The 142933-nt window shown below is 47.9% G+C and overlaps 2 protein-coding genes across 2 annotated transcripts; one reads left to right on the forward strand and one right to left on the reverse strand.

The window, feature by feature from the left end:
* The first annotated feature begins 1021 nt into the window (after positions 1-1021).
* On the forward strand, positions 1022-76116 carry HIP1R (huntingtin interacting protein 1 related). The gene is made up of 32 exons (XM_036765148.1): positions 1022-1187; positions 34394-34457; positions 36190-36332; positions 36577-36633; positions 40138-40218; positions 43679-43755; positions 45890-45951; positions 48247-48387; positions 50622-50679; positions 51761-51836; positions 52696-52836; positions 53065-53126; positions 54759-54831; positions 55415-55598; positions 56624-56712; positions 57085-57201; positions 57446-57547; positions 60223-60417; positions 61573-61720; positions 62765-62851; positions 63776-63883; positions 65524-65660; positions 65934-66044; positions 66534-66592; positions 66781-66811; positions 66931-66993; positions 69229-69329; positions 70894-70999; positions 72463-72586; positions 72748-72809; positions 73727-73933; positions 75436-76116. The coding sequence occupies exons 1-32, from the start codon at positions 1095-1097 to the stop codon at positions 75481-75483; spliced, it is 3207 nt and encodes a 1068-aa protein (XP_036621043.1). The 5' UTR covers positions 1022-1094; the 3' UTR covers positions 75484-76116.
* Positions 76117-80588: 4472 nt separating this feature from the next.
* On the reverse strand, positions 80589-102084 carry VPS37B (VPS37B subunit of ESCRT-I). Its single transcript, XM_036764913.1, has 4 exons — positions 101944-102084; positions 85541-85712; positions 84588-84670; positions 80589-83745 (listed from the first exon to the last, which is right to left on the reverse strand). Exons 1-4 carry the CDS (start codon positions 102082-102084, stop codon positions 83242-83244), a joined length of 900 nt encoding a protein of 299 aa, XP_036620808.1. The 3' UTR covers positions 80589-83241.
* Positions 102085-142933: the final 40849 nt, after the last annotated feature.

The following is a 142933-nucleotide window of genomic DNA, read 5'->3' on the forward strand; positions in this document are numbered from 1 at the left end:
GCAGCCTCGCCCAAAATCACAAATGTTAGAAGCCGAATCCACACCCAGGTCTTCCTGGCTTCAAAGTCAGCCTTTCTACCAGCTATCTTATGTTGACTCTGGACCAGGGTCAAATCGATGGGAATGTAGGAGAGGTTAGATTCCAGAGAGGTGGAAGGGGTGAAATTCACAGGAGGATCTCGTAGCTGATTGGATAATGAGAGGTCTAAGAACACCGAGGAAAGCAAGCCCTCCGATGTGGAATATGGGTAATGGCAAACCACTCCAGTATCTTTGCCAGGAAAACCTCATGGACATTACGGTCCACGGGGTCTGGAGAGGCAGACCCTACTGAATGACTGAACAACAGTGCTGAATACGGGCTTGTTCGTGGGGTGAACGAGAAATGGAGGAAAGAGAGGGAACAGATGGGCTAGGAAGATTAAGGAAAGCCTTTGTTTGGGGGAGATTGTATTGGGGAGATGCGAGGTCCTTTGTAAACAGATGACCAGCGGGAAGTGGAAGATGCAGGAGAAATGAGATGCGGAAGGGAGCGGGGAGCCGGCTGGAGGGGGCAGGTGCAGGAATGAGCCTGGTAGGGATTGAAGTTCTGTGACCTTTGGAGGAGGAGACGAGCCGAGGGATGGATGGCCTGGATATCAGGGAAGTAGGAAGCTCGGTGGTCTGCTCTAAGGAGACCTGAGGAGCAGGGATGGAGCGGGGAGATGGGAAAGGGGGGTGGTCTGGTCTGGCTGAGGTCCGAGGGTCAAGGGAAGGCCTTAGAGAGTGATCGGTGGGGGGCGGGGAAGGATGGAAGGTGTAAGGAGGGGTAGGGGCTGATTAATGGAGCCAGGGCCTGGAGGCGGGAGTGGGAGGAGCCTTCGGTCAGGTGTGGGGCCGGCCAGCCCTTCCTGGTTGAGCCCAGCGAAGGAGGAGCGGCGGTCCTGATGGTGGGGGAGGGGCGGGCGCCGCGAGGGGCGGGCCCGGGGCGGGGCGGGGCCTTGGGAGGCGCGGCCTGCGGGTGACGCGCTAGCTCAGTCGCGCTGGGCTCCAGGGCCGGAGCAGACGGGCCGTTCCGGGTCGGGAGGCGCTCGCGGAGCTGGCGGGCGGGGAGGATGAACACGATCAAGAACGTGCCGGCGCGGGTGCTGAGCCGCAGGCCGGGCCACAGCCTGGAGGCGGAGCGGGAGCAGTTCGACAAGACCCAGGCAAGGGAAGGGGCCGGGGAGGGGGCGCCGCGCAGCCCCGCGCCCCCCGGGCACGGCAGCGCACCTCGGGCGTAGTGAGCAGTGGAACCGGGGGCGTGGGGCCGGGGGCGCGCGCCGTCCCTTCCCCTCCCCTGCGCCGGCTCCGGCGTCCCCGCGTCCCGGGGGCAGCCCAGGTTGTACCTGGCCGGCATCGTGGGCTCTCGCGCGGGACGGGACCTTAGAGGTCAGCTAGGCCGGCGTTCTCATTTTACAGAACAGGAAACTGAGGCCCGGAGCGGGGGAGGGGTTGTCCAAGGGGCTGGCAGTCGGGAAGGGAGCGCTGGAGCCGGCTCTCCGGGGCCGGCCTTGGGAGCCCCGCTCCGGCACTGCCCATCCCCTGCCTCCCTTCCAGCGCGTGGGGATTTCACCGTGCTGCTGTCTGTGTGAATGGGTGTCATTTGTCTTGTGTGTGGTTTCCCACGGGTGTGTGTGTGTGTGTGTGAGAGACACCCCCCCCACCTTCGATGAATGTAGACAGAGCAGCCTGGGCATCTCTCGTGTCTGAGCTCCTAGACGGAGCCACCCGCATGGATGGCTGGCCATGTGTGAATGTGCGGACCTGTCCGGACATCTGTGTGTTTGTGGCTGTGAAGGCTTGTCGGTGTGTGTTTCCCAACATAAATGTATGGCGACCCATGGGAACATTTGTGTGGATGTGTCACTTTGATTCTGTGTGTGTGTGTGTGTATGTATGTGTGTGTCCCTGCCCATATGTAAATGTCTTCCTATCCAAAAGGATCTCAGTATGTGTTCCTATGTAAATACTTAGAACCAGCCAGGCATTTCAGTGTGTTTGTGGGCTCCTTTTTGTGCAGGGACCCCTGTGTTTATCTCTGGCTATTTGTGAGACAGTCCGGGGTGGGGGGACACACTTGCCTTCAGGTGAGGGCTGTCTGTAGAAGCATTTGCCCCTTTCCAGGGGTCTTGGGACTGAAGAAGGTGCCTGGTAGGTTTGGGGGGGGGGGGCTGGGCGGGTCACCCCCTCTGCGTCCCTCGGCCCTTCCTCTTCTTCCTAGCCCAAAGCTTTTCCAGAAAACAGAACATCCAAAGAAGGTTTTCTTGGCTTAAGTAAACACGGAAGCCCAGTTGGGGCTCTGCCACCTCATGTCAGCTGACAGAGGCCCTGGCAGCCAGGGGGAGCAGAGGTGAGGGCCCTCCTGCTCAGCCCCCTCCCAAAGAGAGCCAGCCCAGGTGCTCCATTCGCAGAGATTCAGGCCTTCTGGGCCACAGGTTCATCTGTTCTATAATAATAGCTGACATTTACATGGCGCTTTAAAATTTACAAAGGATTTTGCATATGTGATTCCAGTTGAGCCCCTCAAACAGTGTGACTTCCTCCCCTGGATGTACCTGGGAAGGACGGTTGGGCTGTCCAGAGTGTCCAGGATGGTTTGATTTGGCTGACAGGCCTCTGCTGACCCCCTGACCCCTCTTCCTCTGGAAGAGACCCTATCTAAGTGAATCTCTGAATTTCACAGCAGGGGAAACTGAGGGTCATGGAATGTAGGATTGGAGGCAGAGGTGGTTAGAGACCTCAGCTGCTCTCTGTTCCAAACCCTTTATCTTTCAAGTGAGGAGACTGAGGCCCAGAAAAGTGAAGGGTCTTGCCCAGAGGTGCCCTGTTTGTGAGTATCAGCAGTGGGGTGAAGGCCAGCTCCTTTGACAGTGATAGGACAGGTTGTGTTGCGGAAGGGGGAGTTATGGCTGTCCCTGTGGGCCCCAAAGGGCAGGATCGGGAGCAGTGAATGTGTGGAAGTGTCCGGTTTAGACTCTTGATGTCAGGAAAAACTTCCTAACAATGAGAACTGTCCCAAAGTAGGCCAGGTGGCCTTCAGGAGGTGGAGCAGTCATAGGAGGCCTTCCAGCAAAGGGTGGATAGTTCCTTGTTAAGGATAACGGAGGAGATTCGAAGGCCTCTCTACATCCCTTTTAACCCTGAGATTGTCAGCACCTGGTGGAGGCAGGTGGGATAGAGAGGGATGATGAGGAAGCAGAGGCTCAGAAGAGGATGTAGGAAGCACGAGGGCAGTTTAGAGCCTAGGCCTACGTGACTGCCCTATCCACGGCACCACACTGCCTCTCATGCCTTCTCAGATGCATTCTTTGTAGCATTGGGGTGGTGGCCATCCCAGTCTTTCATATATGGAAAGAGAAGTTGGAGCCTCTTTTCAAGGCTGGATCACTAGGAATGACAGGGGTCTCTCCATCTCCCCCTCCCATCCCCAAGTCTTTGATTCTCACGGTAGGACCATATTTCCTTAGCGGAAACTTGGTGTTTCCTTTCCCCTGGACTGGAGTTTGCCAGAGAGGCCTATTATCTCGTCAGTGCCAAGGTGAAAAGTTTGATGTATGTAGTCAGACTTGTTTGCCTGAGCTGTGGCCCAAATACAAACATGTGCACACCCTCTCGTTAAATACCTGCTCCTCACAAGCACTTCCGGCCCCATACAGGCGTCCCCCTTCTCCTTACACGGCTCCAGAGCCCAGCAGGCCCAGAGAGTTCTGAAGCCTGTGTTTATTTAAACAATTAAATGAGGGAGGCCCTTTACTGAGAATCTTATGCTGAATACTAGGACCAATCAAGCACCAAGCATTTATAAAGCATCTACTGTGTGCCGGGCATCATACTAAGCCCGGCGGATACAGAATCATTCAGTGGCCTTTGTTAAGGGCCTACTGTGTGCCAGGCAGCACCCCTGTGTGTGCTATCTCTTCTATTAGAATGGGAGTCCTTTGAGAGCGGGGGTTATTCCCAGGACTCAACATAGTGTTTTGCATATAATAAAAGCTGAATAAATGCCTTCTGTTCATTCACATTGCTAGGCCCTTGAGAGGGACTGGGCTGGGATTGTGATCTCACTGGTTTGGGGTCTCCTCAGGGAGGCAGTTCCCTGTACTAATGCAGGTTAGTGCTTAGAGCCCAGGGTCACACAGCTAGGATGGGTCAAAGGCAAGATCTGAACCCAGGTCTTCTTGGCTTTGGGGCCCTGCACTGGGCTGGACACTGAAGAGACCAGAGACAGAAACGAAGCTGTCCCTGTCCTTGGCGAGGTCCCGTTCTGTCAGGGGAGACAGCGTGTGTGTGCAGGTGATGGTGTGGGAGAGAAGGTCCCGGGATGACGGAGCCAGAGCTCGGAGAGACCACAGATGTCATCCAGGCCTTTCATTCTACAGAAGGGGAACCTGAGGCCCAGAGAAGGAAAGGGGCTTGCTGGGGCCACTGCCAAAGCCAGAATTAGAGCCTGGGGCCTCTGGTCCTCAAACCTCCCATCAGTAGTGCTATGTCGTTGGCCTGTCCCCTTCTGTTTGACGTTCTCAGAAGGGTTGTGGAGGCTGGTGCCCCTCCAGGCCTGGGATGCCTGGCTCTCCTGAGGGGGCTCAGCACCGGTAAAGGCTTTCCTGACCTCGGCCTCTTCTGCCACCCCTCCCCCAGGCCCTGAAAAAATGACTTCATTTTCACCTTGCACATGCTTCAAGCAAGTGTCTTAGTTCTTTTGGATCTTAATTTCATCACAGGTGGCATGGTGACGTCTGAGGTTCCTCTATCTCAGAATCTTCCATCCCGTGAGCCTGTGTAGACGTTCTCTTTATTTCTCTAGAGCTGGAAAGGGACCTCAAAAGCCACCTAGTTGAACCTTTTCCCTTTACAGCTGAGGCCCAGAGAGGTTAAGTGAAGTCACCCAGGTGGTCAGGATGATTGGTGGGACTCCAGAAGGGAGGGGAGCAGAGTGAGCAGTCATTAAGTGCCTACTGTGTGAAAGACTCCTGCTAAGTCTGCCCTTCCACTGCCTGCCCTTTCTGCTCCTGCCTCCCTCGAAATCCCCAAAGTAGAATGTTTTCCACTTTTGTATCTCAGTTGTCAGCCCAGGGCCTGGCATTACATAGTAAGTACTTAATAAATATTGAACTGAGCTGAATTGAATTTGTGTTTACCCGTCTGAGTCAGCTAAGAGCTGAAGTCACCCACCTGTTCCTTCTCATTGGAACTGGAGTCAGAAGGACCCGAGTTCAAATCCAGCCTCAGACACTTCCTAGCTGTGTGACCCTGGGCAAGTCACTTCACCCTGTTTGCCTCAGTTTCCTCCTCTCTAAAATGAGCTGGAGAAGGAAATGGCAAACCACTCCAGTATCTTGTCAAGAAAACCCCAAGTGGGGTCGCAAAGAGTCAGAATGACTGAACAGCACCCCTACTTAATAGAGGTTGAAACGTTCCCTGCATCACAGGTACCCATGGACAGTAGAGACTGTGTCTCAGCAGGTCACTTCCCCATCGTCCATGTTTGCAGAGAGCCAGCCCTCTAACTTCTTGGACTGCTTTAGAATCAAGTCCCCGCAAGCGGCCTGCACCCCCATTTTCACTTTGAAATGAGAGAAATGCAGTGGGGCCACCTCTCCCCCATGTGATGAGCAGTAACCACTTAGTGGTAAGCCTTGGGCCGAGCGGGCCCCCACCTGATGGCTGCTGAGAATCATCTGCCCAGAAATGGCCCTGCAAATTATTAATTTATCACCATGATTACCATCATCACCCTACAGTGTCCTGTATGTTCTTGGCCCTGACATCCAATTAATAAAAACTGAATGTGGGTTTTTTAATTCTACCCGTTTCAGAAGTACCAGAGTGGCTAAGTTACAGGGCCTGACGCACAATAGGCACCGACAGAAATGTTTATTGTTTGGACAGAATGTTCCATAGTACTCACCATCTCTGGGAGGAGCAGTGTGGCCCAGTGGATGGAACCCTGGACCTGGAGTCAGGACTGTGGTTCTCAGTTCAAATACTACTTTTCACTTTTTTTTTTTTTGAGATTGGGTCTTTCTGTCTTAGGCTGGAAGTTCAGCAACCATCATGGGCTGATTTCTATATTTATTGGCCCGGAAGCTTTAACCTGCTTTATTTTTCTGACCTGGGCTGCTTTATCCCTTGGTCCTCTGCTCCCAGAGGTCGCCATATTGGTGCAGGACTCAGTGTGGACACCTGGTTGGCTTTAGTCCCACTGTAGCCAAGAACTCCCAAACCCAAGGGATCCTCCGGCCTCTGCCTCCCTCAGGAGCAGGGATCATAGGGATCTGCCACCATATGGCTGGCCTTATTCTTTTTCAGAAATGTTTAATCGATAGCACCTTCATTTCTGAATAAATCCTTTCCCTTTCCCCTCCCCCGGTGAACCCTGCCTTGTAAAAAAGATAACAACAAAGTGGGAGAAAAGAAGCAGTTCAGCAAAACCTTTGCAATATTCTATATTCTTAGCCCCCGCCACCTCTGAAGAGAATCAGTCAATCGACAAACATTAGTTAAATAATTATTCGGTGTATCTGGAACTGTTCCAGGTGCTGGGGATACAAGAAAAACCCCCAAACAGTCCCTGTCCTCAAGGAGGGCAAGTGTGTGTGTGTGTGTGTGTATGTATATGTACACACACACACACATACACACATATATACACACAGTGAATAAACACTCCTGGTGCCTTTAAGTTGGGTTGGTACCACGGACAAGTCACTTTCCCTCTGGGCCTCGGTTTCCCCATCTGTAAAACAGAGGAGGTAATAGTACAACTCACAAAGGGGTGGTTAGGGTCAAACTAGGGGGAAAATTGCTTTGCATTTCAGGCTCTCTGCGTAAAGTGCTTTGCCAGCATTTAAACAAATGCCTACTGAATGCTGGTTGTTATTGAGGCAGGGGGTCAAAGGTGAATCTGGCAGTGGATTCTGGACCCAGGTGTTCTCCAGGGCTCTTGGTGAGTGATAGCAAAGGGACTTGGTGGAGGTAACGACCCCTGGGGTGCCTCTGGGTCCCACCTAGTGTTTTTGTGAGGCCCCAGTGAGATCATGCTTGGAAAGATCTCTGCCAACCTCAACACCCTGGAGAGTTAGATGTGAGCTCTTACTGTTGTTTCTGGTGCCCTTGGGGGGGGGGGAGTTGTGCCCTTGGGTCAAGGACCTGTGATTTCAATAAGCCCATCATTGGCACAGGTGGCAGCCCACCTTGAACCTGTCAGTCCACAGACATCTATAAAATACCTACTGTGTGCTAGGCACTGAGAGGACAGACAAAAATAAAAGCGACTGCCCTCTAAAAATTTACTTTCTATTGGGGAAGAAAACATGTACGTGTATAAACAAATACATAATTATGCAGCATCAGTACATAAATACAATATACATTTTTTGCGGGGGGGGGGGGGGCGGCACAAATTGCCTGGGGGTGGGGGGATCAGGAAAGGCCCCATGTAGAAGAAAAGGAGGCTTAGGCTTTGAAGGCAATTAGAGAATCTAATTTAATAGGTCAAATCAACAAGCATTTATTTATTAAACCCTGACTGTGTGCCTGGCTCTGTGCTAAGGGCTGGGGATACAAAGAAAGGCAAAAAAAAACCCCAAACCAAAACTACCCAATAAGTATTTTTTTCTTTTTAATTAATTAATTTTTAGTTTTCAACATTCACTTCCACAAGATTTTGAGTTCCAGATTTTCTCCCTCCCCCCCCAATGTAGCATGCATTCTGATTATCTCTTCCCCCAGTCTGCCTTCCCTTCTATCACCACCCCCCCAACCTAAGTCTTAGGGTGTTGCTTAAGGCTTGGAGGTGGAAGGACTTACCCAAGGTCACAAAGCTAGTCAGTGTCAGAGGCCAGATTTTCATATGCTAGTTTATGTGTTATTTATTTGGATACACGGCTTATCTCTCTTATTAGATTTTCCCTTATTTTCTTTTTTTAAGGGATGGGGCTCAGTGAGTTTTTGGAAGAAGCAGAGAAAGTGTTTGGCTCAGGGAGCTCAGAGAGTTGTCAGACAGTTTGTCACAGAGTTTTCCATTTCTCCTTCAGTATGCAAGTGCCTTTTGAAGACACATGACAGTAATGTGCGCGGGGTAGTGAATACAGAGTGGGGCATGGAGTCAGGAACCACTCAATCAAGTGTTTGCCGAGCACCTCCTAAGAGCTGGGTTCCAGTCCTGCCTCTGAGGTTTGCTGGCTTTGTGGAGCTGAGTTGGTTCCTAACATCTTGGGGCCCCCGGGCAATGCTCAGAGGTGACCAGATATGGTAGGGGAGTACAGGAAATGTCCACCAAGTGTGCTGAGCCCCTTCCTGCCTTCTCCTCACTCAATCGCTCATTTGCCCCAGAAGACCTATCGATCTAACTCTCTACTGTGTGTCCTTGAGTATCAGTCACTGCCACCTTGTGAGATGGGGGGGAGGGGGAAATCTAAAGATACTGTCCCCATTTTACAGATCAGCAAACTGAGGCTGGGGAAGGCTAAGTGACTTGGCCAGGGTCACTCAGCTTGTCCTGCTTCCAAGTCTAGGAGTCTTTCCACCCTGCCATGGATAAAAGGGTTCCATGGCCAAGTTGAGGAGATGGAATTTAAGCCAGCTCACCTCGATCTTATTCCAACGATATCTTAAAGCATCAGCGTCTCCCTGAAGTGGAGTTAGGGTGGGGAGAGGGAGGAAGATCCATGAAATAAGATCGCCCTAGACGGCCAGTCTGGTGACAGGGAGCCAGGGGGTAGGTTGGCTTGGCTTTTTTTTTTCCTCTGGTTGGGCCTCTCTTGGGAACCAGAGGGATGAAACGGTCGCTTGCATATCATTTTTCTTCACATGGTAAACAAGTTTCCAAACCCTCTGTCCCCCTGGAGAGCTAAGCATGACCCCCCCCCCCCATGATGTCTTGGCTGGGTATGGAGTCTGTCCTTCATTTTAAACTTTCCACGATGGATAAGTGAGGGCTGTGGGAACGAGGCTTTGTAAGTGGTTAATAGTTAATGGGATTGCTCCCAGGAATATCGAATGAACTCCCTTCAGATTGAATTGCTGGGAAGACGCTGAATGTATTATACATCATTCAGTAGAACATCTGTCTGTCTGACCATCCATCCATCTCTCCATCCGCTTCTTGGCCCATCTGTCTGTCGGCCTGTCCATCTTTCCGTCCATCCATGTAATTCTCCATCTACCTGTCTGTCTGTCGGCCTATCCATCCATCCATTCATGTATCTTTCCATCTACCCGTCTCTCTGTCCACCCATCCCTCTGTCCATCTCTCCAGCTACACGCACACACATGCACACATGCACACGTGTGCGCGCACACACCCCATTGACTGACTGACACGTAGAGTTTTTCCCTCCCTCACAGAAGACACTGTCTAATCCTTTGCCGTGGCCCTCTTTTCTTCCGTCTCCTGCCAGGGTGTTTTCAGGTAACCAGCCATCTTGGTTTCCTGAGAGCCTGAGGCCCTGGTAAACCCTAAAGTGCTATTTCAAGGGGTATTATTATTAGACACTCAGCTGCTCGCCAGGCTCCCTTTCTCTCTCCTTTTGGGCCCACATTGGGCTGGGAGGAGGCGGGGATGTTGCGGTGTAGGGTTTCTGGCTGGGGCAGCCTTTCCAATGTGCTCGTCTCAGATGCTGATAAGTGGCAGAAATAGGAAGCTTTGGGGTCAGTCCTCAGCTGTGGGGGGAGGGAGATGGGGGCAGGGTGGGGGGAGTCCTGTGAAGTCACATCTCTCTCCATTGCTAGGGCTTGTGAAGGTTGCAGTCTGGGCATAGAACAGGGAGCTGAACTCTGTGTGTGCGTGTTTATCTGGGGTGGGTTTATCTGTGTGTATATAATACTCAGGTGAGTTCCCAGAAAACTGCTTTGTTCTGTCCTTCCCAGTCCCCTTGGTGATAACATGCACTTTAGAAGTGAGAGGGCCTCGCCCAGGCCCTGGGATGTGCCTGTCACCCCTGTCGCCAGGGAGCTCAGGCTGAGATAGGGCACGTGATACCATCTTCTCCCCTCCCCCAGGGATGCTTTGGAGCCTCAGAAACTGCAGGCTCAGATCCTGTTTCTGACCCCAACTCTGACGGAGTTGGGGTTCAATTCACCTAAACCAGTGTGTATTAATCACTAACTCTGTGCTAGGCGCTGGGGATATAAAGACAGAAAGAAACAGTGTCTGTCTTCAAGGAGCATATATTCTATCAGGGGAAAGAGCACAGGTGCAGATAAGGAAATAGAAAAGGTGTACCAAAAGTGGTTTCCAGAGGGAATAAACCCTAACAACTGGGTTGTCAGATCAGGAAGAACCTTGTGTGACGCCTGAATGGTGCTTTGAAGGAAGTTAAAGGATTTGAATAATTTGAAGGATTCTGAATCATAGATGTATGGAGGGAGGGTGTTCCTGGCAGGGGGGACAGCCCATGCAAAGTCACAGAAGTGGGAGATGTACATGTCATGTATATGTATATGCTGGCAAAGGGTCAGAATCCAAGGACTGGCCTGTGGAATACAGTCATCAGAAGTGCTCTGTGACTTTGCATCAGAGCCAGCCAAACGAGGCTGGCAGGTGGTGGGTAGGAGAGGGGGTGTGTGTGGGGTGTGGGGTGGGGGTGGGGGTGTTGTGCTGAGAGGCAAACTTATTGTCACAGCTGTTTTTGAACAATCTGATTCTTCAGAGGATCCTTCAGGAAGCTTTAGCAAATTCCTTTGGTTACAGTACGGTGTAGTCAGTCAACAAGCATTTATTAGGCTCTTGCTGTATGCAAGGAACAGTGTACGGGAAGGAACAGCCCACTTGAAGTCCCTGGGGCCTTAGCTTGAGTCCTGGCTCTCTTTCTGGCTCGCTGAGAAAAAAGGTTCAAAGATCAAGAGAAGGATGCAGACTTTAGATGGTCCAGGTCAGCCCTGCATTTTACAGATAAGGAAACTGAGACCTAGAGAGGGATGCTGCAGCACGGTGAGAAGAGGAAAGGACGCCATCACCCAGCCAGATTCAGACCCCCAGGGTCAGCCACTTTCTGCCTGGGGGCAGATGGGGGCAGATGTGGACACACGTCTTAGCCTCCTTGGGCTGCAGTTTCTCACCTATGGAGCGAGGGGGTTAGACAGAGCCCTCACACACACACATCATCGATCCTGAACTCGTTGGTCATTTGGCCACATTCACACAGACAGCGAGTAGCAGAGCCGTGACTGGGACCTGACTTGAGATTGGCCCTCGCTTTTTCCACTCTGTTACCCTGATACGTTGTATGGTCCAGAAACAGGGAAGGAGCCTGTATCAGTGTCACCTACTCCAAGCAACCCCGGAGGAGCCAGCCAGCTGAGTGACCTTGAGTGAATTCTTCAGTCAGGCTCTGTCTCTCTGTCTCTGTCTGTCTGCCTGCCCCTCTCTCTCTCCCCCTCCCACTCTCTCTCTCCCTCCCCACCTCAGTTTTCTCATCTGCAGACTGGGGGCACTCCCTTCCCTGCCTTCTTCCCCAGGTTATTGTGGAAAGGAACTGAGATTCTGGGAAGCACTTGGTCACCACAAAGCATCAGTTACATCTGTCTTAGTGATTCGGGTCGTTGTTCTCTCTTTCCCCTGGCACAGTGGGGCCAGGCCCGGGTGGTTCACTGCTCTGCCAGTGAGACTTTCACTCTGATGGCTGCTGAAGCAGAAATCTGGTCAAAGATTAACTGACATTTATGGGTGCTCCAGCTGAAGGGCTTAGAAAACAATGAGAGAGAGGAAGGAAGGCAGCCAGCCAGCCCCGAGGAGGTGGCGGGGAGAGGGGTGCGGGTGCCCCATGTGAGCCACAGCTATTTGCCAATCTCCCCCTCCCCCTCTCTTATTTATCTTTTTAAAAAGTTAGGCAAAGCCCTCTGTTACACTGACCTCCACGGCAGCCCGATGGTGCAGTGGCTAGAATGCCAGGCTTGGAGTCGGGAAGACCCGAGTTCAAATCCTGTGTCAGACGCTTACTAGCTCTGTGATCCTGGGCAAGGCCTTTAACTTGTATTTGCCTCAGTTTCTTCATCTGTAAAAGGGAATAACACCCGCCTCCCAGGTTATTGTGGGGATCAAATGAGTTTATAATTGTAAAGCACTTGGCACAGCGCCTGGTCTGTAGTAACCTCTCTGTTTTGTTGTTCAGTCGTGTCCTACTCTCTGTGACCCCACTTGGGGTTTTCTTGGCAGAGACTCGGGAGAGGTTGGCCATTTCCTTCTCTGGCTCATTTTACAGATGAAGAAACTGAGGCAACCAGGGTGAAGTGACTTACCCAGGGTCGCACAGCCAGTAAGTGTCTGAGGCTGGATTTGAACTCAAGGAGATGAGTCTTCCTGACTCTAGCCCCAGGCTCTATGCACTATGGCCCCTCACCGCTACATAAACATTGGTTATTACTGTTATTATAATGACCTATTGAAGGGGAGCCTCTGCAAACCTTTGTCAGGCACCCGTTGCAGGTTCTTAATCTGTCTGGTGAAATCCGCGGGCCCCTTTCATCCTTCCAGAATCCCGTCTTGTTGTTGACATTAGTAACTGAAGGAAATGCTACATTTCAGTTGGAGTTTACTAAAGATAAAGATGTTAGGTATTTTCCCATTCAAATTTCCAGACCCTGTGAAATCTCTCATAGATCCCAGGTTCACAAATCCTAATGGGGAAAGAAAGGGGCCCTCAGGATACCGAGCATCCCCTGCCTTCAAGGAGCTTATGCTCTCCTTCGGGGTGGGGATAGAGCAGGTATGGAATTCAATATGTGACCAGGTAAGTCAAGGAGGGAAAGACCACCCATCACTAGCAGAGTGCAGAGTTCTGGTTTGGGAGTCATGGCCTGGGTTCAAAGACTACCTTGGGGAAATCGGGTAACTTCTGGGCCTCAGTTTCCCCCTCTGTGAGCTGAAGGGGTTGGCCTCATCGGCCGATGAAGCCTTTTCCAGCTCTGCCTCTATGATCCCAAAATCATGAGTGGCCAAGATGCCCCAGGCCCCGTCCAAACACTGTGGAGAACCAGGGCTGACACTGGGCAGCCAAGATGCCCCAGGCCCCATCCAAACACCTTGGAGAACCAGGAATGACCATAGATGGCCAAGAAGCTCCAGGCTCTGTCTAAACACCGTGGATAGCCTGGGCTGACAGTGGGCAGCCAAGTTGCCCCAGACAAACCCCTTGGAGAACCAGGGCTGACAATGGGCAGCCAAGATGCCCCAGGCTCCAGCCAAATACATTGGAGAACCAGGGCTGACAGTGGGTGGCCAAGATGCCCCAGGCCCCATCCAAACATGGTGGATAACCTGGGCTGACAGTGCATGGCCAAGATGCCCCATCCAAACACCTTGGAGAACCAGGAATGACAATAGATGGCCAAGAGCCCCTTCCAAACACCTTGGAGAACCAGGAATTACAGTGGATGGCCAAGAAGCCCCAGGCCCCGTCCAAACACTGTAGATAACCTGGGCTGACGGTGGATGGCCAAGATGCCCCAGCCAAATACCTTGGAGAATCAGGGCTGACCTCATAGGAGGAGAGAAGGGATGAGGTTCACCCTTGCCCTGATACCAACTCCAGGTGTGTCAAAGGAAAGATTTCCCCTATACTGTGTGTGCATGGATGGTTGGCTGCTCTCTCAGCACCAGGAACCAGGGTAGAGTGCTGTTGTATGATGTCCTTCTTCCTGGAAGCACCAGGATCTGCCCATGCAGCCAGCTGGGTGATAGTCCTTCACCATACTGGAAGGCCTGGGTAGAACCTCCCTAGGAGGTAGAACCCCCAAAGTGGGATCCACCCCTGGGCTGGTAGCAGCACTTTGCCCATAGCATCATGGGAGGTAACTGCACCAGGTGGGAAAGCCCCTGGGTAGGTGTGGGGGAAGACAGGATGTGACTTCCTTGGCAAAAATGCCAACCGGCCCTTGTGGAATCATCACGCTGGGTTTGGCAATGCTACCCTCCCTGACTCTGCCCTGAGGCCCCTACCCTCGGACCCTAGGGCTGCTGTTACTGTTTTCATCTAGAACTGGCTAAGCTACTGGATGGAGAATCTGTAGAACACAGACCCCCAGCAGGCCAGCCTCAGAGTCTGGACAGAGGGGAGTGTTGAGTTCCTTCAGACAGCTCTGGGACATTTGACCCATCAAGGCTGTTAGGAAGAAGGATTAGCCCCAGTGGCCAGAACTAGGAACCACGGTGGAGGGGGGTGTCAAATCAGCAAGCATTTATTAAGCACCTACAGTATGCCAGAAGTTGTTCTAGGGGTTGGGGGAGGGGAGTTTCGGAGAAGCATATCTTGCCTTGGTGAATCAGAGATGTTCAAAAGTGGGACAGGTTGTTTGGGGGGGGGGGGTCCTTCCTCCCTAGAGGTCTTCAGGTAGAGGCTGGGTGGCCACTAGTCAGGGGGGTTGTAGAGAGGATTCTTGGTCAGCTGTGGCTTGGTGACCTTTTCAATCTGATTGACCATGAAAAACTCCAATGATCAAGTTATGTCAGCAAGCATTTATTAAGTACCTACTGTGTACCAGACATTGTGCCAGGGATACACAAAGGGGCAAAAAAACAGCCCCTGCCCTCGGGAAGCTTATAGTCTAATAGAGCAGCAACCTCTGTGGGAGGGTGTTGGGGTCTTGTTGAGGTCTGAGACTCTCCCTGGATCCCCAGGATGCTTCCAAGGAGGAGGTGATAATAGCTCCATTTCTGCTTTAAGATTTACAAAGGTTTCCTCGTCTGATCCTCACGACGGCCCTGGCAGGTAGATGTTATCATCACACCCCTTTTGTAAGTGAGGCAGACTGAGGTTAAGTGATTTGCCCAGGGTCATGCGGCTCAAGTGCCTGAGCTGGATTTGAACTCGGGTCTTCCCGATCCCAGGCCTGCGCTCTCTCTGTCGGGCCACCTCTCTGCCTTGGACATCCTAGAGGAACGTGGAGTCTGTTTGGTTAAAGCAAACCCGGATCCTTGCCCTCGCCCTCGCCCTCCGGCGATGACTCACGTAGCGGGTTGTGGGCTCGCCAGGCCCAGGCGGTGATGTCACCTGGTCTCAGGAATGAAGCCGAGCAGCCTGGCGCGCTGTGTGTCTCTGCTTCGTCATTCCACGGGAATCCTTCCAGGCTGGCCAACCTGTGGGAAGACTGACTGCCTTGTGTGGCATCCCACTGAGCCCTGGGGGCGGCCCTGGGCAGGTAGCTTCCCCTCTCTGGGTCTCAGTTTCCTCATCAGCAAGATAGGTTTGCCGAGGGTGCTGACTGTTTGTCCTGAACCTCTGTGCCTCGTAGAAGTGGGAATGGGATGAGAATTTAGCCGCGTGTGGGGGCCGGGGGTGGGGGAGCTTAAGTAGAAAAAGGAAGGAGGCAGCCTGGCGTGGAGGGAAGAACACAGGCTCCGAAGTCAAAGGACCTGGGTTCTAATTCTGCCCCTTTTCCTTATCCCCTGCATGACCTTGGATAAGTCCCCTGACCTATTTGGACCTCAGTTTTCTCATCTGGAGAATGAGGGGTGGTCTGTCTGTTTAGTGGATTAGATGTTCTTTGAGGGCCCTTCCGGCCCTGACCCAGTTCCTGTGACCTCTGAGGAGGGAATCCTCGCTAGGTTGTAGGCCATTCATCCTTCTGGCCATCCTGGGCTCTCGAGGAGGCTTAGGCCCTTCTGTGCTCTTGAGATGGCAGTTGTATGAGTGAATCTAGTGTTGGACTCAGGCAGGCCTGGGTTCAGATCCTGCCTACGATACCTCATAGTGACAGCTTGACTTTCTGTAGCCCGTTAAGACTGGCAAAGTGTCTTGTTCAGACTTCCCAGCAACCCCGGGGGGCAGGTGGGGGTCTTACTGATGTATTTGTTGCTGTACAGTCATTTTGGTCATGTGTGACTCTCTGTGACCCCCTTTCGGGTTTTCTTGGCAGAGATCCTAGAGTGGTCTGCCATTTCCTTCTCCAGCTCATTTTACAGGTGAGGAAACTGAGGCAAGTAGGGTGAAATGACTTGCCCAAGGTCACACAGCCAGTAAGTGTCTGAGGTTGGATTTGAACTCAGGAATATCAGTCTCCCTTACCCCGGGCCTGGCACTCTGGCTGCCCTATTGCCATTTTACTGAAGGGGAAACTGAGAGCAGTTCAGTGACTTGCCCAGGGTCACACAGCTAGTGGGTGCCTGAGGTGAGATTCAGACTCAGGTCTTTCTGGCTGCCAAGTCCAGCATTGTCCCTACTATGTGCTGCTCTGACCACGGGTCAGTCCCTGAATCTGTGAGCACCAGCCGTGGCCTCACCTCTCCGGTCACGTGAGCTTTAGAGGGGCACGGAACCGTCAGTCACTGTTATCGTCGCGAGTGTATCCCCGGAAGTGTTGAGGGCAAGAAGGAGTCACAGGATCGTGGGATCCCCTCCACCTTCCTGCTGACCCTGACCCAGCCGCAGATTTAGAGCTGTCAGCGAGGCCAGCCCTTTCATTTACCCAGGAGAAAGTGAGGCCCAGAATCACACAGCTATTAAGTGTCTGAGCCAGTATTCAAACCCAGGCCTCGCTTACTCAGATCTGGCCCAGCATGCACTGTCCACTCCATCCGCTGCTCTTGGGGCAGGATTGAGACCAGCCCACAGGGACTGAAGAGCAGGGGATGCACCTGAGGACGCCTGCCTGGTTACCTGTGCTGGGGCTGAAGCATCTCGGGCCTGAGGCGGAGCCCTCCGCTCACCTGTTAGCCTGGCTTTGGGTGGCAGCCCAGAGATTCCCAAAATTCCAGGCTTGCTTTTGTCTAAAGGGCTTCTGGGTACCAAAGGCATGCGTATGGACGGCACCTCCCTTCTCCAAGGAGATTGCTCATGGCTGTGTCTGGGTGTGAGCCTTCTACTGCCCAGCCCTGGGGAAGGAGGGCTGCTTCTGGGTAAAGGACCCCGCCCTCTGACGGTTAACAATGATAGTAAGGATGATGATGGTGGTGGTGAAGATGATGATGATACATAGTGCTTACTATGGGCCAGCTGTTGTACCTGGTGCTTCACAATTATTATCTCTTTTGGCCCTCCCAACAACCCTAGGAAGGAGGTTATTACTCATTTTACAGATGAGGACACTGAGGCAGGCAGAGAGGTTAGGTGACTGGCCCAAGGTCACACAGCTAGTCACTGCTCCATCCGGCACAGCTGTCTACGAATCATACCCATGTGTCTCTCTGACGTTCTGGCTCATTCTAGAGCAGGTTCTTAATCTAGGGTCTGCGGCCTTGGGTTTGTTGTTCATTTGTATGTGTTTGTTTTTACCACTTTGATAACCGCGTTTCAGTAGAATTGGTTTCCTTTGGGATCTTTTGCATTTTTTATATTGATGTATTTAAAAATGGCATTCTGAGAAGGGTCCTCTTGGCTGCCCCAGGATGCCCAGGGGGTCTTGTCCTAAACACAGATGTTCAGGAAGTCCAGAATGAGTTCAGTGGTCTTGCAACCTCACACTTAGAGAACAAACAAAAACCAGAACCTGCCCTCAAGAAGCTTCTGCTCTGCTGGGTCTTGGAAGAAGCCCAGAGTGCTTCATTCCTGGTGAAGTGGAAGTTTCTCAAGGTCAGGGATCATTTGACTTTGGTCTTTGCATCACTACTTTCTGGCGCATAGTAGGTGTTCAGTAAATTGATTCACGTGCACAGAATTTCAGAGTTGGGAGTCAGTCAAGTCAGCAGGCATTTATTAAGCACCTCGTATCTGTCAGGTGCTGTGGATACAAGGAAAGGCAAAAGACAGGCCCTGCCCTCAAGGGGCTTACATTTTAATGGCAGACACTACATGCTATTAAGTCCCTGTCCAGGGGGCCTTGAGGTGTCCAGCCCCTGCCTGAACGTAAGTCTCTTCTGCAGTACAATACGCCTCAACTGGGGTTATTCAGCTTTCCCTGTGAGATGGCGCTTTGGGGCAGCTCTGCTCATGTCCCCAGCCTCTCCTTCTGAGGGTCAGCTCAGAGCTTAGAGGATCCAAACTGACCAAACACAGTGAAACAGGAGCTGAGCTGGGCCTGGCCCCAGCCCTGGGAGTTGGGAGGCCCTATTAGTCTCCGCCAGGGGTACCTGCCAATGACACCTGGGAAGGAGAAGGGCTTTTTGTCACAGGGAGTTCTGTTCCATTTGAGGCTCCTGCACACAGCTGCCTCTTGGTGAGACAGGTGGCGTGATGGTCTTGGGGCGAAGAAGACCTGGGTTCAAATCCCAGCTCCCATGCTTAGTAGGCACATGACCATAGGCAAGTCATTCTACGTTTCTGAGCCTCAGTTTCCTCATCTGTCAAATGGAGCTGTTATCTGTAGCACCTGCTTCCCAGGGCAGTTGTGAGTCCCGGCAGGAGATGATGTCTGAGATAATGACTTTGTGAACGTTAGCGTGCTCCAGTCATTCTGCAAGCATTTATTAATTTGCTAAGAGGGCAGCTGGGTGTGGCACAGTGGTAGAGTCAGGAAGACCTGAGTTCAGATGTGGCCTCCGACACTGTGTGACCCTGGACGAGTCACTTCATCCTGCTTGCCTCGGTTTCCTCCTCTGTAAAATGAGCTGGAGAAGGAAATGGCAAACCCCTCCAGCGTCTCTGCCAAGAAAACCCCGCATGGGGTCACAGAGAGTCAGACACGACTGAAACAACTCAGTAACATCTTCTATTTTAGTTATTTCGGTTAGAAATGATTCTGGGACAAGTCACTGTCCCGCTACTATTCTTTTATTATTAATAACAATGATAGTGCCTATTTCTATGACTTCACATATAAATATAAGCTGTTATTAATAAAAGAATATTATCAGGCTAACCTTGGAAGGCCTTTTATGTACGATCTGTCATCTGTCGTACGTATGATCACGACAGCCCTGGGGGGAGGTGCTCTGATAATCCGCACTTTACAAATGAGGAAACTGAGTCTTCGAGAGGTGACATGCCCAAGGTTGTCCTGTTGGGGCCGAACTCAGGTTTTCTGACTCCCCCCAGCTCGCTACCCACTGCCCCTCCCTGCCTGTAAAGCCTGAAGTGCTCGCTAAATGCTTGCTGTTGTTACGCTGGCCACCACGGTGTCCGTCTGGGTATTCAGTCGGTGCTAAATTTTTGCAGCCGTCAGCGACTCACTGCACAATTTCCGTGGACTCCTTGTATGATGTGCCTCGATCGGTTCCTGAGTCTGGGCTTCCTGAGGACCGTCTTTTTATAAGTTCTCAAGTCAATGATCTGGTCCCGAACAACTGTCAGAAATCCTGGCATTTGGTGATGAAGGTGAAGAAGAAAACAGGAAAACAAACCCTGAAATGGACAGATGTGGTGGTGGAGCTCTGTGCTCAAAGAAGCGTCGGTCAGGAGGAGGGTCCGCAGAAGGGGGCTGCTGAGGCTCCTCTGGGGGTGTGCGTGTGTATGTGCAGAGCTGGAAGGGGCCTTGGACACATGGAGTCCAACCCCTCACTTTACAGATGAGGAAACCGAGGCGCACGGCGGTTTCATGCCTTGCCCACAGTCAGAGCGTGACGGAGACCAGACCTGGGGTTCCAAATCTAGCTGTCTTCCCACCGTTGGCAAGGGCGTGGTGGCATCTTGCGTCCATTGTGACCAAGAAGGCAAATTGCCGCCCGATTCTGGCCTCCTCCAAGATCTTCTCCTCTCCATCCCTTCTCCGACTTCGATTGCCCAGCAGTGACTGTTCCCTGAGTCAGGGGGCGGTGACCCGCCCTCCATCCTGGGCATTTACTGCCCCCCCCCCCACCTGGGGCCTGCTCGTGGCCTGACCTGCCAGGCCAGGGGACCCTGTGCAGAGAGCAGGGGACCAGTTGGGGCTTACTCAGGGCTCGGCCTCCTCAGCATCAGGGGGGACCCGCCGTTGTTGATCAGGACCCCCCCCAGGGGGCGGGAGTGACGCATTCAACCCAGCACTGAGGGCCTGGAACTCTGCAGTGACGGTGGAGGTCCTGCCCTCCAGGAAGCTTACACTCACTTATTAAACGTGTGTAGTGATGGGGTGGGGGGGAGCCTAGAACGGGCTTCATGGAGGAGGAACCAGAGGGAGTCGAACCACAAATTGAAGTAAGGATTCCTGCAGCCGGGGGTGATGTAGGAGAGCATTCTGGGTGTGCAGATGGGGAAACTGAGGCCAGGGAGGTTTTGTGCCTTGTCCACAGTCATGGTCAGAAATATCGTACCTGGGATATGCTGACAAAGGGCCGCCTCTCAGGGGTGGCTTGTAGACGCGAGCGCTGAATTTGGACCCGGGACCCACATCCTGACACGACCATTATTAACAAGAATAGCTAGCATTTACGCAGCACTTTTAATGTATTACCTGGTTTTATCCTCACAACAACCCCGGGAGGTGGCTGCTGTCATAACCCCCATTCTGCAGGTGAGGAGATGGAGACGGACCAGCCGTTAACTATCCAGGGTCATGCAGATAGTGTCTGAGGTGGGTTTTGCACCCAGGTCTTCCTGATGCCAGACGCCGCCCTCCTAGCTGCCTAAGCCCGCTCTGCTGCCGTGTGACTTGGAGCAAGTGCTTCAGCTCTGGGCCTCAGTTTTCACCTCTGCGGAGTGGGGGGTTGGACTCCATCATGATAATGACAATAATACAAGTTTGTGAAGGATTGTGCGCCTTATCACGGGCTCTCTACAGGTGTGACTGGGCCCGTCTTACAGCTGAGGAGTTATCAAGTGATAACAAGTTATCAAGGAGCTATCAGTGGCAGGATTTGAACCCAAAGCTTCCTGACTCTAACCTGTTCTGGGCCCTTTCTAGCTGTAAACCCCACAATCTTAGGCTGTTTGTGGCCTGCTTTGTACACACTTGCATGCATGTGGTCTCTGCTGTTAGACTGGAAGCTCCTTGAGGGCAGGACTGTCTTTTGCCTCTTTTTATATCCCTGGCGCTTAGCACAGTGCCTGGCGCACAGTAGGTGCTTAATAAATGTTTACCAATTCATTAAAGACCGAAGGAAACTGCCCACGTCCTGCCCGCTTTGGTCCTGCGTCTAGGGCATGCCACAGCCCTGTGGCATGTCCCCGATGGGAGGGGGGCACCCGACTTGAGGCTGCTTTTTCCTTCTATGGCAACAGCATCCCTTAAGATGCTGGGCGGTTCATTTTACACAGTTGGTTGTCATTCTAGGAACTGGTTCTGTTGGCACCTGTGAGCCTCCTCGGAGCCAATCGTCAGGCTGGGGCGGGGAGGACAGGGGCTGTTCTTGGTAGACCTGGGAGGTGCCGGGTTACCCCTTCCATTCCAGGGCTTCTGCTGGCCCCTGGGTGGGTTGGGTTTTTTTTTTATTATTTATTTGCATAAAAAACAAAGATGGGCTTGTTCCTAGAAGCATTGGCAGGTGTATCTCAGGGTTTCATACTCCCGTGAGTGGAGGGCCATCTCTGCTTCTCGGAACTACAGGGCTGAAAGGCACTCAAAGGCTTGGCAATCACTTGGTCCAGCCCAAACCTGGCTAAGGGTTTAGACCTTGGATTTTGGCGGGGTGGGAGACCAGCCAGAGTTCTAGGGAAGGAAGGAAGGAGTAAACATTTATTAAACACCTACTGTGTTCCAGGGACCGTGTCAACACTGGAGATGACAATACAAAAACAAGACAGTCCCTGCCCTCCAGGAGATTCTGTTCTGAGATGGGGAGACAGCACACAGAGGAGGGCGTTGGCCAGAAAGGGGGTTTTGGTTCGGAAAGTTCCTGGGACAGCCAATGGAGTCATGGCCAAATAAAGTCTTGGGGAGTCGGACGTGACTGAAAACATTCAGCGACAACAACAGTTCTTATAGTTATCATTATCATCGGCATTATTGTGTGATCCTAGAGGTGATAGGGAGCCACAGGGGTTTTTTGAGCAGAGTAGTAACGTGATCAGACCTGAGCTTTGGGAAGGTTGTAGGCGTGGATTGTAGCACTTTTGTGAATTAGGAAATGTTACCGCTGTTTAAAACGCTGAAGGGCAGAGGGACAGACAGACACACGCAGGCCTGGCTGGGGCATGATGGATCGGGCCCTCACAGCCCACCTGTGGAACCCTGGGAACGGGCCTCATTTTTTACTTCTCTAAGGACAGGATGAATTCTGGGGTCTCTTCTGGCTCTGTCTGTGACCTCGTGGCTCAGGGTCCCGTCCCGGCTCTGACAGTTGCTTCCCTGCTTGATCTCAGACTTGGAGCATCCTTTTCCTCATCTGTGAAATGGGACCCTCGTGGCGCCCGTCTCGAGGGGGCGTCCGGAGGCTCAGAAGGCACGGTGTCTGCTGGGCGCTCTACAGACTTTAGACCCCTTGTTTAAATGCCGTTTGTGGCTGATGAGTCAGCAGGTTGAAGGGGAGCCTGGGAGTGGATTCTGGACCCGAGTCTCTGAGAGCTTGGCTCTCTGTGGGTCCGAGCATCTTCCGCAGCCGGGGTTTGCTTCCTGTGTTGTATCGTGAGGCCCGGGGACCCTTGGGAACCTGGGTTCCTGTTGTGGGCCGGAGAAGGATGTTTGTCCGCCTTAGGGGACTTCCTTGCTCCTCTTGCTGCTGAGGCTGAGCTTGGCCAGGGCTTCCAGCCCGTCCGCTCTTGTCTCCCCCCCACCCCAGCACATACACAAACACACCCTGTTTGTCCTGTAGGTCAGGACCCTCCTCCCTCTGCAGGCTGGATGGTGAGAACCCGAGTGTGAATGTTGCCTCGGACCTCTCCTAGCTATGTGACTACATACGTCACTTAATGTCCCTCAGCCTCAGTCTCCGTGTCTGTAAAGTGGGGGGGTTGTCTCTGATGACCTCAAAGGTCCCTCCTAGCTCAGAATCAATGATCTTTCTTACCCCTCCCTCTGGGCCTCAGTCTCATTGGACTCAAGGCTGTCTGAAATCCCACCGGATCTGAACCTTAGGGTCTCTTGATCCCTGAGATAGCAGAAAAATGTTTGGGCGACCCCAGGCCTCTGCCCGACTGGACATCGGCCGTCGTCTCTTTCCCCAGCGTGTCTCATGTATTTCTGCTCAGCCCCAGACAGCAGCCAGCAGAGGCTGGCTAACGGTCAGGCCCACCCCAGAGCGGCGGAGGGTAGTGTCTCGAGAGGCAGTCCTCATCGTGCCCATGGCTCTGAGGCACACCTGTGGTATTGAGGAAGGAAGCTTGCCTGCGGCCTAGAGCGGCAGAGGAAACCCAGAACCCTCCAGCTCGGGCTCCTGTGTGTTACTGAGGCCCTCGGCCTCGGTTTTCCCACCAGCAAAATGGGGAGAATCGTTCATTCAGTAAGCATTTGTTAAGCACCTACTGTGTGGGCCTCTGTGGGAAGCTCTTTGATAACTTTCTCTTAGTGTAGGAAGTTGTGCCAGTGAGTAGATGAATGGGCGGTGGATGCATGAATGAGCACTAATTAAGCACTTGCTGTGTGCTGAGTGTTGGGCTAAGGACTGGGGATATGATAGTAGACACTTAACTAACCCTTAAGAGGGGAGTGGCGTGGGGGAGGGGGTGTTTTGGTTTGGAAATCCTTACTGTCACGGTGAGTGGACTTGGAGGATGACTCACTCGACACACCCTTCCCGGTGACAGTAACTCGCAGTAATGATTTGACTGTACAGCCAGAGCTGGAAAGCCACGGGGGCTGGGGCCGTGCTGGAAGGGTACAGCATGGTGGCAGGAGACAAGACCTGGGGCAGTGAAGCGTGTCTGACTCAGCTGGCCTGACTTACCGGCTTAATTCAGTGCAACAGATGCTCGTGAGGTGCCTCTCCCGGTACCCAAGATATCAAGGGGGAAAGAGCCTAAACCTAAGGCCCTGCCCTCAGCAGGCTTCCAGTCTAAGCCAAGGATTTGTGTCGTTCCGTCGTGTCTGGCTCTGTGACCCCTTTTGAGGTGTTCTTGGCTAAGCTACTAGAATGGTTTGTCAATCCCTTCTCCAGCTTATTTTGCAGACAAGGAAACTGAGGCCAACAGGGTGAAGCGACTTACCCAGGGTCACACAGCTAGGAAGTGTCTGAGGCTGGATTTGAACTCAGGAAGATGAGTCTTCCTGATTCCAGGCCCTGTGCTCTGTGCACTATGGGGCCACTCAGCTGCCCCTAGTCAGAGGACCTAGGTTCAAATTCTGCCGCTGCTTATTACCTATGACATCTGGGCCAGGCCACTTCACTGCTCCTACCTCGGTTCCCTCATCCATAAAATGAACAGTTTGTCCTAGATGACTCCTGAGAGCCTTTCCTGGTCTAGAACTAGGACTCTATACTTGTGTGAACACTTTTAGCCGGGCACATCAAGGAAGGCTTCATGGAAGAGGTGCCATCCAAGCTGAGCCCTAAAAATCAAGGAGGAGCCTGGAAGTTAGAGGAGAGAGAGACTGAAATCACCCCCAAGCTGGAAGGGTAAAGACCCCTCCCTCTCTCCCAGGTGGTGTAACTGCCCCTGGGGGTCTGGCCTAGCCTCCCCTCCGGAAGATTCGATACAGAAGCCCAGAAGGGTGGATGTCCCCTGAGGCCTGAAGGGTGGCTGCCCGTATCGGTGGTTAGAGCGCTCCCACCAAGGACAACATAGCAACTCGAGGTCTGTGCTGAGTGCGAAGGACACAAGTAAAGGCAAAAACTCGGCCCTCAGGGAGCTCACTGTCTATAGGCTTGTGTTAGATGCAAACAACCAAAGTGTGTGTGTGTGTGTAGGGAAGAAACATTTATCAAACATCTACTATGTGTAATACATTTGTACACACACGCACACACACGCGCATACACACACACACATGCACAATGAGGCAGCTAGGGCCCAGGCACCTGTTTTTCCATTGATTTTTGTCTCCTCACACAGTGCCTGGCATACAGCAGGCACTTAATAAATGCAGATTGGGTCAGGGATCCTCTTCCGTCCCCTGCTCCCACAGGGTAAGGGAGGAACCAGATGCACATTAGAATAGGGTTATGGGATGGTTGATTTGGAACGGGAGGACCTTAAAAGTCAGTGAGTCATTTTATGGACCACAAAACCGAGGCCTTGGAGACGTTAAATGACTCGTCCAGGGTCATACAGTGACATTCATAGGACCATAGATTTAGAGCCAGAGGGGGCCTCAGAGGTGATGGAGTCCAACCCACCCCGCCCCCATTGAGCAAATGAAGCAGCTGAGACCCAGGAATGTAAAGTGGTTTAGGGGCCACGGACCCCAGGTTAAGAACCCTTCATCCCAGGCTCGTGACTCTGAGTCTGGAGCCGTCTCTACCCCGTTCCTTCTCATTCCCTGGTAGAAGGTTGGAGGGCAAAGCTCAGCCTGTGGAGGGAGGAGGGGAGTCCAGGGGAGGGGAGGGTCTGTGTCCTTTCCCTCAAGTGGCCCAGCCCTGCCTTCTTCTGGGACAAGGTTTGGCTGGACCAGCCTGTTTCCAATAGCAAGGCCCTGTGAAATGTAACAAGCCCCTACTATGCCCAAGGACTGTGTCTCCTTGTGTGTGGTTTCCTGTGCCTGGGGAAGCTGGAGGCCTCGCTGCCTCTGAGCCACCCTCCTAGTCCCGAGACATCTGCCTGCCCAGCATACAACGGGGCTGTGTTTGCTGGGGGTGGGGTGGCAGAGCAGGGAAAGCGTCCAGCCCATCTCCTCCAGCACACACGTACACACACACACACACACTGTCAGTCACACAGTCACACTCTTCACAAGACACTGGGCTGAACTGGGTCCTGTTCTCTGCCTCCTGGTGAGGGGCTGGTGCTGTAGCCAAGTGATGGCCCTAGAAAAGCAGGGAGAGGTGGGAAGGGATCCCGCTAGGTTCTTGGCTCCCCTTCCACCCTTAGGCAGCCACCCAAAACGCCCTATCTCCTCTTCCCTTCCCCCCCCTCCCGCCCCCATCCTTCTCTCCACCTGACCCAGCCAGATTTTCTCTAAAGGCATAAGGAAATCCTGCTCTGAAGTGACCTGGGATGGGGGTGGAAGGAGGTGAAGATGCAAGTTGCTTCTCATTGGCTGGAGATGAGCTGATTTCTGATGCTAGAGAAGCAGCTTTCTGAAGCCTGAGAGCCGGTTGGAGCACCCAGTGCCATTGGCTTGGACGTCCTGGGGAAGGAGCTGGCAGTGAGGTGGTTGCACGCTACTGAGGACCCAGGACATGGTGGCTTCTTCCTCCGCCCCTCCTGTGGCAAATGCTCTGAGACCAGGTCAACTTTTGGATCCCTTTGTAGGATCCTCGACTTTAGTGTTGGAAGGTACCATCCAGTCAAGACCGCCATTTTATACATGAAGATATGAATGAGACCCATTGAGCCACAGATCTAGGAGTGCCAGGGCTTTGGAGCTGGTGGGGGTGGGGGGCGGGGGACCTTGGGAGTTGTCCAACACTCCCACCCCACCTTTTTAGAGGTGAGGAAACTGAGGTTTGTGGACTTGGCCCATCTAGTAAGCGACGGCCTGGATTTGAACCCAGATCCTCTGAGTCTAAGCCCAGTGGCCCTTCTGCTGCATCGGGCTGCTTCCCCATAATGATATCAGTTTGCATTTTGTCAGCTCACAGTTGCATGAGACTTTCCATTGATCATTTTACTTAATCCTCATTACTATTCTGTGGGGTGGACAGTATAGGTTTTATCCTTATTCAGATGCGGAGAGTCAGACTGAGGAAGGTGAAGTTGCATGTTGTCTCTTCCCTTAGACCAGGAGCTCCTTGAGGGCAGGGACTATCTTTTTGCCTTTCTTTGTATCTCCAGAACTTAGCCCAATGCCTGGCATATAGTAGGGCACTTAATAAATGCTTACTGACTCAAGTAAATAGCCCAAGATCTCACTTGGTAGGGCTCAAACTTGCACCCAGGTCCTTTCGGCTGCCGCCCACTGACATTGTAGTAAAGTGGGAAGAGCAGCGGCCTTAGAGTCAGAAGACCTGGGTTCGAATCTTGCCTTGGGTGCTTCCTACTTCTGTCACCTTCAGACTTTCATGGACCTCAGTTTTCTCTTCTGTAAAGTGAGGAATTTGGATTAGATGGCCTCTAAGGTCTCACCTCACTCCCCTCCCATTTCTGTCACTAAGGAATTAGTTCTTTTGGGCATAGAGTCCCAGGGCCCGGGGTCAAGGATGAAGGCCAGTGGAGCTGGGTTGTCCCGCTGTGTTGGTGAGGTGAGAATGAGCCGTCACAGTCAGCGGAGACAGTTTAGACAGGGGGGATGCTTGACCCCTGGGGCAGACTGCCAAGGCAGGCTGGGAAGGCGACCTTCAAACAGGAGAGAGAGCCACTGATGGCAACACGAGTCATAGGTGTGACGTGGCAGCCAAGAAAGCTGATGTGTTCTGGGGAGAGTCCTGGTGTCCGGGCCTATCGAGGTGATGGTTCCATGGTCCTTTGCCCGGGTCAGACCATACTGGGGTGATTGTATGGAGGTCTGAGCATCCACAGGAAGTCACCTGGTGAGGGGCCTTCAGACTGAACAACTCACATTTCTGTGTGCTCGCTGTGTATGTGCCGGGCACTTTCCACTGACTATTTTGTTCGATCCTCATTTTACAGATGAGGAAATGGGGGTGGATGGAGGTTGTGACTTGCCCAGGGTCACACAGCTCATATCTGAGGCCAGATTTGAACTCGGGTCTTCCTGACTCCAGGCACAGCACTCTGTCCACTGCACCACCTGGCCGCCCAAGATAGGTTTAAGGAGCTGGAGTCTTTCAGAGGAGACTTAGGGAAGGCTGGATAATAGCTCTTTTCATGTCAGAGGGCTGTTACGGGAATTAAGGGATCAATGTGTTTTGTCTGCCGAGACACAAATCTCAGTTTGATGTGGGAGAGCCTTTCTGAGGAGAGCTGTCTGCCTTGGGAGGGGGTGGGCTTCCTCTCTCTGGAGGTCTTCAAGCACAGGTCAGATGGTCACTTGTCAGAGCAGATGGATTCCCACGGAGATGCTGGGAGCCCAAGGTGAGGTCCGAAGCTGATGTATTCTGTTTAGAGCCAGCCCGATGGGTGGAAGGTTGGACCAGGACCTCTTAAGAAAAGGGTTTGTTCTGTAAAACTTGGACTCGGTCGAAAGGCTGCACCTAAGGACCTAGAAGGCCACATGTGGCCTTGGCAGGTTCCCTACCCCTGGACCAGGTGATCTATTGAGGAATCAGTCTTAGCAATCAAAGGTGAAGTGGAATGATGGATTAATTACTGACTGTTGCCCTGTGCTAGGTGCCATGGACAGAAAGGTGATACAGGAAAAGCCACATACACCAAGACAAGGGAGGGTGGGAGCCAACACAGGAGAGGTCCAGGCCAACGCTGCAGAAAGAGTGTTTTCACCCCGGGGGAGGGCAGAGAAGGCTTCAGGGAGAGGGGAGACCTAAGCCGGGCCTTGAAGGAAGGGAAGGGGGACATCAACGAAGGAGATGGGATGGAGGGCCATCCCGGACATGGAGGAATGAGCCCATGGAGGCAGGAGAGGGCGAGGTAAAGAAGGTGACCAGGAGTCCCATTGGGAGAACTGTATCAGGTCTTTAGGGGAAGACAGGCTCATCAGAAAGGGGAGGACAGCTTTATCACAAAATTTCAGAGCTGGAAGGAACCTCAGAGACCATATAACTGAGCCCATACAGCAGCCCCCACAATGCACCTCTCCAGGGAAAGGGGAGATGTCCCCTCCAGAGGTGGCTCTGATTGCGTCAGGAAGTTGTCCTCTTGACGTCCCAGCCTAAATTAGCTTCTGCAGTTTCCTTGGTTGTCTGTGAGCTCAAATCCATCAATTAATCAGTCAGCATTTACCAAGCATCTCAGTGCCAGTCACTAAAGCAGGTGCTGGAGAAGCAAAAGCAGAAATGAATGTAGGAGCCTACATTCAGTCAGAGGAGATGTGTGTGTGTGTGTGTGTAAGTATTTTCCAAATAGAAACAAAATGATACATACTGACGAGTCCTATCTGTGTCTAACTCAGATTGTGTTATTTAAAACCTGTTCTATGTTTGATGTCTTGTAAACCCAAGTGCTTGCAAGAGGGCTGAGGTCACCCCTTATAGGGAAGTTCCATGCATTCGTGTTTCCAAGGAAGAGCAGTGGAGCCAGGCTAATGTGATGAGGGAGATAGGGGCTACTTTCAAAGAGTTCCCAGGGTTACCTTGGGGTGAGGATGAGAAATCTCCAAAGCAGCCCAGATCCTCTGGGTCCCATTGGTATTCAGTACTCCAATTAAATGAGAGCTCAGTATTTGGGACTGAAAAGACCAGAGCATCCCGATGTTTTGAGATGACTCAGGGGGCATCCCCTGAGGTTCAGTGCTCAGTGGTGCCCTGGGGGGAGAGAAGAGCAAGGCTTCCAGTAATTTATACAGTTGAGTTACAGCCTCAGATCTCAGAATCTAAATGAATCAGGGGCACAATGAGGGCCTGTGTGAAAGGAGGTCAGAGTGACTGGGAGCTGGTGGTGGGAGGGCCCAGGCAGAGCGGGCTGTGCTGTGGTCAGCTGAGGGCTTGGCCATGTGGCCTAAAGAGATGGGAGAATGGTGTGGGAAGAGCCTTGGACAGGGGGTCAAAGGACCTGCTCATCCTGGCTCTGCCACTTGCCATCTGGGTGACCTCAAGCAAACCTCTCAAGACCTTGTTTAACCTTTCTGTAAAAGGATGCCCTCGAACTCCAAACTGATGGTTCCTCTCCCTCCCTCTGGCCTCCATGGTTCTGTGTCTTCCACGTAGGTTTCTGGGTTGGTTCTGAAAGGGGGGGAGAGTCTTGGATTCCCCCCGCGGTGTTTCTGTCCTTATGATACCGAACATCGAATGTATTAGCTCATTGGATGGTCATGGCAGCTCTGTAGGAACCGTAAGCCTCCGTGGGCCCATTCTGAGGAACCAGGCTCATAGAAGGGGCAGCCACTTACTTGCCTTCTGTTACCCAGCTAGTCGATGTCAGAAGTGGTATTTGAACTCAAGTCTCTGCTGACTCCAAATTTAGCGGTCTTCCTACTGGACAACACTCATTTATAAGGAGGCATAGAGGGCCCCTCTAAAAAGCCTGGGAAAATTGGCTGAGACCAGGTCGTGGTGCCCAGCCTGAGGCAGGGCCATGGGAGTAACGTCAGTGGTCAGAGCTTGAGGAGAACCAGTGTGGCAGCTGGGTGGGGGATGGACTGAAGAGGTGGAGGCGGGGAGGCTGATTAGGGGGCTTTAGAAATGGGTGATGAGGGGCCGGATGGGGGGATCCATGTGAACAGAGACAAGATTTGGTGGCTGATGGTTATGGGGGATATGTGTGGCTCCATAGGGTGACGTGGGCTTTGCTGTGAAGGCCCTTGTCCCCATCATCCGTCATCTGCTGGGCTGCTTCGTAGACTGGATTAGATCAAGCCAACCAGGCCATTCCATTTTCTAGAAGACTGGGCCACACTCTCGTGTAGATGAGTAAGATGAATAGACATCTTTATTTTTTGCTAACCAAGGACTAGCTTGTGAGTTGGCCTTGGGCATGAATCTCGCTGTATCCACCCCTTTCAACCGCACCCCTCCACCAACCTCTTCCCCATTGCCAAAGGATGGGGTAGGGGCGGGGCCTAGCACTAGCCAGTTGACCTTTGGGGATGTGATAGAAATAGAAACCAAAACTCCTCTTTCTCTGTGCATCCCTCCCTCCTCCCCCCTCACCACAGCCTAACCCATGGTTCTGAATCAGCTGTGAGGAGCCAAGGCTGCCCCTTCACGGGAGCCATGAGTTACATCTCTGGGGAGGTGTGTGTTTGCTGCTTGTCCTGGGCACACAGGGCATACTCAACTTGTTTGTCCCTTGGCCTCTGATAGATCTTCCTGAGCTTTGCAGACGTGTGGGGGAGGGGCAGGTCACATCACCCCTTGGGTCTTAGCTTCTTCGTCTGTAAAATGGGAGGTTATTAGACTAGCCAGCCCCCAAGGTCCCTCCAGCTCAACATCAGTGGTCCTAAAGCATCTCTTCAGTTCGGGCCTCTGTTCCCTCACCTTGAAAATAAAAAGGTTGCATTGCATTAGAATGTCCTCTGAGGCCCCTCTCAAGCTCAAGGCTTTGTAGCTTTCCTTTCCAAGCTGGTCTCCTCGAACTCTCCGATGATTTTAGCTTTAGAGGGAAGGAGGGCACTGAGGGGTTTCAAGTGTAGCCACCTTGTTGTACAGAAGGGAGACTGAGGCCTGAGAAGGCGATTTACCCATGGTCTCAGTGTCTGAGGTGGGATTTAACCCACATCTTCTTGACTCCAGATTCAGTGCTCCATCCACGACACTGTGCTGACTGTCAATAAACATTTATTCACAAACTAGACCCACCAGCTGTCTCTCGGCATTTTCTCTGTCTATCCCCCACACCTGGAATGCTCTCCCTCCTCATCTCCTCCTCCTGGCCTCCCTGGCTTCTTTGAGGGTCAGCTAAAATCCCACCTTCTCCAGGAAGCCTTTCCCAACCCCCTCCTAGTTCTAGTGCCTTCCCTCTGGTAAAGATTTCCTATTTAACCTGTAGATAGCTTGATTGTGCATAGTTGCTTGTTGCCTTACCCATTAAAATGTTAGCTCCTCAAGGGCTGGGACTTTTTGCCTCTTTTTGTATCCCAGACAAACGTCCTAATGCCTAGCACATAGTAGACACTCAGGAAATATTTATTGATTGACTGACCTGGTTAAATTATCTGGGATTGCGTGTCCTTGTTTTAGCATGCCTCTGGAGGCTCTTTCACAGCGTTCAGTTCAATCCAGAAGGTACATAAGTACCTACTATGTGCTAGAGATAGATTAGGGAGGAGAGAGGCTGAAGGCTGGGAAGCCCTGTGAGGAGTCTGGGTGACCGGGAGGATGGTCGAGTCCTTGACTGCAGTTGGGAGGAGGCCAAGAGAGTTTCACAGGGAGAGAATGGCTTTTGCTCTGGACAGGTTGAGCTGGAGATGCTTTGGGGACATCCGCATTGAGATGTCTGAGAGGCCACTGAGGCTGGACCTCTGATTGAGCCAACATCATTTATTCAATGGGCTGTTGTGTGCCAGGCCAGGTGCTGAGGCCCGGGAATAAAAGTAGTGTGCGTGGCTGGCACAGGCATTTCTTCAAAATGGAGGCCTCAGTTGGGGGGCGGGCCCCAGAGTTTGGGAACGCTCCGGGACATGGCAGGGAAGTTTGGAGGCAAGAGTGGAACCAGGGGATGAGTGAAGGAGGAAGGTTAGGACTGGAAACATGGCTCTGGAGCCATCAGCTTCTAGGTGATCATTGAACCTATGGAAGTTAACGAGGTCACCAGAAAGGAGAGGGGGGCACAGAGCCCCACCCTTTGGATGGATCCAAGAGATACGTTGGAGGTAGAAATGGGGGGTGGGGGGCAGAGAAGGAAGAAGCATGTGTATGATGCCTACTATACGCCAGGCGCTGGGTTGAAGGCTTTACAATGATGATCTCATTAGGGGGTGGGTGCTGTTATAATCTCCTTTTTGCAGTTTGGGAAACTGAGGCAGACAGAGGTTAGAGTGACTCACCTAAGGTCATATGACTCATAAGCGTCTGAGGTCAGATTTGAACTCAGGTCTTCTGTGCCAGGCCCAGCGCTGCCTCATGATAAGACCTCTTGTCACAGCTGCCACCGGGTGATGATTTTTTTTTTTATCCCCAACCACTCTCAAACTGATTTCATTTCAGCAAGGATTTATTGAAGTGCTTGTCCTGAGCTGGGGGTGCAGTACCCTGCCCAGGGAGTCATAGAATTGTACCTCTGGAGTTGGAAGGTCCCCAAGGCCAGGTGGTCCAGCCCCCTTGTTTTACACACGAGGGACCTGACACTTAGAAAGACTTTAGCTGTGGTCAAACAGCTGTTATCTAAGGAGGAGCAGGAGGTCAATCAGAGGATTCTGGAGCATTTAGTAAGCTCCTACTATGCTCCAGGCCCTGAGGGTATAAAGACAGACATTAAGCGGTCCTTGTTCTCAAGCAGTTTATGTTCTTTTGAGGGACTTGTAATTGTTGTTCAATCTTTCTTCAGTCATGTCCCACTCTCTGTGACCCCATTCGGGGTTTTCTTGGCAGCTGCTGGAGTGGTTTGTAATTTCTGTCTCCAGATGAGGAAACTGAGGCAAACAGGGTTAAGTGACTTGCCCAGGGTCACACAGCTAGTAGGAAGTGTCCAAGTCTGGATTTGAACTCAGGTCTTCCTAACTCCAGACTCCAGGCCCGATTCTCTGTGCACTATGGCACCATCTAGCTGTCCCTAATTCACCTCTAGGTTCCTTTCCAATTCAGAATCCTGTGATCCTTTTGGTGAAAAAGACTTTTGCCAACCTCAAAACTTAGCTGGGAGAGAAATTGTGGGAGTGCAGAATCCCTCGGAATCAGAAAGACCCACTGCATCCTAGCTGTGTGACCCTGGCCGAGTCACTTCTCCTCCACAAGGGACTCGCCAAGATGACGTCATAGACAAGCATTTCCATCAGTGAAGAGTCCTCTGTCTCTGTCTGTCACCAGTCAGGTCCAAAGGAGAAAGATCTTATCTGGCTTTCCAGGCTATGGTTCTTGGCAGTGATTGTGCCTTGTGGGATCTTCCTCCCTCCTCTGAGGCCCTGAGCCCTGCTGGTAGAAGCAGAATTTGTGGTTTTCTCTTGTTGGGGTGAGACATGTGGGGCCTGTGAATAGCTTGGTTTCCTGGGAGGTCCAGAGCCATCCAAGCGAGTGGTTATGGGGGCGATGAGGAGAAAGGAACACCAGCTGTGAGCTCTTAGAGGGCTGGTAGAGAGGTGGCTGGGAGTTGGAGGTGGCTTTGCCCCAGGGTGGAAACCTGTTATCACTGGGGTGAGACACTAAGCCATCTGTTGGAAAAGAAACAACAACAAAGCCGACTCCCTCCCTTCCTGGGGGGAGGGGGAGAAGAAGGGAGTCCTTGTGTGAAGCTTTAGCACAGTAGGATGTGTGAACTTGAGGGCATTTCTTGTTCATCAATAAATAGCTCCTGGTTTTTCCAGTATCTCCTGAGCCCTAGCAGCTTTCTGGAGGCTCAGGGTGTGTGTGTGTGTGTCTGTCTGTCTGTCTTTCTTTGTGTCAGGGAGAGTATTGGGGAGGAGGACAGAGAACAGCGAATTAACACTTTGACATTTTTTTTAGGCAGAGAGACTACACCAGAATCCATTTATCTGGAATATTACTGTTTCTCTTCTTCTATCTCCACCTTCTGATGGTTAGGGTTATCTAACTGGTAGAAGGAATTTAATTTCTTTTCTCAGCTTTGGGAATGATTCCTTTTGTGGGCAGGTTAGGTGGCATAATAACATGAATGAACATTGGCCTCTGGATTAGTAAGGTCTGGGTTTGAATCCTGTCTCAGAAACTTACTAGTTATGTGACCCTCAGGGTTTTGTTTTGTTTTTTTTTTTTTTTCATTTTTAAAATGGCGATGATGATAAAGCCTCCCTCCCAGGGTCATTGTGAGGATCAAACAAGATAAGATTGCTTTGCAAACCTTACATAAATGTCCATTGTAAATAATGGTGGGAGGAATGGCCACCCTGGACAGGTGTCTGACTTCTGCTGTTCTCTCTTTCATAGGCGATCAGCATCAGCAAAGCCATCAACACCCAGGAAGCTCCAGTGAAGGAAAAGCATGCACGGCGTATCCTTCCCAGAAGCCTCTGCTCTGGATCCCTTGAGGAAAGGGGTAGGGCTGGGAGGAAAGGAGAAAATGTCACCATGCTTCCTTGGGAGTGGGATACTGTAGTAGGGATATAGTTAATGAAAGCACCCCCCTCAGGAAATCCATTCTTCCTGCAGTTTGGTGAGGTTTGTCATTTATTGAGACTGGGGCCAAGGCAGGTGTGGCTTTCTAGATCAGCTCTGGGCATCCCAGGGCAGTCTGTAGACTCAGCTTTCCCTGGAACTTCCACCCTCTCCTTGGGGAGTTCATAGAAGTCCGTGATTTAGAGTTGGAAGAGACCCCAAACATCATCTATCTAGTCAAGCCAGCTCATTTAACAAATGAGGAAACTGAGACCCAGGAGGATGAAGGCCTAGGGACCTTAGAGGCCACCCAGTCCAACCCCTTCATTTTATAGCTGAGAGCAGTAAAGGGATTTACCCAGGATGATGAGATCACAGATTTAGGTCCAGAAGGGACCTCAGAGGCCATTTAACCTCCTGAGGAAACTGAGGCCCAGAGAAGCTGACTTACCCAAGGTCACACAGCTGGTATGTCTCCGAAATGAGATTTGAACCCAGGCCTTCTGACCCCACACCCAGCTCTCTGCCTTTCGCTGCCACAGGTAGTCAGAGGCAGAGCTTACCCTCAGACTCAGGCCTCTGACACTGAATTCTTCGCCCCAGACTCCAGCGTCTCCAGCTTTGCCAATGCATGATGCTCTCTTGTTGAAGGAAGAATGTGGTGCAGTGGATAATAGTCCAGATCTACAGTCACTGGACCTGGGTTCTAATCCTCCCTTTGGTACTTATGAGCTGTGCGACCTTGGGCAAGTCACTTATTCAAATTAACAAATACGTATAAAATCTCTTCTATGCTCCAGGCTTTATGCCAGGAGCTGGACACAAATGTGGAATAATGACACAAATATGAATAATGACACCAACCATTCCTACCATCAAGGAATTTACATTTTAACAGGGGAGCTGACAAACACCTGTATAAGTATATAAAAAGTTAATGTAAAGAAAACAAATACAAAGTGGAAGGAAACAAGCATTTATTAAGCACCTACTGTGTGTCAAATACTCTGCTAAGCATTTTACAGATATTTCGTCTGATCCTTACAACAGCCCTGGGAGGTAGGTGCTATTTGTTATCCCCATTTTACAGATAAGGAAACTGAGGAAAAAGAGGTTAAGTGACTTGTCCAGGGTCATACAGCTAGTAAGTGTCTGAGGCTGGATTTGAACTCCGGTCTTTCTGACTCCAGGCCCAGTGTCCTATCCACTGGGCCACCTAGGTGCCCACATAGCGTAAATACAAGCTGAGTTGGGGGGCGAGGGGCGGGGATTAGGAAAGGCTTCACGTTCATGCTGGTATTTGGGCTTCCCTCGGTAGACCTTGGTTTCCTCCTCCTTGTAACAAGGAGGTTGGATTGGAGACCCCTTTAGGTACCTGTCAGTTCTACATCCATGGTTTTCCTACCTTCCTACCTGTGGACAAAGGGACGGCCGGATGTGGGGAGACAGTGACGTGCAGCCTTTGATAGGAAATCCCTGCAAACCAGAGCTGTTCGGTCCACCTCCCCCTGCCCCAAAAAAGGTCAATTCACTGAGAAAACCCTTATTAAGCACACTGTGTACACCCCCCTGTGCACATCTGAACGTGAGCCTGATCCCTCCCTGCGTTGACCTTGACCTCTGAGAAGGCATCATCCTGGGCACCCATCATGAGAAGGGGGCCTTCACCTTCTGGTCCTATGCCATCGGCCTGCCCCTCCCCAGCAGCTCCATTCTCAGCTGGAAGTTCTGCCACGTCCTCCATAAAGTCCTTCGAGACGGACACCCCAACGTGAGTAGAACACCAGCCAACTTCCTCTGCTTCCACCCTCCCCAATCATCCCAGAGGACCTAGGGGTGGGGTTGCTTCCCCCGGTCTCTGACTAAGCCCTGAGGGTCTCAGGCAGTGACTCAGTGCCCCCGCTGGCCCCTGGGGTTGGCCCTCTTGGGCAGAGATCGCCGGCCATCCTCTGCAGCAGCGGCCACCACGCTGAGAGCTTCCTTCTCCCATCCTCCTCTCCTCCTTTCTGTTCTAGGTTCTCCATGATTGCCAAAGATATCGCAGCAATATTCGGGAGATTGGAGATCTGTGGGTAAGTGTCAAGAACCAGGCTTGGGGCGGGGGGAGCTTAGCGGAAGGCAGATCAGTTTGCCCCCTTCCCCCTTCCCTTTCTGCCCTCACATGGTTTTCAGTGACTGCCTCAGTGTGACTTCATGTGTATAATCAATATCAGATTGCTTGCCTTGTTGGGGGGGGGTGGTAAGGGGAGAGGAAGAGAATTTAGAACTCATATTTTTTTTAAAAAGAATATTAAATTTTTAAAAATATAATTGGGAAATATTTAGCAAAATAGAAATATGTTTAAAAAGGGGGAAAAGTCTATTACATTTGCTTTTTATTTCTCCATCAATCCAACAAGCATTTCCTTTTCCTATTTGACATCTTTCCTTTTTACGTCATCCTCGTTTCTGAATATATTCCTTCCCGTCTCGTATCCGGAGAGCCATTTCTTGGAACAAAGAATTAAAAAGAAATAATAGCTAGCATTTACATAGCACTTACTGTGTGCCAGGAACTGGGAGAAGTAAATGTTTTACAATTAGGATCTCATCCAGTCTTCACAAAAACCCTGAGAAGGTCGATGATATTATTATCCACATTTTACAGGTGAGGAAACTGAGGCAGGCAGAAGTTCAGTGACTTGCCCAGGGTCCCACAGCTAGTAAGTGTCTGAGGTCATATTTGAACTCAGGTCTGCCTGACTCCAGGCCCAGTGCGCTATCCAATGCACCGACCCACCCTCCCCGCAAAAGGCAGTTCAGCAAACAATAAAACATTAGCCAGGTCCATCAGTAGGTGCACTGGGCCGCCAGTTTGCTGTAGAAATCAGCTGCCCTTTTTTTGGTCCCCCTTTTTTTCCCTTGAAGGATGCGTCTGATTCCTTAGTTTTGGGGAACCAGCCCCTGGATCCGTAGTGGATTTCTGGAGCCCTGGCCCATTTCCATACCTGGGTTCCTGAGTCCCTTCTAAGCCCTAGGAGGAAGAGCATTCTCCTGAGTGAAGAGGAGGCTGGCACAGTGGAGAGTCAGGGGACCGGAGTTCGAATCCTCCATCTGATATCCCCTGTTCTAAGGCCTCTCTTAGCCCTGACATTCCCTTTGGCCTTTACCTCTCTAGGACTCAGTTTTCTCATCTGTAAAATGAGAGACCTGGAGAAGGCAGCCTCAAAGGTCGCTTCCATCTCCAGATCAGTGCTTGCCCACGATGGATTGTGTTAGCTCGTGCTGGGGATGGAGAACAGAGCAGCTGAATAGGGAGCTGTTCTAGGAGGGAGGGTCTCCGAGGGAGGACTTTGCTAGGAAGGGTGTGCCTTTCTTAATGCCCTTTTAAAAAGAACAGACACAGTGCTGGAGGCCCAGGGCCCATGCTGGGGTCTAGGCCTGGGTAGACATTCGGGAAGAACCCCATGATTTGGGGCACACATGTAGGCCTGTGTCTGTCAGCAGTCGGCCAAGCTGTGTCTGCCCACCAGCATTCTCAAGAAGGCATCCCACGCGAGGCTGGCCCATTGCCCAGAGAGAGGCACTCTCTTCTCCCACGGGTTTCTGGGGTGAAACTGGTGATGGGCAGCTAAAGGAGAGGCAGAGAGCCTAGGGAGAGAGCAATCAGGGTTATCAGGGGTTACCGTTCCTGAGAGGAAGGAATCGCATGGTCCGGAGCTGGGAAGAGCCTGAGAGCACAGACTGTCAGAGCTGGGAAAGGTATGGAGGGATGTCAGGAGAAGAGTGGATTCTAGGATGTGGGATGTCCGGGCTGGGAGGGGCCTTAGAACAGGGAATATCAGAGCTGGGAAGGGCCTTAGAACAGGGATTGTCAGGGCTGGAAGGGGCCTTAGAACAGGGATTGTCAGGGCTGGGAGGGGCCTTAGAACAGGGAATATCAGAGCTGGGAAGGGCCTTAGAACAGGGATTGTCAGGGCTGGAAGGGGCCTTAGAACAGGGATTGTCAGAGCTGGAAGGGGCTTTAGAACAGGAAATATATATATGCATATATATGTATGTATGTGTAGAAAATCTGGCTTTGCACAAATGCATTAATGGAAAAGAAGGCATATTTTAATGGGTAAATAGTGCCTTGTATTGCCTGAGGTCCCAGAGCTCCAAGGGAGAAGGGGTTTCTGAGGCCTCTCCTCCAGCCCACACCCCACCCCCCCACCAGTGACCAGACTCAGCTTGAACACCTCCAGCGAGGGTGGTCCCCAGCCCCTCCCGAGGCAGCCCCTGCTACGTGTGGACAGCTCAGATAGTGAGGAGGTTCTTCTGTTCTCAAACCCACATCTGCCTCTCGTACCCTCCATCCCTGGGTCAGCTCTGAGAGGCGAGCCTTTGGCCCATCTGACAGGGCTGCTTCTGTTCCACTGTCTCCGACCTCTGGCCTTACAAGGCGTGATGTCGTCTTCCATCTCCCACAGTTCATGGCCAGCTGAACTCATTCTGATTCCGGCGATTTCATTTCTGTTTATGAAATGTATGTGTTTATATAGGCAGCATGGCTTAGTAGACGGAGTGTCCTGCCTCTGACACATACATCATAGCCATGGGATCCTGGGCTGTCACCCATGCCTGGAAGGCCCCCCTTCTTCCTTCACAAGAAGCCTTTCTGAGGCCTCCTGAGCGAGCGCCTCCCCTTCCCGATTTCTGACTGGAAGCACCTCAGGAGCAGCATTCAGCTCTTGGGTTTGGGGAGTTGGGCTTTTTGCCTTTCTTTGTATCCCTGGTGCTTATCACAGAGCCTGGCACCGGGGAGGCCCCTGATAAATGCTTATTGACTCAGCAGATTCAAACAGCTCTCCAAGATTCAGAGGTACAAAGAGGATTCTCACTGGTGGAGGAAGTTTGCTCTTTGGGAGTTCCCCATACCAGTGAAATCACGAGGCCAATCCTTTTTCTCTCTTTCTCCCTCTATCTCTCCTTCCTTTTCCCTTCCTTCCCTCTCTCCTTTCCTTCCTCTCTCCCTTCTTCCTTCCTTCACTTCTTTCCTTTTCCATCCTTCCTTCTTCCTTCCATGAATCTGTCCTCTCTTCCTCCCTTCTTTTTACATAGATGTATATATACATGTATATATTATGATATATACCTATATTATATGCTTGTGTACACACATATTTATGTTAAATGTGTACACATGTACTTACATTTTTATGTCACTGCCCAAATCATGCCCATTCTTATACAGGCACACCCGCACTGTCCCATAGAGCCCTCCCTTGTAACTAGGAAGCACAGCTAAGTAAAACAAAGCCAGTCAGCCACTGGCCAGGCAAGTCTAACTGGCAGCGTACTCCTTATTCCACTACCTCTCTGGGAAGAGGAGGCAGGCTTGCTCCCCGCAGTCACAGTTCGTCCCTGTGTAGATCGGGCTCCCCCAGGGCTGTTTTCTTGTACGTTCTTGGTGGTCGTTGTGTGAATTACTTCTCCCCGAGTCAGTTGATCTAAGTCTTCCCGGGTTTCTCTGACTTCCTCGTGTTTTCTCTGAGTCCTCCCGCGCTCTATTATTGCTCCGTTTGTCCAGCTGCTGTGGCCTTTTCTCTTGGCAGGGCCACCTACATGACCGCTATGGACACCTTGTGACCATTTACACTAAACTTCTGCTGACCAAGATCTCCTTCCATCTCAAGGTAATTGGCTTTCTAGAATCCGGGGGCCAGGAGGGAGGGTCCTGGAGGGGTCTTCCTTGGTCTGGTACCTTCTAGCCTGTGTCACCTCTGACCTCACGGTGCTCCCACGCCCCGACAATGTCATCGCTCCTCCCTCTTCCCAACCACATTCTCCAGTTAGATGTTGGCAAAGGGTTGTCCAGAAACCGGTGCCATCATGACACTGGACAGATGCCTTGACCCACTCTTCCCCTCAAAATGTCACGCCAGTGCTGGTTGGGGAAGAGGGATTGAGCCCATTCCTCAGCATCCAGACAGGTTCAGGGGCTGGGGAAAGAAACAAGCATTGTTAAGTACCTGCTATGTGCCAGGCACCATGCCAGGGGCTTTACAAATATCATCGCATTTGAACCTCACAACAGTCCTCGGAGGGCGGTGCTATTTCTATTCCTACTTTAGAGGTGGAGAAACTGAGTCTGAGAAAGCTTAAGTGGCTTGCCCAGGATCAAACAGCTGTTAAGTATCTGAGGCCAGATTGGAACTCAGGTCTTCCTGACTCCACCTGGAGTAAGTTGGACTTTGAGTCAGCACGACCTAGGTTCAGATCCTGCCTCAGGCACTTGCTATCCGTGTATCCTTGGGCCAGCCACTTGCCTCACTTTCTCCATCTGTGAAATGGGGGCTTGGACACGGTGGTCCAGCTCGCAATCTGCCGCCCTGTTCTATTTGATTCTAAGCTATTTGAGAAGGATTCTTCTTTGCACAGAGCCTTGTACGATAGCCGGCTTGTTTGTTTGTTTGTTTGCTTCTCAAGCCTTTAAAAATAATTTCATTGGTAAATTTGTTTCAGCACATCTTGGAAATCCCCATTCTGCTTCTAATTGATGTCCAGCTTGCCCCACTACCAACCCTGATAAGTGAAACAACATCAGACTGATAACAAGGGTGAGGCAGCTAGGGCTTTTGTTAGGGCGCTGAAATTTAGAGGGCATGAATAGTGCTTGCATTCCTTTAATAGTCTAGAGATAATGCAGCTTAGCAGCCAGTTAGCCAGGATAATTAGTCTTACCTTCCTGCCCCTCCCACACATGGCAGATGAGCTCCTCCCTGCCGCCATTGTGGCCGGCTCCCCAACAGCAGTGTCCTGGGGGCCTGGGCTCTGCACCAGGGAGGCTGCTGTCCCAGGATCTCTAGTGTCTCAAGGTTCTCCCTCTACCCCGATGGAATTTGTTTAAAAATGGTGGTTTGAGGGTGGGTTTGATGCTGCTTGGGCCAGCTCCAACGGCTAGCTCAAGCTCCACAGTCAGCCTTACCTTGGAGGACCCTTCTATCTGTCAGAGGAACAGGCAGACACATGTGCGCTTTTTAAGTTAGCACAAACATGGCTCAATTTAGTGGTATTTTAAGTTGTCTTCCAGTCCAATCCAACAAGTACACATTAAAGCATCTGCCGTCAGGAAGGCTCTTCTTCAGGAGTTCAAATCTGGCCTCAGACACTGCCTAGCTGTGTGACCCTGGGCAAGTCACTTAACCTTGTTTGTCTCTGTTTCCTCATCTGTAAAATGACCTAGAGAAGGAAATGGGAAATCACTTCAGTTTCTTTGCCAAGAAAACCCCCAGTAGAGGCAGGAAGAGTCAGACTTGGCTGAAATGACTGAACAACAGCAACATGAGCCCAATACTGGGCTAGATAAGAGAAATAGAAAGACAAAAATGAAATTTAAAAAGTAATAACATAAATAATTAATGATATAAATAAAATAAAAATAATGCTATTCATTTACATAATTTCAGTAATTTAGTCAAACAATAAACATTTAGTAAGCACCTAAGATCTTGGGAGACAAGATGTACATATTTAATCATGTTTGTTGCAAATGTAGCAACAAGCATTTATTAGGCACCTACTATATGCCAAACGCTGGATCAGGACTTAGAGATACAGATACAAAGAATGAAACATTCCTTGCTTTCAAGGAGTTTATATTCTTTATTTACATAGGTCTGGCAAGTCATTCCGTCAGTAAGCATTTAGTAAGCACCTACTGTATGCCAGTTACTGATAGGTACTGGGAATATATAGACAAAAGTGAAACAGCCTCTATTCTCAAAGGCCTTATGTTGTATCATGAGAGAGAACATTTGCACACCTACATAAGTATATGCAATAGAGAGCAATGAAGAAGCATTTATTAAGCACCTACTATGACCTAGGCTCTGGGGGTACAAGTATAAAGAATGAAATGATCCTTGCCCTAGAGAAGCTTACACTGTAGCGGAGGACACAAGTGCGCATAAAACAGTAGCTAGTTATAGCCAACATTTCTGTGGCACCCATTATTGCCAGGTACTGTGCTAAATGTTTACAGCCCTATGAGGGAGGTCCCTTTACAGATGAGGAAACTGAGGCTGAACAGGTTAAGTGACTTGTCCAGCATCACACAGCTAGTGAGTGTCTGAGGCTAGACTTGAACTTGGATATTCCCGATTCCAGGCCCAGCGTTCTATCCGTTCAGCCACCTCGCTGCCTCAAACACAAGACAAATGCAGATATGTACAAAGTAGCCAAATATGAGATAGTTTGGGAGGGAGGGCACTAGCAAGAAAAACTTCATGCAGAAGAAATAGGTAATTTTTTTTTGGTGGGGAGGAGGTACTAATGTTTGGGGGGATCAGAACTTCACATAGAAGGTGGCATTTGAGTTCAACTTTGAAGAACACCTGAGAGGTAGAGGTGAGGAGGGAGAGCCTTACACACGTGGCCTGTGCAAATGCACGGAGGTGGGAGATGGCCAAGAATTATAAATGTGGTTTTTTTTCCCCTACTTGGTTCACATCAGTAAATGTTTGTTGGATTTAATTTATTTAATGTCAGATTTTAAGAGCCTACTCTGTGTGTAGAATCTGGACGTCCTTTCTGGAGTCTTACCTGGCCTTCCTGCTCAGTGTGCGCTTTCTTTCCAAGCTTGATTGGCCTTGGGAGCCAACACAGTGGTTTACCCTGCTGGAGCCGCCAGAGAGGCAGGTGAGATCTGGCTCAGAGCCAGGTCTTCCACAGGGATGTGGGGCAAGGAGCAGCCAAGAGGCTTCTGAGTCACAGCCTGATTCTTTCTCTTTCTCTTTTTCTCTCTCTCCCCACCCCCCTTGTCTCTCTCTCCTCTTTCTTCCTTTCTTCCTTTCTCTCTCCTCTCTTCTCTCTCCCTCCCTCCTTTCTCTCTTCTCTCCCTCCCTCCTCTTTCTCTGTCCCCCCCCCATCTCTCTCTCCCCCTTTCCCTTGTCTCTCTCTCCTCTCTTTCTTCCTTTCTCTCTCCTCTCTCCCTCCCTCCTCTTTCCTCCTCTTTCTCTCTCCTCTCTCTACTCTCTCTCTCTCCCTGTCTCTCCCTCCCTCTCTCCCTTCCTTCCTCCCTCCCTCCTCTCTCTCTGTCTCTCCCCCGCCCCTTCCTCTCACTCTCTCCTCTCCCCCTACCCTGTCTCTTGGCAGCATCTGCAATTCCCCCCAGGCCTGGAGGTGACTGATGAAGTGCTAGAAAAAGCAGCTGGGACAGATGTCAACAACATGTGAGTTTTCTGAGGGTTCTGGGACTTGGCCCCCAAGGGTGAGGCTGTGGGCCTGGGGCAGGGCCAGAGGAGGGGGGTTTCTTTAGGAGCACAGCCTCTGAGACAGAAGGAAGTGATGATGGACTCATCAGTCATCCAGACATATTTATGGGCCCACTCATTCATCTCCCAGAATCCTTTGCTTCCCCCGGGTGCTTCCTCAGAGCCGTTCTCACAGGCTCCTTCAGCCTTCTCGTGACCAGAGACACACTTGTGCTGGCCGGTGGTGCATCTGTGTAAATGAAAGAGGACGGAAATTGAACCTGCTACCCCAGTCAGCATCTTGGCCCCTGACAGGCTCACCAGCATGCCCTAAAAAGGAGAACAGTGCTGGATTTAGGGTCAGGAGGAGCTGGTTTTAAATTCTACCTATTCCACTGCCTAACTGTGTGACCTTAGGCAGGTCACTCACCCTTTCTTGGCCTCAGTTTCCTTGTCTGTCAGATGGGAATAATAACTGCACCTCCCTCCCGGGGCTGTTGTGAGGTTCCAATGAGATAATAACTGTAAAGTGCTTTGAAAACCTTACAACAATTATGGTGATGATGTCGCCTCTGCTCTTTCCTGACTATGTGAAGCAGGAAAGTCACTTAATCTCTCGGAGCTTCACATTTCTCACATTTAACAAAGGAATCATTATTCACTTACCTGGCCCAGTTGTCTGCTGGGAGGCTCGAAGGAGATACCATCTGTAAAGCGCTTAGGTACCCTGTCAATGTCAGTTATCCTATGGAGGGGAAGCCCTCCCTTCTAGCTTTATATAGCCCTGAAGCCTGGGGCCTCTGGACAGAAAGGGGCCAGAGAGCTGAGATCAGGGGAGAGGTTGCTTAAGAAGGGGCCGAAGGAGCTGGGCCACTGGGAGGTGAGTGACTGGGGTGACTGGCCTCCTCCCAAATCCAGTCATCAGGGAGCTTGGGAAACTCCGCCCTTAGCTCTTAACAGGAGCAGCAGCAGCAGGGGCCGCTTCAGAGCCCAGAGCTCCTCCAGATGTTTCTGACACCTTGTGGCGCTGTAGCCCAGGTGGCTGCAGAGGGCAGGGAGGGCTTCCAAGTCAGGCCCTCTTACTGATGCTTGAACCCTCACTGAGAGCCACAGAGGAGGGGAAACTGAAAGATCATAACCCAGAGATATTGAGTGACTTGGCCAAGGTCACATAGGCAGAAACCATCTGAAGCAGGATTGGAACCCAGACCCTTAACTCCCAATCCAGTACTCTGCACTGTGCTAGGCTGCCTCACATGCACACAAAACCCAGTCTCTTTCTCTCCTCTCTCTGTCTCTCTCCTCTCTTCTCTCCTGTAAACTCAGTTGAGGTTTTAAAAAAGTGTTTTATTTATACCTTTTGTTTTCACATGACAAATCATTTCCAAATCGCTCTGTCTGTAATGAGCTTGCCTTTGTTACAAGGTAAAAGTGTGGTTTGGTAGAAAGAACAGAATGGATTTGGAATGAGGCCCTGAGTTCAAATCTCACCTCTGATGCTGATTGCCCGTGGGGCCTTGGCCAAATCACTCAAGCTCCCGAGGCCTCATTGTCCTCATGTAAAGTAACAGGGTTGAAACAAATGGCCTTTAGGGACCCTCTGGGAGCTCTAGTGATCCTGAGCAAAGTCAGTCAACCAGTGTGCACAGCATTCTGTATCCGTGGGCCCCCGCCCCTCTCCTCCAAAAGAGGAAAATCCTGTCTTCTCTGGAGCTAAGACCGGTCGTTGGAATAGCCTCGATTTTTTCAGCAAACAGTGTCAATTTCTACCATAAGTGCCCAAGAGGAGGGTGTGTGTGTGTGTGTGTGTGTGTGTGTGTGTGTGTGGTGTTTCCTCAGTGTGAAGCAGCCTAGCATGGTGCACACAGTGCTGGGTTTGGAATCATGAGCCCTGGGTTCAAATCTCTGCTCAGCCATAGTACCTTTGGACAAATTCGGCCATTTCTGGGCCTCAGTTTCCATATCTGTAAAATGACAGAACTGGACCAGATGATCCCTAGGGTCCCTTTCTCTTCCACGTCTCAAAGACCATGCCCCTGCAGCCAGCCCTGGGCTGTGCCACCGCAGGCCTGGCCTCCTCCAACCCTGTTCCCGTCTCTGTCTTGGCCTTTAGCTTCCAGCTCACCGTGGAGATGTTTGACTACATGGACTGTGAGCTGAAGCTCTCAGAATCAGGTGAGCCCTCCCAGGAAAGGAAAGGAAGGCGACCCAGGGTCTGGGTGGCGCGTCCCGGATTCCCAGAGTGGAGTGGGGGAGGGAAGAAAGAGGGCACGCGGCCAGGCCTGTTAGCTGAGCCGGGCATCCTTCCAAGCCAGTGAGTATCTGAGGCCTGGGTAAAGGAGGACAGCCTCCCCACCCCTCGGAGCAGGTAGGACAGATCCCCTTGAAGGTAGTTCACTAGGCCACGTTTCTCAGCACACGGCCCCCTGCCGTACTCTTCCTCTCAGACGAGGACAGAAAAACGTGGGTCAACCCCCCAGGCCCCCAGCCAAGCAGATAAGCCAGGGAACCTTGATGCTGGCAGCTGCCTGCCACCGAGGTCAGAGGACTAGACTTGGAGACAAGCAGACCTGGAATGGAGTTCCGACCCAGCAGTGTGACCCCAAACGAATCACTTTCCTTTTCCGTGCCTCAGTTTCCCCATCTGTACAGTGGGGATAATGACAGCACCTACCACCCAGGATTGTGAGGTTCACACTTTCGTAGCTAAATCTTGCCTCAGACCCTTAGTTAGCTGTGTGACTCTGGGGCAAGTGCCAGCCTCTTTGTGCCTCATTTCTCACCTATGCAGTGGGGATAATGATAGCGGCCTACCTCCCGGGGTTATGAGGACCAAATGAGAACACGCACATGAAGTGCTCTGTAAACCTTAAAACGCTATAAACACTAGCTCTCGTTTCCCCGTTGAGATAATTAATGCATATTCAATTTTAATGCATATTCTAATGCATATTCTGAAGATGTTCTTCAGTTCCCCCAACAACTGCATTTGAACATAATCCCATCCCATAAAGACCAAGAAAGGAAAGAAAGACAGAAAGAGGCCTGGGGGAGGTTGTCAGCTCATTCCCTTCCCCTGTCCCTAGCGGGAGGAATCCAAGATAACCAGGTTTGGATTTTCCCAGGCTGAGGGGCAGGAGCGGCGTCCCTGGCAGGAAGCTCCCATAGTTTTACTGGCCTGGCAGGTTTTTTTAGGTGGCAACTTCAAAGCCGTCTGGTGATTCAGTTTTGTTTTTAAGAGGAAGGGAAGAGGCAGAGGTGGACTGGGGGATGGAGGGTGTTGTACCCTATAAAGTGACATTTGTAGGCACTGGAGAGGAATGTCCCATAGGCCTTGGCGGTGGGGCCTGGAATAGAATCACGAAAGTTAGAAGGGACCCCCAGGCCTGACCAGGAATTCGCCTCTGCTGCTTGTACACCGATAAACTAATCCCTGTTTGAAAAGCTTCACTGAGGGAAACCGCCCCCCTCCCCTCTGGGAAGACTCTGGTTGCTGGGAAGTTGGTCCTCGTTGAACCTAAGTCTCCAGCACTTGGTGCAGTGCCTTGGCGCATAGTAGGCGCTTAATAGATGTTTGTCGATTGATTACTCACTTTGCTTCTAAGTCTTTCCTCTCGAGCAAAGCAAAGTTAGTCTAACCCTTCTTCTTTCCCTGCCTCTTCTTGGCTCCTGAGGGTGGCCTAAGCTGCCTGGAGGACATTGGCAGGGGACAAATCGCCCTCTGTGTAGGCCTGGTTAAACTTGCCCAGATTATCACAGGTCACTCAGAGGCATATGTCCCAACTGGTCTCTGACCAGGACATTGTGAAAAGAATGCTAGATTAGGAGACAGAAAATTTGGGTTTGAATGCCCGTATTACCATTGGGAAAATCACCGGACCTCTCTGGGTCTCAGTGTCCTCATTTGTAAATCGGAGGGCTAGGCTAGTTGGCCTCTTCAGACCTTTCCAGCTCTGAATCTATGATCTTGTGCTTATCAGTCATGGGAGGAAGTGTCCCACCCCTGCAGAACCATCCCCTGGGACAGGGAGCAGTGTGGGGACTAAGCCCCTCCCTGTGTGGCCTGGAGGCTGCCAAGGACCCTCTAGTGCACCCTCTAGTGCCGGTGTAACCTTGAGCCTCTACCTGGGTGGAGGCAGACTCCCACCCCTCATTTCCTGGGCTGTTCTGGTTCTCCAAGGACTTTGAAGTTTGGTAGCAGCCAGGCATCTAGAGAGGAGGGTCCCCCCATCACTTCCCCTTTGATACCTTGCAGACAGCCTGGAAGGGGCCCCTAAACCCTGAGGCACACTGGACTTGGGGTTGGGAACACGGGTTCAAATTCTGTTTATTGCTTTTGACAAGTCACTAAACTTCCCTAAACTTCAGTTTCCACATCTGTGAATTGAGGGTGTTGGGCTAGGTGAGGTCCCCACTGGCTGCAGCTGTGATCCTTTCCCATCTTCTTACCACAGCTTTCTCCTTTGTCAGTCTTCCGACAGCTCAACACGGCCATCGCCGTGTCTCAGATGGCATCGGGCCAGTGCCGCCTGGCCCCCCTCATCCAGGTGATCCAGGACTGCAGCCACCTCTACCACTATACGGTCAAGCTCATGTTCAAACTCCACTCCTGTGAGTCCTTCTCTCCTGTCTTTCAGCCTCCCTACCCCCTCTCCTGGCCTCACAAGGGGCCCTGAAGTCCTGGGGGGTTTGTCACCCACACAAGCAGCAGGTCACTAGAGGGGCCTGGCTCAATGTTCTGTGAGAGCCTTCCATTTCAGCCAGAGCTAGGTGAATGGCTTGGGCAAGGCGGCTCCCACCAGCCTCATTTACCCATTCCCCACTTTGTAGATTATAGGGGGCAGCTGTTTTTTTTTTTTTAACCCCACGTGAGCTTGAGGTCCCTTTTCTCTCCTTTTTTTTTTGGAGGGGGGAAGGCAGGACAATTGGGGTTAAGTGACTTGCCCAAGGTCACACAGCTAGTAAGTGGGTCAGGTGTCTGAGGCCGGATTTGAACTTGGGTCCTCCTGACTCCAGGGCCAGTGCTGTACTCACTGTGCCACCTAGCTGCCCCAGTCTCTCTTGTCACAAACACCACCGTGCCCCTCTGCCCACAAAGTCATCAGCATGAGCTGCGGGCTCATTTTAATGACTCGATTTTCATATTATTAATGACCGTATTAGTATTAATGCCTTAATAACTTAATTTTAATATTAAGCCAAACCAAGAGTGTATTTTTTCTTAACAAATAGAATTTTCTTAATTGCACAATGCATTCCAGTGGCAGCTAGGAATCGGGTTTGAATCATCTAGCATTTTTATTTACCCACCTCATCTCTGCCTTCCATTGTCACAGATAATTAATTAATTAACAAATGTTTGTTGAATGGATGAGTAATTGAGAATTGACTGTTTAGTTCACATCAGTTCAGCGCACATTCACCCAACACCTCCTGTGTGGGAGGCGCTAAAAAAGAGGGATGGACTGGGAATCAGAATAGCCCTGCCTTGGAGTCTTCCCTCAGAATGTGGTTACTATGTGACCTGGGAGAGGCCACTGCCCTTCTCTGGAACCTCTGTGGATTCATCTGTAAAAGAGGTGTGATGGTACATGTAATACGTGCCTCCCAGAATTGCGATGCTCAAAGGAGAGAGAGCAGCTGGGTGGCACATGGGCAGAGCACCAGGCCTGGAATCAGGAAGACCTGAGTTCAAATTTGGCCTCAGATACTTACTAGCTGTGGGACCCTGGGCAGGTCACTTAACCCTGTTGGCTTCAGTTTCCTCATCTGTGAAAGGAGCTAGGGAGGGAAATGGCAAACCACTCCTGTGTCTTTGCCAAGAAAACTCCCAGGGGGTCATGGAGAGTCAGGCAGGACTGAACCACAAAGCAGAGAGAGCTTGTGTGAAGCATTCTGTAAACCTTAAAACACTGCAGGCATATTGTTGTCATGAATGGCCCACCTGCCTGGCCAGTATGGTGAGGGGTGTTTTCCAGGTGAGAACCAAGTTATTGCTGTTTGCCAGGCCCCCAGCTGGTCACTGGGCATGTAGAGACAGGCTGGACACAGTCCCTGGCCCTCAGAGTTGGCTGTGGCCATCATCATCCCCTCCTTCCGCTACAGAGATGGAAAGGGGGAAGGGCGGAAGAAGAGGCAGGAGATCTGCTTTGTGTGGAGTTGGCGGGGGGCAGGTGGATTCCTGTTGGGGTCTCCCATCCTTCCCATCCCCCTGGGCTCCCCAGAAGGTGACACGCTGCCTTCAGATCTAAAGCAGATGCATTTGCAACATGTAGTGTGTGGTGAGAGCATTGGACCGGGAGGGGATCCTGGTTGAGAGTCAGCGGAGCATGACAGGCGGATTGATGGTTCTGGGTTCAGATACCACTTCTGACACTGGTTGTGTAATTATGAGCCAGTCAGTCAGCGTCTTTTTGCCTCAGAGTTTGGATCTAGGAAATGGGGATAATGAGGACCCTGTCGTGTCCAACATGACACAATAATAGAGATCCAGCCTTGGAGGCAGGAAGACCCAGAGGCGAGCCCTGGCCATGGCACGTACTGGCTCTGTGACCCTGGGCGAGGCAGTTAACTTTTCTCAGCCTCAGTTTACTTATCTTTAAAATGGAAATTATGATACCTGGAATATCTTAAAGCCAGCATTCGTGAGTATTACTGCTGGGAGCCCAAAGTCCCGTGGCTGGCTTCGCTACTCACTGCCACATACCCTCGGCCTAGCCACTTTCTTTATCCGAGCCTCAGCTTCCTGATCTATAAAATGGGGGTGGTAATGTAAATACGTTCGTGTACGTAAAACTTTACAGTGTTTTGTGAACAAACATAAAGCGTTATTCTTGCTCGCTCAGGTCTGCCAGCCGACACGCTACAGGGACACAGGGATCGCTTTCATGAGCAGTTTCACAGGTAACAGGAGGCAGGCCCCGAGGAAGCAGCCGTGGCCTACGGCACATTCAAGAGAAAAGTGGCCCGGTTCGCCCTCCTTGGCTCCCCTCCCATTGTGGCGATTCTGGGAAGGGGGAGATGTTGGGATTTGATAGGTCAGTGCTTGAAGAAGGTCTGTTTGGTGTCCCTTGAGCTCAGCCCTCTTTGCTGTGTACAGGCTAGCCCTCGTGTTTGGAACACACTCCCTCCTCTCCGTCACCTCATAGAATTTCTAGGTTCCTCCAAGGCTCAGCTTATATGCCATCTCCTATGGGAAACGTTTCCTAACCCCCTCCATTTGTTAGTTTTTCATCATCAAATTCTCCTGTATATCTGGGGCTCTTCACAGTTTTTGAATCACGATCTTCTCTGGCTGTCTGGCAGAGCCCTTCTCAGAACAAAGTTCTAAATAACTAAAATAAAATACACAACAATACAAAAAGAAAAGCCTTTTGTTGAAATAAAACTTTAAAAATATTTTAAAAACAAGTTCACTTGCCCCAGGTCAGGAATCCTTATTATCTGTGTACGTTCTCTTTTCTGCCCCTACCCCACAAGCATCTTAAGGTTGTCTTTGTAACTCCAGTGCCTACCACTGTTTCATGGGCATGGTAATTACTTAATAAATGCCTGTTTGAATTGAATTTGTTTTGAAGTATAGAAGAAGAAATCTTGAACATCAAAGGAGAAAATAATAAACCAAAAAACTAAAGGCTCGTTCTTTCAAAATGCTAATAACATTGATAAACCTTTAGCCACCTTATCGAAGAGAGGGAAGAAAATCAGACTTCTAAGTAAAAATGATCCAGTATGGATTAGATTGGAATTCCTAATTCTGCTAGTCATGTCCTGGATCCCTTTGGCAGTCAGTCTGATAAAGCCTATGGGATGTCTTCTCAGAAACATGTTTTTACATGTGCAAAATAAAATATGTGAGTTTATATAAGAAACCAATTGTATTTAAATGCATTTGCTAAAAAAAAGTTCACAGACCCCAGGTTAAAAAGCCCTGCACTAGCCTGACCTATCCACTTTCTAACCACCAGCCTCTCCCTGTCCACAGCCTCAGAAACTTCTTCCGAAGGGCCTCAGACATGCTTTACTTCAAACGTCTCATCCAGATTCCTCGGCTGCCAGAGGTATCTTTGCCACTCTCCCTTGAAAGCGTCAGTAGACCCCTAAGCAAGGCTCTGAGGGGTGCAGACCCTGGCTAACTGCCACGTAGGGATCTGCCTTTCCCTGCCCCCTCCAGCTATGGTGCACTGAGATCCCCAAGCAAGCAGGGTGGGATAGATCTTGTGTTCTCAGCTCCCAGATGGGATTGGTCAGTTCAGGTGGCTCTAGAGTTAGGGAACAGTGAGTGACAAGTGACTGAGACCAGGCCATACAAAGATGGGTTTAAGATTGTGGGACCACTTAGCCTGGAGAGGAGAAAATTTGGGGACCCATGTGAGCTGTCATCAAATATCCAAAGGGCTGCTGTTGCACACAAGAGGGGTTGACCTTGTTCGGTGGGTCTTAGAGGACAGAACCAGGAGCAATTAGGGAGGGGGGGCATTGTGGAAGGACAGATTTTGGCTGGACCTTGGGTGTAATTTCCAAGGTAGAATGAGCTGCCTTGGGGGTCCTGCCTTCAAGGAGCGGTTAGTTGGTTAACCATTTGTTGGGGGTGTTGTTAAGTATGCCTTTACCAAAAAAAGTGTATTGATAGTTTGATTTTTTTGCACCCTATTTCCAAATATATTCCTTCTCCGTCCCCTCTCCAGAAGGCCATCTCTTGTAACAGAAGAGGTGGGGGAAGCAGTCTAGAATTAACCAAGTCTGACCGTCCATCCAGTGGTCCATACCCGTAGTCCCCCACATCTGCAAGGAAGGGCAGAAAGTGCTTTTTTCTCCCATAAAGGGGATTGTCATTCAGATATGACTTGTACTATATGCTGTTGTGGCCCTAAGGCTCCCATTCCAAGCATCCTGGGTTTTTTTTTTTTCCTTCCCTAGGGTCCTCCCAATTTTCTGCGGGCCTCAGCTCTGGCCGAGCACATCAAACCAGTGGTGGTGATCCCTGAAGAAGCTCCTGAGGATGAGGAGCCAGAAAATCTCATTGAGATCAGCACCGCCCCACCGGCCGGAGAACCCGTGGTAAGAGCCTGCTAGCCATCGGCTTCCCGCTGCCTGAGCCCTTCCCCTTGGGAGGTTATCGCATGCGTGGCCTGGCCCTGGCATGGGGAAAGGGTAGAGTCATCCCAAGAGGGCCTCCCTGCTGAATGAATGCGTGCTGCGGCTGCTGTTATCCCTCGGGCTTCTCCTGGAGTGGAGGGGTGATGCCGAGTGGCTCAAAGGTCCTTACAGCGATTTGATTCTTCACAGGTGGTGGCTGACCTCTTTGACCAGACATTTGGGCCCCCCAATGGCACAGTAAAGGATGATAGGTGAGGGGCCCACATCCTCAGGAGCAGAAGGGAAGACTCCATTTGCAGAGCTTAGAACTGGGGCTCTTGCTTCAGTCTGGGAGAATGAAGGCTGAGTAGGGTTGCCTCTCTCCTCCCAGGGTTTAAACTCATGAAGGTAGCATCATGGTGTAGTGGATAGGGCATTGGGCTTGGAATCCAGAAGAGCTGAGTTCAGATCCTGCCTTGGACACTTAGTAGCCGTGTGACTGTGGGCAAGTCTCTTAACTTCTCTGGGCCCCAGTTTCCCCTTCTGTCAAATGAGGGGGTTGAACTCAGTAACCTATGAGAGGTCCCTTCCAGTACTCTGAAGGGCAGGGGCTGGGGAAGTAGGAATTGAAAGATGCCCTTTGGAATCTGAACAAACGCACAATAAAATGTGCTTTAACCAGAACAGTTTGGGGAGAGGGGACTATGGTTAATTCGCGTCCTATTTAATGTAATATTTATTAACCCTTTAAAGACCTCTTTTGTCCCTCTTTGTCAGACATTTTTCTATGCAGTATGAGCTTGTTTTCTTTCCCAGCAGATAGGGAACACAGACTATAACTGAATATCTTTTGGGGTCCCCATTCTGAATGTCATTTCTCTCACATTTTGATTCAGAGCCATTGACTAGTGGCTCTGGTACCTAGGGCAGTCACCACAGCATGATGAATCCTTCAAGTTACAATTTAATCAATAAGCAAGCATTTGTTAGATCCTACTATGTACCAGGGACTATGCTGAACACTGGAGATAGAAAAGACACATTTGAAACAGGTTCTGCCTTGAAAGACCTTACATTTGAATGGGAGACAGTATATAGCTAGATAGTCAGTACCGACTAGAGACAAAATAGATACATGGTAGTTTGGGGAGGGAGGGGGACATCCAGAAAGACCTCATGAAGGAGGTGGCTCTTAGGCCAGGCCTGGAATGAAATGGGGGATTCTGAGAGGCAGAGGTGAGGAGAGAGGGGGGCACTCTAAGCCTGGGGCACAGCAAGAGCAAAGGTCCAGAGGTGGGAGATGAAGGGTTGTATATGAGGAACAGCAAATAACACCAGTGTGGCCAGGCCATAGAGTATATGGAGGACAGTAAGGTATGAGAGGACTGCAAAGACAGGAAAGGGCAGGTTGGGAAGAGCTTTGAATTCCAAAGAGAGGAATTTATTGAGTAGGGCCTGGGAGTCGGGGGCAGGGTGATAAAGACCTGAATTTTGGCAGAATCTTTGGCAACTATGTGGAGGAAGGAGGAAGAGTGGGGAAGAGACTGGTGGTGGGGAGACCGATTAGGAGCCCGGATGAGAGGGGATGAGGCCCAGAACTAGGGTGGAGAGAAGAGGGCCAAGGTCCTTTGATGTGTGTTGGCTGTGTGACCTTGGGCAATTTCTATAAGAGTAGGAGTCATATGGCCGATGTCATTGAGAGGGGGAGTTTCCTCCTTGAGAATTCCTTAAGCAAATTAAGTCACAGGACTGGGGAGGAGAGAGGGAGGGGAAGAGGAAAGAGAGAAGGAGGGAAGGAGAGGAGGGAAAGAGGGAGGGAGGGATGGAGAGGAGAGCCCAGGACCCAGGTTGGAGCCTTTGGGGAGGCCCCGCCCCAGCGCAGCCTGACCGCCCTGTGCCCACAGGGACCTCCAGATTGAGAACCTGAAGAGAGAAGTCGAGATGCTCCGAGCTGAACTAGACAAGATCAAACTAGAGGTCGGTTCCCTCTGCACCGAGGGACTTGTGGTACCTCGATCGTCATCAGCAGTGTCTGTGGGGACACAGTGGGTTGTGGCGGGAAGGAATGCAAGGTCTTCTAGCAGCCTGGGCATCTGCAGAGACCTGGGTTCAGGTCCTGCCCTGGTGTGATCCCGGCCCTGGGTGTGTCACTGAACCCTGTTTGCCTCAGTTTCCCCATCTGCAAAATGAGCCCGAGAAGGAAATGGCAAATCAATCCAGGATCTCTGCCAAGAAAACCCCAAAAGGAATCACAAAGAGCCAGACACAACTGAATGATTGAATGGCAATATAATGATACTACATAACAGTGTGTAATCAGACTCATAATGGGATAGGGAGTAGAGCTGTGATTTCATTAGGGACCTCCCAGATGAGGAAAGCCCTCTGCCAGTGCAGGCTGGCACCTACTCTGAGTTGCCCGGGGACACGGAGAGGTGCAGAGGTTGGCCCCAGGTCACTCAGTCTTGGTGGCGCCGGCTCCTTGAGCCCTGGGGGTGGAGGGCAAGGGGGTGCTGGGGAGGGCTGAGGGATCCCTGACTCTCTCCTTCCCTGTACCCAGGCCCAGAGGTACATCACACAGCTGAAGGGCCAGGTGAACGGGCTGGAGGCGGAGCTGGAGGAGCAGCGCAAGCAGAAACAGAAAGCCTTGGTGGACAATGAGCAGCTGAGGGACGAGCTGGAGCAGCTGAGGAAGGCCCGGCTGGAGCAGGAGCGGGCCCAGGTCCTCTACCAGGAGGCTGAGAGTAGGTCCTGGCCCCGGGTAGGGCCTGGGGGATAGAGAGGAGGCTGAGCAGAGAGTGTGCATGTGTCCTTACTAGCAGTGTGACCTTGGGCAAGTCACTTACCCCAATTGCCCTGCCTTCCCTCAAAAAGGGCACGTGTGTATACACACGCATGCACATGTACACATGCACACACATTATACACATGCACACATACACATGTGCACGTGCATACAAACGCACATACCACACTGATGTTCCCTCACCATAGGAGGGGCCTCTCCTACTCCCAGGGCGATCTCTGTGCTCAGCCCCTCCAGCTGCCAGTGGGCATGGGGGCTGACTCCTGCCATTGTCTCCTGGGGAGGGCCTGGAGGCGGGCAGACCCATCCACAGACTCCTGCAGCAATCCAGGCATGATGGGGCCTCCACCAAAGGGGTAGCAGGGTTTTTTCAGGATGAGGGAGATGTGGGCCTGGTTCTAGGTAGGAGATAGGGTGAGACTGAAGATTAGTGAGTGTGGGGGTGATGGGGCGGGGAGGGGGGCAATCTGCTGGAGGAGATGGGATGGAGTGAGCTCGTTTGTGCAGGTAGAGGGGTTATCCTTGGTCAGGAGAAGGGCCTCCTCATCATGGGAGATGGGTGAAAGAGGAGAGAGGGAGAGAACCTTGAACTTGGAGTTAGGAAGACCTGAATTCACATCTTGCCTCAGATAGTCACCTAATGTCTTTCAGCCTCAGTTTCCTCAAATGTAAAATGGAGGTGGAAGCGATATCACCTCCCTCCCTGGGTGGTGATGAGATAACATACATACGTAAAGTGCTTTGCAAACCGTAAATGGGATAAATGATAAACAGGAGGTATCATCATTACCCAAGCAAGGGGGGCCCTTTCCTAGTCCCCTAGCCAGGCCCGAGATTGGTCATTACAATGACCCACCTTTGCTCCATTTAATGGTTTTTCGTTAACGTTAGTCATTTTTTCGGGAAGGGCGGGGTGTTAACACGCTGCCGTCCCCAATCCGTGCTCACCCCTCTTTTCTCCAGAGAAGGCCAGTGCGACCGAGGCTCGGTATACCAAGCTGAAGGAGAAGCACAGTGAGCTCGTCAACACCCATGCTGAACTGCTGAGGAAGGTACCCGCTGCCCCTCTGCCCCCTGGCCTTGCAGGCAGGGCCCTTGGGTCACTGTTGGTCACTCGAGGGGAGACCTCAGCCAAGTCATTACTAGACTATAAGCAAAAATAAAGCTGGACTTGGTGTCAGTCAATAAAGCACCTACTATGTGCCAGCACTGTGCTAAACACTGGGGATACGAAGAAAAAACAAAAACAGGATTCCTGCCCTCAAAGAGCTTCTGCTCTAACTGGAGAGGCAACAGGTCAATTACCATGTATATTAAGCTTTTACCGAACTCGGTCCCTCGGCCAAAGTCATCGGAGGCGATTGGCCAGCGAGCGGGAGGCTTTCCCGGGGGTGATCGTGTTCTCCCTCCCTGTCTGCACTCAGAACGCGGATACGGCCAAGCAGCTGACCGTGACCCAGCAGAGCCAGGAGGAGGTGGCCCGGGTGAAGGAACAGCTGGCCTTCCAGATGGAGCAAGTGAAGCGTGAGTCGGAGATGAAGGTATGTGTCCCCCTGTCACACTCTCCTTGGGGACCCTGGTTCTCTCGACGCAGAGACCAAGCGGGCCACAGCTGCTGGATCGAGCTCCTGCGGAGCCCCCAGGAGGGAGGTGTCTCCCTTGCCCCCAAGCCCCCAGAACATCCTTCCCTGGTCCCTGATTGAGATTAGGTCACGCATTGAACAGCAGAGCCACCCCCATGCAGTGTCCCCCCAGTGCCCCGGGTGATGCGCTTTTCTGTCCCAGTTAGAGGACCAGAGTTACCAGCTGGAGAAGCTGAAGAGAGAGCTAGACGCCAAAACAGGAGAGCTGGTCCGGGTCCAGGAGACGCTGAGCCACAAGGAGCGGGTACGAGAACCTGGGAGGTAGATGCTGTTGTTTGTCAGTGACCTGCCTGGAGTCGAGGTTGATTTGAATTCAGGTCTTCAAGTCTCCAAGCACAGGGTTCCACTTAGCTGCCTTGAAGAGCTTCTGTGGTCTACGAGGGAGGCCGAACTGCACATAAATAAGCATTGTACGAGGGAAGGAGCGAAGAAGGGGAAAGATTCACACACACACACACACACACACACACACAAGCTCTAGGAAAATTTGGGGAAACAACTCTTTCATGTGGAGATTAGGGAAAGCTATGTGGAGTGGGGAAGGGGGCACCTGAGCTGATCTTTGAAGGAAGCTGAAGATTCTGAAAGGAGGGATCCAGGCATGAGGCACAGCCTGTACAAAAGCATGGAGGTGGGAGATGGCAAGTTGAGTTCAGGACCCAACTAATGTAGTTTGGCTGGAATGTAGAACGCACGATAGGGAGTAGTGGAAGTGAGTTTGTGGAGGACTTTAATGCCAGCCTGAGTTTATTTTTATCTTAGAGACAACAGGGAGTCAGGACGCATTATAAAGCAGAATTAAGTCCTGGGCCTAGAGTCAGAACATGAGTGTTCTGCCCCTTACTACCTGTGGGACTTTGGACAAGCCGTTTAAGGCCCTCTCTGGGCCTCGGCTTCCTCAGCTGTTGAATGAGGAGGTTAGACTAGATGGCCTCCATAGTCCCTTTCAGCTATAAATGTATGGTCCTATGATACGGAGTCATTTTGCTGCTCTGTGCCTCAGTTTCCCTGTAGGTAAAAAGAGGGGGTTGGGCTTGATGGCCTCCAGCTCTCCAGTCCACATCAAATAAGGGTTGACACCCCCCTCAGGAATGGGGCGCCCCTCTTGGTTCTGACAAGGGCAGCCTGGATTTCCACCAGCACCCACTGGGCACAGAGAAGGCCGGGATGTAGCCGAGAAATAAGAATCGTGAAGCCCTGAGCTGGGGAGCTTCCCTTCCCGTGGGGATCTTGCTCTGGTTGGCTATGGATGGACCGCCCCCTGGTGGACGACCCTGTGCTAGGCAGCCAAAAGAAATGAGCCGGACCTACCTGGTCCGGAGAGCACAGGACCTGGAGTCCGGAAGACCCAAGTTCAGATCCTCCCTCGGAGGCTTTCTAGCCTCATCCAGACTCTGGGCCTCTGTTTCCTCACCTGTAAAGTGGGGATCAGAATCCCCTGGGGTTGTTGTGGGGACTGACCTGCAGGCAGGACTGGGCCACATCCTGCCTCTGACACCTAGCAGCGGTGAGACTGTGAGCCGAGCTTCAGTGTCCTCACCTGTGAGATGGGGCTGATGTCAGAGAGGCAGCCCCGGAGTTAGGGACGCCTGAGCTCAAGGCTGTGTCACCTTAAGCCAGTCACTTGACCCCTCAGGGCCCTGGGCAACTCTCAGCAAGACTGAGGAAGGCAGCAACCTGCAGCAGTAGAAAGAGTTTCCATACCTGGGAGTTCTCTATTTTCGTGGCATCCTGGTCAATCAAAAAGTGCCCACGTGGGGATGGTGGGGGGCTCAAGTGAAAGGCTGACTGCATGCTTGAAAGAAGAGGCATTCATTAAGCCCTTACTGCCTGTCAAGCACTGGGGACAGGAAAACAGAACAGTCAGTGGCAGGGAGGAGCTCCCGCTCTGAGAAGTCTTGAGTGTTTAGAAAGCAGTGAGTGGGGTCTGGCCCCTGCTCCGGGGGCTCTTCTGAGGATGAGCAAACGAGGATGAGATGTTTGTGCTTTACGTGGGTATTCTCGTCTGCTGTCTCTGTCACTAAAGGAATTCTGTGTGTGTGTGTGTACGTACATCCATGTAAATATACATACCTGCATTCACATGCACACATGGAGGAGGAGAGGAGATCTATATATACAGCTTATATTTATGTGTATATCCACACGTGTGTTTGTGTTTGTATATACATACATAGATATGTAAGTTGGGGCCTCTAAACTCCCAGTTTAGAGGGTCAGTCAACAGACAAGCATTTTTAGGTGCCTACTATGTGCCAAAGTCAGTCCCTGCCCTCAAGGAGCTCACAGTCTAATGGGGAGACCACAAGCAGCCAGGTACCAAAAAGATATAGGTGAGGTTAACTGGGAGTCACCTCATAGGGAAGACATATTAAGATTGAGGAGTTTTAGAAAAGGCACCTCTCCCTCCCTCCCATCTCCACTCCCGCCACCTTTTCCCTCTCCCCCTCCCTCTTCCTCTCCCTCTCCTCTCCCCTCCTCTCCTGTCTTCTGCTCTCTCCCTCTCCCTTCCCTTCCTGTCTCTTCTCTCTCCCCCTTTCTTCCCCTCCTGCTTTCTCTCTCATTTGAGAGGTTGTCTCATGCTGGAAGAGGGATCAGATGGGCTTGTTCTCCTGCATGGCCTCAGAAAGCAGAACTGGGGTCAGCGAGTGGGAGGTGCAGATTTGAGCTTGCTCAGAACCGTTCCAAAGGGGAATGAGCTGCAGTTGGAGGGTGGCCTCCTCGCTAGAGGTTTTCAGCCAGAGCCTGGGGGGGCCACCTCTCGGTCAGGTGCAGGTTGGCCTGGATGGCCGGGGAGGGCTCAGACGTTCTATGACATTAGAGCTGGGTGGTGACCGGTGTTGGGAAGGGGTCAAGGTGCTGACAGGAGCTGAGTGGGAGGGCCAGCGCCTCACTCCATCCCCCGGGGTGGGTTTGCAGAGCGGATCGGAGCTGAGCTCCAAGCTGGACGCCCTCCACTCGGAGAAGGAGTCTCTGAGCAGCACGGTCCGGCAGCGGGAGGCCGAGCTGCAGTCCATACAGAGCCTGGTGCAGGAGAAGGAGGCGGCCCTGAGCCGGGAGCAAGAGCAGAGCGGCCGGGAGATTGGCGAGCTGCAGGGGAAGCTGGCAGAGAAGGTAACCCTGCTCCTTGCCCCGTGGTAGGTGGGGAGGAGCCGTCACCAGCAGCTTCTCCCCGGGGAAGCCTGCGTTTGGGGCCGTTTGCTTCATCTCTTGGGCCTCAGTTCCCTCATATGTAAAATGAGCACTAGATGGTTTCTGAGGGCTCCTCTAACTCTAGAGCTAGGATCCCATGATTCTTAATCACTTCGTTTCCCCGTGCCTCAGTTTCCTCTTCAGTAAAACGAAGGGGTGGGACTAGATGACGGTCCCTTCCAGCCTTAGACTTATGACCTCCTGGTGTCTTTCCTGGTTGTCCTCATCCTAACCTAGAGGTTTAAGGTGCAGAGCAGCTCTGCAGGGAAAGGGAGGAAACGTGAATGTCCCCTTGCGGTGAGAGTCACAGGCTTTGAGGGAGGAATCCTCTGCATGTTGCTGCTTTAGAAAATGAGCCTGAGGTCTGAGTGGGATGAAGGCATCTGCCTTTGTGGTGTAACAGAGCCCCTCCTGGTTGGATGTCAGAAGACCTAGGTTTGAATCCCATCTCTGCTACCCTCTCTACCACCTGTGTGACCTTGGGCTAGTCACTTAATGTTTTTGCATGCCTCAGTTTCCCTACTGTGTAAAATGAGGCAGTTGGACCACACATCCCACTACGATCCTGATGTTCTCCTCCTGTGAAATATAACACTGAGTACTGGAGAGAGCACTGGACTCGGTCGCATTCAGATCTCGGGGGGCGCTCACTTAGCCAGCTGACTTGGCACAACTTTCTTAACCTCTCTGAACTTCCCTTTCTTTTGCTATAAAATGAGGTCATTTGGCTAGGTCAGCAGTGTCGAACCCAGGGGCTCAGAACCAGATTAAAATGGTGTTGGGAAATATTTAACAAAGTAAATAAAAATACAGTAAGGCACAGATAATGTTAATAGGTGGTTTTCTAAGTCCGTATGTGGCCTGCAGCGATCCTCATTGTGGTGGCATGGCCCCATTTTCAGTTTGACTTTGATGCCGCCAGACTAGATGACCTCTGTGGCGCCTTCCCACCAAGTCCATCCCCTTGACCTCAGTTTCCCCATCTGCTAGATGGCGATAATAATAGCCACGCTATCATCCCCTTTGTGGACCAGGAGGCGCTTCATCGTGTGGATGGTTTTTGCTCTTCTTTCCCAGGAGGCCCAGCACCAGGGGCTGCAGCAGAGACTCCTGGATGAGCAGCTCTCCGTGCTCCTGGGTGCGGTGGCAGAGGCGGAGAACACCGTGAGGGACGCTGTGAGCAAGCTGGATGACCCCCTGCACCTGCGCTGTACCAGCTCTCCAGGTTGGGGAGGGTGGGAGGAAGAGGCCTTGCCCCTGCTTTTGTGTTTTGGTGACGTTTTCTCGACGCTTTTTAAGTTTTTACACTCGTCATTTCTGGAGATGCCCTCCCTACCCCTTACTCTGTCCTTGTGACAAAGGAAAAAGTGACTAAGCCAACCAACCTCAGCCAGCATCAGACAGTGTATGCGCCCTTCCACACCCATAGTCCCCCGCCTCTCTGACCAGAAGAGGGCAGTACTTCTCCAGAGTCAAGACTGCTCACTTTAATTAACACATATGAATTATAATATTTAAATTAAATTAGTGTGTGCATTTGAAGCCTTTTGGCTTTGTTTCAGTATTCTTTCCATGTATCTTGTTGTGGACGTCGTATACAGCTAGGTCCCAATTAGTGCAAATAATGAATCGTGTGTATTCTGATAATTCCTTATTAGAATTTGTACTGCGTGTTTCCCTTGGGCTAGAACCGATCGCCATTTTTTACGTAATCATAACTTCAAATAGCACTAACTCAAACACGTGGCTACTTTGTGGGATTCCTTATTTGCACTAATCGAGACCTCGCTGTGTGTTGTTTTCCTGGTCTGACTTCCTTCCCTCTGCGTCAGTTCAGAGAAGTCTTCCATGCTTTTCTGTATCCATCACAGGGCATGGTGTGGTTCCTTTACATTCATGAACCGCTTTGTTCAAGCATTCCCCAGGGGACAGACGCCCGCTCTGTTTCCAGATTTTGGCTAGCACAACAAGTTCTGCCCCTCCATGGAGCAGGGTTTGAGAGGAAGGGCTGGTTCTGTGGGTTGGAGGAAGCCGGCTTTCTCCGATCTCAAGGCCCCTGCTGGGCTGGGCTCTTTGGGGCCCATTACTCACCTGAGCCCCAGCTCAGGTGATCCAGGGTACCCTTGAAGTGGGTCCACTCCATGGAAAGGCAGCTCCACAAGCCTGGCCAGGCCCACAATACAGATGATAGGAAGAAGCCTCCACTGTCCCTCCTTTGTCCCTCATGGTCCCTGTCTCCCGTCCCCTCCCCTCTGACCTATATTTCCAGATTACTTGGTGAGCCGGGCCCAGGCTGCCCTGGATGCCTTGTGTGCCCTGGAGAAGGGGCAGATGAAGTACATGACCTCAATGACCGGTGAGTGGGAAGCAGGAGCCACTGGGCTCTAGGCTGGGGAGAGGGCAGGATTCTCAAGGACCTCAGAAGTGCATCACCCTGTAAGCATTTGTTAAGCACCTACTGTGTGCCAGACTCTGTGCTATATCCTGGGAGAAGCACAAGACGGCCTTTGTCCTCAGGGTACTCCCAACCTAATGAAGACCATCCTCACTGGCCTTGGTAGGCTGGAACACCATACCCTGGGCCTGCCCTGGCTCACTCAGGCAACTAATCAGCAAGCATTTTTAAGGACCTACTATGCTTCAAGCATTGTGCTTTGCACTGGAGATAGACAAACAGAAGCAAAACACTCCTTGCTCTCAAGGAGCTTAAATTCTAACGGAAAAGATGAAGATTACATATATGTACTTGGTACATACAAAAGAGGGAGTAGATAGTAGCCCATTTTAAGCACTTGTGTTATCTCAAATCAAGATCTGGGGGCACCAGAAAAGGGCTTCCTATACAAGGCAAGCATCGAGTAGGTGCCTGCTGTATGCCAGGCACTAGGGGTACATAGAGAAAAATGAAACAGTTCTTGCCCTCAAGGAGCTTATGTTCTGCTGGACTCATTCTCACATTCAAGGGGACTTGCAGATGTCTGTTGTTCCCTCCTTAACCCCAGAGTTTAAAAAAAAAAGGCTCCCTCAGGATGAAGAAAATGCTCCAACTGTCCCCATTCTTTCACTCCCCCCAGAGAATCCAGTCCTACCGTCTGGGCTAGAGGGAAAAAGCAATCCAGGTTCCACTTTGGGGACTTCATCTGTACCACTTCATTTCTCTGCCTGTCGTTCTTTGTCTCTGTATCTGTTTCTCCTTCTCCGTCTCTCTCTGTTTCTCTGTCTCTGTTTCTGTCTCTCTGTTTCTCCGTCTCTGTCTCCCTCCCTCTCTCCATTTTCACAGACTCTTCCGCCCTGGTGGCCGCGCTGGCCCAGTTTTCTCACCTGACCGCAGACACCATCATCAATGGAAGCGCCACCTCGCATCTGGCTCCCACAGACCATGCTGACCGTAAGTGGCAGGCTTCTTCCCCATCCTGCTCCCTGCAGACCCCCTGGGTTGGGCCCTGGAGCAGCTTATAGAGACAGAATATTACGGAGAGAGCGCCGGGCTCAGACTCGGGACGATCCAGCTTCCTATCCGGCCTCAGTTTCTGCCGCTGTGAAATGGAGTCATTCACAGCATGTTTGTCGGCGAGGAGCCATTGCTGTAATAGTGTGTGAAAAGAGGTCTGGGGGCAGCTAGGTGGCCCTGGAGTCAGGAGGACCTGAGTTCAAATCCGGCCTCAGACACTTGACACATGTAGTAGCCGTGTGACCTTGGGCAAGTCACTTAACCCCAATTGCCCTGCGAAAAACAAACAAAACAAAAAAGAGGTCTACAAGCCTTAAATCAAAATGCGTCACTCTCTATTACTCTGAGCCCAGGCTCAGAATGGGGTTCCAGGGGCCAGGCATCCATGAGGCACCTGCCTCCTGAGGTCGTGCCAGCGGCCATCGCCCGTTCCCCAGGACCGCCAGCCTGGGAGCTTGGCCGAAGCCCAGGTGTCTAGGCCCTGCTCTGACCACGGTGCCCCGCCCCTGCTTCCCATCCCTGCATGCTTGAGCATGTGATCTAATCCCACCCAGACAACAGAGAACCCCAAGGGAGTCCCAGAGTTTAAGAGTTTAAATGGATCTGAGCCCATACACCGAAGGATTCCCCACTCTAACCTCCCCGGCGAGTGACCGTGCGGACACAGGTGCCCAGAGCTCAGGGTCTGCAGCCGGGAGGCCCGGGGCCCACCTGTAACATAGGGATAAAAGAGCCCCTGCCCCCCAGGGCGGCGAGGATCAGACGAGACCAGACCGCTCGGAGAACCTCGAAGCATCGTGGCGCTGCTGGTTCTAGTAGTTCTTATTAATCATTTACCATTATCACTATTACATATATATATATATATATATACACACACATATATATATACATATATACATACATATACATATATATACACACATATATATATAGTGTGTGTGTAATAAGTATAGAACGTGCTAATTAATATACTAGCAATATACACCATACTATCATAACTATTAATATAATAACCATTATCATAATTATTCAGACCGTTAGCGCTTCTTACGATCGCTAGAGTGAGGAGGGCTGGGTTCAAGTCCCACGTCTGGCATTTGCTGCTTAGGTTGTCTCAAGCGTGGACCTCGTTGAGTCTCAGTTGTCCCATCTGTAAAATGAGCATGGTAATATGTAGTCTAGGAGAGGATGGTGCCGTGTAATGGTCAGGTTCGTCCAGTGTCAGCCTCCCATTGGGCCCCTCAGGGGGAGGGTGGAGGCCATGGGACTTGAGTTCAGATCCTGCCTCTGACACGCCCTGGCGGCGTGGCCCCCGCCAGATTATTTCACTTGTCAATGCCGGTGCCATCCAGATGAGGGTGACCGCCCGGTTCGCTGACAGCCAGTTTGTAGGTCTGTGAGTGATGGCGGGTTTCCCGTCTGCATCACTTTCCACACGCACAGATCCCCAGCGTCTGGGCCAAAAGACCCTCGGACCATTTGCTGGAGGAGTTGTGTTGTAGAAGCCTGTTCTCTAAGGGTAAGGGGTCATCGCTACTGTTGTTATCATTATAACAGCCCGCTCTCTCCTGTAGGGCTGACGGACACATGCAGGGACTGTGGGGCCCGGAGCCTTGAGTACCTGGGCCTGCTCAAGGACAGGCAGTCTCTGAAACAGGCCGATCCCAGCCGGCTGAGGGGCCCCCTCCAGGACATCCTCCAGCTAGGACAGGTGAGGGAGCGGAGGACGCATGCCTGGGTCATTCTTGGCGGCAGAGACCCTGTAGTATAGTCGGGGAAAGCTTGGCGCTGATGGTCAGAAGGATCCGGGTTCTGACCCTGGCTGGGCCGCTATTTATGAGCCATGTGACCTTGCTCAGATGGCTTTTACAGACCAAAGTGTGTAAGAGGGAAATCTTAATTCTCCCCAACATGAGCCCTTCACAGGACTGGGCCCCTTCTTTGTCCCCCTGCATGGCTTACATCCCAGCCCTCCTCCTAACAGGAGCTTAAGCCCAAAAGTCTGGATGTGCGGCAAGAAGAGCTTGGTGACCTGGTGGACAAAGAGATGGCGGCCACATCAGCTGCCATTGAAAACGCTGTTCGACGGATTGAGGTGAGAGTCGGGGTCCGTCTATTCAACTCCAAACCCCTTCCAGGTGTGTGGCTGGGCAGGGCTAAGCAGCCGTCAGAGCCGCCTAAGCCAGAAGACCGTGGGGACGGCTTCAGCCAGCCTGACCTCCCCTTTCACTTTTATGTTCTGGCCTAAGTGGCCAGATTCCATGCCCCCCCCCACCCCAGCTGCCGCTTTCCAGTGAAGTTTTGGGGGCCAGGACTCCCCGATTGGTCATCAGTGAATTGGATGGCCACATTCCTCTGGGCTGCTTGCCATCTTTTCCTAGAGTAGATGGGACCGTCCAGAGGAAAGCTGGGTTTGCTCAGAAGCATTGAGATCCTCCACTGAGGCTCGGATGAGACAGTAATGTGTTACTACTTAGCTCCCCTGTGCCTTGGTGTCCCCATCTGTCAGAAAGAAAGGGCTGGACCGTTTGATATCTGAGCTCACTTCCAGCCCTGAGGCTGTCCTCTTTCTGTTGGTCCCCAGGATATGATGAACCAAGCACGTCATGAGACTTCAGGAGTGAAGCTAGAAGTGAATGAGAGGTGAGGGGCCCCGCTCCCTGCCTCCCCAATCCTGGGCTGATGCTCTGATCACCCCTTCCCTTGGTACAGTGTCCGTCCCTGCTGGGTCCTGCAAGAGGGAATGTTTGGGCTGGGACATGGGGGGCACTTTTCAGCCATAAGGAACCAGACCACGTTCCAACCTGGGTGTGTCTCCCTCTTCTTTGTAGGATTCTCAACTCCTGCACTGACCTCATGAAGGTAACCAAGGAATTGCCTCCCCCCATGCGCCGTGGTCTTGCAGCTTTGGGAGGGGGGTGGGAGGGAAGTCTCTGTGGCTGGCCCGCTCTAGAATGAAACACGGTTCTTGACTTTGCCAGGCGATCCGACTGCTGGTGATGACGTCCACCAGCCTACAGAAGGAGATCGTGGAGAGCGGGAGGGTGAGTCTGGAGAGAGCCCACCCAGAGAGGGAAGGGGCTGGGAGGGCTTGGAGAATGCAGAGAGAAAAGAGCCCACCCAGAGAGGGAAGGGGCTGGGAGGGCTTGGGAAATGCAGGAAGCAGCCCCTCAGAGCTACCTCCGCATGCCTGATGTGTAGGGCCCATCTTTCCTGCCTCCTCTGGAAATCTGTAGCTTCTTTCAAGGTTCATTCAGGGCCCACCTCCTCCAGGGAGCCTCCCTTGAATAGTCATAAGCCAGAGTATCAGAACCAGCAGAGGCCTAGAGGGCTCCCCTTGGCTTAGCAGTGTTTCTGGAGCCGGGCATGACCTGGAAATGGGATACGCAAAGGCAAATGACAGACGATCCTGTTGTTCAGAAGAAAGGGCCCTCCAAAGTATTGAGGATTTGGGTTTTTAAAAAAAAGACAAAACCTTATTTAAAAAGATAGAAAACAAACATGTAATGTTAGGGCTGAAGTATACTTTAAGAAGCACATGTGCATCCTTATCCCCCTCCCCACATTTGTCAGCTCTCCCCTCCCATCCTGTACCTACTTGTCTGTTACTGTGTTGTAGGCCGTAAGCCCCCAAGGGCAGGCATCGTTTGGGCATTTGTCTTTATAGCTGTAAGTACGGCCCAGTACCTGGCCGCCCAGCAGAGGCTCGATGTTGGTTGGATTGGATTGTCTGGGTCAGCTAATACATAGGACTGAGCTTCCCATGGGCTGCAGGCGGGCGGCTTTTCCTGTAACCACTGCCCCACCCCACCTTGAGAAACGTCACCCAGCCCCCTTCTCTTTGGCCTCCTCTAAACTCCTCAAGGAGATAGGATCGTAGGGTTACAGATTTATAGCTGGAGGGACCTTCGTGGCCGCAGAGTCCTGTGCCTCACCTCCTTTATTTAACGGATGAGGAGACCGAGTCAGAGAGGCAAAATCACTCGTCCAGGGTCCTCCTGCTAATAAAGCCAGCTCTGTTAGCCAGACTGCCAGGGGTGAGAGGGAGTGACGTAGTGGATGGAGTTGGGGGCTTGGAGCCAAGAAGACGCGAGTTCAGAGCCTGCTATTCTGGGCCTCAGCTTCTGTAAAATGGCATCTCAGACCGCATCTAGCTCACAGGTTGTTTGAGGCTCAGACAAGACAGCGTGGGAAGGGTCTTGAAAACTAGAGGGATATGTATGTACATCGTAGTTATTTGGTCCAGACTGTGATTTCATCAGGGGGAGGATTCCCAGGCATAGAAACTCCCTCCACCATTGCAGATACCAGCTCATACCTGCTGGGAGAGCCGCCGGGGGCACTGAAAAGTTATTTGTGCCGGGGTCCCTGCCCTGGGTCAAGGGTCAGTACTTGAACCCAGTGCTTCGAGCTCTATAGCCAGCCTCCTGTTGGCAACATTAGCCTGCCTGCCCTGGATTCCTACGTCTAGAGCTTTAAGGGACCTCAGAGGCTGTCTCGTCCAGTGTCCACATTGTACAGATCAGAAACTGAGACCCCCAGGGGTGAGGTCATTTGCCCTGGAGCACTCCGGCGCCTCCCTGTGGCAGAGGCGGCATCATCCTTCCCTGCCTCCTCCTCATTTTCTTTGATTGGGACTTTCTCACCCCAACTGAATTCCAGGCCCAGACCAAAGGCTAATAATAAGATCTTGATACTTTTAAATTAAAACATAAAATGAAAATAATTATTGTTAAAAATTACACATGACATGTCATCAGCATCACTATTTAAAATATTAAGTAGTCCCAATGCCTCTCTTTTTGATCCCATTAGGCGTTACAAATCATTTTTTTCAAGCAATAAAATAGTTTCATTTATTAAGCACCTACTGTGTGCCAGGAGTTGGGGGTACAGAGACAGAACCGCAACAGTCCCTGCCCTCAAGGAGGTTACATTCATCTGAAGGGACAGATAATTCATTCAATCTATGAGTATTCATTAAGCACCTACTGTGTGCCAGGAGCTGGGGGTACAGAGACAGAACCACAGCAGTCCCTGCCTTTAAAGAGGTTGCTTTAGAGCTAGGTAGTGACTCGCAGGAGAGGAAGGTATAATGAAGTGATGCTGGGGGGTTGAGGGAAGGTCATCTTTAATCCACAGATTGAGTCATTGCCTGCCCCCTTCCCCCAGATGACTAAGAGTCCCCCATCTTGAGAATAAAAGCCTTAGAGGCCTGAGGTGCCGACTGTCCCCCCGCCCCACTCACTGAGCTTGTCTTGTCCGCCTCTCACCGCCAGGGGGCAGCAACCCAGCAGGAATTCTACGCCAAGAACTCGCGCTGGACCGAAGGCCTCATCTCCGCATCAAAGGCTGTGGGCTGGGGAGCCACGCAGCTGGTGTAGGTCCAGGCCGGGAGAGGGAGGAAAGGTCATTGGCAAGGCCTCTGGCTGCCTGGGTGGGAAAAACAACTTCTGCCTCCCCCTCCGCCCCTCCTCCTGGCATCGGTGGCTGAGGCAGTGAGGAGGAAGCCCGGTGCGGCCGGCTGGGCTCAGGGGTTCAGAGTAGGGCTGGAAGGAGCCCCGAGGGGTGGCCAGCTCCAGTCCCCTCCTTTTAGTGCCCAGAGACACTCATTAACTTGCCCAAGGCCACACTGCTAGCCAGTGTTAAAGGGGAGATCTGAACCCAGGTCCCCAGCTCTGGGGCTTTTTCCATGACGCCATGAACCCCATGTTACAGATGAGGAAACTGAGGCCCAGAGAGGTGTAGCGACCTGCCCAACCTCTCACCGTTAGTATTGAAAGGGGGATCCCGAGCCAAGTTCCCTGGTTCTGAAGTCACTGTTCTTCCCACTGCGTCTTGCTTGTGGGCTGTGGCTTAGGAAGCTTGGGTGTCAGCCATTCCTGGGTGAACCACCTCCGGTAGTTTCTGGGGAAGCCAAAGGCATGGCACTGATTATGTTTGGGGCATGCCTAACCACCGCTTGTCTCATCACGCACATGCACATGCATGCACACAGACACACACACACTCTCCTAGCCCGATGATCTGTTTCTCTTCTGGTCAGACCACATATGGAGTCTTGGGCTCACTTCTGAGCCCCACAGTCTAGGGAAGGACGTTGATAAACCAGGGAAGGAGGGTAACCAGAAGGTGAAGAACCTTGAATCCATGCGATGGATGGGGGGAGATTGAAGCAATGGGGGTGTTTTGAGCCCGGAGACGAGGCCTAGCTGTCTTCAGGTGATGTGAATGAGCGAGATTTGAGCTGCTGGCTTGGTTTCCCTGACCTTGCAGCTCTGGGGCGGCGGTGGCTGCTTATGAGTGAGTCTTGGCCAGGCTTCTGGACAGGAAAGCACCTAGTTACAGGTGTGCGGCTCTCTGCGGGGTCAGGCCTGGTCTTGCCCAGCTCAGACAGACAGAGCTAGCAGGCCAGCCTCAGAAGTCTGGGCAGGGAGGATGAGCCGCTCATTCAGACAGCTCTGTTCATGTTGGTGGAAGGCGGGGAGGGCATCTAGCCTAGAGCAGAAAAGACTTAGGGGACAAGATAGCTGACTTCCAGTATTGGACATTGGCTGCCAGGAGAGAAAGGGACTGGCCTTGTCCTGTGGGCCTCAGTGGGCAGAAGTAGGAGCAGACAGTTAGAAGGCCTGAGGTCAAACCCCTTGCCCCAGATGTTTATTAGCTGGATGACCTGGGCAGGTCATTGAAGTGCTCTGTGACTCATCTGTAAAATAAAGCATTTGGAGTCTCTGGCTTCTGGAGTCCCCACTCATATGATTCCATTTGCAAGGGGGCAGATTGAGGCTTGCTGTCATCTATGAGAACCGTCCCAAAGAGCCACCTGGAGATGAGCTCCCTGTCACTAGAGGTCTTCGGGCAGAGGCCGGCCAAGCATTGTTGGGGATGTGGGAGTGGGGCTTCTTGGGGTGCTCCGAGCTTCTGTGTGATTCTCTTCCTCCCAGGGAGTCGGCTGATAAGGTGGTCCTGCACACCGGGAAGTACGAGGAGCTCATCGTCTGCTCCCACGAGATCGCAGCCAGTACGGCCCAGCTAGTGGCCGCCTCTAAGGTGAGGCCCTGAGCACAGCCCCAGCAAGGTCCCCAGGTCCTGGGAGGGGCTGGCCAGGGGCCAATGCGATGGCACTGCCGAGACCCTGCCTTCTTCAGCCAGAGAATTACCTCATGGGAGCATAAGATCAAGGCTGCAAGAGGCCTTTGATCTAGAAATCTAATCTGGCCCTTTTAATTTAAAGCTGAGGAAACAAGCCACAAAGCTTAGTGGTGAGAGTGTGGAACTTGGAGTCTCTAAGACCTGGGTGTTATTCTTCCTCTGACACTAGCTGTGTGACCCCAGCGAAACCACTTAACCTCTCTGTGCCTCATTTATGTAAAGGGACTCATGCCCAGGGGCTCCGAGTTCAAATTCAGGGCTTTTCTCTTTTTCCTTTTTAATGTTTCATGATCATAAATTCTCTTTTTACATCACTGTCACTTCTCAGTAGAACACTGCCTTGTATCAGATAAGTACAGTGGGTCAAACAGCAAACGTGTATGAAGTGTCCTCATGTATGTACATACATGTAAACATGCACATATGTGCCTGGCACTAGGCCGAGCACTGGGGACTCTTTCAAGGTGCATACCGCACTCTGACCCACTCGTCCACCATGTGTAGTTCACCATCTGCCCTGTGCCCTTCTGGGGGATTGATCTCGCCCTCTGGGGATCTCCCTGGCATCACCTTCTTGGGTTGTCTGTCTCTCTTCCATCATGGGCTGCTGCCAAGGAGCTCTTGAGTAAAAGTTGGGAGACCAAGAATTCTGAACGCTCCAGCCACTTCCCCACCACGGGACCTACAGTTAGAGGACAGATGACCAGAGCTGGGAGGGGGGAGGCCATCCTGTCCAAGTCCTTTTGTTTAATGAGGAAGAGAATGGGGCTGCCCAGAAGAGCTGAATTCAAATCCCACCTCAGACAACTGACCCAAGGCAATCTCTGAACCTGTTTCCTCCACCATAAAGTGAGAAGGGAGGAAGGCCCCTTCCTGTCTTAAATCGGGGTTTCTGTCATCCTAGAAGCTACCTGCATTTCTCTGAACCTCACTAATCATCACATGCCCCACATACTTTGATTATTTTAGTTACATACTAATTTTATATATTTACTATATAATAGTATATAATTTATATATTTAATATATAATTTATATATTGAAATTTTATGTATTAAAATGTAGTATTATTACTTCATGGGGCCTTTCTGAGAAAAGTACTTCCACGCCAGGAATTCTTAAATCTTTTCTGTGCAGCGGACCCCTCTTAGTGAAGCCTCTTCTCAGGACCATGTTTTTAAATGCACAAAATAAAATGTGAGGGATGAGAGAGGAAACCAGTGACATTGTAACACAGTCTGGAAACATGAAAAAGAACAGTGTCAGGGATTCCAGGTTAAGGTTCCTGGTCTCCACCATAAAGCACCAGGCCTGTGGGAGGGAATGGCCCCTGCCTGATGGGTCCCCGCGGCTTTTGGCAGGTCAAAGCTGACAAAAACAGTAGGAATCTGAGCAAGCTTCAGGAGTGCTCCCGCTCTGTGAACGAAATGGCTGCCAACGTGGTGGCCTCCACCAAGTCCGGCCAGGAGCAGATTGAAGACAAAGGTAGGAGACCAGCATGGAGGAGGGACCTGGACAGGGAGGAAGAGGGAGGGGCAGGGGTGGGATGCCTCGGGGCTCCGTCTGTGGGAGGAAGAGAGGAGGAGGAAGCCCTGGGGGGGTGGGTTGCCTTCTCACCAGCTTGCTCTCCTCTCCCTGACACCCAGACACCATGGATTTCTCGGGCATGTCCTTGATCAAGCTGAAGAAGGAAGAGATGGAAACTCAGGTAGGATGGCGGACCCTCCCCACAACCTCCTTGGAGGGGGTCCCAGCGATGGGAAGGCAGGAGTGTCCATCAAGTGACCACATGTGTACAAATACCTGCTTTGTGTCCAGTCCTCTGCCGTGAATCATGGAGGATACCAGAAGTCTAAGACATGGCCCCTTGGCCTCAGAGAGCTTTACAGCCAGTCGAGGTTAACGTTAATTCATTCAGCAGACAGGCAAATAAAAGCATGTAAACATCTGTCACTGATGGATCTAGGTGCACATGTAGATAACGTGTGTGTGTAATCTTTACACAGACTGACATGAATAATTATAGATAGAATATTTGTACACGTGACCATGAGGAGAATTCACTTCAGCAAACACAAAGCTCTTACGATGTGTGAGTCGAGGATAGAGGGTCAAAAATGAAACTAGCCCTGCCCTCATGGAGCTTTCACTCTCCTAGTGGGCTGTGACAGATACACAGATAAGTGTAACACCAGGAGGGCGTAAAGGGGCAGAAAGAAGGAATCTGGTGATATTTAAGGAGAGAGAACACTTCCATTTGGAGGAGGGGAGGGAATCAGGGAAGACTATATAGAGAACTGAGCTGGACCTTGAAGGATGGTAAAGCATGTGAGAGGCAGAGATGAGAAAGGATGTTCCATGCAAGGAGGACAGCCAAGGTGGGAGATGGCCTGAGGCATTTAGGTAATGCAGAGTGAGGTATGTTAAGAGTCAGCTGTTAGGTGCCAAGTTGTGCCTCTGAGAAGGGTGCGTGGGGGTGGGGGGGTCTCTGTGGGCTGGACGAGTTTAGGAAGGGCATCACAGAGAAGGTGGGACGCTGCTTGAACATGGCCTTGAATGATGGGGCCGATAGGCACCCTCAGGGGGCTGACGCATGGGACTGACTGGGTTCTGGGGTCCCTCCAGGTGAGGGTGCTGGAACTGGAGAAGACCCTGGAGAATGAGAGGATGCGTCTGGGGGAGCTTCGGAAGAGGCATTACGCCCTGGCAGGAGTGATTGACCAGCCCATCGAAGAGGAGCTCAGCCGCCCTGTGGCCAGCCCTCGACGGGGTATTCTGAAGAAGCCCCCCCTAGCTCAGAAGCCCACCCTGGTGCCCAAGCAAGACTGCCAGGTACCCTTGAAGACATGGCTCTCTGGATAGACTGGGCAGTTCAGGGCGGGACCTGGAGGCAGGAGAGGCCTGAGTTCCAATCCTGCGTCTGACATTCACTAGCTGTGTGTCCTTAGGAAAGTCACTTACAGCCTCTCTGAGAGTTTTCTCATCTGCAAAAATGGAAATAATAAAAGACTATAGCATCTGCCTCTCGGGCCTGATGGCAAGGCTTGAACGAGGTAGTAACCTGTCCACTTTGCCTTGATATTGGGCACGGACAAAGGAAGGAGACCCGAGTCCCCGAGAGAGCGCTGGGTTTGGAGGTTAAAGAAACAGCGGCCCGGGTTCTGCCATGGTCCAGGATCTTCAGCGTGTCACCTTCTCTGTGCCTGTTTGCTCATGTGCACAGTGATGGAGTTGTATTTTATCTGTGATCCTTGGAGAATTCATTGGTGGGCTAGACTCCTCTTTTCTCTTCTCATCCCCTCAATCGTGAGAAAGTCCCCAGTCTGAGGTGGAGCCCTCAGAGGAACGTCCTCTCCTGGAAAGAGAACACATGCGCACGCGCGCGCACACACACACACGGATACATGCACACACACATGCACACACATACCACCGAAACATGCACGATTCAGCCAAGCATTTGTTACGTGTTAATGTTCTGTGACCGTCCTCTGCCACAAGGGAGGGCATGGGGTAACCCTGTGGATCCTTGCTTTCCATGACAGGGCTCACAGCCCCTTACTGGGCTCAGATGCTGGGAATAAACAGTGGGAGTCAGTTCAGTGCAAAGCTTTATTGGCAAACAAGGGAAAGGGAGAAGCGGACCAGATGTACAACTCGGACACACAGACTCTCTCTCTGTCTCTGTCTCTCTAACGTAAATCACATAAGGGCGGTGCTGTTTGGGGGAACACAGAGTCTATTCAGCTGGAAAGCGTGCCTAAGGTACCCTTCTGAAAGTGGGGTGCTGGCAGCCTGGAGCTGGCTGCTTTGCAAATCAGGGTTTGGGGCACATGGGGGATTTGTGGGGTACACAGAATCAGGGAGAAAAGCAAGCTATTGGAAAGAATTTTTGGATTCAGATGCACTAACCTTTAAAAAAAGGATTATTGTCAGTATTTTTCCATGAATGGATCCAATAAGCCACAGCCTTCCTTAACGGGAGAGAGTGTCATGGTGGTCTCAAGACCACCAGGCCTAACCTTTGACAGTCAAGCACTGTGGTAGGGGCTGGGACTAGAAGAAAAACACCAGGCTGGTGCCTGCCCCCAGGAGCTTTTCTACAGTCTGAATAGCTGTCCTTCAGCCTGGGATGGAACGGGGTGGGATTGGCTGGTAGAAGCAAAGGCATTTTGGAGGTGGGAAGTTTGAGAAGCAGGAGAGGCCAGGCATTATCAGGAGAGAAGCTTGGATTGAGATCCCTGCAAGAACCCCAAGGCAGGAGCAGGGCGGGGGTTGGCACCGGGTGCCTTCTGGATCCATCCACCCTGAGCAATGCCCTCTTGTCATTTCAGCTCGAGAAAGAGGATGGCATCTACCAGGCCCAGCTTATGAACTCCTAAGAGCACTCTGCTCTGGCTTTGAAGAGAAACGAGGCTGGGGGACCCTCCCTGGCCCCAGGGCAAACGGGAAGGCTCCCTCCTAGCTCCCCTTTACCCAAACGGCCAAGGAGACATCCCCCCAGCCCCCAGGCCCTGCAGGGCTTGGAGGTGGGGGAGAAGAGTGGATCCCAAAGCCAGGAGGTATCTGTGTTTTAAACAGATTGCAGCTGGATTTTCCCCCAGTTTACTGTAGCATCTTCTCCACCCCCAGCGGCTCTGAAGCCCTGTAGGGCCATCCACTTAAAGGGCTGCTGTGGTCAAGCAGGGGGTGGGGAGCAAACTGAGGACTTTGGTGGCTCTAGAGCTTGAAACGTGCTGGACAGTTCTCCACCCTAGATGAGATTCCTTATTTATCTGCAATAAGAAAAACTTCTTAATCCAGCCAGGTTCCCCGCCGACCCGAGCTGGAATCCTTCAGGAGAGACACGTTTTTAAAATACGGAGTTCCATCTTTTCTCTACTGTTTTATATTCAGCGTGTTGGGTACGGGGGCTACATTATTGGCAGGGGATGCTTTGGGAAGGGTCTGGCCCCTTCCTGGGACTCTGAATCTGTGATTATGGCTTGTTGGGGAGGAATAAACATTAAATACAATCTCTGAGGTGCTCCCTGGCTATTGGGGTGTGGGTGAGGTACCTGCCCCCTCGGACTGGGTCTTTATTTGGGGCAGCAAATAGAAGTACACCCTGTCTTCAACAGACTGTTGTCTGATGGGAAGAATCCTTCAGTTCAATAAGCATTTATAAAACACCTACTATGTGCCAGCCACTGGGATAGAAAGATAACAGAACAGTCCTGCCCTTGTGGACTTGACATCCCGCTGGCTTGGGAGAACAGCCAAGTTCTTGTCAGTCAACAAGCATTTATAAAGCGCTTACTATGTGCCAGACACCCTACTAAGTGCCGAGGATGAAAGAAAGGCAAAAACCCATTTTGTGCCCTCAAGGTCCCCTCACTTTTTATTGGGAGAGGCAACATGTAAGTTCTCTACATCTCAGAGGGAAGGCTGCTTTCCGACCACAGTCACATTTTATCTCACAACCTCATTTGTTCTTGGAAAACTCCTCTCATCTCTGCATGTGGCTTCAGGGCTGGTGGAGTGGAGAGAGGGGTGCTAGATTTGGAGTCAGGATCTGGGTGTGAATCCTGACTTATTGCTTAAGTGGCTTTGGGGAAGTATTTGAAACTTGCCTTCCTAAAAAAAAAAAAAAAAAAAGAGTGGCTTGAGACAGACAGCCTCTTGGAAGTATGTTCTAGCCGTAGCATTCTGTGATCCACCTGATGAGAGTAGAGGTGCCCAGGGAGGGAAATAACACACCTGGCCTTGACATTAAAGAGACTGGATCAACTCGACTCCTTTAGAAGACACGTGACATCCTCCCTGTCTTCCCAGCCAGGCAGATTCGAGGCCCCTCCCGCCCTAGTAGGCGGTCTTTAGTTGAATCTGGTGGGCAACCGTTCCATGCCATGCTTGCCTCCCTCTTGGTCCTTGGGTGGCAGAACCTGCTACACATTCCACTGACATCACCTGAGAACCCAGGCTACCTCAGTGCCAAGATAAGGTATTTGAGGCAGGAGAACAAGAAAAAAGGGGCTAAATTCTAGCAGGAGGGGCTGCGGGTGGAGACAAGGAGACGGGTATATAGACTTGCTTTTCTGGGGGAAAAGGGGGAGGAGCTATCTCTGGGATAGTACTAGAGCTAGGGCCCATCTACCCCCACCTCCCTTTTTAAAGGACTTTGCCTTCCCTTCCCGCCTCTCCCTGTGGAGCAGGCTCGGTCTGCCTCTACCTACCCCATCCGTTTCCTGTTTTTCCTTCCTTTGATGAGGACTGACCTCTGCCCTGGGAAGCCCAAGCCCGCCTGCCAGCACCTCGCCGAGAGCACTTTTCAGAGCTGGCAAAAGGAAAGGGGAGTGGGGGGTGTCAGGGAGGGAACTTGGCAGTGAGCCCTGGTAACTGGCTGGGGAAAAGGGACGGCCCGAGGAGCAGCTGGCCTGGCTGCCCTTCAACAAGCCAAGGGAGGGCCATATGCTGGGCAGGAAGTCGTGTCTCAGCCTCATTAGAGCCGGGGCTCAGCCAGGGTAGGGCCTCAGCTATTTGTTCAGGCTAGGAAGTGATGCAGTCCCAATTCAGTCTGGCTGGGAAGGTGGTTGTAAAGCCACCCAATGTCAGGGCTGGAAGGGATCCTAGGAGACCAAGTCCCTCCTTTGGCAGAGAAGATTTAGGGCTGGGGAAGGAAGCAGCTTACCCAGGCACTGGGACAGAGCCAACATGAGAACCCGGGGCTCCTTCTGACCCCAGCCTAGAAGAGCTTTTCCATTGGCTCGGGAAGGCTTTTTGTTTGCATGCACTCAAACCATTGTCTCACTTCTGGGCTGCCTTTACAAACTCCTTTGATCCTGGCAGGATCCAACCAGGTAATGTGGGAAAGCGCTTGGCAAACGTGAAGAAGCAATATAAAGGTTGGCTGTTGTTGTAAGGTCTTCACGTTTGAAAGCTGGAAGGCGCCTCATTTAACTCGGCTCCTAGGAGCTCAGAACTGAGCTGTTCCTGGGGAAGGGCCAAACCTTGAACCAAACGTGTATGGGGAGAATGGGACTTGGAGTGACCTTCCCAACCCCCTCTGAAAAAAAAAGACCAGGAAAAACTGGCTAATACGTGTGGCCAACGGAAGACGGAGTGGGTTGTTAAAACCTGCCAGAAGAGGCCAGACGTAGGTCCACCCACTTCTGACACATACCTGGGCTAGTCACCTAACTAGTCAGCCCGGACAACTCCGAGACTAAGCTGGAGAACAGCTGCCAGGGAAGGTCCATCCGGTCTGGATCATAAACACCTAGCACTTAGCTCCCCCGTTCTAAGACTGCAAAGCCCTAATCCGCTCTGCCACCTAGCTGCCCCACGTTTAACCTGCAGTATTAAACTGGGGCCCGAGGGTCAGGAAGGAAGGGGGGTGGAGTCCCTGTTAGTATTCAAGCAGAGGTGTCACACTGTAGATTCTCACTCAGTAAGAAGGAACTCGAATGTCCCTTCCAGTTCTGAGATACTGTCCGCTTACTGCTAACGGATGCCTGATTCTGGAGGGTAGGAGTTGAGCAGCCAGATGGCACCACAGTGGATACAGTGCCAGGCCTGCAGGCAGGAAGACTTGTGTTCCTGAGTTCAAATCCGGCCTCACACACTTACTAGCCGTGTGACCCTGGGCATTTAAATCACTAAATCACCCTGTTTGCCTCAGTTTCCTCATGTGTAAAACAAGCTGGAGAAGTAAATGGCAAACCTCTCCAGCATCTCTGCCAAGAAAACCCCACATGGGGTCATGAAGAATCAGACACGACTGAAATGACTGAACACCAACAAAAGGAGTTGAGCTGTTTTCTCCAGGATCTCCTCCACACCCAGGGGCCCTGGATTGTGAGGGATAAACCATTTCTGATAACAGATTAAAGCCAGAGAAAATGAACCGGAGCTGCCTCTGGCTCTTCTGGTCACATGACTGTCCTGTACAAACTTTGCCCCCTGTACAAAAGTCCTGAACAAAGACCCATGGTGCTTCTCCCCCCACCCTCATCCCCACCCAGCCTGGCTCGCTGATAGACTTGGCCTTTGTGGCGGCCACAGCTGTCCCTCTCTCTCCCCACAACTGAGGCATGGCTGAGGCAGTTTCTTAGGGCACGGAAAAGGAACATAAACAGGCCATCCTGGCCTGGTTCTCACTAAGAGATGGTGTATTTTCCAAGTGTTTACAAACAGAATCCTCCTGTTCCATTCACAAGGACAATCGGCTTTGCTCACCTCTGGCCACATTGGGCTTGGGCGTGTTAACCACACAGGGCTCTTATCCTTGGAGGGGATTTTAAAGCCTCATTTTCTGAGTACAGCTGACTTAGAAAAATATTTCCTTTACTTAGGAGCAAAGAGATCTTTAAGAAAAGGTCTGGCAATCTTAAGGGATGCTTGGAAAGGGACTCCTTCAACCTAGGTGATCAGTGACAAGAAAAAACCTGGCATAATGTGATGTACTCTGGACTATCAACGTCATGGGTTCTACAATCTATTAGCTGTGTGGCCAGGAGTATTTCCATTTCCCATCTGTAAAACTGAGATATTACCTGCTCCACCCATCTCACACCCTCTCATAAAGTTGCTGTTTTGAATAACAAAGTGACAGGTGTGAAAATACTCCGTAATGGGGCAGCTAGGTGGCACAGTGGTTAGAGCACTGGTCAGGAGGACCCGAGTTCAAATCCAGACTCAGATACTTGACACTTACTAGCTGTTGTGACCCTGGGCACGCCACTTAACCCCAAGTGCCTCACAAAAAAAGAAAAAAAGAAAATAATAGCAGAACATCACATGTACACACATAAAAGGATTATAATATAACAAGGTAGGGTTTGGTGGTCACCAAGGGGAAGCAGAAGAGGCCATTTCCAGAAACATTTAAAAATAAATGGCATCAAAACATTTTTAAAAATTAAACTGCAATAATGGAGAGTGTAAGAAAGCAAGGAGCGCTTAAAGTGTATACTTTCCCAATCTATTCTCACGAGTCACACAATGGAAGCCTAAGAAAATCCCTCCCAAGTTGTCACTCGTCACTCTCTTACTAGGAAGTCAGTGAAGGAATCCCGGATAATCAGTAACTTTTATAGCCCTGAGGATCACTTGAGCTCTCTGGCCTTAATTAAGCCACCTTTCCTGTTGGAGTGAGGATTGCTCGACCTACTGAATCTGCTTTAACGAAGTTGTCAGGATCTGCTAAGACAGTAAAAGCAGGGAAGTGTCCTTGAAAAATAGAAACAGGCAATACAAACGTGGAGTACTCTTCTTAACTGTGCCCCGACAAGCAGCAGACCGAACGCAAGGGAACCCTCAACGATGTCTCACGGCTGGCTGACAAGGGCACATGGGAGAGGCTTTAATGCAGCCTTTCCCGAGATGATAGGTCATGAAATGCCCATCTAGAAATGAGTCTAACTCTCAGCCCACAAAGCACAAAAGTAACTGATTCATTCATACTGACCAGGCATCAGTGGACCCCAAAAGCAAAGCAAAGTGTCAATGCCGTTGAAGTTCTATTGTTTATTGGAAATAACCGGAGGTCACGGTATCCACAAAGGGCCCCCCCTTAGTTACCCAGCTCAGATTAAGCCCGTCTCAGGCTTTCACATTTGTCCAACCCGACCCTACCCGACCTGTCAAGCTGCCCCAGACAGGTGTTTGGGATCAAGGTAGCTGATTTACAGAAACCTGTACTTTGGTGCTCCTCACTAGCATCACCTCTGAGAACCCACCATCAACGTCCATTCTCTGTTCCTGGGGTAAAAGGGAAGTTCCCCAACAGGAGGAAGGGAAGCTGTTGTTGCCTTCTTTCAAAGGCAGTCAGCGTGAAGTGTTCGATTACTCAGGGGCGCTGAACAAGGGAGAACAAGCAAACTCCAGCACCGTTGGGAAGAGGCAGCACACAGACATATCTAAGCTGTTTTGATCGTCCAGTTTCTTCCAGAACTTTGATCGCTGGAATTCTAGAATAGAACATACTGTAAGTATTCCCCAGGCGGACAATGACAAGATAATTATTAATAATCAGTTCTTTCATTAAAGTTTCCTACAGACCTACACTCACAGTTCCATACGTGGCCCCTGGAAGGAGAGGACAGAGCCAGCCTCTTCGTGCCATTTTTATAATCTCAAAAACAAACCACAAAGGTAAGTACTTTTGGCTGCTGACTCGATGGCTGTGGGAGCCAGATTTCCTTGAAGAGTGGAGCACAGCTGAGGAGGTATAACAGCAATGGCATTTCAACCATCGATAATAACTGGCAAGTCCACTTGACTGACGTGGCACCTAGCATCCTATTAGAGTTTGTTTTCTTTTAAAATGGTCGATTGTCCAGTGGAGTTCAAGTACAGAATCACAACTGTTTACAGGAATGGGTACAAAAGTTGGCACGAGCTGCCAGCAGTCAGACAGAGAGGACGCCCATTGCAGCTGGACCTTTCTCCAAGTTCAAGCACCTTTCAAACCTTCTTTGAAGTTGACCATCAACACCCCAGAAGCTGCCGCTGACACGTGCTGCCCGGGGTGGGGGAGGCCTGCCTGTTTCAGGTTGGGGACGCTCAGAGGCCCTTTCGGAGCAGCTGGGCAGCGTCCCTGGCCACAGCCACAACGCTGAGGCTGAGGCTTAACCAGATGGTACGATACAGAGTTCACTATCAGAGGGGAAGCATCTGTCGATGTGGCTACTAAGAACCTTGGCCTCCTCTATCCATCCCCATCATCTGTGGTCCTTCCTGCAAACCAATTTGAAATGTTTTCCGTAGTCCCTCCCCCCTCCCCCGCTCCCCAAACACCATGTTTCCTGAAGCACCATATTCAGAATCTCTCCCCATCTGCACATCACACAGAGCGCAGAAAATATGACATTTCAGGCTCAACGGGAGAGGGTTTTTCTTCTGTTTTTGCAGACGGATGAACATCAGCGCCATCCTAAGAAAAAGCCTTTCCCTGAAAGGAGAGCCATCGACTCTAGAGGAGACGCTCCCAAGCCAGACTAGAGCAAGCCTATTCCGGAGCCCTTTGAGTCCAAAAGGAAGCTATGGCCACCAGGTGATTGGAAAGGCTAGCCCGGGTCACAAGTCCAATCACCAACAGTGATCGATCCTAAGGCACGGCACACACGTGCAACAATGCATTACTTGCAAGAGAGGAATTTGCATTTTACCTGCACGATAAGTATTCTCTATTTTGGATAGTTTCCCTGAATGGTGCTGTGAGCATCAAACTTTTTTTTGTAGAAAACAGGAAAATTTCACAAGTTGTAAAAATATTTTTGGAGTATTTCTTAGTGGCAATTATTGGGGGCGAGCTCTTTGGGGTCAGGTATGGGAAGGACAGGGATGAAGAGAAAGTATCAGGTATAGAATCCTTAATACAAAAGCCCAGGTCCCACTTCTCTCTCCAGTCCTCTCCATAGGGCCTGGATTTCTGAGGCTCTGGAGGTGGAGACGGCATTTAGGCAAGTGCAAACTTTGCGTTGCGGCTTCTAAGCATCTTAAAAGCAGCAAGGTTGGGAGGGGGGGGGTGAGAGGTGGAGGGTGCTAGTAATGATTTTCCCCCCAAATCAGATTCCATGTAGAAAGTAAATACACCCAATTTAATACCCACTGTGCCCACCTGGGATTTTAAAAGCAGCAGAGAGCCTGAGTGCTGCTTTGCCCCCAAGCAAAGGCAGTTACCACCCAATACTGGCCTGATCAATATGGAATTGGCTTTTGAAAACCAAACTAGAATCAAACATGCTGAAGTGAACTGCAACGGGAACACAATTCTAGATGTGGCTGGAACGAGGGCAGGTACCTAAGCTTTTCTCGTAACCCAAATTTCTCAGCACTAGAACATTAAGAGATCTCACTGAGAGCCACAAACAAACCTAGAGTAGGTCAGCTTCTTTCTCCAGCCCAGCTTATAAAACCTGCTGGACTTATACAAATCAAGTGGCATCATACTACCTACCAAAGGAACTAGGATTCTAAAAACACAGCACATTCTTGCCCCATGAGAAATGGAGCCCCCAGACAAGACAGTCTGACCTTTTTCTCCTCCCATGCGTGCAGAGCCCAGAAGGTTCCCCAACAGATGGGGAAAGAGTTTCACGGGAAGGAGTAATACAAACTCTAAGCACTGACCCAGGGATGGAGGTGCAGCTGCAGACTCACTGAAGGATGAAGCCAGGATGTGGAGGAAGCCTCGGAGGAGGTCTCTGAGGAAGGGCCGGAGGGTATGGTGATGCAAACTGAGGAGGGTATCCTGGCTGAGGATTGTGACCAATAGATGGAAGGCCCACCCTGGGGGGAAGAGGAGGGCACTGTAATCCTGGGTAAGGAAGAGCCTGTCCTGATCCCATGGCCACTGTAAATGGAGTCGCGAACCGTCCAGCAGGGACTGGGGGTGGTGGTGGAGGGATGCGCCGGGGCACAACAGACGGGGGCACACTGGCATCTGAAGCTGGGTAGGGCACCATAGGAACTGGTGTTGGATCTGGCACCCTGGGCTGCAGCTGGACTTGGGCCTTTGGAAGTCTCTGGCCCTTAAGCACCATTTCCTGAAGTTTCTCAATTTTTACTCGACGTAAATGGGCTAGTTTCCGTTTATTTTGATATTCATCGATGAATGAATCGAGTGGGACCTCTCCATCAAGGAACTTCTCCGCCATGTTCTGAAATAATGAGTAAATACTAAGTTAGAGGGTCTGGAATCAAAACAGAAGCTCCAACTCTGTACCAGAGACCCTCTGGAGCTACGTGGCTCCCACAGGAACAAACGAGGCAGAGGAGAAGAAACCACTGCCTCTCCGTTCAGTCAGGTGGGTGCCTCTTGATTTGATTCCCATCTACTTTTTTAACTCCTTCCAGAAAAATGACTGTTTATGTCCCTTAGTCCCTAAAAAAACCATTTAATGAGGCTCTCCCACCATGCTACACACTCAGAGAGTCACCCTGCCAGGCTCTGGCCTCTTGGTTAAACCAGCAACATGGGACGACATTCCTCAGCTCTTACTGAAGCTTAAGCCAACACCACTCAGTCTCACAGTCCAACACATTTTTTAGACAGTTCCCTTAAAGGTCTCTCGTCTGTTCTCTCCCATTTATCATGGTGGCTGGCTAGAGACAAAGCCAATCATGTTTAGGAAGCCAGCCAGCTGTGCCCTGCTCAATGTCACCCGCACCCGGGCCACACTCCGCTCCTGGCCATCTGCAACCTAAACACCCCCCCAGCACTACACCTGCTGCACCAGCAGCTCTCCAACATTGCTGATGTATTTCTTATACAACGCCCACATAACAGACAAGTTTATAATTTATTGGCCCTGACTCCACAGGAAGGGACTTACTTGTTCTACTGTGAAGACCTTTCCCTAGTGCTGTAGTCTAGAGGTAGGAAATGTGGGATATTCAAATCAACATGTATTAAGCACCTACTGCATGCCAGTGTGTAAAGCCCTAGGACAGGTGCCGGGGATACAAAGACGGTCCCAGGCAGAGTGGCAGTTCACCTCACCTCTGTATCTTCTTCAATCTTGGCTCCCTCTGTTTGAAGAAGGGCTAGCAACGTCTCCAGAGAAGCACTGCTGGACTGCTGATCTGTAAAAGGCAAGAGAAGGGAGAGTGAGGCACCCAGATGTTTCTCGGGAGTCTCTCCTTCTTGGAAGGTGCACACACCTGCAAAAACACACCAACGTTTAAACTTATCTTCTGCAAGTTGCTGCTAATGAATTTATTTTAATTTGGGAAGCCAAGAGGAGCCACATCTTCCTGCTTATAACTGGTTGTCGTCTTGGGAAACTGCTTCCCACTGCTCCTGAAGAGAAGCAAGCAGAGTACCAGGAAACAGTGCGCTGGGGGAGCTCTGGGGAGGGCCCGGAGACACCCAAGAGCACATATGCTGCTTGTGTTAACATACCACGGCCACAACAACAGGTCATGGTATTAACAGGATTTTAAAGAAAACTGCGGAAGCCAAATTCAGTATCTCTCTGAGTACCACTGAAGTATTCAATATGCACACCAAATCATTTCCTCAATTTTTTTCATATATAAAATACGAAATTTAGCATTACAGTAAAATATTCTAAGCAGAGGTTTGGGAGAAAAGAAAAGTGAACGGTGATATTAATTATGTTTTCCACATTTAAGGCAATACTTACATTTTTCAATATTATATTGGGGGGTTATATTCATTACATGGGAGGAGAAATACGGCCGGCAAGCCAATTCCGTTCCTCCAATTCTATTTCCAGAAGATTGCTATGCTCTTCTGTCATCTAGAGAAGGTTATGGTCTTAGGATAATGAAATAAAATCTGTTTGTAATAGACAGCAAAATTCTAAAACCAACTTCCCACTGCTACTGAATGACCATTCTAGCATCTAAACTCAGTCATGGATCACCATCTACCTGAAAAATGTCTTTCCTTGCCTTTTATTCTTAAAAATACCACCCCAGGAAAGTTACCTAATTTGGTTTTCTTGATCTGATAGGCTTCAAAGAGAACCTGTAGCTCCTGGTATTTTTGGGTCAAACTGGCTTTCAAAGTTTCCAGCTGTGGTTGGTACAAAAGATTTCCTTCTGCCAGGCTTCGGTTGTTGGCAAGAGTCATCTCTTTGTTAAGCTGAACGTTCTCTGTCTGCAAAGGACACGCACGTAGGAGAACCAAAAGCACATTATTATAGTTCATTGGTGAATCCCAAAAGGCCTCTCGCTCCAAATACCCCCAATCCATCTGTTTTACAAGCATTTTTACTCGGGCATTGTCTACAAGGAAGGCAGATTTCAGTTCATACATAGTCCCATTGGTTTATATGTAATCTTAGAATCAATTTTAATACTACCCCACCCCCAAATCTTTAAGCGAGAGAGAGAGAAAAAGGGAAGAAGAAAGAGCTTTTTACACAACATCTCGTCAGGGTACTGTCTCAGCCATTACTTAGTTATGAGTTTAATTTAAATATTTACAGAGCACCTTGAATTCCTGAATACTGCCACTGGTTTTTCTAGATCACAGCTCTATGGATTTAAGACATCCTTTTTTTTTTTTTAAAGAGATTTAAGAATCCATTCTTTCAGGGGGCTCAGACAGTAATTTGAGGTAGAAAGGCTGGTACAGTATCAACTCAGCCTTAATAATCAGATTTAGAGATCAAAGGGAAAAATCCAAGAGCCTAGGATTTCATCAAGTCTGAAGTGACACTGTTGATTCTCTTATCTTCAGAAATGGGGGTGAGGTGGGAATTGATGCTTCCTTCAGACCTAGTTCTTTAAAGCTGTTATGGTCTAATAAAAGATGACACAAAGTTGGAAAGGCTTGTTATACTCCTTTGGATCATCAGCCAACATCCTGCTTTCTGCAGTCCCACATTTTTCCTTCCAAAAGATGGGAAATTATTCACTAAGACTTTTAAGAACCTGCTTTCTTAAATCTTAATACATGCAGCTGGGAGGTAGGAAAGAAATCAGTCAATAAACATTTATCAAATGTCTACTATGTGCCTGGCTCTGTGTCAAGGACTAGAAGAAGAAAGAGAAAAATTCGCCAACCCTCCAACAGAAGTTCACCCATAGTCAAACCCTCCTACCCATTCATATATTTTGAGGGAAGTAGCAAAGTGAAGATTACCTTAAAAATAACAATAAGCATCTATATATATATGCTTGCAGCTCTCTTTTTCTCTTTCTAGGATTTCTTTTATATATCACAACCTGCCCACAGCAACCTCTCTCTCTAGCTTTTCCATTTCATCAGGACAAAATTCCTTACCAAGGTTACCTTACCTTCTGTCCACAGCCTCTTGTCCAACCCAACCTAGATCTAGTTTTCTCTTCTGCCATCTGATCTGTTTTAACTGTTTTTGCTACATCTTGGATGAATTCAGTATATATCACTTGACTACGGCCTGCTCATATTCATTTATAGACTATGCATAACGCGCTGTATATTCAGATGGATGTACCCACAGGTTTCTCTTTGACATACCGAAATATAACAGAAGTAAGAGCTCAACTTTCCATACACATTAACACTATCATGCAAATTAGCCGAGCCTCAGGCACAGCTACAAAGAAATTAGGCCCAGCATAAAATCAATCCAGCCCTAAATTAAAATTCAAATTAAAAATAAAGCTAGTCACCAAGGTACAGTGAAAAAGCCGGGAATATTCCAAACTCAGAGCAGCCAGAGGAATAAGCTACCTCCCCGGCTATCTTCAGTGATTAACTCAGACCATTCTTGTACTCAGGTGGAAGTGAGAGGAAGCAAAACAGGAGGATCAGAGCACTGAAGACTAGTTCTAAAAACAGTGATCCTTAATACACATCGATTTATTCTCAGGACACCTTACAAGTATAACTGGATTCGTAAAAATCAAAGAGCCGTACATACAGGGGGAATGACCCCAAGGAAACATGCCTAACTGAATTTATCCACCCACAAAACCGTTCCCTTTCAAAAGTCAGTTTATGAGGCTTTTTTGATTTTCCAAAGAACAAAAACACCTCCTCTCTAAAAGCTGAACTATTTACTGGATATTAACCCAAGGAAATCCCCTCTGACTATCATCACAGGCTCAGAAGTACCTTTCCCCTCAGTGTAGCCCACCAGGCCTGAGAATAATTTCAATAATCCAAGGTAGGACGAGGCAGTCTAGAATTAACTGTAAAATCCAAAAGTAACTAAAATCTGGCTCTACCAGAACATCCTAGGACTTATTTCACTCCGTATCCCAAGGTTCCTAGATGAAACTTTCCTCAGCTAGGGGCTTCAGAGAGCAAGGTCTTTTAAAACTGTAGGTAGGTACTGGTGCTTCCAGTGGGAAAAAAAGGCCTTTTAAAATAGTTGTGAGGGGTAAACCGTTCACCTACTTACTTAGTTCTCTAACTGAAATGGTTCCCACGCCACCCTATTTCCTTTCATTTCTAAGCTTAAAAGTACAAGGGAAATATACAAATAATCACAAACTCACAAGTGGGAAAGTAAACTATCTCCCAAAGAAACCACCCAAAAAATGTCAATCTTCAAATGAACCAGACTTAAAATGGGGCTAACGGGCAACGTTGAGGAAGCCTGAATGGCCAACAGCACACATCAACGGACCTCTGGCTTTTACAGCCTTGGCACAGCATAGACTCGTAAAGACACACTCAGACGAGGCCAGGAACAATCATGAAACAAGCCTAGCAAATTAGCCCCCTCCAAAAAAACCAGTCAATAAGATGTGAAAGCTATCCACAATCAGCCCTACCGCTTAGGCCTTTTGGATTGACTCAAGATTTAAACGTATGGACCTTATCTAGGAGTATACCTGGGAATACTTGTAGAAAGCGCACTACGTTTCAGGTATAAAATTCACAAAAGCATCACTACCTCGAGACACTAAGAATCTATAGTTAGAATACTGTCTTTCAAAAAGCAGGTCCTCAATGACCCCACCTCAAACAATGCCTGTAAAGCAATTTGCCAATTTTAAAACACTCTATCAATAATAATTATTAATAATAATATTAACACACTGTATAGAGAGCCTACCAGTCCCTGAGACCCGATTAACAGATGTCCTCAGCAGAGATCTGGCATGTTTTTAATGGCACTAACAAAAGACGTGCATTATCCTGGGAGCACAAAGTGGTGGATAACAGAAGGAGGCTGAGAGATAGAAAAGCATCTCTTAATTATCAAATGGCAGCTATACATGATAATCTTGGGAAGAATGTCTGGAAACAACCACGGTCAGAGCTGTGTCACGAATGACACTCTTGTGGAATGTCTTCCAAACCAGATAGAAACTACAAGGTGAAATTTGAAGACCCAAGCTGTCCCCAATCTGGCACTTCCATCTAGTTATAATCTTGGATCTACAAACACTGTGGTAGAAAAATCTGTCATCATTTCCATCCTATTTTTCCAGAAAAATTCATTCTGAACTACTTACACAAGCACACAGAGGTCTCGCCTTCTTAATCCAATCACACAAACCTTACTACATAGAAAGACCCATCAGTGACAACAATCACTCCATCCACCCACTCACTTTACCAGACAGTCATGAGTTGCTGTGGCCAAAAGAATTAAGTCACATGGTGGCCACCATTCCAGTAAGGCCCTCCACATTTAACCAGGCTGATCCTCAGAAAACAGACCCAGTTTCTAGATCCACACTCAAAACTTTTCTAGGGTCTTCCAGCTCTTCTTGTGGTTGTGTTTGTCCTTCATTCTTGAGGAGGACCACGACATCAGGGAGATGAGGACATGACTCGAAGCTGACTTGGATTTGAGTGAGGGAGGGCTGTGCAAGGTCACCAGCCTCACTTTCTCCTCCAGAGCCACCCAGCTCTTATACTCCACAAAGGCAAAGCCTTATAGAACCCAAGGTCACTTCTACCAGAGAAATGACTAGGATTTTTTCAAAGGTAACACAACTGTGTTAGGAATCCACCTTCAACCTAGGAATGGAATAAGGTATGCAAAGCAGCCACTCATTTGGTCCTCACAGCAGCCCTGAGAAATAAACACTCATCCTATTTTGCAGAGGAATTGACTGAGAAGATCAGAGAGGTGAAATGACTTAGCAAGCAGACACTCATCAAGGAGGTATAGTCCTTGCCTGAGTACAGCCTTTCTTTGCCACATCCTTCCTTTGCACTATACCACACACTGCCTCTAAAAAGCAGGCAGAATTCTAGTGCCTAAGAAAAACTAACTACAGCATTCCTCAAAAAGTCAAGAGGACAGGTGGAATCTGTTCTAGGCAATGAGAGACAGAGAGATGGAGAGAGACACAGGGCAGAGAGACAGAGAGAGAGAGAGAGAGAGAGAGAGAGAGGAGTGAGAGAGAGAAGATAGAGAAGATGGGGGGGGAGAGAGAGAGAGGAGTGAGAAAGAAAAAGAGAGAGAGGGCAGACAGAGAGAAAGAGGAGAGGGAAGAAGGGGGAGAGGGGGAGGGAGAGAGCGAGCATGTGAGTGTTACTCTTGACACAGGACTAAACTTCAGAAAACATTAGTCATCAGAATGTTTGTATTTAAACAAAGAAACAACACAATAGTTGCCTCACTTGTTCTGTACAATTTTAAAGTTACTCATTTTGAGTTGTCTACCTACTAAGACCAAAGACTGGTGAACAATAACACCTAATCTGACTTTCACTAATATGTCTCAATTTTCTTTTCTGCAAATTAAGAGTTTATATGTCACTAGGCAATTGTGAGGCCTTAAAACTTCACTAAAGCTTTTGGGGACACCATGTGTTTTTAATGACGATAAAGTACTTTTAAATCATAATACAGAAGTTAAGCAAATGATGCTTCCCTATTTAGCCTATACTAAGGGAAAGGCAAGAGACCAGCTCTTTTCTAAACTGTTATCTCTCCCAGCAATAAGTATTTATGGTATGTTTGCTCAGTGATTATTAATATCCTATATTAATGGTTACTATTAATAAAAACAGTCATGATGTCTAATGAGAAACTATTTTTTTTACTCTCATAATGACAGCACAGCCTTTGCTTTGAAGTGAAGGAAGAATAAAAAGTAATTTTGATCATGATCATAACTGCAGCTAATTCTAAACAAACTACTAAAGAGAAGGCAGCATTATGGCAGAGTGACACTGAACTGCACTGGCCTTCCAAATGAAAGCCACAATGCTTTAGTAAAAACTTCTCAGATGTCCTTTCAAAGATTTATCAAGATAAACAAACAAATAATCTGAAGACATGACTCATACATGTTATTATCTTTTTTTATAATATGCTGAAAAATGCCTAAATTCTATTACACGCCATTAGCGTACTGTCCTTTCTCAAAGCGTATGCTTAAAATCAAGCCAATCACTAACTAAAGCTTGAATTGACAATGAAAATGAAGTCCACAGTTATTTTAAGCACGTATGTGAACAAAAACCTGGATACTGAAACAATTTCTATATTAGAAAAGTTGAAGTGACTAAGCCAGAACACAACAGGTCTGAAGGATTAGGCCATAAAGATCAAATTTCTCCAGTAAGGTTAACCTGTAAAAAAAGCAGTAGAGTTTAGGCTAACAATAATAACTGAAGGGACGGGCTGCCTCAGGGGCTAATGGGTTCCCCTCCACTCAAGGTTTTGGAAACAAAAGCTGGATGACCACTTGTCAGGTATAATGGGAAATTTTTTATCCTGTCTATCCGGGTTGGATTAAACGGCCTGTGAGAGCCTTTCCAACTGAGATTCTGTAAGCACCAAGCCAACACAGGCTCCAATTACTTCAACTCTGATTCCTACAGAAGTCTTACTGGAAAAAAAATAACTGCAATTTTTGGCTGGATTGTTTGATGTGTTTAGATCAATAACAGTATTTAAAACCCTGCCTTGTGAAAACGTCCCAAAATACAGCAAATCTGTGGGCTGTGTGAAACCATCTCCAAGGAGACAGCCTACTTGTAAAAGGAAATCTACCAGCTGCTTATCAAGAGTTCAAGCGGGACAAGCTCCTCAGCAAGCAGAAAAATTCATTACTTCATAAACCAATATATGGATTAATGAAAGACAAGATCTGATGCATTTGGTGGAAGACGGCCCAGTTGTCTTTGCTGAGATTAAAATTAACAAATGGTGGTGGGATTTAAACTAACACAATCTTCTCCACGTGGAACTGGTTTGCATGTGAAAAATCAGTATACCATTAACATTATAAGCCATTCTTGAAGAACAAATGACCGAGTCTTCAAAATGGGAGAGTGAGACAAATAAGACATGGAACCAGTACTATCTATCAGTCTGATGGTTCTTAGATGCGATAGTAATCATTGTCATTTTTATAAGATAAACATAAAAAACCAGATCTCTTTGGTAAATATTTGGTCAAAGTAAATGCCTGCTGCATCCTCTCCCTACTGAACCACTTCTAGGTGGGTGACCCCCAAAGTGGTCAGACTTAGTGTTTGCGTTTTGGGGTTTTTTTATTCTTATTCTGAACTTCTCAAACACAAAAAGAAAATGAATATTTCCAAAAACAAAGTTGAACAGAAAAATTACATGATTACATTACAATAAACTAATGCTTATTACACATAGCTTACTTTTTATTTTAAAACATGTCATAGTATATTATTAAACATTTATATACTATATATAGTATGTGTGTATTATATAGTATATTATTAAACACATTACTTTCAAAACTGTCTTGCTAAAACTTTTTTTTAATGCATCAATGGCCATCTTTTTTCTTTTTTGGCAACTTTATCATTGACTCTCTTCTCCTTCCATAACTGCTCCCCCAATGAAAAACACAATCTTTGTCCTAAATAAGCAGTCAAGCAAAAGAAATCCATACATCTACCATGTCCAAAAATGTATGTCTTGCTCTGCACCTTGATTTTATCAATGCTTCTGTAAGAAAGAGAGCAGCATGTTTCCTCATCAGCCCTTGGGAGTTGGGGCTGGTCATAGCACTGACCAAAGTTCATAACAGAAATTAAAATCACCAGGGAATCGGGAACTGTGGGCAGGAAGGTGGGAATTAAGAGGGAGACATCAGTCATAAACTATCACAATGAATTCAATGTCATTTGTCACTTAAGAGAAAAGAGATGATATCCAATCTCTGCTCCTTACTGCTTGGGTGACCTGGGGCAAGTCATGTCTCCTTTTGGGTGGGGGTGGGGGGGTGGAAAGCTATGTTTCTTGCTCATCCTTCATGGGGCCACCTTCCTAATACCCCATGTCTAACCATGACAGTTCCCTGCTCAGCACCCCTCAGCAGCACTCCACAATCCACACAATAACCCTGAACTAAGTCCCTACTATGTGCCAGGCACTGTGCTAATTAACCACTAGGGCTACAAAGAAAAAGAAAAAGCAGTTCCTGCCCTCAAGGAGTTTACATTATAATGAGGAAGACATGTACATAAACATATACATCTACATACACAGCAGCTGGAAGGCAGCATTAGAGAAGGGCCTAGTCACCCGGATGATCAAGGCCAGCCAGCTGCGTAAGGTGGAGCTTAAGCTGAGTCCTGAAGGAAGCCAGAGGCAGACAACATTCCAGACACAGATGCCAGTGAAAAGGCACTCAGACGAGAGATGGTGTCCACTGTATGAGAAGTGGCAAGGAGGCACCCACAGCTGGACTAGAGATCGCAAGGAAAGGATTAAGGTATGAGGAGACTGGAAAGACAGGAAGGAGTTGGGTTGTGCAGAGCTTTAAATGGCAAACAGAATGGTCCATATCTGATCCTAGAAGCAGTCATAAGGAGCCACAGGAGTTTACTGAATTGGCGGGAGAGACCTATGCTTTAGGAAAATCTTGTTGGCAGCAACGGGGAGGACAAATGAGTGTGGGGAGAGGGTTGAGGCAGACAGTCTACTTAGACTGAAATAGTCCAGGCAAAAGATGAAGAAAGTCTGAACCAAGGTGATGGCTGCGTAAGTGGAGAGGAGACACGTGCAAGAGATACTACTAAGAAATAGAAAGACTCAGCAATAACTGAAGGATGAAATGAAGGATAACACCGAGGGGTCAGACTGGAAGGATGAGGGTGCCCTCGAGAGCAACAGGAAAATTTAGAAGGAGAGCGGGTTTGGGGGAAAAGAATGACTTCCATATTGGACTTGAGGTAGAGATGCCTACAGAACATTCAGTTCAAAATGTCCAATAGGCAGTTGATGATGTGGGACCAGAGCTCAGGAGGGAAACTAGGGTCAGATACACATTGTACCTCCAGAATCATCTTGATGGGAGCTGATGAGCTCAACATCAAGATGTAGAGCTGAGCCTTTGGGGACACTCGGTGAGCATGACATCGATGAAGAGCCAGCAAGTGAGACTGAGGAGAAATGATCAGAGAGATGGGAGAATAGAGAGAGCAGAGCGATGAAAACCTAGAAGGGCCACAAGTCAATAGTGCAGAAAAGTCAGGAAGGATGAGGAATAAAAAAAGGCCATTAGACTCAGCAATTAAAAGATCCTTGGTAACTCTGGTGAGAGAAGTTTTAGTTGAATGGTGAGGTTAGAAGCCAGACCTCAAAGAAGAAAGGAAGTGGAGTGTAGATGTGTAGATGGCTATTTCAAGGTATTTGGCTAAGAAAGGAAGGAGAGACAGAGAATGAGAATTAACATGGTAGAACCTAGTGAGGATTTTTAAGGATGGTGGAGGCATGTTTGTAAGTAGCAGGAAAGGATCCAGTAAAGATGGAGGGACTCAAGATTAAAAAGAGAGGGGAGCTGTATACCAAGCTAAGGTCAAAATGGGGAGATGATTTAGACATAAAGGATGATACCATAAGCAAGTTAGAGAAGCATGGAATAGTTTACCCGTCAGATCCAGAGAGAAGGGAAGAATTTATGACCAAGCATGAGACAGAGGCATCACAAGATAGAAAATGGATAATTCTGATTACATTAAAAAGGTCTTGCACAAACAAAACCAATTCAGTCAAGATTAGAAGGAAAGCAGAAAACTGGTGCAGAAATTTTCACAGCAGGTTTCTCTGCTAAAGGCCTCATTTCTCAAATATATAGAGAACTGAGTCACATTTATAAGAATGAATCATTCCCCAACTGATAAATGGTCAAAGGAAATAAAAAGGCAGTTTTCAGAGGGAGAAATCAAAGCTATCAATAGTCATATCAAAAAAATGTTCCAAATCACTATTGATTAGAGAAATGCAAATTTGTAAGAGTCCGAGGTACCACCTCACACCTTCCAAATTGGCCAAGATGTTGTTGTTTGTCCTTCTTTCTCGAAGAGGACCAAGCCATCAGGAAAATGATGCCATGACTTGCACGTTAAGTGAGGGAGGGCTATGCAAGGTCACCAGCTTCACTTTCTCCTCTGGAGCCATATGGATAACTAGAGATGGCCCCTGGCTAAGATGACGGAAAAGGAAAATGACCAACGTTGGAGGGGATGTGGGAAAATTGGGACACTAACGCACTGTTAGTGGAACTGTGAACTAATCCAACCACTCTGGAGGGCAATTTTGAGCTATGCCCAAGGGTCTATAAAACTATGTATACCTTTTGACCCAACAATACCACTGTTAGGTCTGTATTCCAAAGAGATTAAAAAAAGAGGACCTATGTGTACAAAAATATTTAGAGCAGCTCTTTTTGTGGTGGCAAAGAACTGGAAATTGAGGCGATGCCCATCAACTGAGGAACGTCTGAACAAGCTGTGGTATATGATTGTGATGAAATACTATTAGTGATACAAGAAATGATGAGCAGGATGCTTTCAGAAAAAACTGGAAAGACTTACATGAACGGATGCAAAATGAAGTAAGCAAAACCAGGAGAACATTGTATACAGTAGCAGCAATGTTGTATGATGATCAGCTGTGAATGACTTAGCTACTGCCAGCAATACAAAGAACCAAAGCCACTGCAGAAGACTTATGATGAAAGAACCGATGGAGTCCGAATGCAGATCAAAGCAGACTATTTTTTGTGGCAGTTTTTTGGTTTTGGTCTGTCTCTTTCACAACATGACTAACGTGGAAAGATATTTTGCATTGACTCTTTGTTTATAGCCTACTTCAACTGCTTGCCTTCTCAATGAAGCCGGGGAGAGGAAAGAGAGAATTTGGAACTCAAAATTTCTAAAAAATGAATGTTAAAAATTGTTTTTGTAATTGGAAAAGAATAAAATTTTTTAAAAAGACAGTGGGGGTAATGAGCTAGTGAAGGTAAGAGATGGAATTAAAGGCTCTGCCTTTGTCAAGGTGGACCACCTCTTCATCATAGTCAGAAGTTAAACAGGAAACAGTCAATAATATCAAGAGGGTTCTGAGATGAAAAGAGGGAACCCTCAAGTTAACAGCCTCAGTTTTTTCAAATAAAATGAACTTAACCTAGCATTAAAGACATTCACAATGCTTCCCCAACCTCATTTCATTCTACTTCCTTGCACACATTTTATATTCTGATAAGGACTTTGCCCTCTGTGACTACTTTGCATTTTAAGCAGGTTAGGAACGTACTTCCTTCACCAAATACCAGGTGAGATCCTTCTCTCTTCCTTCACTGACCGCAGGTGCTAACTGCTGCATGAAGACTTCCATCCCTCTCCCTAAAAGGGCTCTGTCTCTTCCTCAAATGTCTTAGAACTTTTCTGCAAAGAAGCAATCTAGATAGTCCAGTCATAGGGAACCAGCTGCCTCACCATACGTGGCTTTCTAGGTCCTTGGGTTTGGCCTTTTGACTGAGCCCATGTTTTACAGAACAAATCCTTTTATTAAGGGGACTTGTTCTGTGAAGTCTGGATTCAGTCCAAGGGTAACACCTGAAGATCTTAGAAGGCAACATGTGGCCTCAAGGCTACAGGTTCCCCACCTGAGGTAGTTTATCTTATATCGAACTTGATTTGTATTTGTGTCTTAACTGCCCCACCCCACCCCCAGTTAGACTGCAAGCTCACTGTGTTCGACAACTGTGTTCAACAAAAAACACTTTTCAACTTAGTACCAAGTTCAAGGTGAAGGGGATAAAAAGCAGGATTATTTTTTTTTCGTTCTTACGCAGCTTTTGGGGCAGGTAGCTGGCATAATAGATAGTGTCCGGCCTGAAGTCAGGAAGATTCATGTCCCTGAATTCAAATCCGGCTTCAGACACTTAGTAGCTGTGACCCTGAGCAAGTTGCTTAAGCCTGTTTGCCTCAGTTTCCTCATCTGCCAAATGAGCTGGACAAGGAAATGGCAAGCCACTCCAGTATCTTTGCCAAGAAAACCCCAAATGGGGTCATGAAGAGTGGGACAGGACTAAAACAAATGAATAACAATGCAGCTTTTTACAATATTTCTGTTTCTGAAGTGATCTCTGGTTAAGTGATAAATTATTTTAAGAAATCATAGTTTAGGGGCAGCTAGGTGGTACAGCCAGTACAGCACCGACCCTGGAGTCAGGAGGACCTGAGTTCAAATCCAGCCTGACACTTGACACTAGCTGTGCGACCTTGGGCAAGTCACTTAACCCCAATTGCCCTGCCTTCCCCCCTCTAAAAAAAAAAAGGAAACGTAGTTTAAAATAAAATCTATTTGAATTTAATCAACTTTTGGATGGTTTTTAACCTTTGCTATCTAAAGAAATTGGTCAGCCAAGATACAAACATACCTTATTCTTCTACAAGAAAACGTCCCTAAACCCTTTCTTAGACCACACTCTATAAAGCAACCTACTAAGTGCTCAATAAACGCTTGTTGATTAACGAGAGCTTATTGTATAAACATTAAAAATCACCTCTACTCTAAATATGTAATCAATGGACAAGATGCTATCTACAAAAAAAAAAAGCCAGCAACTATTAAACCAAAGAAAATTAACTACAAAGAGCTTTTAAGAATAGAGTATTTTAAATTTTACCCACGCATGGCAGTGACTAGGTGAGCGACCACTAAAATTACACATGGATAATTAAAGGTATTCCTGCAAAGTAAGTACTATGCACAGTATGAATCCCTATAACAAGGGTCTGCTATGAAGACCATAACAAAACTGCATTGCTATAAAATAACCTGAAACAAGACTCCATCAACTGGACTGGGACACAATTACTGTAAATACACTTTAGTAACCAACAAGGTTAGTTAGCCATAGTTCCGTCTAACGTACTCTCCTGAATATTTTATACATTTAAGAAGTGCTAAAAGAATAGTACTAAAAGGATGTTAACTTGTCTGTAAAATAAGGTCCTCTTTTGGAGCGCAAGCCAGGATAAAAAGCCAATTTTTGGTTTTATTGAAAGTGAAGAAGTCGAAAAGACATCAACATACATGACTGGACAAAGGAGAAGGCCAGTGACATATCAGAGGGCAGGATAACATCAGGCCGGCCAGAGCACAGTGCCGGCTCCCACAGAATACACAAAGCCCTTAGAATGTGCTCCTAGTGTCTCAGGGAGAGTCAGATAGAAGACTTAAGGAAAGTCACAAATAAGCATTGCACAGAAGGAAAAAAAGCAGAGATGACGTGTGATCAGCAGTGGAGGAAATACACATGGAATGGGAAAAAAAAATTACAGAACTGTAAAAAAATATAAAGAAATAAAATTCAGCTCATAATTTTCTTATGTTCCGAGGCATCTACACACCACCTGGACTGCTCATCCCAAAGCCCATGTCCCATCCAATCCCATGGGCCAAACTCTGGTTGACTCCACCCCTGGGACCTGGGCTTTTGCTTTATCTTGTCTATCTCCCAACTACTTCAGTGCTTTTCTGGGCCATATCTCCAGTCTCCCCCCCCACCCCCCCTACCCCCGCCTTTTCCAGCTCCCCTTTTTGTGTTCTCTTTCCCCATAGAAGGAAGCTGCCGGAGGGCAGGGACCATTATTCTTGCTTATATTTGTTTTGCCAGGATTAATACAACACCAATGTGTAGTAAGCACTTAATAAATGCTTTACCTATTGCCTATCTATTTAAAACTGCACCAAGACCTTTAGGACACCCAGTATAAGCCTTATCAATTTTAAAATTCTTTAAATAAGATCAAAACCATAAACAAACTGAATTTCAAAATGTTCTCTGGGACATTAAGGCAATTCTTTATGTAGGATTTTAAATATGAAACTTCAAGATTTAAACACAAAGGGTTATAGATTCTTAACTATTTGAACAAGGTAGAAGCAATAATTAATTCCTAATGCCACTTCTACATTCCAACCAAGACTAAAGTTTGCATTCAAGCTAAATCTTACTTAGAAAAACCGAGCCATTTCACTAAGTGTTTGTATTTCAGTGCCAGGGATTTAAATTAAGGTTCAGTCCTTTCAAAGAGGCATTATGATTCATGCAGCAGTTCACCACCACTAGTCACAAATCACTCCAGAACATGCCTCCAGGAAATAGACCCCACAAGAGGGTGGAGCTTTTCTCATTTTCCACAAAGCAACTGGGTCTTCCAAACACTGAACATGCTTCAGAGTGCATTTTCAACATGGAGTTTTCCTAGCGATAAAAAGAAAGATTAAGGACTGAATCCACAGTGAAGTCATTACTAACTCTCAGTCAGTGTTACCTCTCAAAATTTAAATCCTTTTACTTAAGTGTCCCAAGAGGCCAAATTTAGCCAAAGCAATCCCCTTTGCGAGACTACTCCTTTTAAGGGACTATACAGTGCAAGTCCAACGTGGTTAAGGCAACCAGATAGAGAAACATTCCTCTTCAATGTAAAAATAACCTTAAATAAAAATAAGTATTTTACATATGAGCCATCAACTTAGCCAATCCCCAATCATAAAATCACTAAGCATATGACCCATTTGAGGATCTCACATGTCAGAATAAAGGGAAGGGTGAGATGACTTGGGGCCAGAGGGAACGATGATCTATATGGCAGTTAGACACTTTTTTAATGGTCTGTGCTCTATTACAACTCATTCACAATAATAAAAAACATGTTACTAACGCATAATACCTAGTTGTCTTTAAACCCAATAAGGAATGCCTTCAAAACCTAGCCACATTTTCCATACACCACAAAATATCCCCTCAGGCTGGAAGAACCTTACTCTACAATTTAAAACACTTTTCTCTGCCAATTAAAAAGGAAAGCTTTTGGTTCCAGTGTAGAGGTTCTACATAGTCCTTTACTGTCTCTCATTCTCTCAACTACAGAACTCCAGAATCAACTTTAACCTAACTATGTTAGGCTCAGGAAAAGGTAAAATAGGTATCTCTTGAGCTCAAGCATTTTATAAAAACTGTCCATGTATTTCATGTAAAGGAATCCTTTTGTCTGGCCATGCTGCACTCTTTCATTAACTGTAACATTAACTATCCCAGAAGACTAAGACAGCAAAAAAATTTCACATTAACAACACACCCAACACTGACACAAGCAAAATTATCAAGCTCAAAAATTCAGTTTCCCCCAACTGTTAAGAGACGTGCCACATATATGACATGGGAAGAAACACGTGCTGTGTGATACACCACGTATGACACCGTAATTAGGGGAGTTGACTAAGGTATTCTGGCATCAACTTAAAGTTTCCTTGTTTTGGGAGTGCTACACCCTAAAAAGTAAACCATCACTGAGTAACTTAACAAGAACTCTGTGGCCTAACCAAGCACAATAAAGTCAGTTTTGAACATGTAAAGGAATAGGCCTTGTCTGAAGGTCAATTGAAGTCAAAAAAGCAGTTAATACTATTAGGTTAATTAAGTTAAAACCTGCCTTCCCCTCTAAACAATCTAAACTTCTGCCTTCCCGCTCCAAGTTCTTAAGGTCCATGGGTCTAGCCTACAAGTTATTTTAGTCAGTCTGAGGAATTGCACCTCTTTATGGTCTTTCTTCCCCGATGGAAAGCTATTTTGTTACCATTCCACGGATACAGTTACCCTGGCTCTCACTGAAACAGTATGATTCCTTGCAGCACACTGATTTCTAGGTATGCGTTACAACACAGAATTAATAACTATGATTTTACTATTAAACTTAAAAAGGCACCCAGCTGACAACCACTGATAGCTTTCACAGCAAGTGGAGGGAACAAAAGGAACCCAATCTTTTCTCTCTGTGTGGAGATAAAACTCACATTCTGTGAGCAAAGGAACTGGGGGATTTAGTCTTATTTTTCAAAATGGAAAATGCGGTCCCGAGACCATAAATGGGGTAAATTTCATCTCGGAGCAGCCTCATTATGTGCCAAGTTGGGAAGCCCTTGAATACAAGGAGTGTATTAACGGAAGGGCTGATACCATCGCACTACACTGGCCTCTCTGTAGTTCAGGACAATGATCTGTTGAGGGTTTTCAGTGTTTCTGAATGTGTAACCTAGACACAAGACCCCTTTTGAAGGAGACTGGCTCAGAGCTGTAGGATTAAAGTCTACACGAGCTTCTAGAGAGGTATTGTGCTATAGGCGTGGGAAGGCTTAGGCTTCAGAGACAAAGGAGGAGAGGTGGATGAGCCTGGGGGGGCTGGAAGCTTCGGTCCACCTGTCCAAGGAGGGTCTGGAGGAGGGGAAGAGAGCTGCCTGTTACCCCATCTCCTGAGCCCGATGGTCTGACGGTAAACCACAGCACAAGGTAATGGGCAAGATGAGGGCAGGAGGGCTTCCGCCTGCCTCCTGGGGTTGGGCACCGAGTGAGATGAGGGGATGAACCCCTTGTTTTTCCCCTATTCCCCCTTTATCTTTGCCACCACGTTACCTGCCCACCCACCCCGGAAGAAAAAAAAACCCTGAAAGCCTGGGCCAGCCGTGCCACCTATGCCCCTCGAAATGGGCACCTGGGGTTGCTATGCAACCTCTTTGTGGTCAGCTGAAAACACTCCGGGCACTCCCACTCCCAACTTTTAGGACCCCTCCGGTTTTCTTCTCCTCCTCCTCCTCCTGTGCATTTCGCCTGCTCTCCATATTTCAGAAAACTTGCACAGCCGGAAGCTGACCCTCTCGCACCCCATTCCTGACCCCCTGAACCCCTGATCTCGGCCTCCCTCAGTTTCCCTCAACTTGCAAACTCACCGCTTCGGAGCCTTTTCCGGCTTGACTCCAAAACTAGACCCAGGGGTCTCCCTCAGCGCCCCCCCCCCACGCCTCTTCTTTCAGATCCCCTGGGGTCCCCTCAAAGCCTCCCCGTCCTCCTGCCGGGCCGCCTGAGCTCCAATGCTCCGCTCCGCCAAACCCCGCCGGCTCTGATCACCCTACCTCAACCCCCACCCTGGTGCTCCCTCGAACCTGCTCTGGCCTCCCGAAGGCCCTCGAGCCCCTCCCTTAATGCCCCCTCAGGCCCCTCGGATCTCCCTTCAGACCCCCACCCCCCAATCCCTCCCGGGTCCCTCCAACCGCCCTCGGGCCCTTCTCCCAGCCCGCGGAGCGCCCCCCCGCCGCGGCGCTCCGGCCCCCCGCGCCCCCCGGCCGGGCCCCCGGCCCCGCTCTCACCTCCTCCATCTCCTGCACCATGCTCGTCAGCTGCTCCTCGTCCTCCAGCAGCTCATTCAGCTGCACCAGCGACAGCCCCGCCAAGCGGCCCGCGACCCCCGCCGCCCCCGGCCCGGGCCCCGCCGCCGCCATCGCCGCCATCGCCCGCCCTGGTCCCGGCCCGGGCCCCGCCGCCTCCGCCTCCGCCGCTGCCCGGCCGCCGCCGCCCCGCCGTCCGCCGCCGCCGCCTCCGGACCGCCGCCTCTCGACGCCGCCGCTCCGCCGCCCTTCTCCTCCCTCGCTCTCTCTGCCCGCTCAGGCCGAGGCGCGCGCCCGCCCCCTCCCGGAGCCCCGCCCACCCGTGGCGCGGTCACGCCTCTCGGTGACGTCACCGCGCTGGGCCTGGGGGAGGGGCTTCTCCCCATTCCCACCAGAAGCGCTGTGGGCCACCGGGATGGCTGAAGTGACGTCAGACGGGGAGCTGATCCGCTCCCCCCGCCCCTCACTAGGGACCCTGCCATGGAAACCCATGGACGGTGGTGACGTCAGAGAGAGAGCGGGATTCCCACCCAGGGGGGTCATTGGAGTGGGAGCCCCCTGGTCTGTATTGATGTCAGGGGGAGGGCAGGGTTCCCACCCAGGGGGGTCATTGGAATAGGAGCCCTCTGCTCTGTAGTGACATCAGGGGGAGGGCAGGGTTCCCACCCACAGGGTTATTGGAATAGGAGCCCCCTGGTCTATGGTGACGTCAGAGCGAGAGCTGAGTTCCCCATCAGCCTCCTCACCCAAACTGGAAGCTTTGGACTGTCACCACACTGGGGACATTGGAGGAGGAGCCCATGGGCCCTGGTGACGTCAGAAGGAGAGTCTGCTTCCTGGGCTCAGATTTAGCACTGCAAGGGACCTTGGAAGTCATGGAGGTCAGCTTCCTCCTCTCAACACAGAAGGCCCTGGGAGAGAAAGTGATTTGCCCAAGGTCTCCCTGCTATTAAATGTCTTGGGGCAGGATTCGAATCCAGGTCCAGTGCTCTGTCCCCTCTGCCATGGAGATATATATGTATATGTGCATATGTATAAAATGTATGTCTACGTATGTATGTGTCTATGTGCATATACAAAATATCTAGAGATGTTGAGATTGGGCACCAGTGCATTGTTGTGATGACCCGTCCTGAGGCATGGGAGTGGGAGAGAATGGACTGTGTAGTAACATCGGAGGAAAAACTGAATTTCCTCCCACTGTGCACATTAGAGCAAGGACCAAGGGACTCTAAGGAAGAGAGAGGGAGAAGCCTATTTCTGCCCTCCTCTCCAACCAACAGAAAAGGGCTGTAGTGACATCAGGCAGAGGCGAGGAGAATTCATGAACCAGCCTGGTGTCACAGAACTGGAAGGGGCCGTGGAGGTCTTCTGGTCCCATCTTAGAGAAATGCAGGTCAGGTTGGTGACTTCCCCAAGGTCACAGAGGAAGTGAGCAAAGCTGGATTTGAACTCAGGTCCGCTGACTCTAAATCCATATCTCTTTCTGTACCACTCTGACTCCCTTCTCCCCTTCCTGGTGGCCCAGAGAGAGGATGTGCTCAGGTTGGGAGCTCCTTTTACTGTCTTTTGCCTTCCTCTCCCAGCTCTTTGTATCCTGAGCCCTTGCCCAGTTCCTGGTACATAATAGGTACTTAATAGATGCTTATTGATTAAAGTAGGGAATAATGAACTAAGCTTTTTGAGGGTAGGGGCCTTCATTTTTGTCTGTTTAACACAATAGCACAGTGATTTGAACTGAACTGAATTGAATCAGATCAAATCAAATTGCACTAAATTGTTGTTCCATAGGGGAGAAAAGCAAAATTTTCTAGGAAAGCTGTTCTGGTTGGTGTTTCCAACACCAGGGACCAGTTTGTTCCCCGAGGTTGCCATGACAATGAGAACTTTTTGGATGATCTCCTAGGCAGGCTAGGAAGGGCTCCTGCCCATCAAGAGAAGAAAGAATTACTGATTTAAGGCTAAGGAGGGACGTCACACACCAGTTAATCCAGGCCCCTTATTTCACAGATTAGAAAGCTAAAACCCAGAGGCAAAAGTGATAATATAAAGCTGAAACCTCAAGTCCTACATTTTCCATGAAAATTCTAGCCAGGACCAGTTGGATTTTAAAATTAAGTACCTACCCTGGGGTAGGCACTAAGAAGTCCTAGCTTATCCTGCCAGTATCCATTGGTACCAAGGTGATTGCAAGTCACCCCCCTTTAGGCTGTGAACTGCTGGAGGGAAAGGCATTATTTTTGCTTTTCTCGGCGTTAAAACAAACCCTAGGGATACATATGCAAAAAAGAAACAGTACCTGCCCCTCCAGGAGCATACATTCTAATAGGAGAGGACACCCCCCTACAGAGAAGTGGCCTCCAGGGAAGGGATCTTTGTCTGGGGAGTCCCAGAGATAGTAAATACAGTTGGCATGCCCTTTCCAGAAGCAATGGCACCTGTTGATTTGGTGACTGTGCCCTCTGCAAGGTGGCACCACCTTACTCCAGGAAGCCTTCCAGAATGCTCCCCCACTCCTTGATGGGGTTCTTACCTCAAATGTTCCCAGAGCACTTTGCTTGGATGTCTTTCCTTTGTTCCCATCACACCCTACCTTGTGTAACTTCTATCCCTCCAGCAGAATGAGAACTAGGACCCCTCCTTTGTCTTTTACTTTCTATTCCTATGGTAGTTGCTTAATAAGTATTTGTTGAATGAATGAACACCCAGGGCTTTGTGATATGATTGCAAAAGAGACATTGAGACCAAGTGAGGGGCTCAGGGGCTGGTGCAAAAAGCCTTATTGGCATCAGAAACCTGGGTTTGAATCCCAAGTCCAACACTTTTTGGTTGTGTTTGTCTGTTTTCAAAGAGGACCATGACATCAGGGAGATGATGACATGACTTGCAGTTGACTTTGATTTGAGGGAGGAAGGGCTGTGCCAGGTCACCAGCCTCACTCTCTCCTCCAGAGCCATCTGGGTCCAGTGGCCAGATATTCATCAGGACAACTGGAGGTAGCCCAGGAGGCAGTGGGAGACCCTGGTCATTTCAGGCTAAGGCCTTTTCAGGTTCTCACTTTGAGTGAGGTAAGGCCCATTCAGTGAAGGGAGACAAGGGTTAAATGACTTGCCCAGGGTCACACAGCTAGGCAAGATCTAAGGAGGGATATGAACCCACACCCTCCTGACTCCAGGTCCAATGTTCTGTCTACTCTGTAGTCTGTGATTAGGGGCAAATCGTTAACTCCTCTGAACCTCAGTTTCTTCATCTGTAAAAAGGTTGCACTACTAGTTCAAGGTAAAGAAAGTACTTTGTAAACCTTAGGGAGCCCTAGATGTCTGAGTTGTTATCAAGATTCAGTGAAAAGTTGAATAAAGGAGAGTTCACCTGCTGAGGACAGAGGCGAGATGTTATGGGAGAAATATCTCCTTGGCTTTCATCTGGTAGGTTACTACTGCCAAAAAAAAATCTACAATGCAGAAATGATAGAGGTGAAAACCTAGGGTTTTTTTATGCTTAAGCACGGGTTCAGCCTTCACCCAAGTGGAGTTTCTGACAATTTTTATGAAGAGAATTAAGTCAGAGAAATAAATTCTTTCAAATATTGGAATCTCATCCGTTCTTTTAGGCTACTCCCATGCTTTCCTTCCATGTCACACAAGTTGAACAAACTTAATTAAACAGAATCCTGATCCCATACATCCCCTAGGGAAACAAACCTAGTGAAACAGATGATAAAGGTAAACTAAGGCAGGTTATAGATTAAATCACATTCAGAAGGGCCACAATGGGCCGATGGAGAGGGGTGATTTACATGCCCATGAGTCAGCATGACTAAGTCACCTGGGGAAGCTCAAACTCTCCTTTATCTTTTTATCTGAGGAATGTCAAAAAATCTTTCCTCTATTCTGTAATTCTATAAGTCAGGCTTTAGCCAATCCGGGTTAATATTGTCAGGAGATAGCTAAATATCTATGAGAAATACCATAGTAAAATGTAATAAGAGGAAAATGAAAGATTTACATCACGGATGATAGATTGGATCTAAAGAGTTGAGGTGGCAGGGCCCCTGGACAGTGTCTAACCCAGCCCTCCCATCGCACTGAGGAGACACCAGAGGCCCGGGGATTGGGATTGTCCGGGGTTACCAGGGTGAGGAGAAGGAGTAGAGACACTGAGGAGACCACCCTATAATTGGGCCTTGGAAGAAGAGGAAGACTTGAACAGATGGAGAAGGGGAGAGTCTGTTCTAGTCACCAAAAAGATTTTTACTGGGACAGCTAGGTGGCACAGTGAGTTGAGCACTGGCCCTGGAGTCAGGAGGACCTCTGTTCAAATCCAGCCTCAGATACTTGACACATTTACTAGCTGTGTGACCTTGGGCAAGTCACTTAACCCCAAATGCCCTGCCTTACCCCCTCCAAAAAAAAAGAAAAAAGGTTTTTACTTTTCATTTTTTTAGGCGATCGGGGATAAGTGACTTGCCCAATGTCACACAGCTAGTAAGTATCCAAGGCTGGATTTGAACCCCAGATTCTAGGGCCACTGCACCACGTAGCTGCTCCATCTTTCATTCTTATCTAATTATTCCCCAGCTAGATTGTAAATGCCTTGGGGTCAGGGTCCAGAAGCATCAGGGCCCAGCACATCCTAAGTGTTGAGTTAAAAACACATGTTGACTGATGGGTCCCCTGTAGAGATGCTTCATCTCCTATACTGTCAGAGGCAGGGTAGTGTAGTGGACAGAGCATTGGACTTGGCATCAGAGAAGCATGAATTCAAATCCAGCCTCCGATACTTTACTAATTGTATGCTCCTCTAACCCTGTTTCCCCAACTGTTAAATGGATATAACCCTAGCACCTGCTTTGCAGGATCGTTGCAAGGATCAAATATATATAAAGAAGTATATAAATGTAAGCTATTTATTATTATTATTATTGTTTATTATTAGAGTAGTCTTTGGCTTTCCTCTCCACTAGTAACAATGGAGTGGGCTAAGCAAGTCACATTCTTCCTTTTCACAGATGGAATGTGTTTGTCTTAGAGCAGCAACCAGTACCTCGAACCCGGTGGTTTGGGTCTCATGTGAACTGACGAGGTGTTTTCTTTTTTTTCCATTATTATTAATTTTTATTCTGAACCTAACAAACATGAATTAGAGTGGACATTTGCTTAAGTTAAAGTTAAGAAGACTGGACAAGCAGCTACAGATCCTTATTCTGTACATCCTTCTTTTGTTTTGAAGTAGGTAAGTTCAATGTGTATTGTATGATTTGTTCCTTTCTGGGAATTCCTTCAGTTCTTTTTGCTGCATTAACAAAAAAAAGAAGCCTTTTCTCTTTTCACTTCCTTATTCCTATTTCCCCCTTTCCCTCCCATCCCCTCCCCTAATGGAAAGAGGCCTTCTAATGAATCTACATAGTCAAGCAAAACCAATTTGGACTTTGACCAAGACCCTAGTGTCTTGGAGCTCTAAGGAGGTCTGAACATTTCCCTTGTAAATTAGATGCCTGGGGTTAATGGAGGAGCGAGTGGGTTGTGGGTAAATGAAGGAGTTTATTCCAGAACCTCAGAGGCTGTCCGGTCCAACTAAAACCTGAACACGAGTCAGCCCTCAAGATAGACCTCTCCTCCATGCTTGGTGCAAAGCACGGATGAGAGTGACTTCCCCCCACCTCCCAAGGTAACCTATTTCCGTGTTAGGAAGTTTCTCCCAGCTTCTCCCCTAAATCTGCCTCTCCACAACTCCCATCCATCGCTCTTAATCCTCTTCTCTGGGGCCACGATAAAAAACCAAACAATTCTCTGCGGAGTCTGAATGCATATTGAAGCATACTTTTTAAAACTTTATTTTTCTTGGGTTGGGTTTTTTTTTTTTTGGTCTGTGTTTTCTTTTGCAACCTGGCAAATGTGGAAATATGTTTGCATGACTGCACATGTATAATCTATTTTAAATTGCTTGCTTTCTCAAGGAGCGGGGAGAGTAGGGAGAGAAAGAGTATGAAACACAAAATTAAAAAAAAAGAATGTTAAAGATTGTTATTACATGTAATTGGAAAAAAATAAATTACAACAATTTTCACTTAAAAAACTCCAACAATTCTCTGAGTCTAATACCTAAAGACAATTATCATGTCCCTCTGTAGCCTTCTCTTCTCCAGGTTAAATATACCCAATTCTTTGAACCACTTCTTGATTATAGGATGATTGTGAGACCCCTTACTGCCCACCCCCACTAGCTATCCTCTGGGTATTTCCCACCTTCTCAGTGTTCTTCCTAAAATGAGAAACACAGAACTGAATTCAACACTCCAAATATGAAGTGACCAATAGAGACCATACGCAGTAGGACTTTTACCTCCCTAGCTTTAGGTACTGTCAATCTCCCAAGAGACCTTTAGCTTTCTCGGGTTACCATATCACCCTGTTGACTTGGAGTGAGTTTGCAACCACTGAAACTATCAGATCTTTTTTGAGATCTTCCTTCATCTTGTACTTGTGAGGCTGATTTTTTTAATAACCTCAAGCCTTAGAAAAGCGTTGGTGCTGGGTAAATACTTAATAAATGCTTTATCGAAGTTCATCTACTTGGATGAGACCATATGAACTATCTTTGTATTCTGACTCCTTCATCCAGTATATGGATGGCCATGATTAACCTATCCACCATCTCCCAGCCATCTTTCCTAGCTTGTGTCATTGGTGAATTTAATTAACATTCTATTTATTCCTTTATGCCAGTCATTGGTTGATCATCTCAAACAGCATGGAATAAGTGTGGATGCCTGGGGCATTCCATTGATGGGCCTCCTTTCAAACTGACATTGGAAGATGAATGACTGACTGTTCTCTGTGTCTAACCATTCAACCGATTCCAAATCCACCCAAATGTCCTATTGTCTAGCCCGTATTTCTCTCTCTTGCTTACTAGTAAAACATGGAGAGATTTGGTCAAATGCTTTGCTAAAGTCTAGGTAAACTATATCCATAGCATGTCCTTATGTTTTGTTAACGCTGTTAATACTGTCAATAAAGGAACTGAGATTAGTCTGGCATGACTTTTTTCATGGTGCCATACCGGCTCTTTGTGGACACTGCTTCCTTTTCTAGATGTCCAACAGATATCTTGTTAATAATATTGTAACCAAGCTTTCCAATGAAGCCTGGGGCATTTGACTTGCAGCTGGGTATATAGAAAGAGATGTGACTCTAGATGAGCAAATAGAACGTGGACAGGACGTATCATGCCTGCTTAAAGGACCAGAGGAATGGGGCTTGTGGAAGAGAAACATGTGTGGTCCTAAAGACTCTTCAGCAGAGAAATGTATGGAAAGAGAAGCTCCAGACATATAAGAGAAGGCCCTGATTTTCAGTCTGCCTCCCTGTTAGCATGGACCACCTTTAGTGAGATCAGATCCTCTCTCCTTTGAGTCATATGAAATCCAAAATTAATTCCATTTTGTTTGGTTCTTCCAATTTGGTGAGCTAGGCCCTGTTTTGCTGTAAATTATATGATTGTGGGGAAAATGAGATGATAATATGATTCTGAGAAATTGGGGAGTGGGGACTGAGCACAAAATGTTCTGTACGTCTTGTGGTCAGTTCTTGTAATGACCACAGAAAATACCAGCATATTCTTTTTTCTTTAATATTTTTCCCAATTATATATAAAAACAATTTTTAACATTCATTTTTTTAAAATTCTGAGTTATAAATTCTCTCTCTCTTTTCTCTCCTCCCTCATTGAGAAGGCAAGCAATTTGATATAGGCTATGCATGTGGAGTCATGCAAAACATGTTTTCATATTAGTCATGTTGTGAAAGAAAACACAGACCCCCCCCCCCAAAAAAGCAACCCAAGAGAAATAAAAACAAACTTTGCTTTGATCTGCATTCGGATTTCATCATTTTTTTGTCTGGAAGTTGATAGCATTTTTCATCATAAATCCTTTAGAATTGTCTTGGATCATTGTAATGCTGAAAATAGCTGAGTCACTCACTTGCTGATCAACATACAATATTGCTGTTACTGTGTACATTCTTCTGATTCTGCTCGCTTCACTTTGTATCTGTCCATGTAAGTCTTCCCAAGTTTTTCTGAAAGGATCCTGCTGATCATTTCTTATAACACAATAGTATTCCATTGCAATTATATACAGCAACTTGTTCAGCGATTCCCCAGTTGATAGACATACCCTCAATTTCCAATTCTTTGCCACCACAAAAGAGCTGATATTCTTTTAATAACCACAGAATGTACCAGGATATTCTTGTAATACCCACAAAGCTTGTAAAACTCTGGCCAAACGGAGAACACCCATATTACTCAAGATTGTGTAAGTTGATTGTTACTTCATTATTGACTATTAGAAAGCTTTGTTAACTGCCAAATGGAATCTTTGTACCTACTGAGAAGGTCTTGGACCCAAGGGCAATTCCTAGCCTTGCTAACAAATTATCAGTATGCTCTGATTTGATTGCCTCAGTTCATATTAATTTCACTCTTGACAGTTGGCAAGCCAACCAGGATGTCAAGAGAGGGACCCTGGTCCCTGAGAAGAACTCCCTAGAATGCACTGAGGGATTTCTCCATGTAGGACTGCCTCAGAGGTCAGACTACCTCTCAACCTTGATGTCAAATTCTTCCAAGGCAAGGAAAGGCTCCATATTAGTGGAGCCTTCACATAAGTTTCCCTTAAGGGAACAAAGCCAAGGGAAGGCACTTAAGATAGTAATGCGATCTGGTAGTAGCATACCAGAGGGAATTCACTTAGAGAAATTTCACATGTCATGGAATCAGAGAAAGCTCCCAGTTCAACCTAAATAACCAAAAAAAAAAAAGCATACTATTAAATTCTGTGAAATTTGGTCTAAAACTGCAAGAGATTCAGCTGATAAATTGCTTAAATTCAACACTTTCAATTACTGTATATTAAAGAAATTGAGATTAGCCATTGAACAACCTCACCCCTACAAATAAACTATTGGTTTTGCTGGGATGTCCTGTCTAAAGGATCATGACTTCCACTCCTATTTATCAATGGTTTTGAGATTACTTTTAGAAAATTGTGTGCACTGACTTTTGATTAAATTTTCAGTGGGAGATAGAAAGGAAAAACTTTGCCAACACGTACATTTATGTGTTTGTTTTACAGTTATTGTTTCTGTTTTGAGTCTTTGTAAATGCTGCTAACTTCTTCCTGTGACCCGATCAGCCAAAGGAAAAAAAGAGTATATTTTTCTGAGGAACTTTCAAAGCCTTCAGAAAGGAAAGTCTCTGTCTCTCTCACTCTCTCTCTCTCTCTCTCTCTCTCTCTTTTGCTCTCTCTCTTTCACTCTGGCCAAGCTGGAAGGCAGACAAGAGACTCAGATAAGAAGAAAAAGAATTTTTGTTCCCGGTCTGTAGAAATTTATAGCATTGTGAACTAGAGACTAAAATTTGTGATTAAATTGTAGTATCTTTACTGTAAATTTCCAAATTGTGGTTTGATTCTTTTTATAAATACTGAAATGTTTTAGTGAGTTAAGACTGTTACACAGAAACTTACATAGAAACAGACCAAGAAAAGAGAGAAGTTTTTTTTTTAATCAAAGAGCAGCTTAAAAGTAAGTAAAATCTAATTTGGAAGAATGTTCTGTGTTTTCTTCTTGAGTGATAGAACTTAACTGTAAAATTTGTGCTAAATTATAAAGGGAAAAGTTCAGTGGAGTGGAGATTAATTCTACAGATAGAATGGGATATGATTGGGAAATAAAGGCTAGAGGAATTAAGCAAGTAGAAGAAAGTAAGAGAAGTGTTGGATTAGAATAGGAAAAAAATAAGACAGGTGAAGTTAAGGAAGTTGTAGTCTATTTGGGCAGCTAGGTGGCGCCATAGTGGATTGAGCTGGGCCTGGAGTCAGGAAGTTGTGAGTTCAAATATGGCCTCACACACTTACTAGCTATGTGACCCAAACAGGTCACTTAACTGTGTTTGCCTTACTCTCCTTATCTTTAAAAGGAGTTGGAGAAGGAAATGGCAGACCACTGCAGTATCTTTGCCAAGAAAACCCAAATGGAGTCACAAAGAGTTGGGCACAACTGAAAAAATGACTGAATGACAACAAAGATTAAGAAAACAAAAGGAAATTGTTTGGTCCAATAGGTGATTTTAAGCTAACTGAAAAAAAAATGGACCCTGAAATTTGAAATGTTAACAGTAAACAGCCCTTGGGAAAATCGAGGTTCTAAATATTACCATTTGAGACTATAAACCCAAACTTGACTTATTGAAATTTTCCTGAAACTAATTTATATGGTCTCATTTACAGTAAGATGTGTCCTCCTATTAGGGAAATTGTAGTAAATCAGAATTAAATGCAAAATACATTTGGTATTTAGCCCTATGCATGAATCAAGTAAATCTGAGTTAAAATCCAGTCTAAGAAGTTTATTAGTCGCATGAACTTAAGCAAGTCATTTCACTTTGTCTGCCTCAGTTTCCTAATCTGTAGAGGGTTAGTGATAATAATACCTATCTCCTAGGGTGGTTGGGAGGCTCATGTGATTGAAAAGTGCTTAACATAGTGCCTGGCTTGTGCAGAAGGTAATTCTCTGCCACTTAAAGAATGCTTTCCTAAATTGTCATTGACTCCATTCCTCATAAAGGGAAAAACTTCAGTCTTACTACTTATAACTGCCCTATGAAAATTGTGGTATGTGTGAGAAAAGTAACTTCTCCTTTAATCTAACAATAGTTCTCTTTTAACCCGGATGCTGTTAGATTATGAATTTAGCTGTTAAAAGAATGTGGTCAAAATGTTTGAAGACTGTTTAATGGGATATACAGGCCTTGAGTATGTTTTGGTAACAAGTTTTCAAAATTGAATTAAAGATTTTACATATTAAATTGCATTAATACTGTTGGTGGAGCTGCGAATGGATCTAATCATTCCAGAGAGCAATTTGGAACTATGCCCGAAGGACTATGAAAACTGTGTATAACCTTTGACCCAGCAATACCACTAGGTCTGTATCCCAAAGAGATCTTTAAAAAAAGAAAAAAAGGAAAAGGACCTATTTACACAAAAACTGGACTTTGAGGGAATGCCCATCAAGTGGGGAATGGATGAAAAAGTTGTATGATTGTAATGGAATATTATTGTGCTATAAGAAATGATGAGCAGGATAGTTTCAGAAAAACTTGGAAAGACTCATATGGACTGATGCAAAGTGAGGTGAGCAGAACCAGGAGAAGAGTACACACATATTGTAGGCTAATATTGTAATGATAAACTGTGAATGACGTAACTATTCTCAGCAATACAAAGATCCAAGACAAACCCAAAGGACTCATGATAAATAATGCTATCAACCTCTAGAAAAAGAACTGATGGAGTCTGAATGTAGATCAAGGCATAGTATTTTGCATTTTGTGATTTTTTTTTGATCTATGATTTTGTTTTGTTTTGTTTTTTCACAACACGACTTTACTCTCTTTCCTTTTTAAAAACATTTCTAACCTTGCAACACTTCTTCCATTCTCCACAATCTTTCAAAGATCCCTGATGGGAGGGATTTGATAGTCTGCCAATTCTTTCAGGACCCTAGGATGGAATTTGTCTGAGTTCACTGACTTGAACCCATGGGGGGTGGGAGGTGGGGGAAGAGGACTAGGTAGGCGTTCTTTTACTATCTCCCTACTCATCTCCAGTATGAGTTTTCTGATTTAGCCATTTTTGTTCTGGCCTTTCCAGCCCAACGATCATTCTCCTTGACGAAGGAAATGGAAAGAATGTAAGTGTTGAGCAGCATTCCTCTCTCCATGATTGGTTATCATCATTCCTTCCATCCTGACCAGTGGTCCAGCCTGACCTTTGATCCTCCTTTTTCCCTATATAACTCAAAAATCCCATTCATTTTCCTTCGTTTTCCTTACCAGCCTCAGTTGGTTGTGAGCTTTAACACTCTGGATACTCTTCTTATAGACCTGTTTCAAGCTTTTGTTTCTTCTCCTTGCTTCCACATGTTACTGGGCTGTTATTGTCCTTGTGGTTGTTGTTTTTTAAGTAGGTTGATGAGTTCCTTGTGCATCCACATCAGTCTCTTTAAAAAACAAACTGCACTTTATTCCTAACCAGAAACGCTGGACAAATGGGTCAACTAAAGGTCTAGCTTAGACATACAAAAAAGACAATTCTATTAATTTCTCCTTTTGAATCCATAAGGGACAGGTATTGGACCTCTGGTTTCATTGGTGTAAGGTATTCCCATAGGAGAAAACTTTTCCTTCTGACACCAGAAGGCATCTTCTTTGTGACTTCTTAGAGAAGACTTCTTGTGAAGTCTTAGACTTCTTGTGAATTCTTAGAGAATTCTATGGGGCACTGAGAAATTAAGTGAGTTGGCAGGGCAAGATTGAAACCCAAGTCTTCCAGATTCTGAGACCACCCACTCTGCCCCACTGCCTCTCTCAGAAGTCATAAAAATCTCAATTAAGAACGTGGGTTTGGTGGGAAGCAAGGATAAGCGTGGATGAAAAGGGCAAAATCAAGCCAGGATCCTGAGTGGTTTCGTATTCTAGTTGCCCTCAGGATCTCAGAAAGAAACAGGTCACCAAATAAGTCGTTAACAGTTTTGGAAAAAAAAAAAAAACTTTCCTCGGTAAAGTTATAATCAACTCCCATCGGAGTTGTGAAAACTCTCACTTTCACAGAGAAGGTGCGACATAGAGGGGTGAAGAAATCTTCGAAAGCTGTGTTCTCTGGCTGCTACCCTGCTAGGCATGGGGGAGGGTACAGAACTCAGTTTTGATCTAGCTATTCCCCAAACCTGTTTTCGGCTACCAACCTGTCTGCCACACACCACTTCCTTTTTTGTATCAACCAAACCACAGAAATATCTTGTTTTCGGCTTCCCTGAAGACTCTCATCAGTTCTCTGGCTCTTGAGAATTGTTGTGGGGAAGGAATTGACAGATGGTAGGCTTGAGTGTTGGGTAGACTATCAGAGTAATCATCTTTCTCTTTTTTCCCCCCTTTAGGTGGGTCTGTCGGGTTTTCCCCTGTTCTTCCCTCAGTCTGTAATATTTGTGGTTTAATTAAGATTAGACTCTGCCAAGCTCAGAGCAAAGTGTGGGCCAGCCTTTCCCTTCAAAGAAGGCATTGTCTTAACATGCCTAGTAAGTCTCTAGTCCCACAATGTTGGGAATTGTTTGGAAAAAACTAATTTTTATTTTTATTAACGCTCTCAAAGGGGTAGACCTCAGAAGGCATTTTGGAATGAAGTAGCCGCTTTCTAGGAAAAAAACGTATAGGAAACTGTTTGTCAGTGTTTTCACTGTTCATTCCAGACAAATTAGCTTATTAGATGTTTCCCATATGGAGCCTCTCATCTCCCATCTCTATACTTTCGAGGGCTGTCTTTGTTGTTGTTGTTGGATCTTTTCAGTTTTGTCCAACTCTTCGAGACCCTATTTGGGGTTTTCTTGGCAAAACTACTAGAATGGTTTGCCATTTCCTTCTCCAGCTCGTTTGACAGATGAGGAAACTGAGGCAAACAGTTAAGTGACCTCTCAATTCACTGTGCTTGGCTGCCCAGAATGGGCTGTGCCTCATGCCTAGAACGTACTTCTTCATTACCACAGCCTGATCCAGGATCCTTAGTAGATACGTGAATCTTCTAAGCCCCAGCGAGTCACAGAGTTTTAGATTTGAGAATCAGGAAGACCTGGGTTTGGCTCTTGCTACCTCAAACACTTACTAGCTAAATGACTCTAAGCAAGACACGTGTCTGTGCCTCAGTTGCCTCATCTGTAAAATGGGGGGCTGGTTGACCTCTAAGATCCCTTCCAGATCTAATCTGTGGTCAAGTAACAGATTCCTAGCTTCCCCCAAGGTATAGTTCAGGTGTCACCTTCTTATACAAGGCTGTTTCTGGGACCCCTAGCCAAGAACGCTTTCTACTGCTTTAAATTATATTGTATTATTTCATATACACTTTGAATTTACAAAAAGAAATGTAACACTGACTCCCCTAAAAGGCCTAACATTGCCTAAAAGAAAACTGTTATATTTCATCCCATCCCACCCTTAAGGGGGTTTGGGGTGTCTAGGGTTTCTGCAAATGGCTCTAGTCCCCACTGATGGAGTTCCCAATTGTAGAAGTGGGGTGCCCAATGCTCCAGTTCCATTTAATCACTGATAGTCACACTAGGTTTTACAAAGACATATTTACTTTAAAAGGTAAAATCATGATGGCACAAATTTATTTCCTCAACATGTGAGAGACATAATCCTCTCTCTCCACACCACCTGAGTATATGTGTGTGTGTGTGTGTGTGGCTAGGGGGGGTGGGTGGCGGATGAAGGGGATTAGGTTCATAGCTTAGCTCCATTCCCATAGAGCACGGTCCCATTTCTAAGTCTTTCCAAACCCTTCTTGGGCTCAAATCCCAGGCACTCTGGCTTTTCAGGAGGTCCACGCCAGGCTGGCTGGCCATACCAGCCCACCTGCAAGCCTGTCTCCAAGGTCACCATGGTTTGATTTCCAGGTCTCCTGACAATCACCTCTGGCACCTGAAACTGAGGACAAACAACACAGAACAGAAACTAACATCCCCATACCCGTTTCTCAGAATTTGTGTAAAAAAGAAACATGCAGGAGAAGGACTTCTTCCTCCCACTGGTTCAGCTCATGGCCTCTATGATGTGGGAGAATTGGGATCATCATCCTCTGGATGCAGCAGATAAGAGCAGCCCAAAAGGGGTGATGGAAAAAAAGAGATTGAGGGGCTCAGTCTTACTATTCCTAAGAGGAAGGCATCCAGCCAATCAAAGGAGGTTACCGCCATCCATGTAGTAGCAGGTGCTGAGGGCGTCATGTTAGGCACCGAGACATGCTCCAAAGGCCCCTGGAGGGTACCTCTAGGTGAGGAGAACTGGGGGTGCCCCTGGGTATAGAGGAAGTGTGGCATAGTGGAGAGAGAGCTGGCCACCAACCCAGGAAGACTCTGGCACATACTGGCTATGTGACCCTGGACAAGTACCTTCACTTCTCAGGGCTCTAGGCAACTTGGTAAGACAATAGGTAGAAGAAAAGGTGCACTGGTGGAGTGGGTTTTATCACTGGTCCCATCCCTCTCCTTATACTTCATATTTTCTTATCTGTGTTCAGTAGAGTGTAAGCTCCTTGAGGGCAGGGAATTTTTCCCCCTTTTTTGTATCCAAAGTGCCCTGCATAGTGTCCAATACATTCTTTCCCCACCTCCAACCTATGATTTCACTAATCTAAGGAATTATTATTAAGGAAACTCCCTTATCTGACAGATCTTCTGTAAGTTATGATATTAGTTTCCTAGGACACAGAGAAATTCCATGATGTGGCCAGCCATACTCCTATCTTCTCCCACTGCCCCCCTTTGATTATTTCTTATTTATATCTTGTTTATACATATTTGCTTTTATGTTCCTATGACATTTGATTATCTCCCATCTATATCTTATTTCTACATAGTTGCTTGCATGTTGTCTCCCCCATTATCTCCAGTGCTTAGCACAGTCCTTGATGCATAGTAGGTGCTTAATAAATGCTTGTTGATTGACTGACCCATCAGAGGGCAGGACTTGAATCCAGTTCCACCTAACTCTGAAGCCTGCCTCTCTACCCTGCACATAAGAGACGCTTAATAAATGCTTGAGACAATGAATTGAACCAAGCTGAGTAGATTGAAATTAATTTCCCTAGGAGTCTGAGGAGTCAGAGGGAATGTTCCACTTGTTAGAGCATCCTCATAGCACTGAGGCCATTCTGAGTACCATAGGTTCTATCTTACAAGGTTTCATGTAGGTCAATCAATCAACAAACATTTATTAGACTCCTGCCCCTAGCACAGGCACTGTGCTAGGCCTTGCATCTGTATTTTATCCAAGGTCCACAGACTGATTTAAATATTCCTCATAATCATTTACCATGTTCTAATTTCCCTAAATATACTGAGAATTCATTACTCACCCAAAAGGAATATTAATTTAAAAAACAAACAAGCTAGTCTCTGCCTTTGGGAAAGAGACAAGATATACAAACATTGAATACTCTTTTTAGAATACTGAAGGTTGACTTCATTTTGGTGTATCTGACAAAGATGAGAAAGAGGATGGGTGGAGAGACAAGTGAACTACTTGGATGTTTGCTTTCCTTTTTTGTTTGTTTGTTTTCTTTGTTGGCCATTTGTGAACTGAAGGTGGCACAGGTGAATTGGGGCCATTAAGCTTGAGAAGAGTGGCTCCCAACCTATGGAGTTAAGGCAAGTCGAGTATTTTCTCAGTCAACAAATACTAATCAATCAGTCAGTCAACAAATATTTATTAAGCACCTACTATATGCATCAGGCCCTGTGTTTGGTGCAGAGGACACAAGGACAAGGAAGGAATGATCCTTACTCCCAAAGAGCTTACATTCTAATGAAGAAGACAACGAGGGTGTATATAAATATTTACAACATAATTATAAAGTACAAAAGTACAAATATATACAAAGAGTAAAAGACAAGGCAGTTTGGGAGGGAGGGCAGTAGCGATTGGGGGAATCAGGAGAGGTTTCATGCTCATGATATATACTACCATATAGGGGCTTTGTAAAAAATTCTTGATTCTTTTTTTAGAAGGCTGAGCATTCCTACTTTAGTCGGCAAGAACATCCAGAGATGGAGAACTTGGATGGCTACAAGCTCATTAAGCGCAGGGCATTTCATTTTTATCTCTGTATCCCCATCACACAGTCTCAGTGACCAGCACCAAACAGGTGATGAATAAAATGATTGTTGACTGAATGCCTGATTGAGGGTCCCTGGGTTCATTCCACACACAGGTTGGTCTGGAGAAGAGAAGACTGGGGTGGCCGTGACAGTTGTCTTCAAGTAGGCAGAGAGCTGCATGGTGAAGAGAAGCAGACTAATATGCTTTGACCCCTAGGATGAGCTAGGAGCATACATTCCTCTCCACGCTTTAATTTTGAGTTTCCCCAGAATTTCTCTTCCATGCCATAGAAACCTCTTCGCTCTGAAAGTGCACTCCATTGAGAACTTCACACATTCTAAGTACCCTCTGCCCCTGAGGGGCAACATCCTGATTGGCTAACTCCTCCCAGATCTCACGTTGTAGGAGTCCTAGACCAACCATGTTTGTCATCCCAATTGGAAAAAAGTCATAAAATACAGTAATAAATGGAAAGCCATGAAAACTTAAACTGTGAAAGGTAGAAGCCCAAACATGGTGACCTGTTTACAATCATAACTTAGATACAGAATCATAACTTAGACAATGAGTCATAACTTAAGATATTAATGACCTATGAAAGCTTAAACAAGAATATTATGATCTACATGTGATTGGGACATGATCGATACAAAAACTTATGTTTGGGCATAATATTGGCTCAATGCCCAAGCTCATTACTAAGCAGAAAACCCAAAATGTCCACCAATTAATAGTGTTGCATTCTCTAGCTCCTCTTGCCTTTGTCTGTTTTCTATAATTACCATGGAGATTTTTGGGATTCTTTAGGGGGGATTCACTAAACTGGCCAGCCACCGTCCCATACTAAAGATTGCCCCGGTTTGTAAGTATTCATAATGATTGATTAAGCTACTGCCTATAATCTAGAGCTCTGTGGCCTCTTTCTTTGGTATCAAAAGAACACCCCATGGTTATGGGGGAGGTACAGGGTTCCCCAGCCAGGGAAATTCTGGAAATACACGTCTTCACTCCTTTCTAGGTTACACTCCCAATTCTTCCAAACTTTCTTTACCTTGCATGAGTCACCTCCATTTTTCCCCTTTTATATGTTGTCTTCCCCAATTAGAATGGAAGCTTCTTGAGGGCAGGGGCTGTCTTTCTGCTTGCATTTAAATTCCTAGCTCTGATGGTGCCTGGTACATAATAAGGACTTAATAAACATTTGTTGACTTGTCGCTGAGAAATGAGTGAAAGTTGGGGTGGCAGATTTAGATCTGATGTCTCCAGAAACTTCCTAACAATTAAGAGCTATGTCAGCTTGGAATGGGTTTCTCCAGAAAGAAGGTTTCCTCTCCTAGAGGTCTTTCGCCAAAGACTATGACTGGGGGATGTCGAAAGGGCGATTCTTTGGAGGGGCCATGGCAATGGGCTTGATGGCTTCTGAGGTCCCTCCCAACTCTGAAGTTCTGGGATTCTTTGAGAAATACTCTAGTCCTACTCATAGAGGTTAGACAGAAGTGGGATGGGTTGGAAATTGGGGGAATGCCTATCCATTGGGGAATGGCTGAACAAGTTGTGGTATATGAATGTAATAGAATATTATTGTGCTAGAAGAATGCTGAGCAAGCAGATTTCAGAAAAACCTGAAAAGACTTACATGAACTGATGCCGGGTGAAGTGAGCAGAACCAGGAGACCATTGTGCACAGTAATGGCAACATGTGCGATGATTGGCTATGATAGACTTAGCTCTTCTCAGCAATACCATGATCTAAGACGATTCCAAAAGACTCATGATGGAAAATGCTATTCATATCCAGAGAAAGAACTACAGAGTCTGAATGCAGAGCAAAGCATATTATTTTCACTTTTTTTTCTTTCACGTGGTTTTCCCCTTTTATTCTGATTCTTCTTTTCTAACATGACTAATGTGGAAATACATTTAACATGATTGTACATGTATAATCTGCATCAGATTGCTCGCTCTCTTGGGGTGGGGGCTGGGGAAGGGAGAGAGTGAGAAAAATTTGGAACTCCAAATCTTACAAAAATGAATGTTGAAAACTATCTTTATATGTAACTGGAAAAAAAATTAAATACTGTTAAGAAAAAAAAGAAACATCCAGGCAGTCATCAAACTTTTGCTTAAAGGTCTCATTTGAAGAGGACCCCCTTCACATTCCCTCTTTGTCACTTACCCCCAGTGTGATCTTGGAGAAGTCTCTCAGCTTCTCAGGGCTTCCAGTTCATCACCTGAAAAACAAGAGGGTTGGGCCCCCTCCCAGCTCAAGATGCCACCCTACGACCATCTTCCACCTCTGGGTAGCTCCCGCCATTGTTAGAATCTGTTCTTTGCGTGGTTCCTAAGTGTATCTTACTCTGATGCCTCATTGTGGCACAGAGGAGACCCTGGGGTCCCAAAGGCTGTGCCAGCAGAGTATTAGCTCTGGTGGGCTCTACCAACTTAGAAAATCTTTCGAATTTAGTCTCAGGGATGGACTACATACCTTTTATTTGAGGACCAGCCTGGTTAAATTCAGAGATTTTTCAGTCAATCAATCAGTGTTGAAGGGCCATATGCTAGGCACTGTGCTGGGTATTGGGAATACAAAGATAAAAATGAAACCATTCCTGGCCTCAAACAGCGTATATTCCATCGAGGGAAGCAGCACATACACACACAAGGTACTTAACCTCCCTCAGCCTCAGTTTCTTTATCTGTAAAATGGGACTAATCAAAGCCCCAACCTCCCTGGGCTCTAATGAGGATCAAATGAGGTAATATTTGTAAAGCATTTACGCTGTAGGTGGCCCATAGTAGGCCCTGAATAAATGCTTCTTTCCTTCCTTCCTTGTTTATTTGCTATCTTTCTCACTAGACTATGAGCTCTTTAAGGGGAGGGATTGCGTTCTTGTGTTTCTCACTACCCCCAGCTCTTAGCCCAATGCCTGACACATAGTAAACACTGAGCAAATGCTTGTTGACTGACTGATAGTGCCCAGGTACTAAGCATCTGAAGAAATCTCAGTTGGTGAAAATATTGTTAATTAATAACAGTAACCGCAAATTAAAGAGTAATAGGAGAGAAGTAACGGCCTGGGGTAGGTTAACAGAGATAACGTCAGAGTCTGGGAGGATGGATGTGTGAAAAGCATTTGTGATTACTCCAGCTGGCTGCCTTCTCAGCCTGGAAAAGCTTAGTAAACTTAACAATCAAGTGACATGATCCCAAGACAGAAAACAAAGAAGGGAGGGGATGCAAAGGGAAGGAATTAATGAAATGGCTTTATGTGAGAGTCTCTGTTGGTTTTTTCTCCCCAAAGTTTTATTTCTGCCTTTTGTGTTCTATACAATAGATATTTCCCTTTAATCCTCCCTCTCCCAACCCTCCCTTGTAACAAAAAAAAATGGATACAGCAAAACCGTCTAAGGCAAGCACCTCCTTCAGACAACGTATGCCACATTCTGTATGGGCATCTGTTCTCCAGACCTAACCTTAGTCATTATGTTTAATGAAATGAGATCACCTGTGTGACGTGCCTGCCACATAGTAGGCACTTAATAAATGTTCATTCCCTTCCCCCTCGCCCTTAATCTGAGATCAGCCGTCTTTTAGTGTCTTCTCTTATACTATTATGTTATTGCTTATATCATTCTCCTAATTCTGCTTTCTTCTCCCTACATCGGTTCATTAAAATCTCCCTACTTTTTCTGAATTTCTTAACGCGCAAAAACATTTCATTATATTCACACACCCCGATTCATTCAGCAAGTCCCCAGATGATAGACACCCACTTCGGTTTTGCTACCACAAACAATAATATTACATAGCATTTATAGAGAACTTTAAGGTTTTCAAAGCAATTTGCTTGTATCGCCTCATTGAGTCTTACAACAGCCCCGGGAGGTAGGTGCTATGATTATCTATATTCTTCATCGATGGAAACTGAATTTGAGGGAGGACAAGTTACTTGCACAGGGTCACACAGCTAGCAAGTGTCTGAGGAAAGATTCACACTCAGGTCTTTCTGACTCCCAAATCTGACACTCTTATCTACTGTATCACCTAACTGCCACCAAAAAGAAAAATCAATTGTGAATATTTTGATTTAAATAGTTCTTTTTTTCTGTCTTTGATCTCTTTAGGGCATATATCCAGAGGGGGAGGGCATGGGCTAGGAACATTTTAGTGACTTTTCTCATGTGATTCCTTTTTAAAAGAATCATCTTTATTGTTATGAACTTAATCATCAACAAACATAAGTCTTTGTAAACTTAAAGGTGCCACCTAAATGCCAGTTCCTATTATCAGCTGTATTTACTCTATTTTACCTACTTGACTGCTCTTTTTATTCTAGTTGTACTAATTTTGTTTGCACAGAGGTTTTTAATTTTATATAATCAAAATTGTTTTGCTTTTTGTATGGAGAGAGGGAAGAAGAGGGGAGGACAAGAGGGGACTAGAGAGAGGGGACAGGAAGGGATGGAAGGGAGGGGAGGGGAGTGGAGAGAGAGAGAGTGGGGAGAGAGAGAGGAGAGAGAGAGAGAGAAGAGAGGAGGGAAGAGAAAGAGGGGAGAGAGAGAGAGAGGAGGAGAAAAGAGAGAGGAGACAGAGGGAGAGAGGGGCGTGTGGAGAGAGAGAGGAGGGGGGAGAGGGGTGGAGAAAGTGGGGAGAGAGTGGGGGGCAGAATGAGAGAGAGGAGTAGGAGGAAGAGGGGAGGAAGAGGAGAGGAGAGAAACAGAGACAGAGGAGCGTGGGAAGGCAGGAGGGAATCACATCCGTACATGAATGTGCATTTGTGGCATGAGAGGGACTTTCCCAACTTTTGTTTATTGTATCAGTTTCAGAGGAAGGAAAATCTTCAGGCTTACTCATACCCCGACAGCCTCCATTAGCTACAGCTGGAGAGGCTGATTGTTATTTCCAAATCCAGGATCAGTATTTTTTTGGACCAAGATGACTTTTTAAACCAGGTGACCAACAACTGTATTTTCTTCCTGGGAGTTCCTTTTCTTTGGGCTGTAAGGTAGTAAATGCCTAACCATCCACATAGGAACAGAGAGGCCCTGAACAGTCTATTCTCTCTGTGGACGTTTTAATAGATATGAGGACATTGTCAAGAACATCCAGTCCCTGGCTCAAAACTGCGGTTCAGCCTTATGGTCCTTCAGTCTTTTCAGATCTCCAACACCTGGCAAGCTTCTGTAGAGACTATTTTCAGCCAATTTGCATGATGGTAAAGCTACAACCACATGACTCTCAAGCATGTGGTTTGTTAGATTTCTAGGTAGAAAATAAAACCCTTTCTTCCTGTTTCCAATCTGTGTCTTTTCCCATGCTACATATATTTGCTTTGGAAGATAGGTCCCCAGAGTGCGATTACTCCTTTTGTCCCTCAGGGTTATAGGAACAGCCCTAAATGGTTAGAATTTCTAGTAGTCACCCACAAGCCCCAACCAGAGTGCTCCCCACTGATTATCAGATAGACTTCATTCTCTTTTAGAAAGGGCATTTACTAGTGTAAGGCTGGGGATTTCTACTCCAACCTTAATTAATGTAAGGCCCAGATTTCACCATTGACTCAAATGTGTAAACTCAATAGGATCCTCAATTAATCTGGGAGGAGCAAAATGCTTTGATGTCACCAAATCTGATGGTCTTTTCTCAGTCCTCATCCTTCCCAACCTTCATTTGACAATGTTCATCCCTCTCTCCTCTTGGATATCTTCTCGTGTGTGTGTGTGTGTGTGTGTGTGTGTGTGTGTGTGTGTGTGTGTGAGAGAGAGAGAGAGAGAGAGAGAGACTACTCTCTCCTGCTTCACCTCCTACCTGTCCAGCCACTTTTTTCTCAGTCTGCTTTCCTGGCTCGCCATCCATATCGTCTCCAGAAAGGTAGTGGAGCAGATTGAGCACTACGCCTGGAGTTAGGAAGACCTTCGTTCAAATCTGGTCTCAGAAATTTGCTGAGTGTGTGATTCTGGAGAAATCATTTAACCTCCTTTAGTCTGTTTCCTCAACTGCAAAGTGGGGGTAGTAACAGCACCTCCCTCTCAGGGTTATTGTGAGGAACAAGTGAGATAATATCGTAAAGCCCTTAGCACAGTGCTTTTTGTGTCCTCCCAGCTCAGCATAGTGCCTAACACACAGCTGGTGCTTAATAAATGTTTATTGACTAACTGCGAAATATATAGTTTAGTTATAAGCATACATATACACATGTATGTATACACATAGATAATCACGTGTATGCGTACTCAGCCCTAGACCCTCCCCTGTGCTTCAGTCCCACATCACCATTGCCTGTTGGACGCTGCAAACCTGATGTCCCAGTAGCATCATATTCAATGTGCTCAAAACTAAATTCATTATCTCTCTCCTCTTCCAAACTTGACAATATCTATCTGAGGCACCCACCATCCTTCCAGCATCATCTTCCACTTCTTGCTCTCCCTCACCCTGAACATCCAAACCGTTGCCAAATCTTGCTGTTTCTACCTCCACAACATTCCCGTCATCTGACCCCTTCTCCCTATTCACCTTATAAGCTCTTTCCTTCTTCTGAATAGCTTCTCAATCATTCTGCCTGCATCAAGTCTCTCCCTACTCCAGTCTATCCGACATGCAGCTACCAAAGGAATTTTCCTTAAGCACAGATTTGACCATGTGATCCGATTCAATAAACCCCCGTGGCTTCCTTTAAACTCTCTTTCCAGCCTCACTGGACATTATTCTCCCTCTTACTTTGTAATCCAGCCAAATTGGCTTTTTCTCTTCACACACGGTGCCCCATCTTTGCACCTTTCTTGGCCATCCCCCATGCCTGGAATATACTCTCTCCAAATTCCTGTCTTAAAAAGTCCTTTTCTTCCTTCAATATGCAACTTAAGCATCTACAATGGTTTCCTGATTACTCCTCCCCTGCAACCACCACTAGTACCCTCCCTCTTAAATCATTATTTAACTGTCTTGTATTTATTTTTCTTATATTGATTCTATATACTCATATGAATATCTTTACGCACACATATACGAGAGCGTAGGCACATAATCAACGTTTGATTGGTTGGTTGTTGGATCACCGGATGAAAGCAGCCCCGCTAGAGAGACGGGACCACTTAAGAGACAATGCATCGACTGAGAGCCTCCAACACTTAACCAACTATGTGACCCCAGGCAAGTCGCTAAACCCTGTTTGCCTCAGTTTCCTCATCTGTAAAATGAACTGGAGAAGGAAATGGCAAACCACTCCAGTATCTCTGCCAAGAAAACCCCAAATGGGGTCATGAGGAGTTGTACATAATTGAATAACAAACAACAACACAATTTGTCTTGATTTCAAAACTAGCTTGCTGTTCTTATGCGCAATCCCATGGGAAATGACTTATTCTCTTTAGGTAGTCACACAAATATTGCCCATGTGATATCATTTGCTTTCATCCAATGATCTTTTCACATTAATTAAGGAGTTTTCCACACCTAGTTTACATCTGATTGATTCGATTAAGACACACCGTATTTTCCCATGTATAAGACACACCTTAATTTTGAGGCCCGAAATTTGAAAAAAAAATGTATTCCATAAAGTTATTGAACTCAAGTTTTATTCATCATAAGATTCATACAATAATACGATGAAATTCAAGGACCTTCTGCTCATAGCTTTCAGGCATCTTTTGGCAAGTCTGGTACCTGTACGCATGCTTAGTCCATTCTGTTTCATGAATCTGAAGCACCAATTGTGTCCTCCTTTGAAATCAGTAACTTCTTTTTCATCAGCAATTCTTCTTGCCTCATGCCGACCATCTTTGTGGACGCAGGAATTCCAATTGCCCTTTGCTCTTCAATCCATATCTTCAATTCCCTCTCTAAATCAGGCCATTTTGCTGACTTGCCTCTCATGGCCTTCTTCTTCTGCCTTGGCCTTTTCAGTAGGGCTTCTTCTTCCCGTAGCCAGTCTCGGATTGTTTTCTCAGTTGAAGGAGGACCAAACTTATGTTCAGCAGCACAATTTCCATTCACTTTTGCAAACTGGATCACTTTTAACTTGAATTCAGCACTGCAAGAAAATCTTTTCTGAGCCGTTTCTGGGCAGAAAGTGGCAAAACGTAACCTAATATACTGGTAACTATTGCAAAACAATGAGCGCAAAGACAACAAGCACAAAAAAGCAGGAAATGCAAGTAAAAAAATCTACAACCACTATATAAGATGCACCCAGTTTTTAGACCTCAAATTTTTCGAAAAAGGGTGCATCTTACACATGGGGAAATATGGTAGTCTTCTGTGATTAACTGGGGTAGGGGTCTACCTCCACTCTGGCATTAGCAAATTTAAATAAACGACAGAATATCCTCTGGAAATTCTCTATGTGCAATTATCAGAATCTATGACTCAGGATGTTGTTCGTTTAGGTATTGATTGATATGATCTCAACCAACCAGTCAATATGATCTCAGTGCTGGGAACTCAGGGCTGATTTTTAAAATGCACATTATAGATTTAAAGCTGAAAGAAGGGACCTTAAGAGCCATTTAGTCCAATTCTCTCATTTTACATTTGAGGAAACTGAGGCCCAAGGAGATGAAAAGACTTGCACAAGGTCACATAGCTAAAGAGGTAAGATTTGCACCCAGGTCCTAACTCTAAATTCTCTTCATTTTCCACTATTAATTTGCTTTCCTTCCTTCCTTCCCTCCCCCTTTCCTCCCTCTCTTCCTTCCTCACTCCTTCCTTCCCTCCCTTCCTTCCTTCCTTCCTCACTCCTTCCCTCCCTTCCTTTCTTCCCTCCCTCCTTCCTTTCTCCTTTCTTTCTTTCCTTTTTCTTTACTGACGCTCTGGCTCAGGCAGAGGTGCTAAATGTGTTGAAACTGAGAGACTACATTTAGAACATTCTAATTACCATCTGATTTTGCATAACCACTCTCCTGAAAGAAAAAAAAACCTGCAAAAACACATTTATTCTTAACCAAAATTTCTTCCCACTTCTGTCTCTAAGCTGTTCTCCCAGTTTGTTCTTCTACTTCCATATTATTCTTCTTCACCTTTTCCAAACCCTAGTGAAAGAACACCCAAAGCCAGGTTGTCCACCTGCCTCCATCCCAAGGGGCCTGACCCACCCAGTGGGGACTTTCTTCAAATACCATTTCCTCCCATTATTTTAGTCTAGATAATACTCGTTAGGGCTTTCTGGGGTTGAATCAAATCCCTCAAACATTTATGAAGTGCCTACTATATGGAAGGCTCTGGGCTAGGTGCTTACAAAGATTTAAACAGTTCCTGTCCTCAAGCTCTCCATCTCCAGAGAGAGAACTAACTGATGAACTCTGAGTGCAAACTGAAGTATCATTTTTTCACTTTTTTTTTCCTTGGGTTTTTTTTGCAACATGGCTAATATAGAGATGTTTTGCACGATTTCACAAATATCATATCCAAGCAATATGATATCATATTGCTTGCCTTCTTGGTGAGTGGGGAAGGGAGGAAATTTGGAACTCAAAATGTATAAAGAAAAGGATGTTTAAAATTAAATAATAATTTAAAGAAAGAAAAAAATAAGTGACAAACTTTTTGCAAGGGTGAAATATGTATAAGAAAAACTGTATAAGAAAAAGCGTGATGACTTCTAGGCTTCTGATCGGTCTCCCTACCTCCAGTCTCTCTCTGCCCTCTCCAGTCCGTCCTCCACCTAGCTAAAAAAATTGTCTTTCTTAAAGCACAGGGTTGACCAGGTCACTGTCCTCCTCAAGTATCTTCAGTGCCTCCCTTTTGCATTTTGGCAGTTTGGCCATTAAAGTTGTTCATAAACCATCTCCAACATTCCTTTTCAGATTGATTTCCCATGATCCTCCTTCTGGCATTGCACATTCCAGCCAACTTTCTGCTTTGCTAATTCTAGAACTCAATATTCCATCTCCTAGCAATCGCCATTCTTTTTGTGCTGGTCGTCCCCTATGCCTGGGAGACGTTGCTTTTTAGAATCCCTGAGCATCTCTAGGCTCGGCTTGTAGGAGAAGCCTTTCCTGAGCCCTCTCCTGGTGTGGGCTTCCTCCCTTCTCCCTCCCTTACCTGTTGGTGGACATCTAGCCTCCCAAATGGAATCTAGCTCCCAAAAAGCTGGGGCTTTTCTGGTCTCTGCCCTAGACAGAGCACAGAACCCAGCACACAGCTGGTGCATAATAAATGCTCAGCAGAGAGGACTGGATTAGTTTGACCTGATGCTTTAGTAAGCTCCTGAAGGGAAAAGACAATCTCCTGCAGGGCTTAGCCCAGTGCCTGGCACAGAATATTTGATTAAGGAACCGCAGAATTCTAGAGTTGGAAGAGACCTCAGCAACTCTCTAGTCCAACCCATTCCCCAAAGGAATCCTCCCCCCCCCCCCCCCCCCCCCCCCCCCGCATAATCTATCCAACCAAACTGGTGATCTAGACCAGGGTTGGGGAACCTGCGGCCTTCTAGGTCCTCAAAACAAGGCCCTTTGACTGAATCCAGACTTCACAGAACAAATCCCCTTAATAAAAGAATTTGTTCTGTAAAACTTGGGCTCAGTCAAAAGGCTGTACCCAGGGACCTAGAGGGCCACAGGTGGCCTCCAGGCTGCAGGTTCCTCACCCCCATCTAGACTCTGCTTCAAGATCTCCAAGGAGGGGAGGGACTAGCATCTCTGTTATCAAACAATGGGCCCCTGGGCTACCTCCCCTCACTGTCCCCAGCTCTGTCCTCTAGGGACAAACAGAACTAAGTGGGATCTCTCTTCCACATGACAGCTCTCGTTCCCCTGGAATCTTCTATTCTCTCCAGGTTAAACTTTTCCCAGTTCCTTCACCAAGTCCTTGAATCCTCTGATCCTTCCACCTCTTACACCTGGCTCTGCAGCCAGAGGTGATTGTTGTCTGTTGTTCAGTCAAGTCCAACTCTCTGTGACCCCATTTGGGGTTTTCTCAGCAGAGATACTGGAGCAGTTTGTCATTTCCTTCTCCAGCCCATGTTACAGATAAGGAAACTGAGGCCAACAGGGTGAAGTGACTTGCCCAGGGTCACACAGCTAAGTTAAGTATCTGAGGTCAGGTTTGAGCTCACGAAGAGAAGTCTTCCTGACCCTAGGCCCTGTGCTCTATCCACTGCACCACCTAGCTGTTAAAGGACCTGGAATCAGATCTACCTTTGTGCCCATGAACAAATCAATTAAACTCCCTAGTCCTTATCTGGAAATAAAGGCATTGGACTAGATCTCTGGGGTTCCTTCCAGCTCCTATAAATATATGGTACTATGATATACCAGTGACTCACGGCTCTTCACCATCCTGGTTGCTCTCCTCTCTTAGATGCACCGACTAATAAACATCGTTATTAAATCATGGCACCACAAACTGAACACGGCTCCAGATGAAGTCTGATGGGATCGGGGCACAGGAGGACCACCTCCTCACTATTCCTGAAAGCCCTGCTTCTCTTAAAGCAGCTCCAGATGGATTCCTGTCTTAGGCTGCCTCATCAAAAGGCTGAATGACTCATCTTCAGCTTGTAGTCCACTAACACCCTTTTTCAGACAAATTCCTGTTGAAGTATGACTCCCCCATCTGGTACTTCTGAGGTTGATTTTTTTTTTGCGTTTTTCCTTTGAATTTCTCCTGATTAGATTTAGTCCAATGTTCTAGACCAGACCTGCACAACTTGGCAGTAGGTAGGGGCCAAAATTAGAATAGGCTAAACTTCTTCAGGCCACAGATAGGTTAGACTAGAGGCAGACCGAAGAAGGTTGGTTGCTGCAGGTCATGTGAAAGCTGCTGGAAATTCCTTGGGTGGGCTGTTCTAGACTGCCAAGATCTTTCTATGACACCGACTTGGTCATCCCCAGCGTGAGCTATTCCTCCCAGCTTTGAATATACAGCGGATAGAGCACTGGTCTGGGAATCAGGAAGATTTATCTTCCTGAGTTCAAATCTGGCTTCAGACACTTATTAGCTATGTGACCCTGGGCAAGTCACTTAACCCTGTTTGCCTCAGTTTCCTCATCTGTAAAATGAGCTGGAGAAAGAAATGCCAAACCACTGTATCAGTAAGGTAATAATAACAATATGGATGATAATTGTCAAAATGCCTATATGGTTCTGTATCACAAAATATACAAGACATAGAAGGTAGAGGAAGTAAACCATTTATTCAGACACCAGAGAACCAGATCCCATAAGCCATATGCCCAATCCATCACAGCAGCAAAGAACTTGATACATAATATCACAGCACGGAGTCTTGCATCCTCAAACCTCTCGGCCCCCTGCTGGGGCCTTCCCAAAAACTCACAGTACGGCTATCACAGGTTGACTCTCTTTTCTTCCCTTCTAATTGTCATAATTGCCTTAACTGCTCTCTCATCATTTCCTGTGACACAACTTCCTTTTCTTCTCAGCAAGCTATTCCCACCACGTGTCACTAAGGCTTCCTGTGACATAAGCAGGTCGCATGTCCTGTTAATGGGTGGGAAAGATCTTCACATCTAAATTGCTATTACAACCGCTCTAGTATCTCTTCCAAGAAAACTCTAAATGGGCTCACAGAGAGTCAGCAACATACATAGTCTGCAAACTTGAGGCGTGATACATGTTTGTTGAACTGAATTCATGTGTGTTTCATGATGCATTAACATATCAGTTCCTGGAGGGACACATCTGCATTCCTCCTGTGCTGGAGATGGAGTCCCTACCCTTTCTGCCTCTTACCCTTTCAAATGGATGAGCCCTTGGGCCCTTTGTCCAGGATGAAAAGATGTTGCCTTAATGTAGAAAGTGGTATCATGTCACTATTTCAGATGAATAGCCTCCTCCCCTATGGGAAAGTTTTAGTCTATTTCTCAGGGCCTCTTCTGAATGTGGCCTATCGGGCGGTCTAGCAACATTCCTCCAAGCAGATATTAAACACAGATAAGGAAGAGGGTGGGGGGAAGAGAAAACAAAGTTGAAGTAGTAATAGGAAAGGTTGTTATTTGTCAGGCAGTTAGGTGGTGCAGCAGATAGAGCACCAGAAATGGAGTCAGGAAGACCTGAGTTCAAATCCAGACACTTACTAGTTGTGTGACTCTAGGCAAGACACTTAATCCTGTTTGCCTCAGTTTCCACATCTGCAAACTGTTATGGTGTCTTTGCAAGGAAACCCCAAATGGGGCCATATGACTCAAAAACAACGACAAACAGGAATTGGTTGAAAGAACTAGACACAACTTGAGAGAGAGAGAGAGAGAGAGAGAGAGAGAGAGAGAGAGAAGAGATGAATAAAAAGAGAAGAGAGAATAAAGAGTCAGAATAAAGAGATAAATACAAGAAGTAAGCAATAGAGATAGATAAGATAGGAATACATAACTAGAGATAGCTATGAAAGAGTTAGTGAGAAGGACAGAATAAACAGAGAAAGCTAGCTAGAGTCCAGCCTTCGAGCAGCTGCTTCAGGTTCTTTGAAAAGGCAGACTCCTTTACACTGCACCAAAGGGCATTCTGCATAGCTTTTTCATCCGTATCTAGTAGATAGGTCACTAGAAAGTACGCTAAATTTGGAGGCAAATGACCAGGGTTCAAATCCTGATTCTGCCAGCACCTGAGTAGAGAGGTGAAGAAAGTCATGGACTTTGAGTGGCAAAATCCTTGTACTTGGCCCTGACCCTCTCAGTCTGGTTCACATCACCCATCTAGATGTCCTGGGATGAGGACATCATACGACAATAATCACTTCTGGGCTCCCAGCACATTCTGTCCCAGGGCCAAGAGCTGAAGCTGATATGACATCATTCTAGCATCTGACCAAACCCTAGCTCCAAAGGTTGCACTCGATCTCTCTCTCTCTCCCCTCCCCCCTCCTATTCTCCCCTTCTTTCCTCTCTTCTCTTCTCTTCTCTTCTCTTCTCTTCTCTTCTCTTCTCTTCTCTTCTCTTCTCTTCTCTTCTCTTCTCTTCTCTTCTCTTCTCTTCTCTTCTCTTCCCTTCTCCTTTCTTCTCTCCTCTTCTCCTCCCTTCTCTTCTCTCCTCTGTCTGTCCTTCTCCCTCTCTACCTCCTCTCTGTGCTTTGTCAGGGAGGGTTGCTTACCAGCTGACCGAATCCGGGTCTGAGGTCAGGGGCCCGGCATCTGGCAGTTCCTGGAGCCTTATCAGCTGGGAGCAGTGCACGGGTATCTTATGTAACATCCATGAGTCATGGAAGGACAAAACCTCTGAGCCAGAAGGAACCCCAAAGGCCATATAGTCCAACCCAGACTCTACAAAGAATCCCCATGGCAGCATAGCCTAAAACCACTTTTATGTCACTGGAGATTACCAATAGTGTGTACTTAGCTCAGGAAGGGACCTCAGAGTCCATCTTGTTCAATCATCCCATTTCACAGGTAAGAAAACTGAGTCCTACTGAGGTAGAATGATTTATCCCTTGTTATTCAGGGGTAAATGGCAGAACTGAACTGAGATTTGAACCTAAATCCAAATCTAAGCCTCCTTCCACTGTAGCATGCTGCCTCAGGGAAACTTGTTATTGTCTGAGGTAACCAGTTCTACTTTTTGGGTGGCTATGTTTGTTAGGAATTTCTCCTTCTCTGAAGCCTTAAACTGCCCCTCTCTAACTTGGAGGATCATATGATTTAGAGCTGGAAAGGAGCTAAATTAAATCCATTTAACAGATGAGGAAACTGAGACAGAATTAAGTGACTTACCTAGGGTCACACAACTAGTAAGTATTTGAGGCAGGATTTGAACTCAGGTCTTCCTGCGTCCAAGTCCAGTGCCCTATCATCTATGCCATGTTGCTCCTAGTTATTCCTTCTGGGGCCAGATCAAAAGCATCTAAACCCTCTTCCAGGTGAGAGATCCTGATACAGTTAGAGGCAGTTATCAGGTAGTTGCTCAGTCTCCTCTTCTCCAGGCTAATCGTTCCTAGCTCCTTCAAATAGTCCTCATATAGCATGAACTCAAGGCCCTTCACTGTACTGGTTGCCTTCTTCTGGACACTATCTACTTTATGGAAAGGAAGATGGAAAGAAGCAAGCATTTAATTCTTTCCTTTTAATATTTTATCTATTTTTAATATTTATTTTTTAAAACTTTGAGTTCCATGTTCTTTCTGTCCCTCCTCCCCCTCCCCCACCCTTTCAGAAGGCAAGCAATATGATCTCAATTATGCATATAAAGTCATGCAAAATATATTTCCATATTAGCCATGTTGTAAAAAAAAAAGAAAGAAAAAAAGAAAAGAAATGAAAAGAAGAAAAATAAAGTGGTAAAAGTATGCTTCAATCTGCACTCAAACTTTTCTGAAGGTAGATAGCATTTTTCATCATGGGTCATTTGGAACTGTCTTGTATTGTTTTGATCAGGGTAGCCAAGTCTTTCATATTTGATCATTGCTACAATGCTGCTGTTACTGTGCACAATGTTCTCTGGTTCTGCTCACTTCACTTTGCATCAGTTCACATAAATCTTCTCAGGTTTTTCTGAAACCATTTTGTTTATCATTTCTTGTAGCTCATTAGTGTTTCATTACAATCATAGACTGCAACTTGTTCAGCCATTCCTCAATCAGTGGCCATCCCCTCACTTTCCAATTCCACCAACAATGCATTAGCATCGCTATTTTTCCAGGTCCCCTCCAGCATTTGTCATTTTTCTTTTCTGTCATGTTAGTCAATCTGGTGGGTTTGAGATGGTACCTCAGAGTGAAACAAGCATTTATTAAGCCAGGCACTGTGCTAATTGGTTTACTATCTCATTTGATAAACCCAAGAAGTTGCTATTATTATCCCCATTTTACAATTAAGGAAACTGAGGCAAACAGAAGCAAAGTGACTTGCCCAGAGTCACACCACCAGTAAATGTCTGAGTCCAGATTCGAATTAAAGTTTTTTTTACTTAAATACAATATTCTAGATGTGATCTGACAAGGGCAGTGGACAGTTTCATTTATTCAGGGTCACATGTACTCTGAATCATTTCCATATTCTTTTAATATTGATTTTTTTTTTGGCAGGGAAGGACCATTATGTAGAACCCTTTTTTTTTGAGGGGGGAAGGGCAGGGCAATTGGGGTTAAGTGACTTGCCAAGGTCACACAGCTAGTAAGTTGGTCAAGTATCTGAGGGCGAATTTGAACTCAGGTCCTCCTGACTCCAGGGCTGGTGCTCTACTTACTGTGACACCTACCTATCCCGTGTAGTATCTGTTTTGAAGCAATAATACTTTCCCAGGGTCTCTCAAATATATTTTCCTTTACATTCTTGTGGTCATCATATAAGTTGATCTGGCTCTACTCTGTATCAGGTCCGACCAGTCTTCTCAAGGATCTCCAAATTCTTCAGATTTATCATTTTCGATACCTGGGGCATCTATTAATTCACAAAGCAATTTTTGCCTATAAATAGAAGGTATCTAGGTGGTCCAGGGGATAGAGTTCGGGGCCAGGAATAAGGAAGCTCTGAGTTCAAAGCCAGCTTCAGACACTAGCTATGAGACCTTGGGCGGGGGTGGGAACATTTACCCTTGGTCCGTCTCAGTTTCCTCACCTGTAAAATGGGGATAATAATAGTGCCTGTCTCTCAGGGTTGCAGCGAGGACAAAATGAGATGATATTTGGAAAACACTTTGTAAACCTGGAGGTGCTATGTAAATGCTAGCTATTTAATAATAGGTATTATTATATGAATATTAATTAATATTATTATTGTATTAACAATTACATGATAAATTAATTAATAATATTAATAACTATTTGGTATTATTAATTCCTGCCTACAAATAGCTTTCCTAAGAATCACCACCTTCATTCTACGATCAGAGACATAGAACCAGAAGGGACCTCTGAGGACAAATAGTCCAATCCCTCATTTTACAGAGAAGGAAACTGAGACCTACGAAGGTGAAGTGACTTACCTTAGAGTCACAGATGTCGCTCTAGAAGGGACTTCAGACTCCATCTACTTCCCCCCTTTCATTTTGCAGGTGAGGAGACTGAGGTAGTAATGTCGGAAGGGAGATTTGAACCCAGGTCTCCTGTCTCCAGAGCCAGGGATCTTTCCATTGGACCATGCTTCCTGATATCCTCCTCACGATGAGACCTGGTCGGAATCCCGCCTCTCCTACTTACCTAGACAAATCATTTAACTTATTTGTGCCTCAGTTTCTCCATCTACAAAGTCAGGGGGTTGGGCTGGTGAGATGGTCTCTAAGGTTCTTTCCAGCTCGACATTTTTGTTCCTTAGTTGCCTTGAGTGTTTTTATAGTTTACAAAGCACTTTCACCTCCAACCTTTCCTCTATTTGATCCTCCCATTGTCCCTGGGAGGAAGGCAGGGAGGGCAAGGGTAATCACCCAATTTCACAGATGAAAGAGCTGAAATCATTGACCTGGCTTGTGCACCTCGGGCAATTTAATGGATTAGAGAGGGGTGGGGCTGGATGCACAGAGACTAAGTCACATCCTCTCTGAGCCTATTTCCCCATCTGGAAAATGGGAATAATGATTCTTGCCTGACTCAGAGGGATATAGCGAGGAGGAGGAGGATATAGCTGGGAGGAGGATGGACAGGAGAGATACTGAGGAGCTAAAACTCATCAAACTAGTGTACGGGGGAGGGGGTGGTAAGGGAAAGGGATGATTCAAGAGAAAAAGGACCTGGAAGCGCTTTGCAAATGGGAAAGACCCTAAGAACAAAGAGATTGTTACTCACTTCTCAGGCCCTCACAGCGGCGCTGTCCCTGGTCATGGTGACTCAGAACAACTCAGACTAAGTTTCACTGACAACCTTTTTGGCTGTGGATAAGTGAAAAATGCAATGAAGGGGAAAGCTGGGTGGCGCAGTGAGTAGAACATCAGCCCTGGAGTCAGGAGTGATGAGGGTTTGGGGTGAGAGGTGCTCGACACCCCAAAGTACCGACACACCGGGTCCTGCCGAAAGAATTCGACTCAAGCTTTCTCAGCCAAGGGAAAAGATAAAGTTTATTAAGAGTTAGCCACATAGGCCTGCCCCAAGACATCTCACCCCTTGCGACGCCTGTAAGGAAAGCGGACCAGACCAATCTGAGCTAGATTGGATCTGACCACCTTCATGGAGGCAGGATGGAGATTATATACACAAAGGTTGTGGGAGGGATTGAGGGGTGGTGTGGGGTGACCAGAGGAGGGGTCTAGGGAGGGACTTAAGGAGGAGTCTAAGGAGGAGCTTGAAGGGACTGGGATGAGGTCAGACTCCAGGATGGGGTAATAGCTGAAGGCTATATGGAAATGACAGACCATAAAGGGCTAGGGTAACAGAGCTAGGGTGTAGATATTTTGATCAGGATTAAGGATGGGAAACAGGATCAAGGGTGGGAAACAGCTGGACAATAGAGGACTGGGCAAGGTAGGCATTTGGGCTTAATGGTTATAGCCTCAGGCCAAGGCCAGGTCGAGTGGGAAGATTCAAGGAGAGTTCAAGGGTTCAAGGGGTTCCCAGAGACTGTGCCCTCATCAAGGAGGACCTGAGTTCAAATATGACCTCAGACACTTGACACACTTACTAGCTGTGTGACCTTGGGCAAGCCACTTAACTCCAATTTGTCCTGCCTTCCCTCCTCCAAAAAAAAAAAAAAGAAAAGAAAAATTCAGTGAAACAAAGACACTATCCTTCAGTGTCTCACTTTCCCTCACTCTCCACTCCCCCATATTCAACATTATCCTTCAGTTTCTCACTTTCCCTCACTCTCTACTCCCCCGTATTCAAGTTTTAGTTCCCTGATACCTCCCCTATCCACCTCCTTTCTCAATAGTCAGAAACCCCACCACCCCAGGTGAGAAACATGGTTTTGGGGATCATTGCACTTCCTAGGCAGAGCCGAAGTCCTGAAGAACAGCAGCAGGCGCAGAACTAACTTCCGATGTCTATAGCTTCCCTTCCCTTGACCTTAGGAAGATTCATGTGATCAGCCCATTCTCACCCAAAGAACTCAAGGCCAGAGAGGGCAGAGGAAAGCATTTGCTACACTCCACAAAAAAGCAGGTGTAGTGCTTATGGGAACGCTGATGTAGCTGCAGGAACAGGGGTAACTATTCCCTCCACTCCTGCTAGAGGCATGGTTAGTTTACAGTCTTTGTTTTTTACATAGTTTTCCTAGGTTATACAGTTTATACAGGTAGGATAATAAGGATACAGAAGCAAAAGTGAAGTTAATTAGATTTTCCTTGTCTTAGTTTAGGATTAAACGATATTCTTTTACTTCCCTACTTTCCCTCTTTAACATATGCAAATTATGCAAATCAGTAGGCTTGGATTCTTGACCAAGACCAGACCCTAGATAAGCTTGAACTGGTTCAAGTGGGTTTGGCCTCTCTAATTCACCAGACTGTCTTCTCAAAAAGTATGCACATGAGTACAAGCCTCTGACCTCTCACCTGACCGACCTTGAGGCCTGGTCTCTGCTAAAGCTGGGGTGGGGGAGGGCAGGGAAGCACACCAGTGAAGATGCCCATCCCCCTAACGATGGAAATGGTTTCCTAACCGCTCCCCCCCTCTTTAGTGCAGCTTTCACGTAGCTGCCCAATTAATCTGGTGCTGGGCCTGGAGTTGGGAGGACCTGAGTTCCAATCCAGCTTGGGAAACTCACTAGCCGTATGACCCTGGACATGCCACTTAACCACTCCCTGCTTCAGGATGATAATCCAGTCTACCTCCCAGGGTTTCCGTGAGGATGAAATGAGATAATGTAATTGAATTACAATACAATTGTGTTATAATAATATAATTATAATATGGCATAATTGCGTTATCATACTATAATTATATTATTATAATATAATATTCTAACGTAATAAAATGAGATGCTATAGAAAGGTTAGCAGTTATTACAAAAGCCTGCCTCTGAGCACGTGACCGGAGGCACTCAGGAATCGCATCCAGGAGGAAATAGAAATTCTTTCGCTTGGAATTTAAACTGGCTCCAGCTTCCCTTTCCAGGATGCTTTCCCTCCGTAGGTTCCGTGTTCCCACCACACTGGCTTGCTCATAGTTCCTTGAACTCAGCATTTCCTCTCTGGACACTGTGGTTTGCACGACATGGCCTAACGTGCTCTTCCTCTGGTCAGTTGTCCCTCTTAGAATCCTTTTTTTTCCTCTGAGATCACCTCTTGTAATGGATAGAGTGCCCTGCCCAGAGCCAGGAAGACCTGAGTTCAAATTTGACCTCCAAAACTTACTACCTGTGTGACCCTGGGCAAGTCACTTCACCCTGTTTGCCTCAGTTTCTTCATCTGTAAAATGACCTGGAGAAGGAAATGGCAAACCACTCCAGCATCTTTGCCAAGAAGACTGAAAATGGAGTCACAAAGAGTGGGACAGGACGGAAATGACTCAGCAACAACAGCTTCCATGAAGCCTTTCCTATCTGTGACCCCTCCCCACCTTCCACCTCCAGCTTTTGGAGCTCTCCCTTTTCTCAAATAATCTTCTGTTTAGGTGGCTGGGTGGTGCAGTGAATAGAGCACCGGGGTCAGGATATTTGTCTCAGACCTTGGACCTGGCTACCCAACCCAGCTTTCCTAAGTCGGCCCTCTGTTGGGCTTCTTCTAGTGATGCCCTTCTAATTAGATCATTATGGTGATATTTTCTCCAATCACAATTTCCTTCAGGAATCCATTTGGGGGACAGAAACTATTTCATAGGCTCAGAGAGAAGCACCTGCAGTACAACGTCAGGAGTAGTAATCTGAGAGTCACGAGGCCTGGGTTCAAATGTAAACTTAGGTTGGTTGGTTGATTGGCTGTTCTTCGTTCTTGAAGAGGACCAAAAGGACATCACTACTCTCGAGAGTCAAGTTTCACTGTGTCTGACTGAGGCTGATCAGGCCAATATGAGCTCAGAATGCTCTACCACACGCCGGGCACAAATAGTCCATGTGAACATTTGGGGAGGATTCTCTAAACTTACACATCCTGCGTTTCCTGTGAGCTGTTTCAATTCTGCTTTGCTCATAGAGCACAGCACCTTCTCTGATGTGGGCACGCCATGCTGGGCGATCCTGTGCCAGTGTCTCCCATGTCACACAGTCAATTCCAAAGTTCTTGAGACAGACCTTGACAGTGTCCTTGTATCACTTCTTCTGACCACCAAATGAACACTTGCCCTGTGTGAGTTCTCCATAAAATAGTCTTTTTGCATTTGAACAGCGTGGCCAGCCCATCAGAGTTGGGCTCTCTGAAGCAGAGTTTGAATGCTTGGCAGATTAGTTCAAGGAAGGACCTCAGTGTCTGGTACCTTATCCGGCCAGGTGATCTTCAGAATGGATCAGAGGCAAACTGCTTGACCTCTCTGGGCTTCAGTTTTCTCATCATTCAACTGGAGAATAAAAACTCTTACCCTACCTTGGAGTGGGAGGATGGGAGATTTTTAAGGGAAACACTTTGTAAACAGCTCTAAAACGGAAGTTATTATTATTAAGAGTTCATTGGTACTTTCTTTGATTTCCTCCTGGGCTTGAAAGAGGCCTCTCTGGGACCTCAGGGTTCCCTCCCCCCACTTTCCTTCCTCACTTTGAGGACTGAGATTCCTGGCAGACTAGGGTGGGTGACTGGATATTCTGGAATCCTAGCTACCTTCAGAAGTGGGGAGGGAGCCCTGGGAAGGGCAGGGCAGCCACTCAGCTGACTCTTGGCTGGATTGGTCCTCAGGCCTGTGGGGCTCTTAGCAGGTTTCACTTTCCAATAAACAGAAGTCAGATAAACTCGGGCCCCCACCTCTTATTGACCTCCTGTAACATGTGAACTGATTCAGGCAGAATGAAACAAAATCAGGAACACAACATGTAAGATGATTACAACAATGATATCCAAAAAGAACATTAAGATGTTCTCAGGGCTGCTCATCTACCGTGGGTATCACCTGCCACCCAACTCTCACCTGTGGCTCCAAGACCCAGCAGCCACAGCCCGGTTAACAGCCTCCGCAGAGGGGCTAAACCAGGTCAGGGGTACCTGACAGGCCTCAAACCTGTCAGTGAGTTGGGGGGCGGTGTCTGTCTCAAGCTGTGAAGACTTCCCCTGGTGGAATGGGCAGATGGAAACAAGGTGTTCCAATGTCCATGAAGACAACTGAAGCAGGGGCTGTGGAGTACTTGTGTAGAGCTTGGTCAGGCATTGAAGATGCCAAGGTCACCCACTGCATCCCAGGCCATCATCAGTCATCTTGACTTTTGTCCTGCCACCGGACTTCAGTGACTCAGGAAGAAAGAATGAGGCTGAGACAGTACAAATCTGTCTCACTTAAATCTAATTCCCTCACTAGTTAAGACATTACCCTGTGACATCATTGGTCCTCTTTCAAAGTGAAGGACAAGCAACAATAATCTCCATCGTACCCTATATAACTTGTTTATGTTGGTTGCATGATGTCTCCCCCTAAAAAAATTTAAAAATTTTTTTATTTTTAAAAAATTTAAAATTTTTAAATTTTTTTTAAAAATAAAAAAAAGCTTCTTGAGAACAAGAACTATTTTTTGCCTTTTTTTTATTGTATCCCCAAGAACTTAGTTTAGTGCCTGGCACATAGTAGGTGCTTAATAAATACTCACTGACTGACTTATTTGACTGACTTTGAAATAAAGCAAAAGGCATAAATAATGCCTTAAAAATGAAATAAAAAGGCACCATCAGAATAAAAAAATTATTGTAACATCTAGCATGTTTTGTTGGTCAGTCATTTCAATCGTGTCTGACTCTTTGTGACCCCATTTGAGGTTTTCTTTGCAAAGATACTGGAGAGGTTTGCCATTTCTTTCTCCAGCTCATTTTACAGATGAGGAAACTGAGGCAAATGCGGTTAAGTGACTTGCTCAGGATCATCCAGCTAGTAAGTATCTGAAGCCAGATTTGAACTTGGGGAAGATGCATTTTCCTGACCCCAGTCCTGCCACTCTAGCTGCATGAGCCAGGAAGACCTGAGTTCAAACATGGCCTCAGACACTTACCAGCTGGGTGACCCTGGGCAAGTCACTTAACCCTGTTTGCCTCATTTATAAAATGACATGGAGAAGGAAATGGAAAACCACTTAAATATCTCTGCCAAGAAAAGCCCAAATGGGGTCACAAAGAGTCAGACATGACTGAAAAATGACTGAACCACAGACACTAGCTCACCAGTTCCCAACCATCCAGAGAAAGATCTAGGAGGATTCCTCTATCTCTGATGAAAGATCTCCCTTAGAAGACGAAATACTAGTAGATGGCATCATCACTGAATCTAACAGAACTTATACATCACCCACAGTGGGGGAGGGGTGGCCCCAAGAAGAATGGAACAACACTGAGTGGGATAGTGAGGACCTCTCATGAAATCATGAAATCTAAATTTCAACCTTTCTGTAAATCGAATGGGGTCAGCATGGCTCAGGGCTTCTGATTGACAGCTAGGCCTAAGCTACTAAGAAATCCCCTGACTTACAGGAATCCGGAACTTAGAGTAGCCGGACTCACTTCCTCCCCATACCACCTCAGCATAAGCCTTGCCAAATAAGGATAAAGATGTTTTTATGAGCTTGCATTGGCTAAACTAGCACTTCCTTGTTCCTTGGTTAGATTTCTCACGAGATTGTGAGCCTGAACTCCACCAATGAGAGTGAAGGTCAGTGGTGGGAGGGGGATGGAACGAGCTACGGTATATAATCATGCTTTACTTCCTGTACTGCGCCTCTCCTACTAGCTCCCTGCTGGTGGTGATGACGCCCTTTCTCTCGAGATCGTAGTAAAGAAGTTTTCTTTTTCTACCTTGAGAGACCTCTGACTCTTTTAATTAATTGCTGGGGGGTGGTCTCACCCCACACAACTCGGATGTGTATAGATCAGCAGACTTTGAACTCAAGTGGACCAGTACACTACGTGAGGGGTGTGAAATGTCTTGGATTATCAACTGGCCAGCCAATGGAGTTCTATGTCTGAGGATGACAAGGAAAAGCCAGCTTTCATCTGTCCAGCCAGATCTGACCAATTTGAATGAACACTCTCAGAGATCTCAGGGCCACCAGCCACTTTCAAAAGGCTTGGGGAATATGAACTCTCTGTTCAGGTTCCCGGATGATGTTGCGGTCTAGGGATGCTGGGAACCCCAAAATTCAAGGGCAAAAGGCTCTGGTTCTGCCTTGAAAGAATTCGATTCAAGCCTTTCTCTCAGAGACAAGGTTTATTAAAGCACCAGTTGGGGTGGGTGGGATTTTAAGAATCTGAGCATTGGGCTCTGGACCCTCCCCTCCCCGCTTTGACCTCTTCCTGAATTTTCCCACATGGCCCAGTC

The sequence above is a fragment of the Trichosurus vulpecula genome, chromosome 1 (genome assembly GCF_011100635.1).
Source record: "Trichosurus vulpecula isolate mTriVul1 chromosome 1, mTriVul1.pri, whole genome shotgun sequence".
Taxonomy (NCBI): Eukaryota; Metazoa; Chordata; class Mammalia; order Diprotodontia; family Phalangeridae; genus Trichosurus; species Trichosurus vulpecula.

Bases quoted from the DNA above. Each gene is read 5' to 3' on its own strand.
- VPS37B (XM_036764913.1), bottom strand. From the start codon at position 102,084: ATGGCGGCGATGGCGGCGGCGGGGCCCGGGCCGGGGGCGGCGGGGGTC. The intron at 84,671-85,540 runs GTAACTTTCCTG...TGCCTTTTACAG, and splicing joins GATCAAGAAAACCAAATTAG to ATCAGCAGTCCAGCAGTGCT. The intron at 83,746-84,587 runs GTGAGGTGAACT...TCATTATTTCAG, and splicing joins AGATTGAAGAAGATACAGAG to AACATGGCGGAGAAGTTCCT.
- HIP1R (XM_036765148.1), top strand. From the start codon at position 1,095: ATGAACACGATCAAGAACGTGCCGGCGCGGGTGCTGAGCCGCAGGCCG. The intron at 1,188-34,393 runs GCAAGGGAAGGG...TCTCTTTCATAG, and splicing joins AGCAGTTCGACAAGACCCAG to GCGATCAGCATCAGCAAAGC. The intron at 65,661-65,933 runs GTGAGGGAGCGG...TCCTCCTAACAG, and splicing joins ACATCCTCCAGCTAGGACAG to GAGCTTAAGCCCAAAAGTCT.